The sequence below is a fragment of the Aythya fuligula genome, chromosome Z, assembly GCF_009819795.1.
Source record: "Aythya fuligula isolate bAytFul2 chromosome Z, bAytFul2.pri, whole genome shotgun sequence".
Taxonomy (NCBI): domain Eukaryota; kingdom Metazoa; phylum Chordata; class Aves; order Anseriformes; family Anatidae; genus Aythya; species Aythya fuligula.
The window spans coordinates 76258769-76402947 of record NC_045593.1 but is presented as its reverse complement, the minus strand read 5'-3'; positions in this window follow the sequence as shown (position 1 = coordinate 76402947).

Below are 144179 nucleotides of genomic sequence, written 5' to 3'. Positions count from 1 at the left end.
CTTCTCTTAATGGATATAGAGAGGTTTCTTCAGGTACGGCAGTCTTACTTCTTGTGCATGCAGCCGGAGGCAGGTCTAATTCTGGTGCTGTTTGTGGTGGAGGCAGGGACCATGGCTGCACTGCCGGAGAGATTACCAGAGGGGGAGGAGGGGGAGCCGGGAGTGTGTTATTAGGACCCAGAGGTGGTGGTGGTGGTGGTAAATTATCCAGCGGCTCCCATTCATCATTCTTTCTTTTTTCCTGCTTTTCCTCCCCTCCAGAATCCTCATTTGTTTTTAGTGCTAATATTGAGGCTGGACGTGGAGTCCCAATCCACAATTCTGCATACTCACTTTCTTCCTGACAGAAAGGCTCTTTTGAATTAACATATATATTCAAAGCCTGACAAATCCAATCATCAAACGATCCAAAAACAGGCCAGAAAACACACGGTCTTAAAGGTTTTTTTGGCCATTCTATCATACAGTAATGAACCAATTGTAATTTATTTTTTCCTTTTCTGGGGCCCCTATTGTTCCAATTTCCAATCATTATTCCTAATGGACTTTCTGGTGGTATATCTGGTATTTCGCTCCCTTTCTGGTCCTTGGTCTTTGATTTTATCTGACCCATCTGGGAATTTTACTAGTGGCAATTCCCACAGCCCTTGGTTGCCCCGAGTGAGAGTGTCTTGCAGGGGGCTTAGGACCTATCACCCACCCACGTATCACTCCATTCACCAGCCCAGCCCCCCCGACAGGAGATTAGAACCAGTGAGAAAACAAAAAGACTTCTACGCCTCAGACTTTAGAAGCCTCAGTTACACTCTCACACACAAACACGGGCAACCGTACCTTTACCCAACCGGACGGTATCTTACGAATCAGTCGTCTTCGTCCAGAGTCCAACCGGACGGTATCCACAAGCGTCTTCGTCTGGGATCGAACCAGACGGTATCCAAACGACTGTCGTCTTCGTCCGGTTCGATCCCGGACACCGGAACCCAACCAGACGGTATCCAAACGACCCTGTCGTCCTCGTCCGGATCTTCGCGCGCAGAATTACAGGCACAAAAACACAGCCGGCAAGGGAGCTCAAAAAAAATCAAAATTCTTTGCTTACCTTTATTCAGGTTCAGGATGGCATTAGTCCCGATCTGACTCAAACAGGAGCCACCAAATGGTGGGGCGCCCCTCCTAGAGTAAATCAGAATTCAGGAACGATAGCCATCCCGGACGAGCCCCCAAATTGTTATAAATGGCTCAGGATTCAAATTAGAATTAAATGAAAAATAGGATTTATTAAAGGATATAAAGGAATAGAGGTAAGCAAACAGCGCTGGGTGCACCAGGAGTCTCCGCTCCACCAGGATGCACACCAATTACATCAAGCAACTGATTTTTATGCTCCTAGACTAATACATATTCATTACTACTTCTAAAAAAAAGAGATTATTAAAATTAGCTTCCGGGGTGCAGTCCCTCCTACTGGAGCATGCGCAGTCTCCTCTGGGGTCTCTTCTGGGGGTCTCTAGGGGTCTTCCATGCTGAAGGCTCGCAGTCTTCCTCTTCCCCTTTGTACTTACTGGGCACCATCCCAAGTTTACGGAACACCTTCTTCAAAACACCTTCTTCAAATCTTGTCTCCCAGCCGCCTTTCAGCTTCTTTCTCGGCCCCCCCCCCTAACCAGATACCAAAGATCCACATAGTATCCCATAACAGTCACTAGTTGTTATCAGTTGTTCTGAAACTCCCAGACACACGGGTAATTAAAACATTCTTCCCCAGCCATTCACAGACACATCTATAGCAGTGTTAGAAATAGAAGTCCAGAATAACAAAAGCAAACAGGTTCATAAATTTAAGAAGTGATAAATTGGCTAGAATGAGGAATGAGGGGGAGACTGGGACACACTGCAGCTGTGGTTCAAGCATTGAATTGCCAGTGCAGGGCCCAGAGGCAGACAGGATTCAAACATTTCAAACAGAATTGTTCTTTATGGACACGAATTGTTAAAACATTCCTCACAGGACATTTTCTTCCTGGGGGCTCTGAACGCATGTCAGACCTGCTTGTGCTCCATCATCAGCTTTTTCAGCGTTGAGTCATATTGGTTCCATGTTTCAGCCTCAAGATTTTTGAGCTTATGGGCCATCAGTATGCGATGCCTTCTTTCTTCTATCTTAGCGCGTACAGAGCGCGCTCCCTGCAGGCAAGGAAAACACATCCGCATGCAGCGTTAGTCTCCTAGGACTGGGCACAGGCAGGAGCACAGGGACGGTGGGCAGCCACATCTGCTGCTTCTGCCCTGCTCTGGAATCTCCCAGGGGAAACGGGGCTGGGAAATGCCTATGGCGTACCGTTGTTGAAGGGTCCTGAGGATTATCCAGGCACTCAGGGGTCCTAGGCTTTGGGTAAGCTGGAGGTCTTGGTTTCTTCAGCTCCTCCTCAGATCCCTCCTAAATTGGTGCCATTAATCTAGAAAGACAGAACAGGCTTAGTTTATGGGGGTACACTTGGAGGCAGTTACTCAGAGCTGGGCTCGCAGCTCACAGCTTATCTCCAGCACCACAAAATGCTTCTGGCACAGGAAGACCACCACCACACCAGGACGACAGCTGTCCCTTTGATGTTTCCAGTGCCTTTTGGCATGAGCACATTCACTGCAGCCAAGGGAAACATCTCACTGGCACAAAACCATCTGACTTCCTCCACTTGTGTGGGGAAAAAGGGACAGAATTGTCCCAAGGCCTCACTCAGGCCCGTACTTGTAGGATGTGTTGCTAAGTCGAACACAGACGCACACCATCAGACATGGCGCCATTGGCCCTTTGCACCCACAGCCTTCCCCTCGGGACCTGTGTCATGCCTCAGTTATGGGGTGCAGAGAGATCCCTGGGTTGGCATCGCACCCAGCTCCTTCCCGTGTCACGAGGAAGGGGAAGACGACAAGACCTGCAACCCCAGAACACGGCTCAGGGCCTCAGGGCCTCCAGGGCTGTTCCCAGGCCTCAGCTAGACCGGTGCACACTTACTCTGCCTGTGCTGTCCTTGGTTGCTGTGGCACTTGCTGCCACTCCTTTGGTGCCTTCTGGCTCGTAGGCATTTGGCCTTTCAACTTCTCCTTTATTCTCTTCTTCAGCATCTTATCACACTCCTTTCTCACAATGTGGGAAGGAACTCGCGTGCACTTGAGTATTTGGCAGAACGATTTCTGCAAAACGAGAAGAGAGTCTCGTAAAGAACTGCTGCAAGCAGCTGAGGCTGCTCCTCCCCGTGCGTTCCTGCAGGAAATGGCTCTGAGCAGCAGCGGGCCACGCTCTCCAATGGGGTCTCCTACCAACAGACAGTGCTTTCAAGGCTGCAGCCCTTGCTCCCTGAGCCCAGGGCAGGGCCTGTTCTTTCTGCTTGCGTGTGTGCTTCTGCTGAGGCAGGTGCCTCGCACAGCCTCACTTTAGTCTTCAGGGTGCAGGTACAGCGGGCACTCATCCCTCGCAGGGAGGTACAGTCCCTTGGCAGACCCATGCCCATGCCCAGCTCACTGCTGGCTCTGCCCTTTGCTTCTTGCAATAGCTCGTCCCTCATGGCAACACACAGGGGAGCGGGCAGACAGCAGGCACGTGCCTGGCCAGGTGGGGACTGCAACGCTGCCGTGCCGGAGACCTGCACTGCTCCCCTCCCTCCCAAGGAGTGGGGGAATTGCTTTCCTGGGGCTTTTCTTTCCTGGGGGCTCTGAACGCATGTCAGACCTGCTTGTGCTCCATCATCAGCTTTTTCAGCGTTGAGTCATATTGGTTCCATGTTTCAGCCTCAAGATTTTTTGAGCTTATGGGCCATCAGTATGCGATGCCTTCTTTCTTCTATCTTAGCGCGTACAGAGCGCGCTCCCTGCAGGCAAGGAAAACACATCCGCATGCAGCGTTAGTCTCCTAGGACTGGGCACAGGCAGGAGCACAGGGACGGTGGGCAGCCACATCTGCTGCTTCTGCCCTGCTCTGGAATCTCCCAGGGGAAACGGGGCTGGGAAATGCCTATGGCGTACCGTTGTTGAAGGGTCCTGAGGATTATCCAGGCACTCAGGGGTCCTAGGCTTTGGGTAAGCTGGAGGTCTTGGTTTCTTCAGCTCCTCCTCAGATCCCTCCTAAATTGGTGCCATTAATCTAGAAAGACAGAACAGGCTTAGTTTATGGGGGTACACTTGGAGGCAGTTACTCAGTGTTGCGAGGACATTTGTTTGTCGACGGAAGGAAGACACAGACGCTCAATATGAGTGATCAGTGAACTTCGATTTATTGGATAGCTCAGTCGTCTTTTATCTAATTCAATATAATTAGCTCATACATATTGCAAAAGCTAAGCTCATGATTGGTTAGTGCATTTCTCTATTCTATCAGCTAGTTTCCCACCAAAGTAACACAGTTAGTACTTTCCCAGCATACCAACAGATATCATGTTCTTGTACCTGAAACCTCCCTGAAACCTCCCTAAAACCTCCCAGAACTTACATTCCTTCCCAGGCCGCATTCACGTATTTTCTCAGGCTTATTTACGTACTTTCTCAGGCTCATATGAGCTGCGTTCGATACTTTGTTAACTTGCGGCCTCCTAGCTGTGCAATGTTCACATGGCCTACTTCGCTTAACCATTCCTCCACAATTCCCCCGTTTTTATTTTGGGCTACAAACACCTTCTCTGTGAGTTGTTCTAGTTTCCTAGATAAGCAGCTAAAGACTACCCGTGCAGCAATTATAATCAATACAATTATAAGCAAAAGGCGAAGTCCCTCTTTGATTAAGTTAAAAACCCATCCCCCTACATTTCCAAAGACAGATTTAAGCCAATCATCAAACCAATTATTTTGTATTGTAATTTTTTGTGTATGATCCCTTAACCATTTCAATTGATTGTGAATTGATTGCCCATGATCAGAGAGATTAAAGCAACACATTCCTTCTACATCTTCACACCCATGTCCTTGAGCTAATAACAAGAAATCAATAGCGGCCCTATTTTGTAACACAGCATGTCTTATGCTTTCCATATCTTGCGACATTTCAGAAAGAACTTGTGTTGTTACATTTGATTGTTTAACAGCCCAACAAGCAAGCTTATTAATGTTAGTCAAAGCATGTGCAGTTCCCACACCAGGCACTAAAGAAGCAAAGAATCTTTCTGCTGGACCCCATAGTTCTACAGCATCATTACAGTCAGAACCCAAAGTTTTTAGATCTCGTTTAATTCTTCTGCTCCCTGTCGAGTTCTTCCACGAGTGCAAATCTGGAACGAAAAGTGTGAGTCGTCCTAGGTAACACGGACCCCCAAAAGCACTAGCTGGTATCCCTTGCCATGCACGGTCCCCACAGATTAAAAACATACCAGGTGGTAAAGCTTTGGCCTGACTTTGAAACCAGATTGAATTGGTATCACCTATTCCATACGCCCCAAATGGTACACTAATATTCCCGGTGTTGTTCCATCCACAGTAATGTCCATTGGCCTCAAATCCAAGGGTCCTCGATGTTATGTTGGTCCAGTGCGTTTTATTTTGTTTCCCTTCATGGAGTACAAAGCATGTTTGTGTCCAGTTACTACTGCTATTCCCTACTACCACAGACCCTAGGAGATCCAGTTCTTGAGGGTCCCATGGCAATGAGTTATTAAGAGCTTGCAGGGCAGCAACTACTCCATCCGAGACATTAGCAGAAAGGGACCTACTAAGTAAAGTAATACTGGCAGAATATGGTGCTAACATTTCACTCAGTTCCTTTGGTTCCCCTATTGGGACCCCAAACAAGCATGTTCTAAAAGGATACATAACATAACACAACTATACAACTTAACCCTAATAACACTACAATTACTGTAAGCACTTAATGGTAACACAATTAATAGTAAGTAACACAACTTAATTATAAATAGTAAGTAACACACTTAAACCTAATCACTTGATGGTGATCGAAGGCTGTTCTTGACAGTTGTCGAGGTGTCACAGCCCACGTCATTGTCAGAATAATTATCAGGAACCTCTTCATGGTTGTCTTCGGCGTGTGCAGATTCTAAAGCTGCTTCAGTCCACTTTGCAGTGATCCACTGGGTACCTGTTTCCTTAAGTTTCTCCAAGTGGCTACTTCACACAATGACTCCATACTTGTGAAACATGATTTTGCTCGACCAGTACTAATTTCCTATGATTTCAGCCTGTACTATGGCAATAAATGCGCTCTCACTAACACAGTACACAGCACACTCACACCCAGAGCACACTTGCACACTCAGAGCACACTTGCACACTCAGAGCACAATTGTACACTCAGAGGCCTCTTGCACATCTCACTCTCAATCATACCACAACCTCAATTATACCACAAGAATATAATTTAGAATGATAAGCAAACAATACGTGCGGCTAATATAATTTAGAATCATAACCAAACAAACAAGTACTGTCTCTCATTGTGTTCCTCCTGAAGTGACTTGCAACACTTTGTTTTAAAACCTTATCCTTACACAAATACTTTCAACACAAAATACCTGGACATTTAAGAATAACACATACAATTATTAACACTCCAGTTAGTATTCCTTTTGCATTGCAAGGTAAACCTCTTATAAAAAGAATGCCAGAGAGAAGCAGCACAGCCGCCGCTGCTTCCATGGTTACGTCAGACAGGCTGCAGGGTCCTGATGTCCGTCCCTCTGCTCTGTGTCGACTCGCCACACGGTGAGGGTCGGCTGCCGTTCGATTCCGCGGAACTCCGAGTGCAGCGCTGCTCGTGGCGGTGACTGAGGGGGGGGGGAGGCTCCCATTGCCCCATAGCCCCCTGAGGCAGCGTTACTGTTCTCACTGAAGGCAGCAGTGGGCAATCCCCAGCTCCAGCACTTCCCGGCAATCCCAGTCGCTCTGTAGCGGTAGCAGCAACTCTCTGCTCAGCCTGATGTATAACTAAGGCGTTAGTGACTGCTCTCCAAGGCTTCAATAATTTTTTAGCAGCCTTATTTTCATCAAACAATTTGTCCCCAAATTTACGCCACTCTGTTTGTTCAAAAACTGTATCAGGATTGATAAAACAACCCTTAGCTACCCCATATGCTAATAATCCTGGTAAATCCTTTTTGCAGTCTGTAAGCTGCATGCTCCGCTTTTCTAAAAAGCATTTGAGCAAATCATACGCCGCTTGTCTCTCCATACCTTTATATACGTCGGTACCGTTGCAGCCTTTGCAAAGACCTCGGCGACGCTTTCCGGCGGGACCCTCTATAGGCTCATCCCGGGTGCGAGGACTCCCTTTCCGAGCTGCGGGTGCGGGTGTGGGTATTCCAGGTTTCTTTTCCATTCACCTTTCAGGCCTCGGGTACGGGGATTCAGCAATTTGTAATCCTTTTCACCTCCTGAGCTGCGTTGCAAGACCGGTCCTTGTATTCCGTCCAACCGTGGCTTGCAGGTACAATTCCAGCGCAGGTTCAACTCCAGCGAGGTCCCTGTTCCTGTATTGCAGGTCCCTGTTCCCGTTCAGGTTTGTCCCTGTTCGGGCGCCATTTGTTGCGAGGACATTTGTTGTCGACGGAAGGAAGACACAGACGCTCAATATGAGTGATCAGTGAACTTCCATTTATTGGATAGCTCAGTCGTCTTTTATCTAATTCAATATAATTAGCTCATACATATTGCAAAAGCTAAGCTCATGATTGGTTAGTACATTTCTCTATTTTATCAGCTAGTTTCTCACTCCCATCAACCGAAATAACACAGTTAGTACTTTCCCAGACCACCAACAGATATCATGTCCTTGTACCTGAAACCTCCCTGAAACCTCCCTGAAACCTCCCAGAACTTACATTCCTTCCCAGGCCGCATTCACGTATTTTCTCAGGCTTATTTACGTACTTTCTCAGGCTCATTTGAGCTGTGTTCGATACTTTGTTAACTTGCGGCCTCCTAGCTGTGCAATGTTCACATGGCCTACTTCGCTTAACCATTCCTCCACAACTCAGAGCTGGGCTCGCAGCTCACAGCTTATCTCCAGCACCACAAAATGCTTCTGGCACAGGAAGACCACCACCACACCAGGACGACAGCTGTCCCTTTGATGTTTCCAGTGCCTTTTGGCATGAGCACATTCACTGCAGCCAAGGGAAACATCTCACTGGCACAAAACCATCTGACTTCCTCCACTTGTGTGGGGAAAAAGGGACAGAATTGTCCCAAGGCCTCACTCAGGCCCGTACTTGTAGGATGTGTTGCTAAGTCGAACACAGACGCACACCATCAGACATGGCGCCATTGGCCCTTTGCACCCACAGCCTTCCCCTCGGGACCTGTGTCATGCCTCAGTTATGGGGTGCAGAGAGATCCCTGGGTTGGCATCGCACCCAGCTCCTTCCCGTGTCACGAGGAAGGGGAAGACGACAAGACCTGCAACCCCAGAACACGGCTCAGGGCCTCAGGGCCTCCAGGGCTGTTCCCAGGCCTCAGCTAGACCGGTGCACACTTACTCTGCCTGTGCTGTCCTTGGTTGCTGTGGCACTTGCTGCCACTCCTTTGGTGCCTTCTGGCTCGTAGGCATTTGGCCTTTCAACTTCTCCTTTATTCTCTTCTTCAGCATCTTATCACACTCCTTTCTCACAATGTGGGAAGGAACTCGCGTGCACTTGAGTATTTGGCAGAACGATTTCTGCAAAACGAGAAGAGAGTCTCGTAAAGAACTGCTGCAAGCAGCTGAGGCTGCTCCTCCCAGTGCGTTCCTGCAGGAAATGGCTCTGAGCAGCAGCGGGCCACGCTCTCCAATGGGGTCTCCTACCAACAGACAGTGCTTTCAAGGCTGCAGCCCTTGCTCCCTGAGCCCAGGGCAGGGCCTGTTCTTTCTGCTTGCGTGTGTGCTTCTGCTGAGGCAGGTGCCTCGCACAGCCTCACTTTAGTCTTCAGGGTGCAGGTACAGCGGGCACTCATCCCTCGCAGGGAGGTACAGTCCCTTGGCAGACCCATGCCCATGCCCAGCTCACTGCTGGCTCTGCCCTTTGCTTCTTGCAATAGCTCGTCCCTCATGGCAACACACAGGGGAGCGGGCAGACAGCAGGCACCTGCCTGGCCAGGTGGGGACTGCAATGCTGCTGTGCCGGAGACCTGCACTGCTCCCCTCCCTCCCAAGGAGCAGGGGAAATGCCTGTCTGGGGGCATTTTTTCCTAGGCTCTCTGAAAACACTGCCATGCTCCTTGCTCCTACTCCATATGCATACATATCATTGGTCCCACATTTCAGCTTCAATCTTTCTGAGCCTGTGGAGCAGCAGCATTCATGCCCGTCTTCTATCTGAGCACGCACAGAGCGCACTCCCTGCAGGCAAGAGAAACACATCTGCATGCAGCGTTAGTCTCCTGGGGCTGGGCACAGGCAGAAGCACAGGGACAGTGGGCAGCAACAGCTGCTGCTTCTGCCTTGCTCTGGAACCCCCAAAGTGAAACGGGACTGACAAATGCCTATGGCATACCATTGTTGGAGTGTCCTTATCACAAGCCGGGATTATGGATGACCGTGGATAAGCTGAAGGTGTTGGTTTCTTCAGCTCCTCCTCAGACCTCTCATGAATTGGTGGCAGGGATCTAGAAAGACACAGCAGGTTTAGCTTATGGGAGGCAGTTTCTAAAATGCGGGCTCGCAGCTCACATCTTAGCTCCAGCAGCACAAGGTGCTTCTGCAGGAGGAAAACCACGCCCCCGCCCGGACAACACCTGTCCCTTTGATGTTTCCAGTGCCTGCTGGCATGAGCACCGGCACTGCAGCCTATGGAAACTTCTCACTGGCACAAATGGCAAGAGCACAGCGAGTCCCCTAACTCCGCCACAACACTTCCCCAGCAGGCTCACCTGCCTTGGTCACCCTGCTTCTTTGCATCCTCCATTCTTTTCTTCTCTGCCCTCTTGGCTAGAGAAACCCTCCTCCGAGCCATCACCACCGGGTCCAGCACACTCACTGCAAGAGAACACCTACGATGTCAGCTCTGTGTCTGTGCAGGGGAGCGGCAGCAGCAGAGCTGCTCAGCCATGCCCACCCACACTCATTGCCACCGCTGGGAGCCACCACTCCTGGGGCATTTTATCCCACACAGCTGCCTTCTCTCCCATCCCCCCCCACATCAACATTGGCTCTCCTGCCCTGCGAGGACAAAAGGAGAACACGCAACCCCCTGCCAGGAGCCCACTGGGACATTACATCTTCGGCCACCCATGCCCCAAGGCTGCGGATCTCTTCTGGGCTTGATGCAAATCGGTTTGCGTTGTGGGTCCTTAAGTATAAGCCTGCAAACAGGAAGACACCAGTTGTCAAATAAGGCACTATGTTCCCTTGGTGCCCCACACTAAGAAGCTGCTGGCAGGGTTCTTTGGGAGCCACTGCCGAGCCTCTGGAGGACACAATGGCCTGTGCGAGCTGAGGGGCCCTACAGCCTTCCAGCAGCTTCTTCCCGTGCTTCTTATGCCTTACTGCCAGACCCAACACAAGTCCTCCTCGCTGTCCCCTCACACCCTCCCACCACTCTCAGGGACCCTCAACTGCAGACTGGCTGCTTCATCTGCACTGCCCAGAAGGACTGAGCAGGGGGTCAGCCTGGAAGGCCTCCCAGGAACGAGCTGGTCCTGCCTCACTCTGGCAGGAAGAGAAGCATCAAGAAGAGGCTGCACCCAACGCACGAGCTGGGCACCAGCTCCCCTGGCCAGTCAGATGTTATAGAAGAGAAGGTACTCACGTTGGTAGTGTGAGGAAAGTATTTCCACTGATACGAGTATATTTATTTTTGCCGTTGAACGCAAGCATATCCATCATCTTGGGGTTCTGCAATGGGACAGACACACGTCAGCAGAAGCCAAGGATATGTGCTCCTTGCTCCCAAAGGTAGCAAACGTTCCCACTGCTCAGGAACGTGGCTAGCTCTCCAAAATCCTTGCCCCACTTTGTCCTTTGGTGTCATTAGCCCCCAACACAAACAGGCCAAGGTGCTACCAACAGTTTGTGTAGCTCCTCAAGCCTGTCTCACCCAATGGTGAGGCAGGCAAGGAGAAAGCAGTTTGAGAGAGCTTTGACAGCATTGCCAGAGCTGCAAGCTGCCCTGGAGACATGATCCGCTCACCGTGAGAAGAGCTTCACGCATATTGCGTGTGTCATCCACTTCCATCAGGAACTCGGTGTAATAGTTCATGGTGACCACTCTTCTTCGCACAGTAAAATGCCAATGCCCTTGAAGAAGAATTCCACATCGTGTTTGTCCAAGAGGCCACCAGCGTAGAGAAGCAGGGTCTCGTGGATGCACTGCTCTACTATTTGTGGTCGGAAGTAGATGGCTGCGGCAATTTTCTCAAAGTCCAGCGGATCAATTAGTGTCTCGACTAGAAAACAACCATGAAGGAACAATGTCAGTCCTCACTCAGTTCAGCAAACTCACAGACGAAGTGTGTGCAGCACCCAGCCCTCGCGCGATGCTGTGCCACGGGGAAGGTCCTTGCCAGCTTTGGCCACATCTCCAGAGCACAGCAGATGGGGAACAGAAGGCCAAGGGAAGCTCTGCCACCTGCTTCGAGCATCCTGCTAGAGGGTGGGATGAGCTGCAGACGGGGCTGACTCCCAGGGCAGGGGCATGTTCTGGGATGCTGTATGTGCACCCACACTCAGCCTCTCCATGGTGCAAGAGACTTTGCTCTGCCGTGGCACAAGGACGACTGCACTGGAGCGAAAGGCAAGGGCTGCAGAGGGAAAGCAAAGCAAAAATCTTCTTACTAGGAATTCTGCTCTCAGCACACTTGAGCTTGTAAAACATCTTCATAAACCTGCAGGGCTTGAATATGGGTTTGCAAACAACCATAGCCCTGCCATCCGCACCAGTGGTCTTCGCTGACACAACGGCAAATGTCCCGATTCCAATATTCACCGCCTGAAAACGCAAGCAAGAAGAGGGACCAATGGCAGTGCTGGGCAGAGCTGGAAGGGTGCTGGGTGACTTGCTGGCCCTGAAGATGGTGGCCCAGGTCCAAAGGGGCAAGATGGGCCAGGGGCAGGATGTAAGGCTCACCTTCTTCTGCAACAGTTGCCTTCTGATGTATCTGCATGTACTATTCCACACTTGGGCGATTTCTGGAAAGCAAACGACAGATCCCAAGATGCTGTGAGTTGGCAATGCCCGTGAAGTCTGAAGCCCCACAGCCACAGAGGTGACAGTGGTGTGTGATCAAGCTCTGCCTTGCCCTCAACCAGCACTCGCACCTGCTGGGGCAAGCTGCTGCACAGCTCCTGAACCTTGCCCAGCTTGCAAGAAGCCCACGCTGTGCCCAGGAATGGCCTGGGGAGGGAGGGGAGGCGTTAGATGCGCTTTGGGAAGCACATTGGATGCACTCAGGGCTCTCCTTGCAGACGCCAGGACCCTTCAGAAGACCTTCCCCCGGCAGCCCCAGCCGCAAGCTTTCCACAGCTCATGTCCATCTTTGCAACAACAGCGCTTCCACAAGGGCCCCCCAGGGCCTTACCTTTCCTGGTGAGCTCCTTAATTAACTGAAAGGTCCTCAGGCTTCAAGGGGTTGAACAGCAGGTAGTGCTTCATCTTTTACCCTAGCCTTACAGAAGCTGGGAAAGACGTGCTCTTCGTGCTACAAAACTCCCTTGGCTCCTCCTCCTTTTCCTCAACACTTCCCAACCAGCGTTCTCTACCACAGGCTCCCCTCGCCTTCTGCTGCCGGCAGAGCAGCTCCTGTGGAGCAGAGTAGCGCTGGCGAGAGCAGCTCCAACACTTCCCAGGCCTTGCTGGGGAGTGTGGCCAGGCACGGCAGGGCCGGTATTTATAGCCGAGCCCCATGACATCATCGAACGCGTCACAATGGGATGACACCTCACAGGCCACCCACATCTTGCCTCAGCATGGGCAGGGGTGCAGAGGGAGGCCCCTGAGGGGGCGGTGCAGACACCTCTGCCTCCATCTCTCACCTCAGCTTGTTACCATATGCTCCTGTTACTCCAGCGCACCGTTTTCTTTGATATACTGCCTCCACCTTTCCAGCACCCCCACGTCCATTGCAATTACAGTTGTGAGGAGGACACATTTTGGACTTCACTCCCTTGTGTGAGGCTGCTTTGAGCTCAGAACTCCACGCAGGCTGAACATAGGTATCACCGCAGTGCCTGTAGAGAATTTGTTCAGCTCACTGCTCAAAACAAGACCCACAGCCTGGTTTTGCCAGGGTCTGCGCAAACCGTGTCCTAACAAGCTGGAGGCTGCAGTAAGGCTCCTTGCCAGTCAGGCCCAGCTTAGTTGCATATGCTCCTTCAAAGTGTTCTTCCAGAGCACGGCTATCTTCTTCAGGCTGCTTTTGATGTTCAGGTGAATTCTTTGCTTTCAAAATTAAGAGAATCACGGAACCATAGATCAGAGAGGAATCCTAGATCCTCTCAAGCAGGGCCACCTACAGCAGGTTGCCGAGGAGCATGCACAGGCTGCTTTTGAGGATCTCTGTTGGGGGAGGCTCCACAGCCTCTCTGGGCACCCTGTGCCAGTTCTCTGTCACAGGTGTCCCTTACGCCCGAGTGTGGATGTTTTATTTTGTTTATTAATTTATTTATCAATTTCTGAGAGAAACACTTGACTGTCTCTGCCTGTGTGCAGGTTTCTGACCGGGGAGTGTGAGAAACAAAGATTGTGTTGTTGCAGTAGAATACCACTGAGTGTGGCTGTTTTATTGTTCGTTTGTTTGTTTGTTCTGTTGTTGTTTCATTTTTTTTTCTTTTAATTATTTTTATTTATTTATTTATTTATTTTTCGGAGAGGTACACTTACCTCTCTCTGCCTGCGTGCAGGTTTCTTACTTGGGAGACAGCGACCAAAGATGACAAGAGTTGTTCATCTCCTTAATCTGCTGATCTTATCAGCAAGGGTTAGAGGCAAAATGGGGTGGGAGGGGAGTCGGGACCTCGCTGTGGCTGTTCCAAGGGAAGATGCGGGGTATATAATAAATAACGCTGTTTTTTATTTTGTGCTGTGCTGTTTTACTTTCTCTTCCCATTGAAATCTTATTTTTATGTCTCAAGGGATGAACAACCGTTTCCTTCTTTGATCCTCCCCTATGCTGTGTTTATTCTAGTTTGCCCTGTCCTTCACAACACCGGTCCCATCTTCTCTGAATTTCCCCTGATGTCGCACTTGTGTTTAGGCTGTTAGTTTTCAGGAGGACACATTTGGGACTTCACTTCCTTCTGTGAGGCTGGGTTAAGCTCTGAATTACACACTTGTTGAATACTAATAGCAGTGTGGTAGCAGCAGAGCAGTTGTGCAGCTCAGTACTCAACTCTCTTTCTGCAGGGCTGCACTTCAGCCATCAGTCCCCCTGTCTATATGCAATACCCTCTTCTTGTCTTCCAAGCCAGTCCTTTCATCATGCAATTTTAAGCAGTTTATCAAGCATGATTTCCTCCTGGTGAACCTGAGAAGGCTGGGGGTGCACAGGGAGGTGGGAGGGGACACGGCCAGGACAGCTGACCCCAACTGGCCACAGGGATGTCCCATAGCATGTGGTGTCATGTGGGACAATAACGCTGGGGGGGTTGGCAGGAGAGGTCACTGTTGCTCTCTTGGGACCAGGTGGGCCTCAGTTGGCTTGTGGTGACCAGCTGCATTGTGCATCACCTGCTTCTTTTATTTGTGTTATTGTTTTCTGATATTTTTTTTCCTTTCTTTATTCCTTTGTAAACTGTCCTGATCTAAACCCTTTTTTTGTCACATTTTCTCCTCACTTTCCTTTGAGTAGGGGTAGGGTGAGAGACCCGTGTGGTAAAGCTGAGCTAGCCATCACTGTGAAAGCACCTCCTGGCTAACACTGTTTTCTTTTGCTAATCAGAATTTTCCCTGCTACTGCTTGTTTTTTGCTCCTGGACAGTTTGTTTTGCTATCTCATGTATTCCTACACACCCATAAAATTTTAGAAATCGATCACTCAATGCTGTTGTTCCCTAATGGGTTTGTAGTAATAACTGTAGAAGTACACGCCTAGCTTGTTACTTTGGCAGTATTTCTCTTCCATCTGGCAGAATCCGTTTTCCTTCTTTCAGTTCTGCCCCTATTGTCTTTATAGTTTTTATTTCTGCTTCTGTATACTTTTTCTCTTGTGTCCCTTTTTCATTATCTGATTCCTGTAGGGTTAGAACTACGTCATGCTTCCTAAGAGCTGCTTCCCTAGCTTCTTTATCTGCTAGGTCATTCCCTCTTATGTGGAAACCAGTTCCCTTTTGATTTCCTCTGACACGTACTACGGCAATTTCCCTAGGTCCTCTCAATGCGGGCAATATTTGAGTAACTACAGTTTGGTGAATTAGCCCTTTTCCTTGAGTGCCTATGAGTCCCTTTTCTTCCCCAATTTTCCCAATTTAAATTTCTGGTATTGCAAAAAAAAAAAACCACCTTTTCCTGTTGGCCAGTTGCTCCTATTACATTTACAGACTAATTAACACAGAGGAAGAAGCTCCCATAACCAACAAAAAAATTCAAGCCTCTCTCTTCGTTTCCTAGTTTTATTTCAACTAGTGGACCTGCTAGGGTAGATGCTCCTGGTCCCCGTCATTCCTGACTGTTGTAAGTTTATCCTGCAGCCTAAGACAATTTCTTTCTGATATCAAGGGCCGATTGCCCTAGAAAGAGGCCAGCCAATTGCCTCTGTTTGTTTTCAGATGCCAGGTCCATTTTTTTTTTTCATTGCATTTAAAAGTTGGCCCCAAAATTTGAAAATTCCATAGGGGTTCTTTTGGACCTTGTTGGAACAGATTCTCAGTTCCCAAGCTAACCAGATTTTGGTATTTACGTAATTTCCAGAGGGATTAGGGTCTCAGTGAGGGGGGTGGTCAGGGTAATGCAATCGTTGACAGTTCCCTGAGCGGTCCCATTGGCAATCTGAGCTCATGCATGAACTCAGGTTGTTTTAAGAGTTAGCACCTTTTTTGTTTCCATGACAACTCTCTTGGACCCCTCATGTGTGCCTTAATGAACAGGAGTAGTATCTGACCATGTTTACTAAAAGAAGTAGGCAGAGGCAGTGAGATTTATTCCAATGGGGTTGATAGCAAGTCCAAGCATCCTAAAGACCTCTAGTTTAGGCAAGAAAAAGGAATCATAGAATGGCTTGGGTGGAAGGGCTCTCCAGCATCACCTAGATCCGCCCCCCTGCCATGGGCAGGAACGCCACCCACTAGATGGTGTTGCTCAGGGCCTCATCTCAGTAGCTGAGGTCAGCCGCGTCAGAGCCGGAGCAGCCACATGCGCAGGCGCAGCGCCAGACCACGAGTGACGCGTCGCTGCCCACTGTGAGCAGGGAGGGGCCAGCAGCGCGGGAACACCACTCCACCCAACACTCACAAGGCGATTCCAGAGATCACAACGGAATCGCAAAGATTTTGGTAATGTAGTTGGAGCTGCTGGCCAAACTGAGAAAGATTTTTTTAAAGCAACTCCTTAAATATAAGATTGGGATGCAAAGTGGTACGCATCAATTTTTGTATTTGCCAGGATCACCTAAACCATTGTTGGGAAGAGATTTGTTAAAACAATCAGGAGCATGCATAACGTTTTGCCCAAGGAGCTCCAAGTAAAAGAGACGCAGCTTATCTTATCTTCCCTATGAGGAAAGGCTGAGAGACCTAGGTCTGTTCAGCATGGAGCAAAGAAGGCTGAGAGGGGATCTCATCAATGCGTAGAAATAGCTGAGGTGTGGGAGACAGAGGGATTTGGCCAACCTCTTTTCAGTGGTTTGTGGAGACAGGACAAGGAGTAATGGCCACAAGATAGAGCACAGGAAGTTCCGCACCAACATGCCAAAGAACCTCTTCACGGGGGTGGGTGACGGAGCACTGGGACAGGCTGCCCAGGGAGGCTGTGGAGTCTCCTTCTCTGGAGATATTTGAGGCCCGTCTGGACGCCTCCCTGGGCAGCCTGCTCTAAGGAACCTGCTTTGGCAGGGGGGTTGGACCTGATGATCTTTCGAGGTCCCTTCCAACCCCTACAGTTCTGTGATTCTGTGATTCAGCTAATCCAATTTTTAAGTTAATACAGGTACCAACAGTACTCTCCTGCCTAGTGAAATCCTGGAGCACATCTACCCCAAATTCAAAACTGACCACGTGTGATTTACCATGTTGGGCTTGAAAGATGCCTTCTTTTGTCAAAAAGTATTTGCTTTTGTGTGAGAAAATCCGTTAAATGGCAGAAAGATTCAGTTGTCTTGGACAGCGTTACCTCAAGGGCTTAAAATAGCCTGACGATGTTTGGTAATCAGCTAGCAAAGGAGCTTGAGGCTTGGAGCTCACTCCCAGGCAAAGGCACAGGATGTAGATGACCTAATAGCCACAACTATGCAAGAAGAATATATATATTCAGAGCACTATAAACTTGTTGATTTTTTTTTGGATTAAGTGGGTACAGCGTATCTCAAGAAAAGGCCCAATTCGATCAATATCGAAGTGGATGTCTGAGGCAATCTGCTCAAAGTCCAGCGGAGCAAGTAGTGTCTCGGCTAAAAAACCACCTTTTCTTTTTTTGCACATTGAACCTGGAAAAGCAGAGTGTTGCGAAGCACGGACGAAAGCACGACAGACACCAGTTGAGTCAGATCATGCTGCTCCATTTTATTGCCCGAATAGCCCAACTTTTATAGTGAATTTTACAGGGGTGGACAGTGTTTCACACAAGATTATTGGTCAAGAGCACTCAGACAAACCGTTAAGAAAATAACACCACCTGCAAGAAAAGAACCCCCCTTTTGATTAGAAGTTAGGAAAACAACCCCCTTTGTGCTTAACGGTCACGTAGACCTAGTCCTTGAGGCCAGCTGCTGATAACAATATTATCTGAGTTCCTTAATTGGGTGATGTGGGAGTCATTGCAGTGGGAGCTTCTCACAGTTACTCTGGCAGCTTGGTTTGTTCAGCTACAGCAGGCCCTGAGATTTCTAAGGCCTACTCCTGGTTGCTTATAGCAAGCTTAGATCGAACAATTATGCCAATTCCCAACAGCAGAGTACTTCTAGTGAAGGTCTAAAGTGCTGAGAGGGCATGTGGAGAAAACCCCAAAGGAATCCCCAAAGCAGGAGAATGGCTCTGTGGGCCCACAAATGGTAGAACGGATGGCAAGGAAGGTGTCCCAGAGACAGAAGCCTGCTTGTCATTCCCGGCCATTGTTGCAAAGCAGCAAGTCCCTGGTGGCAGATGGTCCTCGTCAGCACTGCGAGAAGCCCTCTGCCGCAAGGCCCGAGGCCCTCCTGCATGAGCTGCCCTCCACCAGGAGAGGTGGCTCGCAACCACGGGAGCAGTACTGCGAGTTGCAGGGCTTCTCCTTTCCTGTGCAAAAACAAAGGCCATGCAGGGAGCAGTGCGGTCAGTCCAGCTGGCAGCAGGCACCAGCACTCTTTATTTGGCAGGTCACTCTTTGGAAGGCGCTCCTCACACCCCTTGCTGACAGCTCTCATACTGCAAAGGGGACAGCGCCATGAGCAGAGGTGGGAGCTTCTACTCGAGTGTCCCTGGTACTGGTGCCGGCGCCTGCTCCAGCTTTTGGTATTGTTGCTGATGGCTACGGCCTCTGCAGCTGGAAGCTGCAGGGCTGCTTGCGGTTTCCTGGTGTGGACGGCATGCCCTGGGCCTTCTCACGGTTGTCCAAGAGCCTCGTCTTCTCCCCTTTCCTGCAGGATCCAAAAGAAAGGCCATCAGTTTGGGTGGGGAAGAAGGGACAGAATTGTCCCAAGGCCTCACTCAGGCCCCTAGCTGTAGGATGTGTTGTTACAACCCACGCAGACGCACACCATCAAACACGGCCCCCTTGGCCCTTTGCACCCACAGCCTTCCCCTCCGGACCTGTGTCTTGGAAAGGCCTGGGGATGCCGAGAGGCCCCTGGGGGTGGCATCGCACCCAGCTCCTTCCCGTGTCAAGAAGAAGGGGAGGATGACAAGCCGAAAGAACCCCAGAAGACGGTGCAGGGACTCCAGGGCCTCTAGGGCTATTCCCAGGCCTCGGTGGGGCTCGTGCACACTTACTCTGTCTGAGTTCTCCTGGGAAGCTCTGCATTTTCCTTATGCCCATCTGATGTCTTGTGGCTCGCAGGGTTTTTGCCATTGACATGCAACATCCTCTCCTTCAGCTTCTCATCATATTCTTTTCTCAAGAGGAAGGAAGGATGTTGGTCACCCTCCAGGAGGTGGTAGACAGGGTTCTGCAAAACCAGAAGTGTCTCCCAAAGACCTGCTGCAAGGAGCTGAGGCTGACCCGCCTAGTACAGTCCTGCAGGAAATGGATCTGAGCAGCAGTGGGCAACCCTCTGCGTGTTACTGTTTTGTTTTGTTTTGTTTTGTTTTGTTTTATTTTATTTTATTTTATTTTATTTTATTTTATTTTATTTTATTTTATTTTATTTTATTTTATTTTATTTTATTTTTACCATATGCTGTGTTTATTCTAGTTTGCCCTGTCCTTTGCAACACCGGTCCCATCTTCTCTGAATTTCCCCCAATGTTGCACTTGTGTTTTGGCTGTCAGTTTTCAGGAGGACTCATTTGGGACTTCGCTTCCTTCTGTGAGGCTGGGTTAAGCTCTGAATTACACACTTGTTGAATACTAATAGCAGTGTGGTAGCAGCAGAGCAGTTGTGCAGCTCAGTACTCAACTCTCTTTCTGCAGGGCTGCACTTCAGCCATCAGTCCCCCTGTCTATATCCATGCAGTGGGTTTACATGCAAGGTTTTGGGAGCAGCGGGCCTTAGGAGTGGTTTCTGTGAGAAGGATCTAGAAGCTGCCCCATGTTTGCTAAGAGCCCCACTGTTGACCAGAGCCAAGCCAATTTATGATGTTGTTTTGTGCCTGTATATGTGAGAGCATATTTAAGACAGGAGAAAGAAAAATGCTGCACCACACAGCAGCTGGGAGAGGAGTGAGGAAAAGCCTTGCCGGCACCAAGGTCAGTGAAGGAGGGGGATAGGTGCTCCAGGTGCCAGAGCAGAAGTCTCCTGCGGCCTGTGGTGAGGACCATGGTGGAGCAGGATTTCCCCCTGCAGCCCATGGAGTACCACTGTGGAGCAGGGTTCCACACTACAGTCCATGGAGGAAACCGGGGTGGAGCAGTTGGACCTGCACCGATGGAGGCTGCAGCCTGTGGAAGACATTCTGGTCCGAGAAGAGATTCCGGGCTGGACCTGTAGCCTGTGTAGAGGAGACCACACAGGAGCAGGTGACCTGACAGGAGCTGCTGCCCGTGGGGAACCCAGGCTGGAGCAGTTTGCTCCTGAGGGATGGACCCCGTGGTACGGACCCATATCTGGAGCAGTTCTGGAAGAGCTGCTGCCTGTGGGAAGCCCATGCCGGATCAGTTCATGAAGGACTGCATCCCATGGGAGGGACCCCACAGCACAAGGGACGAGAGTGACCGAGAAGGAGCAGCAGAGAAGTGCTATAGACTGACCATACCCCCCATTCCCCTGTTCCCCTGCACCACTCGGGGGGAGGAGGTGGAAGAGGGCGGATGTGGGGGGGGGGAGGTGCTTTTGGTTTCTTTCCTCTGTTTCTCACTTCTCTAGCTTGTTAGTAATAGGTAATAAACCTCACTACCTCCCTATTCTGAGTCTGTTTTTCCCATCACGATAATTACTGTTTGATCTCCTTGTTCATATCTCAACCCTTGAGTCCTTTTCATCATATTTTCTCCGTGTTCCTCTTTGAGGAGGGGGAATGAGATAGCGGTTGTGCTGGAGCTCGGCTGCCCACCCAAGTAAAACCACCATAATCCAATGCCCTCTTCTTGTCTTCCAAGCCAGTCCTTTCATTATATAATTTTAAGAGGTTTATCAAGCATGACTTCCTCCTGGTGAATCCGAGAAGGCTGGGGGTGCTCAGGGAGGTGGGAGAGGACACGGCCAGGACAGCTGACCCCGACTGGCCACAGGGATGTCCCATAGCATGTGGTGTCATGTGGGACAATAACGCTGGGGGGGTTGGTGGGAGAGGCCACTATTGCTCAGGGACAAGGTGGGCCTCAGTTGGCTTGTGGTGACCAGCTGCATTGCGCATCACCTGCTTCTCTTGTTATTGTTTTCTTCTTATTATTATTTTTTAAACATATGAATCAGCAGAATCTTGAAGTTATAATGTACTTATACATCCATCCATCATTGTTATGTACATTACTGAGCTGTTTGGGTTTCAAACAATAAAGTTCCAAACATCCTAATAGCAGAGGTACTCCAGCCCTTTGATCATCCTTGTGGACCTCCTCTGGGCTTGTTCTAATACATCCATGTCCTTCCTGTGCTGGGTAGAGGCCCCAGAGCTGAACGCAGCACTCCTGGTGGGGTCTCATGAGATCAGAGCAGAGGGGAACAATCACCTCCCTCTCCCTGATGGCCACGCTGCTTTTGATGCAACCCAGGATATAGATGGCTTTCTGAGCTACAAGCACACATTGCTGACAATGTCGACCTTCATGTCAACCAACACCCCCAGGTCCTTCTCCTCAGAGCTGCTCTCAATCCATTTTTCTCCCAGCCTTTATTTGTGCTGGGGATTGCAGGACCTTGCACTTGGACTGGTTGAACTCCATGAGGTTCACAAAAACTCAATTCTCAGGTCTGCCTGGGTCCTTCTGGATGGCATCCCTTCCCTCCAGCCTGTCTACGGTGCCACACAGCTTCGTGTCATCATCAAACTTGCTGATTGTGCACTCAGTCCCACTGTCCATGTCACCGACAAAGATGTTGAACAGTACCAATCCAAATACTGATCCCTGAGGAATACCAGTCATTACTGATCTCCACCTGGATATTAAGCTGTTGACTACAATTCTTTGAGTGCAACCATCTAGCCAATTCCTTACCCACCAAGTGGTCCATCTGTCAAATCAAGGTCCATCTGTCAAATCTCTCAAATTTAGAGACAAAGATATCATGAGGGACATGGTATGGGCCAATTTCCTCAGGACCTGGATCCATCTTATCAGGCCCCATGGACTTGTGCACCCTTCCGGTTCCTTAGCTTGTCTTGAACCTGACCTCCTACAGTGGGAGATTAATTATCTCACCCAGTACTGGATGGCTCTGGATGGTGAAGATGCTAGCTTTGAAGCACAGCAGAGACTCATAGTGATGTTCTGGCCACCGAACGTATCACAGTACTGGCTCAACAGTGGGAAATAAATGAGGGAGCTTTTCCTAATCTTATAGATTTTACAGCCTGGAATCAAAATGAGCTCAGAAAGCCAAAACAGTTTTGGTAAGGCTTATGCAAAAGGCTACATCTGATTCACATCACCCAAGGGAGCTATTCCTTTGGAATATGGCCTGACTGCAGTCAGCACTGCCTCACTGCTCTCTGCTCCACATGGAGAGACAATCTCAACCCAAAGTACACAATGTGTATTGTCATCTGTTTCCTCTAAGGCCATATCATGATAGTGATGAACAAATGGAACTAGCTGAAATAAATATCCCCCACATCAGTAAGGCTCTTTTTAAAGGTCTACGTACAGTACCCAAGCAGGTATCTAATTCTAAGTCCTAAACTTACCTAAGGATGCCATGGATGCTCTGGATCCCACAGTTACTGTGCCATACTCCGAAAGAGAAGCTAGGGAGACTTAAAGACAACTTATGTGCTCAATTGAGATATTAGAAAAGCTTCTGTGGTCTGTATTATGCTGGTTTCAGAAAAGATGATCAGCTCATAAAGCTCATTTCTGGGCTTCAGGGACAAAAAAACACCCCTGTGAGGTCCTTTAAGTATAGGTTTAGAAGTTTCTGTTGTTGCAACACACAGTTCATCTGATGTGGATCACTGGCTTTTTTTATTTTTAAATCAAATATATTTCTGTGTCTTCTGCCTGGAGTAGCCATGGTAAGGTGACTGAAGAAAATTACCGTGAACCAGGCATAGTCCCATGCATACAACATTGTAACTTGTGTCTCCAAATTTTAGCTGCATTCTTAAAGATACATTTCTCTCCAGGGGGATTCATTCATATCTTAACTGTAGTTAATGTAGGCATGTTTTCTAAGGCAGACGGGGAAGAAGGGAATAAGAGAGGGAAGAAAGGAGGAAGGGAGAGGATGTGAGGGAGGGGATGTTTCTTTATCCCACAAGTGTTTAAAAAGCACGCAGCAGAGAAATGTCTAAAGGCAAACTCAAAAAAAAAAAAAAAAAAAAAAAAAAAAGGAAAGGAAAGGAAAGGAAAGGAAAGGAAAGGAAAGGAAAGGAAAGGAAAGGAAAGGAAAGGAAAGGAAAGGAAAGGAAAGGAAAGGAAAGGAAAGGAAAGGAAAGGAAAGGAAAGGAAAGGAAAGGAAAGGAAAGGAAAGGAAAGGAAGGAAAAGACAAATGCTGCAGTGTATTGTCCCACCAAATCCATTTTGTCTTACATAATATTGTAAGTATGAATAACAATTGGGAAGGATAGCTTCAGAGATAAAGTGTGTTTGCAATAAAAACTGCTCATGTTTACCAGAAAACTGTAAATTTCATCTCAATAATGAACTCTGGAAAACCACCGTGCAGGGTACCACTTATAGCTACAGAAATCAGTTTAGCAGTGAGAACTTCTGTTTACTCATGGTGCAGCAACATCACAATGTGACAGTAACCACACTAGTTGTAAATCCAGTGGTGGAAAATGAGGAAACAGTGTGGACAAATTCCAGAAGCTTGGGACAAAATATCTTAAAAAAAAAGAAAACATATCAGAGACATACAAGAAGTGCTTACATGAATTAAATGCCTACATGGATTGGAGATATATTTAAACAGTCCAACCTCTGACCTAACACTAACCCTTCCTCCACTAAACCATATCACTAAGCTCTACATTTAAACGCCTTTTAAAGACGTCCAGGGATGGTGACTCCACAACTTCCCTGGGCAGCCTGTTCCAATGTCTAACAACTCTTTTGGTAAAGAATTTCTTCCTAATATCCAACCTAAACCTCCCCTGGCGCAACTTTAGCCCATTCCCCCTTGTCCTGTCGCCAGGCACTTGGGAGAATAGACCAACCCCCACCTTGCTACAGTCTCCTTTAAGGTACCTATAGAGAGCAATAAGGTCACCCTTGAGCCTCCTCTTTTCCAGATTGAACAAGCCCAGCTCCCTCAGCCACTCCTTGTAAGACTTGTTCTCCAGACCTTCAACAGCTTTGTTGCCCTTCTCTGGACTTGCTCGAGCACCTCCATGTCCTTCTTGTAGCGAGGGGCCCAAAACTGAACACAGTACTCGAGGTGTGGCCTCACCAGAGCCGAGTACAGGGGGACAATCACTTCCCTAGCCCTGCTGGCCGCGCTGCTTCTGATACAAGCCAGGATGCTGTTGGCCTTCTTGGCCACCTGAGCACACTGCTGGCTCATATTCAGCCGACTGTCAACCATCACTCCCAGGTCCTTCTCTGCCAGGCAGCTTTTCAACCACTCATCTCCCAGCCTGTAGTTCTGCTTGGGGTTGTTGTGCCCCAGGTGCAGGACCCGGCACTTGGCCTTGGTGAACTTCATACAGTTGACCTCAGCCCATCGGTGCAGCCTATCCAGATCCTCCTGCAGAGCCTTTCTACCCTCGAGCAGATCAACACACGCACCTAACTTGGTGTCATCTGCAAACTTACTGAGGGTGCACTCGATCCCCTCATCCAGATCATCAATAAAGATATTAAAGAGAACTGGCCCTAGTACTGAGCCCTAGGGGACTCCACTAGTGATGGGCCTCCAACTGCATTTAACTCCATCCACCACTACGTTTTGTGCCCGGCTACCCAGCCAGTTTCTTGTTGCAGGAAGAACGGCCGAAGTCATGACATACCCCAATATGATCAGATCATGCTCTCTCTTATTACCCGAATAGCCTGATTCTTATACCAATCTAGTAGGGGCGTACAGCATCTAACACAAGATTATTGGTCAAAAGCTCTCAGACAAACAACTACAAGAAAACAACCCCACCTACAAGAAAACAACCCCCTTGTGATAGCAGTCACGTAGACCTTGTCCTTGAAGAAAGTGCCAGCTGCTTGCAACAATATTTTTAATTCCTCAACTGGGGGATAGAAGAGCGTTGTTATGGCAACTCCTCGTAGGCGTCCTGGTAGCTTGCTTTGCTCAGCTGCAGCAAGTCATGGCCTCCTTGCTCTTTCCAAAATTCCTCAACAGTTTCTAACCCAACAAAGTGTACGCCAGTCCAAGCCAAGAGCAGCCAGTTTCTTAAGGAGAATGCTGTGGGAAATGGTGTCAAAAGCCTTACTGAAGCCTTTCCCTCATCCACCAAGCGCGTCACTTTGTCATAGAAGGTGATCAGGTTCATCAATCAGGACCTGCCTCTCATAAACCCATGCTGACTGGGCCTGATCGCCTGCTCGCCCTGCAAGTGCTGTGTGATGACACTCAAGATAATCTGCTCCTTGAGCTTCCCTGGCACTGAGGTCAAACTGACAGGCTTATAGTTTCCCAGGATTTACCGTCTTGTAGATGGGCGTCATGTTTTCTAGCCGCCAGTCAACTGGGACCTCCCCTCGTAGCCAGGACTGCCAATAAATGATGGAAAGCAGCTTGGCCAGCTCTTCCACCAGTTCTCTCAGTACCCTCGGGTGGATCCCATATGGCCCAATCGACTTGCACACATCCAAGTGCTGTAGCAGGTCACCAAACATTTCCTGGTGGATTATGAGGGCCACATTCTGCTCCCCATCCCCTTCTACCAGCTCAGGGTACTGGGTATCCAGAGAAGAACTGGTATTGCCGCTAAAGACTGAGGCAAAGAAGGCATTAAGCACCTCAGCCTTTTCCTCATCTCTCGTCACAAAGTTTCCCCCCACATTCCGTAAAGGATGGAGATTCTCCTGAGTCCTCCTTTTTCTGTTATTGTATTTATAAAAACATTTTCTGTTATCCTTAACAGCAGTAGCCAGATTGAGCTCCCGATGAGCTTTGGCCTTTCTAATTTTGTCCCTACACATCCTTACAACATCCTTATAATCCTTCTGAGTGGCTCACCCTCTTTTCCAAAGATCATAAACCCTCTAAGCTCTACCCCCAACTCTCTGTTCAGCCAGGCTGGTGGTCTTCTATGCCAGCTTGTCTTTGGGCACATGGGGACAGACCGCTCCTGAGCCATTAAGATTTCCTTCTTGAGGAGTGCCTAGCCTTCCTGGACTCCTCTGCCTTTCAGAGCTGCCTCCTAAGGGACTCTACCAACCAGTGTCCTCAACAGCTCAAAGTCAGCCCTCTGGAAGTCCAAGACAGCAGTGTTAGTGGTCCCCCTCCTGACTTCGCCAAGAATAGAGAACTCTACCATTTCGTGGTCACTCTGCCCGAGACAGCTCCCAAACACCACATGTCCCACCAGTCCTTCTCTCTTTGTGAACAGAAGGTCCAGTGGGGTGTCTCCCTTGGTAGGCTCACTAACCAGCTGTGTCAGGAAGTTATCTTCCACACTCTCCAGAAGCCTCCTAGACTGCTACCTCTGAGCTGTATTGTACTTCCAGGATATGTCTGGGAAGTTGAAGTCCCCCACAAGGAGAAGAGCTGACGATTTCACAACTTTTGCCAGCTGCCTGTAGAATTCCTCATCCGTCTCCTCAACCTGGTTTGGCGGTCTGTAACAGACCCCCACCAGGATGCTTGCCTTCTTGGCCTTCCCGCTGATGCTAACCCACAGGGACTCAACCTTATCATTCCCAGTCTCAAGTTCCAAAACATCAAAACACTCTCTAATACAGAGAGCTATGCCACCACCCCTTCTGTGCTGCCTGTTCATTCTGAACAGCCTATAGCCAGTCATTGCAGCACTGCAGTCATGGGAGTGGTCCCACCACGTCTCAGTGATGGCAACCAAGTCATAGCCTGCCTGCTGCATGATTCCAAGACCTCCTGTTTGTTGCCCATGCTGCGTGCATTAGTGTAGATGTACTTCAGCTGGGCCATTGCCTGCTCCCCCAGCTCGGACATTGTTCCCCCTGGCACACCTCCAGCAAACCTTATTTCATCCCCATCTGCTTCCTACCTAGCTTAAAGCCCTCTCAATGAACCCTGCCAGCTCTTGCGCTAGTGTCTGTTTTCCCCTTGCAGGTGGGACCCATCTGCAGCCATCAGGCCGGGTGCCAAGTAAAGCGCCCCATGGTCAAAAAACCACAAAATTTCTGCACCAGCCCCTGAGCCACCTGTTTATCAGGTAGGCTTTCCGGGTCCTTTCTATACCCCTCCCTGCCATTGTAAGGATGGAGGAAAGCATGACCTGTACTCCCATTCCATCTACTAATCGTTCCAGTCCCCTAAAGTCCCATTTGATAGCCTTCAGGCTTCTCTCCTCAATATCATCTCTGCCAGCCTGGACTATCAAAAGAGGATAATAGTCAGAGGGGTGAACCAGGTTGGGAAGGTTTCTGGCAATGTCCCTGACCCAGGCCGCAGGGAGGCAGCAGACTTCTCTACGGGTAGGGTCATGTCAACAAATAGGGCCCTCTGTTCCCCTGAGAAGTGAGTCACCTACAACAATCACCCTTCCTTCTTTCTTCGTGGAGGCAGTCCTGAAGCGTGGAGTTGACTTCCTTGCCCTAGGCATCCTCCTGGGGAGACTGTTCACCTCGTCCTCACCCATCAGTCTCTCAAGCTCCAGGGCCTCAAACCTGTTGTGTAAGGGCACCTGGGAAGGCAGGGCCAGTAGGGAAGGGGGTTGCCTGCGATGTCTAGCAGGGACCTCTTTCCATTCCTCCTCAACTCCTAGGTCCGCTCCCTCTGCTCAGCAGGTCAGCGGGTCCGCCACTCTTTGGGGTGTCTCACCCCGGTGCCTTTCCTTCAGGCATGGCAGGGAGTTGCTATATCCCGCTCACACTCCTGATATTCTTCGGAGACATGATCCATTCACCATGAGAAGCATTTTGAGCATGCTGCAAGTGCCAGCCACCTCCAGCATGCAGACAGTAAAGAAGATCATGGCGACCACTTTTATTTGCACGGTAAGAATGCCAATACCGTTGAAGAAGAATTCCACATCCTGTTTGTCCAAGAGGCCACCAGTGAAGAGAAGCAGGGTCTCGCGGATGCACTGCTCTACTATTTGGGGTCAGAAGTGGATGTCTGTCCTGGTTTCAGTTAGAACAGAATTAATTTTCTTCCTGGTAGCTGGTGGAATGCTGTGTTTTGGCTTAGGATGAGAAGAGTGCTGATAACATCCCTGATATAAAAATGTGTAACTAGATCATCTCAATTTATTCTCTCTCTTAGTCCCTTATTACAGCACATGTATGAAATTATAACATCTGTTAGGTTGATGGCCTGGAATGTAATACCAAAAGCCACCATGTGATTTTGCAAACTTCATGCTATTTAATAATAAGGACATTATTAAACTGAGTGTAAATGAAAACTCTTCTAAACATTTCTAAATAATAGGCAAGGGAAAACACAATGAATTTCCTTTTCTTATATTAACCTTTGAACAGAATGTTTTGCTTTGAACATGAGCAAGAAAAACATCCCGAACTTCTTTTATCCTCAGAATCTCTAAACCAGAAGTTTAAACTATTGCAAATTAAAGAACTTCCATTATGAAGTAGTTTCTTCTATTAGTTCCATCCACTCAATTGGACCCACAAGACTCTAAAAAGTATCATTTTATTCATGATATTAACATATGCTAATTATTTTCCTTGAGTCAGAGTCTTTTAGTTTATAATTTAAGGCAGAGTCTGCGAAGAAATACATTCCAAAATTATTCACTAGGAATGGTAAGTAGGAGAAACATTTTACCTGAAGTGAATTTGAAATAGATGTAAAATGTTGGAACAACACTTTAACAATACTTTTGGGGATAGACTGATAATTAGGGTTTTATCACCTCACAAGCTATTATGTTATAACCTTTGCAGCATTATTCTCATTTAAACCTGACTTCATATGTCCCTTTGTATTTAACGGCTATGTTGTACGAAAGCTGCCATCCTAGGAACTGCAAAAACATCTTTACAAAATGTCAAATGAATAGGAGGCAATGAAAAAAATACATATTTTATAGGAAGAAAAAAATATTTTTTTTTTCAAATACTATAGGATCATAGAATTATTTGGGTTGAAAAGGCCCTTAAAATCATGAACGCCAACCATACAACCTAGCACTACTAAGTCCACCACTAAACCATGTCCCTAAGTGTGACATCCACATTTCTCTTAAATACAATGACAATCTAAATCTTGATGACAAGCTAAGGAAAGCTCATACTATCCTTATATTGCCTTGACTTGCCTTGACTTGCCTTTTGCTTTGTCTTAGCTTTTTCCATCTTCTGCCATGTACAGAAATCAGAATACACACAGCATCTCAAAGACAAATATTCTTTCTCCCCTATTTGTGTTCAGGTATTTGTGGACAGTAACCTTCTTGCTTTCTCTCCATTAATATTAGTAACAGCCAACTGGTAAATATTTAACACACATTATCAGAAACAGCTTTTATATATTTGGATTCAGTGTTATATGATATTTGATATCTAAAAACAAAGTAAAAACAAAACAAAAGCATTAAACTATTTCTTTCATTGTTAATTGTGAAGTTTTTGTCATATAATATTATTTTTACATGCTAATATTTACAGACATGAATGGATGCCAAAGTTCTCATTAAAAACCATTCTCTCACAGCAGGTTGGTGAGCTAGGTTCAAAGATACAAAACACTAAACATTTATTTAAATTCACTGGTTCCATTCCAGAATTTCAGTTCCATAAACACAGGGTATGTAGCTTCCAGCATTTCTTTGGTGCTCATGTCTAAACAGCAAATGTCCCAGTAAGAAAGAAGTAATGCTGCTTCACAGATTCTAACGTTTAGAGGAGCCTTGATTTTCACTTCCATGTGAAAATGAAATATAGCATGTCTTTTATCGCATATAGCAATATGTGATATTTAGCAATATTAATAATGAACTGTGCAATATTAATATTGCTGTTCTACGTTTGCAAATCAAATAAATGTAGGAACATTTAAACTATTTGTACATTTCCATTTGATTATAGAAAACAAATTTATAACAGAATATGAAAAAATGCTGATTTCCCGTGTGAAACATCACACTTTCTAACTAGAACTATCTATCTAACTAGTCTATCATCATTTGGTTGGATTAATAGAACTGTGTTTTGTTATTCTTATTCCAATTTACTGAGAACATACCATCTCTCATAATGAGTATTTGATTGGTTGGGATAGGTATTTGGAGACCATTATATTTCCATGATTGCATTTAATGGTGACCACACAGGTGGATTTATAACAAATAAAGGGTCTACTGTGCCTGCATGCAAGGAAATACATACAAGTGGAAACTTCATTCAAGTTATTCAAAATATTGAATATCAGTCATGCACTACACATACATATTCCTGGGAGTGCTTTTTTAATTGCACCTTCCAAAGAACAAGGTCAAAGAAATCCTTATTTTCTTCCACTCCTCAACATGAGAAGTGTTGCTGAAACTATACAGTCACAGGCAAAACACAGTGACTAAGCTATGACAGATTTTAGAAGGCTGCATGTCTGAAAAAAAAATATATTTATTTACCGTCCATAAGTCTTTGACTATGAAATATTTCCCAGATTTATTTTTTTTTTATGTTTGAATTTTGTTTTTAATAAAATGCCAGTGTCTAAAATTGGATTTTGCTTAGCTGGAATCCTAAAAGTTTGAGTCCTACCCAAAAAGTTAGCACATGGCAAGTGTAGAAACATGTTATTTTCTATGAGTTGCACTGTTACATTAGAATATATTAAAGACAAATTAGAGGTGTTAGGCTGTATTAAATTTACTTCACTATATGACTCACTTCACTAATTGATGCTTCCCTAACCCATGATGCCAACAAAAGACATCATAGCCTTGGAGGAAATTGCCAACCAAAACTTGCATTCCTGTATTAATGTCCTCCATCATCACACTCTTTCTGAGAGGTATATTTTTTATTATTTTATTTTTATTAGAAAGCCTCAGATAAGTGTAGTTAGTAAACTAGAATGACATGCTTAGGAAGTCACTTACAAAGAGAACAGAGATTTACCACTAAATATGAATGAGATTTAGAAAGGAAAAAGAATCCATGCCACAAACTTCACAAAAAATTCCATGTCAGAACAGTTCCATGTCAGAACAGAATCCATGTCACAAATTTCACAAACAGTTCCCCCTGTACTCATCTCTGGTGAGGCTACACCTCGAGTACTGTGTTCAGTTTTGGGCCCCTCACTACAGGAAGGACATGGAGGTGCTTGTGCAAGTACAGAGAAGGGCAACAAAGCTGGTGAGGGGTCTGGAGAACTAGTCTTATGAGGAGCGGCTGAGGGAGCTGGGATTGTTCAGCCTGGAGAAGAGGAGGCTCAAGGGTGACCTTATTGCTCTCTACAGGTACGTTTAAGGAGGCTGTAGCAAGGTGGGGGTTGGTCTATTCTTCCACTTTCCCAGTGATAGGATGAGGGGGAATAAGCTAAAGTTGCCAATGGATATTTAGGTTGGTTATTAGGAAGAAACTTTTACCGAAAGTGTTGTTAGGCATTGGAATGGGCTGACCAGGGAAGTGGTTGAGTCACCATCCCTAGAGGTATTTCAGAGATGTTTAGATGTAGAGCTTGATGATATGATTTAGTGGAGGACTGTTAATGTTAGGTCAGAGGTTGGACTAGGTGATCTTGGAGGTCTCTTCCAACTTAGATGATTCTGTGATTCTTGTGAAACCTTTAATATTTTGTTGAAGGATTTCTATAAAGCTTTTTGCAGTAGACATTAAAAAGCAATTTAGTCATCAGCAATGTTTTAATTTAATCATTGGCAATTATAGAAGCAGATATGTATTCTGTGCCACAGGAATGAAATAATGCATTCAGTCAGCAGTAAGATATTTAAGCATGTGCATCAAGGCACAGTTCACTCCTGTGAGAACAGAAATTCCATCTTCCATGTCAAGGGTTTGGTAGAAAGACTTTTAAGGCTAAATTACTGAACATGCTGAATTCATGAAATTACAGATAGTGCTTACAGTGTCCTAAACAAGCATGTAAAAATACATCTTAAATGCAAATATTAATATCAAAACACATGATGTACAAACAAGACGATGTCAGTTTGTTTGTATTTTTGTTTTTTCAACTGCCATTATGTTAAACATGGTGGAATCAGATCCTAGAATATTGGGTAGATATCCTGAAATCAGTGAACTAGATGAGAACACTCCATGGTTTATTCAACAAACAGCAAAAGCAACCTGTTTAGACAATTCTTCATGATTTGTTAGATAAATTATTTCTCTTGCTTGTGATAATTTTGAATCGCTTTTAGATGTAGTTAATTTTATATTCTGGAATCATTCCGCAATAATTTATATAAGTATTTAAAGAAGGTCATTAAATACAAAATCGTGTGATTTTAAAGTCATTACAAAAATGAACTTAATGTTTTCAGCAAAATTCCAGGCAATATATGGACTAAACAGTTAAACAAAATATTTTCAGTTTCACAAAACTGCCTAAAAACAAATGAACAAAACCCCAAAATGTTCTCTTTTTTATATTAAGGTAACTGTCAAATGAAGGACAATACTATGGGAACAATCCCCAGTGTAAGCAATTATTCTGTTACACCTTATGTCTTTGTCCTTTTCCATCTTATATAATTTAAAAATGATCCCTGTAATAATTATAAGTTTGACAAAAACAGTGCTGTGTGATGCTTTGTCTTCCCTATCAGTATAATAATTGGAAAAAAAAAAAAAATGTCACATTGAAGACCAACATTGAGACAACATGCAAGATGTTTGTGAATCTCAGCCTCTCTTCTCTAGGTCTCCTTTGCTGCTACAGAAACCTGTTTTGAAAATATTTCAACTGATTTGTGACAGGTTGAAAGGTAACTTAGTGTTTTTCAAGGTTGAACATGCTGCTATGATTCAGTAAAACTCAAGTTTCGTTAATGACTATTATAACTAGCTCTTTGCCTAAGCTTTCAACACTGCCCTTCCTTGTAGTGAAAAGCATCAGGGTAAAGGCAAGCTCGATTAATCCATAACATCAGTTTAGATGCTGATAATTTATTGCAAAGATGAGGGACATCTGTGTATTTGCATTGCAAAAGATAATTAAAAATAAAAATAAAAGTCTGGGGGTGAAGGAAATGCATGAGAAAGTGAGATAAGAATGATCTTCCAACTGTTAGAGAGTATCTCAAGGCTTCTTTGAATTCTGCTGTTTCTCAGGGTCCCTATCTTTTAGGGGAAAAAGGATCCTGGGCCAGGAACTGGCAGGGCTCATTGAGAGGGCTTTTAAACTAGGTAGGAAGGGGGATGGGGCTGAGGCTAGGATTGTTGGGGCTGTGCCAGGGGGAACAATGGCAAGGCCGGAGGATAAGGCAATGGCCCAGCTGAAGTGCATCTACACCAATGCACGCAGCATGGGTAACAAACAGGAGGAGCTGGAAGCCATCGTGCGGCAGGCAGGCTACGACTTGGTTGCCATCACGGAGACGTGGTGGGACCAGTCTCATGACTGGAGTGCTGCAATGCCTGGCTATAAGCTCTATAGAAGGGACAGGCAGCATAGAAGGGGTGGTGGTGTGGCTCTCTATATTAGAGAGTCTTTCGAGGTTGTAGAACTCGAGGGTGGGAATGACAAGGTCGAGTCCTTTGGGTTAGGATCGGCAGGGACCAACAAGGCTAGTGTCCTGGTCGGGGTCTGCTATAGACCGCCGAACCAGGATGAGGAGACGGATGAGGAATTCTACAGGCAGCTGACAGAGGTTGCAAAATCATCAGCTCTTGTACTCGTGGGGGACTTCAACTTCCCTGACATATCCTGGAAGCACAACACAGCCCTGAGAAAGCAGTCTAGGAGGTTTCTGGAGAGCGTGGAAGATAGCTTCTGACGCAGCTGGTTAGTGAGCCTACCAGGGGAGGTGCCCCGCTAGACCTTCTCTTCACAAATAGAGAAGGACTGGTGGAGGACGTGATCGTCGGGAGCTGTCTCGGGCAGAGTGACCACGCAATGGTGGAGTTCACTATTCTTGGCGAGGCCAGGAAGGGGACCAGTAAAACCGCTGTATTGGACTTTCGGAGGGCTGACTTTGAACTGCTCAGGACACTGGTTGGTGGAGTCCCTTGGAGGCGGTTCTGAAGGGCAGAGGGGTCCAGGAAGGCTGGGCGCTCTTCAAGAGGGAAGTCTTAATGGCGCAGGAAACGGTCTGTTCCCACGTGCCCAAAGACGAGCTGGCGGGAAGAAGACCGGCCTGGCTCAACAGAGAATTGTGGCTTGATCCTAGGAGGAAAAAGAGGGTTTATAATCTTTGGAAAAGTGGGCAGGCCACTAAGGAGGACTTTAAAGAAGTAGCGAGGCTGTGCAGGGACAAAATTAGGAAGGCCAAAGCTCATCTGGAGCTCAATCTGGCTACTGCCGTTAAAGATAACAAAAAACGTTTCTATAAATACATCAACACAAAAAGGAGGACTAAGGAGAATCTCCATCCTTTACTGGATGCGGGGGGAAACTTAGTTACCAGAGATGAGGAAAAGGCGGAGGTGCTCAATGCCTTCTTTGCCTCAGTCTTTAGCGGCAATACCGGATGTTCTCTGGATACCCAGTACCCTGAGCTGGTGGAAGGGGATGGGGAGCAGGATGTGGCCCTCATTATCCATGAAGAACTGGTGGTGACCTGCTACGGCACTTAGATGTGCACAAGTCGATGGGGCCAGATGGGATCCACCCAAGGGTACTGAGGGAACTGGCAGAGGAGCTGGCCAAGCCACTGTCCATCATTTATCAACAGTCCTGGCTATCGGGGGAGGTCCCATCGACTGGCGGCTAGCAAACGTGATGCCCATCTACAAGAAGGGCCGGAGGGCAGACCCAGGAAACTACAGGCCTGTCAGTTTGACCTCAGTGCCAGGAAGGTCATGGAGCAGATCCTCCTGAGAGTCATCGTGCAGCACTTGAAGGGGAAGCAGGCGATCAGGCCCAGTCAGCATGGCTTTATGAAAGGCAGGTCATGCCTGACGAACCTGATCTCCTCTCTGACAGAGTGACGCGCTGGGTGGATGAGGGAAAGGTTGTGGATGTGGTCTACCTTGACTCAGCAAGGCTTTTGACACCGTCTCCCACAGCATTCTCCTCAAGAAACTGGCTGCTCTTGGCTTGGACTGGCGCACGCTTCGTGGGTTTAAAAACTGGCTGGATAGCCGGGCCCAAAGAGTCGTGGTGAATGGAGCCAAATCCAGTTGGAGGCCAGTCACTAGTGGCGTCCCCCAGGGCTCGGTGCTGGGGCCAGTCCTCTTTAATATCTTCATCGATGATCTGGACGAGGGCATCGAGTGCACCTCAGTAAGTTCGCAGATGACACCAAGTTAGGTGGTCTGTGTGTTCGATCTGCTTGAGGGTAGGGAAGCTCTGCAGGAGGATCTGGATTAGGCTGCACCGATGGGCTGAGGTCAACTGCATGAAGTTTAACAAGGCCAAGTGCCGGGTCCTGCACCTGGGGCGCAATAACCCCAAGCAGAAGCTACAGGCTGGGAGAGGAATGGTTGGAAAGCTGCCAGGCAGAGAAGGACCTGGGAGTGATGGTGGACAGTCGGCTGAATATGAGCCAGCAGTGTGCTCAGGTGGCCAAGAAGGCCAACGGCATCCTGGCTTGTATTAGGAACAGCGTGACCAGCAGGGCTAGGGAGGTGATCGTCCCCCTGTACTCAGCTCTGGTGAGGCCGCACCTCGAGTACTGTGTTCAGTTTTGGGCCCCTCGCTACAAGAAGGACATCGAGGTGCTTGAGCGGGTGCAGAGAAGGGCGACGAAGCTGGTGAGGGGCCTGGAGAACAAGTCCTACGAGGAGCGGCTGAGGGAGCTGGGCTTGTTCAGCCTGGAGAAGAGGAGGCTCAGGGGCGACCTTATCGCTCTTTTTAGGTACCTCAAGGGAGGCTGTAGCGAGGTGGGGGTTGGCCTGTTCTCCCACGTGCCTGGTGACAGGACGAGGGGGAATGGGTTTAAGTTGAGCCAGGGGAGTTTTAGGCTAGATGTTAGGAAGAACTTCTTCACTGAAAGGGTTGTTAGGCACTGGAACAGGCTGCCCAGGGAAGTGGTGGAGTCACCATCCCTGGAAGTGTTCAAAAGACGCTTAGATGTAGAGCTTAGGGATATGGTTTAGTGGAGGGCTGTTAGCGTTAGGTTGGAGGTTGGACTCGATGACCTTGAGGTCTCTTCCAACCTAGAAAATTCTGTGATTCTGTGATTCTGTGATTCAGTACACATGAAGCACTGATTAATTTCAACAGCTTGACAAAGGTAAAAATGGTGAAAAAAGTACTCTTAAACATACAATTAAATAAAGGCTGTATTGTTCTTTTCATGGCATTTCGTCCTATGCATATTTGGAAGAGCAATCTTACTGTGGTTTGTCAGGTTCACGGTAGCATGGGTAAGCAACACCTGCAAATCAACTATAACATTTCTAAAAGAATCACAGTCGTTAATAAACTAGTTTATTGGGAGCTAGGTAGCTTTGAATATTCATCTAGGAAAAATTACTTTAAGTTTCTGACTTAGAAGGAGCATGTTTGAAATAAAACAACAGACACCAACTGCATGAAAACAGCCATCGTGTTCTTTCTACTTGGATCTCAGTGGGTCATCATTAATAGCTTCAACTGAAAGATTTACTTCTTATTTTCTGGTAAGATCTGCAAATTAAAACATATCCACTTAAAGTCTATCTGTGGTGTGGCAGGGACCACTGTGTTTCAAGAAGCTAAACTTCCCAGGCAGTGACATGAAGGTTTTGTGCACAGTAACCCTCTTTATGTACTGACACTTTAAACTTCCTCAGTATAAAGTGCTCATTAGCTACTGCTGACCACCAGTAGCAAATTACTTATTATTGACTCCAAATGTAAGAAAAAGGTTTGCTTAACTCTTGAGATGTTGCCCTGAATGATTACAGAAGCATCTTATGAATCTTTGCCTTCTGTGTTCGTATTAGCTTGCTTCAGAATGAAAGTTATTATCAAAGATAAAAAAAAAAAAAATGGAATCTGAAATTGAGTGCTGGAGAGGAGAGGACAGGACAGGACAGGACAGGACACATATCAAGAGTGAAGATTGTGACTAATGGATTCAGCTTAAGAAGCTATGAGAAGAAAGATTTTTTTCCATAGGACATAAACAGGCGTATCAGTAGGATATGAAACATGCCTGTGTTTGAAAAATGATACCATGATATTTTGCTGAAGAGCTTTTAGGAGTTCCTCTGAATGAAAGGTGCCCAGTCTTCACTGTCATTTCATGTTGATCTTTAAAATGTTCTTGACTATCAAACCAAGTCTCAATGTTCCTCTGTCTTCCTACTTATGATGTTCTTGATGTTCTTTATTTGTGTTAATTTGTCCAATGTTCAAATTTCTTTTAATTTGTCAGAAATTATAAGTCAAGATCATCCTGGCTGCCACTGTCCTGAAGTCCTGTGCTCAGGAAAACAAATCCTTAGGTGCTGTCCTGTAATCAGATATTTTCCTGAATTAGTGCCAGGAAAAGCATTTAAGATGATAATCTGCTGGGTGGCTTTAAAATAGATTCTATGGTCTGAATGTCATGTTTCCATTAAATTTAGCACAAATAACCTCAATAAAACACAGTCATTATTCTAGTTTAGCTGTAAATCTAAGTTTAGCATAGATCTAAGTTACTATGTATATTTAATCTAAATGCAAATACATCACTGAAGTGCAGCATAGGAGCACTGTGGAAAGATGGGTGTAGATAATAAATTTCACTGCTCCCATACCTCATAAAAACAAATACATCAGAGAATCACCAGCAACTTGTAATTTGCTTCCTTCCAGATGAATTTGGGGAAACATGATTTCATTCAAATCCCTAATAGTTTTGCCTTTAAGGAAGGGAATAAGGGACTTTATCCAAGTGACTGAATGAAATGTATTTTTGAATAATGAAGATTGTGTGTGGATAAGACCCTTTCTTGCCCATGACAGCAAAAACAACAACAAAAGTAAAATAAAAATTGTGATTTTCCTGGAAAGGGAGAAATTCCACAGCATGTAAGTAGAAAAGAAATATCCACAGAGGTAATATCATCCAAACTAGAAGAAGAATCAACTTTATAAAAGGACTTGCTGCCTAACTATTGAGCACAAGTTCTGTCTATCAGTAGCCATTAATATAAAGTGTTTGACACCAAAAGTGTATAAGGGTTCAGCACTTTCTTAAAGTGAAATAAATTTTAACTACATTTAAGAACTTAAACAAATCCAAGCTTCAGCAGCTAATGAGTGAGTTGTATGCAATGTGAAGCTGAACTATTATACCAGGCCAGAGTGATAAGGCAGATTATCTGTGTAGTGTCTGGCCTGCCTTACTTTCAATTTCTTCTCATATTGCAGAAGACAGATTTAAGACTTATAGCTTCAAGAACATTAGAGTTTTAACTATCTCAGCATTTCCCTCATCTCCCCTATTAAAACAAAATTAACCTCATGAAAAAATAAATGTATTTTATTTATCTATTGTGAGACAGAACAGCTGTTAAAATATGACTTCACAGAATCACAGAACCACACAGAATCAGAGAATGTTAGGGATTGGAAGATACCTTGATAGATCATCTAGTCCAATCCCCCTGCCAGAGCAGGAACACCTAGATCAGGTCACACAGGAATATATCCAGGTGGGTTTTGAATGTCTCCAGAGAAGGAGACTCTGCAACCCTCCTGGGCAGACTGTTCCAGTGTTCTGTCACCCTCACAGCTAAAAAGTTTCGTCTCATATTTAAGCAGAACCTCCTATGTTCCAGCTTGCAGCTTGCCCCTTGTCCTATCATTAGATGTCACTGAGAAGAGCCTAGTTCCATCCTCCTGGCACTCACCCTTTACATATTCATAAGCATGAGGGTCACCCCTCAGTCTTCTCTCTTCAAGCAAAAGAGACCCTCATCTCCCTTATCCTTTCCTCGTAAGGGAGATGTGGAGATGTTCTATTCCCGTAATCAACCTCACGGCCCCATGGTGGACTCTCTCAAGCAGTTCCCTGTCCTTCTTGACTTAGCTTTATGGTAGCATTATCTACCTCAGCTTTTGATAGCTATTCAGACAAAATTTGATATGAAACAAGACCCATCCTAGCTTCTTTTTTTTTTTTTTTTTTTTTTTTTTCCAAATCAAATAAGTTACAGGATTGTTTAGTTCAAATAAGTTAATTGTCAGAGTTAAAACAAAAGTCAGGAGTGTGAATGTGTGAAATTATAGTAAAATAAAATAAAAAAATAATAATAATAAAAAGAACTGAAAAATTTTGTTAGTTAATGACTGAACATTATAAATATGTGATCAAAAGAGGAAATTTTTGTTTAGTCATTACCACATCTTCAAAAGTTTTTTATGTTCTTGGTTTCTTTTTTTTTTTTTTTTTATTATTTTTTTAATATTTCCCAAAAATCTTGCAGTCAGTTCTGTAAAAATGCACACTATTAAAGTCTGCATATATAGTTTCACTGTCTAGTCCATTAAGAAGATAATGTCACAACTGTTTTCTCCCTGTTTTGGCTTCCATTGTACAAGATACAGTCCTGTAGACTCTCCACCTTTTCTGCAGGCTCTCTGTCTTTTGTAATTACAGGATAAAACTGACATACTAAGAGGAATGTGGGGGGGGGGGGGGGTCATGAGGTTAATGAACTTTATCTTCCTGCTGTAATAAAGTTTCAAAACCAAGTACACAGTAAAATTCCATATGAAGTTTTGATAGGTCTTCCTGTTAATTATGCAATTGCATAATATTATCACTTTCCACCCTCTCAGTTTATATTTTCACCTTAAAGTATGACAATTTGGTTGGTTGGTTGGTTGGTTGGCTGTCATGTAGTTGCATTTCCAGCTAATTAAGCATAAGACAGGATAATATCTCATCACATATTCCAAGGCCAGAGTCACATCTTAGTTATAAACTATAGTTTCCATAGTTGCTCAATGCATGCAGCACTCATTATTGGTAACAAAAAAAATAATAAAATAAAAGCCAGAGGAACAAAAGGATGAGGCAAGAATTCTTGGTGAGTTGATCATGAACGAGCCCAGATAAAAGCTAAATGGCCTATTGTTGTGGTTTAACCTAGCCGGCAGCTAAACACCACACAGCCGTTCACTCACCCTCCCACCTCCCTCTCTGGGGTGGGGGAAGAGAAATGGGAAAGTGAAGCCTGTGAGTTGAGATAAAGACAGTTTATTAACACAGGAAAATAACAATAATAATAATAAAACAATAACGATGATAATAGTGCTACTAATAATAATGTGTACAAAACAAGTGGTACACAATGCAATTGATCACCACCCACTGACCGATGCCCAGCCTAACCGTGAGCAGTCTAACCCACCTCCCCCGGCTAGCCACCCCTATATATTGTTTAGCATGACATCAGATGGTATGGAATACCCCTTTGGCCAGTTTGGGTCAGCTGTCCTGGGTCTGTCCCCTCCCAGCTCCTGCTGCACCCCCAGACTGTCCACTGGCAGGACACAGCAAGAAGCTGAGATGTCCTTGGCTTGGTGTAAGCACTGCTCTGCAACAATTAAAACATCGGCATATTATCGGCACTTTTCTCATCCTAAGCCAAAACATAGCATTCTACCAGCTACTAGGAAGAAATTAACTCTGTCCTAACTGAAACCAGGACACCTATATAGTTGCATAGTTCTGGTAATAAATTTAAGTTTCAGATTGATTGTAAGTTCATAACCAACTCATTATTCATGGTCTTGGCAGGCATTAAAACAAAATCTTTTCAAGAAATGAAGAAAAGATCTTCTCTCTAATGAAGACTGTGATGAGGTGTTTTTCTCACAGGCTTGGGTGTATTTTAGACCTGATATTTTTTTAACAGTATTATTCTTGAGAGAAGAATTATATTTCCTGGATTCATGTTTTAAGTCTGTGTTAGGTATACCTTCAAAAATAAATATTTCAAAGTAATTCATTTGTCATTTAAGCTAGTCTTATAACTCAAAAATATTTATGCTATTCAGCTTTTAAATCACAGTATTTTAATCAAAACAAGGTAATTCTGGTTTGAGATTGAGAAAATATTAACCATTAATGTCCATTTTTGTCATTTTTGTATTCTTTTATTATTTTTAATGTAGCCTCTTTAATTCTTTAGAGTTTGTTTACTCTGAAGCTTCCTCTGATGTACCCCTGCAGGTGCACATGCACACATACATGGAAAAAGGGTAATCTAAAAATCTAATTTCAATTAAGAAATGACACATTTTTGAACAAGATGCGGATCCACTACAGAGTATCCCCATTTACACAAACATGCATTTGTCTTCTTAACATGATGTAAACAGACATACTCTTCATACACAAGGTTGATCTTTGTAGGAAATTAGAATTTGTTGAGTAAAGTAATGAGTCAAATTTGAAAAGTAGACATGGAGGATGTGTGAAAAAACAAATACACTTACAACTGTACCATCCTAATTATGTTCTAAGGATGTTACCATAATAGCCAGGCAATTCAAGAAGGCAAGAAACCACTAGTGATAAAATGACAAATTAGACATAGCTTGATTTATATGGTTCTCATACCAATAAATTGAGCAGTAATTGTGAAGAGTCATCAACAGCTGATACAAATGTGGACTTCATGTAGTGTAGACTCCCTATTTTTAATTTTATTTTTCTAAATTATTTTCAAAACTTTTCAAGAGACAGCACTGTACAACTTTGGACCCTGGGACATCTTTTTGTTCAGCTCTATAGAAAAACTAACTGCTGAGAAAAGGCAGGTGTAAATTGTGAAAGCAACAGAAGACAAGCAGCTCCTTTGGACTTTGAGGGACACCTGCAGAAAATAAGTAGCTACTCGGTGAACTGCATCAGGAGTGAAATACAATTAAATGAGTGGTTTGACAGCGTGGTCTTGGCTCTGTACTAGTTCTGTTCTGCCAGAACTCTGGAAAACTAATCTAAACAATTAAAGAACTATTTTGTTTGTTTGTTTCACTGTTTTGTGTCCCTCTGTCAAGGTTGAGCTGTTGTGGTTGAGGCTGAGTCATTCAACCCACTCCATAAGAATCTGCCCATATACCAGATATTCTGTACAGTATGAGAAAAGCAGTTGCCAAGAGTAACGTGCTAAATTCAGTAGTTCAGGAACTCTCCAATTAGAGCTTCAACATCCCATTATGCTAATAAGTATCTCATTTTCTGTACACACAAAAAAAAGAAAAGTGAATGTTTTTGCTAAAGATTCTCAAGTAGGAAATATTCTGCTGAGATTCAAAGCAGTGAAATTATCATGTTAAAAGTGACCTAGATACACTGCATCTATTTTTTCTTGTTTTGTTTGTTTGTTTGTTTTCTTTCTTTGTATTGCTTTTGTCCATAGGTTGTTCAAAGAATTACATGAGAACAAAGCTGTACTTTTTACATTGATTTTAAAAAGAAAGTCACAGGATATAACCTCTGATGAAAATAAATCAAAAAAAAAAAAAAAAAGATATTTTTTTTAAAGATGATAGTAACTATCTTCTTCATCCTTTCATCTTTTAAGATGGATTCATCTTTTCCAAAGAGAAAGTAAGACAAAAGCACCAGGAGACCTGCATGGATGAACAAGAAGTTCCTGGCAAAACTGAAGCAGTAAAAGGTGTACTATAGAGGATGGAAGCAAGGACAGGTAGCTTGGGAGAGATGCAGCCATGGATCAGGTTAGGAAAGCTAATGCATTATATGAATTAAAATTTGTCCAGGGATATCCAGGGTAACAAGACTTCTATAGCTATGACAGTGATAAAAGAAGACCAGGCGAAATCATTGGCCCACTCTGGAAGGAAATGGGAGACGAGGTTACCCAGGATCTGGAGAAGGCTGAGGTACTCAATGACTTTTTTGCCTCAGTCTTCACTGTCAAAAGCTCTAGCTAAAAGTTCCAGAAGGCAAATTCAGGGCCTGGGAGAATGAAGAACTGCCCACTGTAGGAGACAATTAGGTTCAACATCTGCTAAGGAATCTTAAGGTGCACAAGACCATGGATCTGATGAGATGTATCCATGGGTCTTGAGGAAACTGGTGGATGTAGTTGCTAAGCCACTCTTCACCATATCTGAGAAGCTGCGGTAATCTGATCAAGTTCCAGTGACTAGAAGAGGGCAAAAATAATCCCCATTAATGAAAAGGAAAAAAATGCAAGTCCCATGGAACAACAGACCAGTCAGTCTCTCACCTCTGTGCCTGGCAACGTCATAGACAGATTCTCCTGGAAACTATGCTGAGGCACATGGAAAATAGGAGGTGATTGGTGAAAGCCAATGTTTTCTTCACTAAGAGTAAATCATGCCTAACATATCTGGTGGCCTTCTATGATGTTTTTGAAGCAGTGGTTTATAGGGAAAGACAACTGAAGCATTTACAGCTTCAATATTTATAGGGGTGGAGGGATGAAGGGGTGAGGAGAGAGGGGAAGAGAGGGAGGGAAGAGGGAGACAAAATGGACAGTAGTCCTGGTCTTTGGCTGAAGCTCATTAAATGCATTCTCATCATCCCTTAACCTTACATCTGGTATTTTGTGTTTTGCTTAAAAAATTGATAGACATAGTTAATCCAGAAGATTCAGAGGTAAAACAAACAACAATATACAACTTATTATCCTGAAAGGCAGGAAAAACACTGAAATTTCATTCTGGGCAAAGCTGGTCTTTCTAAGATCCTCTTCATCTCTCCAAGATTAGATCTTTCTGAGTCTCTAGTTAATGAAATGATCTAATGAACAATAGCTTGCCACTGCTGCCTAGAACATTGAAGTCTCCAAAATTTAGCTAATGTGATGAGAACTACACTGTTGTGTTTGGCTTAAATATATAGCCTCATGATCACTTCAGTGTAAAGATTTTATGCCCAAGCAGAAGCTTATACCATAAGGTATTTTACAAGATACTGAGAAAATATATTCCTTTTGTCTATCAGAATTAACATCATTTATTCTCCTAGCTCATTGGAAGAAGCAATTTAGAGAGAGTACATTTACTCTAAGACCGTTAGGAGACTGAGGAAATATCTTGGAAGCAACTGAATTACCTAGTAAGTTTGCTGCTGCGAGATTTGCTTTTCAAAGTTTGACAGTAAAGCACATTTATTTACAGGATACAGATTACGGAGCATCAGTGATAAAGAGAGTCTCTGATGATCTCCAGCAGAGCATTAAAAACACTTGCATTCAGTATTTCTGGAGTAAGTACACAAATGTGCTGTCTCTGAATTATCTGATTTGGATAAATCCTTTTAAATTGTGAAAATTAACATTTCATTGAAGTAGAATATTTTCTTTTAAGTTACCAAGTGTGATGGGTACTGCTAGAAGTGTGTGCTTGTCCACATGTCTCTGTGAGTTTCCCCACCCACAGGCAAATTCTGTGGTGTGTTATTGTGTCCAATGACTTCAAAACGGACTGGAAATGAGAAATCTACTTAGAATACGTGGACTGTGGTTTTTCTATTATCACACAGCCTTCATGCACACACAAACACACACACACAAATAGATAGATAGATAGATAGATAGATAGATAGATAGATAAATCTGTCCTCTCTGACTAAATTACTATGTATCAATGTCTTGCAATACCTTTTCAGTGAAGTTCTGAGCAGTTTTCCTTCGGGACCTGGCTGAAGCCCAGGGCAAACCAATCAGTGCATGAGGCTGAACGAACCTTGAATCAGCAAATATATTCACCCATCGTGTAGCTAAGTTAATTATGAACTTGACTGAACAGGAAATGCTCTCATTCTCCTGCATTTGTGTATGTTACCAAAAGCAATGAGTAGTTTTACCAAGCTTCCTCTGTCAGAATGTCTCAACTTTCTAGTTGCTCTAAAACAGAAAACAAGAAAACAACCAAACAACCAAACAAAAACACAACTTGCCAAAATGAGGTTTCATTGGTTTTCTAACAATATTTGTGTAACAAGTAATTAGTTCCTTCAGCTGTCAGCTACAGACATACACAGCTACAAGGCATCAATTAATTGTGGAGGTGTTCCTTTTAAATAAAATATTTTCAAGCAAATACAGTCTCCTTTTGTACAAATAGTATCATAAAACACAAGCACAGGAAATAATTCCACAGACCTACCAACCTTTTGAATTTATAAGAATATATGAGAATATATGAGAATAACAACCTCCTAAAGAGTTATCATTCAGATTTGTTTGGCAGAATTTGTAATTAAGATGTTTTATCGTCGGTTTGTTAGAAAAATGACTTCACTGGAAGGGCTTATTTCAATCAATTTTCAACATACCTTTGGCAAAGATCAGAGATTTCTTAAAAATAATACATAAAGGTTGCATACCTTCTGAGGAGAATAAAATGTTTGGCATAAAATATGTTGAAATGCTTCATAGAGGAAGAGCTAGGAAGTTTGGTGTCTTTATTTTTTCTCTTTTTCTTCCTGCACAGTAAAAAATCTCAGTAGCTCATAAATGTTCCCTGTGAATTAAACATCTTTCCAACTGGTTCTACTAAGCCAGCGATGGTTAAACTGTGGTAATGCCAAGACACAGCCCCCCTGCTTTTGGAAGTACAGAGGTTCCCCAAGCTCACCGCCACTGGCTCCAGTAGACCAGTGCTGGAAGGTCAACGTGACAGCAGCAGGATTCATGAGTAACCAGATTTCTTCTATCATGGGAATACGTTGTGAAGGAGAGGGCATTAGCATTATTAGCATTTGAGCCTCCGCACAGCACCAGTACACTTGCTTAAGCTATGGTAGGCTTCTTGAAATTCTTTCCTATGGCAACAGGGTTGTCATGGTGGTAAGTACTGTTGCCACAAGTCAAAAAATATGCAACAAGTTTCTATTGAAGAAGTGGAACGGGTGACATATTTGTAATATGCTTTGATTCTGAAGACAGAGAAGCCAGCCTCCTGAACACCATGTGTCATGGCTTACTCAGAGCATCTGCTTTTCACAAGCCCCTAATTCTGCCCTTCCAGGTTTGAATATGCAGTCTATAACAATATTTCCAGCTTTGGGCAGTGTAGGTAATCTTATTGAGTGCATCTAGTAAAAAAGGAAACTTTTCAGCTGAATATGAAAGGGCATTTCTTTACTGAGAAGGTGACAGAGCACTGAACAGGTGGCCCAGAGAGGCTCTGGAGTCCCTCCTCTGGAATATTCAAAATCTGCCTGGATGCCATCCTGTACATTGTGCTCTAGGTGATTCTGCTTGGCAGGGCAGTTGGACTAGATGATCTTCAGAGGTCTCTTCCAACCTCAACCATCCTATGATTCTGTGATTCACCGTTATGTTACCTAGATAATCTATGGAAAATAAAAAAGGAATGACAGTTTCTCCTTATAAAAGATAGTGCCACTCAGCAGAACAATTGCACTGTCCTGCCCCATTTCTCCATTAACTTTAAACCTCTAGCTAAGGCAGGTTCACACCCTTCAGAAACAGATTGAATATCTCATTATTGACAAACCCGTGCTGAGATATATTGCACTTTCACCTCAAATTAATTTCTCCACATGCATCCTGAGTGAAACCATGCAGACTCATAGGCTGTTAAATATTTACCAAGTCACTCTGAATAATGGCTCTGCATATGTCCCCTCATAGCTAAGCTCCAATTGTTTCCTGACAGGTAAATGAATGTAAGCTAATAAAGCGAAACTTCAGCATTTTAGGACTGGAATATATATGTTATTTTCTTCCTGAGTTTTGCGCTTCCTTCTGGATTACTCATTGCTTCAGATGTTGGAGAAGTTTGCCCTTTTGCAAAGCTGGGATTCTTCACCCACCTGGACACAAAACTGGGAAGTATCAACTCTGGGAGAAGTTTCTATTGTGATGACTTTTCCTGTTGCAAAATGTTTTTTAATTTAAAGGAGAATACCTATGGGATTTGATCAGCACAGAAGAACTACCCTGTGGTAAGCAAGGCTTGTTTAGGCCAGACCTGCATCTGATTTCTATGACTGTCATATGATGTGAGGAAGGAGAATGATGAGCTCTCCCAGACATACGTACAATATTCTTGGTATCTATAGCTTACTGACTTGAGATGCTGGGACCAGAAATGCATATGATATCCAAAATGGCATCATCAGCTTATGGAGCTGTCCAATACTATTATCGGTTGTGCTCTCTGTTCCTTTCTAATAATACCTAATACTTAAATATTTTTGACTGCTGGCAGGCAGAGAACTGTAGCACTGACACCTGATACTTCTGCTGAGTGTTAAAACCCCATTGAGAACCTCTGCTTGCATAGCTAAGGTTGTGGTGTTTTTTTTTTTTTTTCAATATATATATACCACTTTCCATTTACTGAAAATGAAAGTTATCACCCCTTAACAATGCAGAATCATGAACTTTCTGCAACATTTTAAACTGATAGTTAATATTAGTATAATATTCATTTAAATTGATCTTATATTAAACTTTTTACTGTCCTGCAAAAATAGCTAACTTCATCTTTGTTTTCATTCCAGCTTGGAAGGAAATAACATAAGGAAGGAAATAATAAGGAAAAGGAAATAATAGGAAGAAAAAAGTGGAAAAATCTCTGCAAAATTTTTTTCTCTACACTTCCTTGATTCTGCTTACCAATTCTGACTAACATAGTGTAATAGAAATAAAGTGTTGCATTGCTCCTTTACACTTCTGAAGGCTGGGAACAAGATTTTTAAAGCCTAACTAAATTGCAGAAGTAGGGTATCTTTTCATTGTGCAATTAAAATTCTGATATGCTGAGCAGCTGCAAAAGCAGAAAGAACTGCTGAAGTGCTTTTCCTTGAACCATTCCAACATTCGAGCTGCAGTAGCATTATGGGAGCTCTAGGTTAATGGGCTGGTGGCATCCTTTACCCCACTGGCCATGCAGCTGTCAGGAAAGAAATTGCATGTGTAATGAGAAAGTAGTACTCTCCTTGAAACTCCACCAGATTTATTTTCTAGAAAGAATAGACTAGATAGGTTTCATGAGGCAATGTGAAATACTAAAGAATGGGTATCCACTTGAATAACTTAAATAAAGCAATTGATAATTATTTAAGAAAATTAAATATCATTTAGATTTCTTTCCACTTTTCTCCCCACTCCTGACAATGAAAGAGAAATTTTTCACCTTGGAAAAAATATTTACTTTTTACTGAAAAGTAATACCAGATCAGCAGATAACTGATATATATTAACCATGGCTTAGCCAGCAATTTATTCATGATAGCTATAAGATGCAGAACATCACCTGAAACTGGAAGAGTAGTGGAAATGTCTCATTCTGAACCAGAAGAGGGAGGTTGCAGGTTGTAATGACTGATGCTGATGGAAGAAGAATAGCTCTAAGTCTCCACAGTAAATCTTCACTTGTTTTAGACTACAATCTGTGGTCACTCATTGATTTTTTTTTATTTTTTTTTTTTCATGTTATGTATTCATATGTATTTACTATATAAGATATAGTATTTTATTAAACATATGGGGAAATAGAAGGAAATTAAACGAACTTTTCTGAAATACACTCAGAGAGAGATTAGCTGGCACAAAAAAACTTCTTTAGTTCCATAGACATACAGGTAATACTGAGGTTATACAAACTGGTGCGAAATTTAGCTTTGGCCTTGTCATTTAGGACTTCATTTATGTAATTCCCCTCACTTAAATGGTCTTCATTTGCATAAATCAGTGAAGCTAGGCAACTATGCTTAGTGAATTAAATTGTGAATTAAAACGTGTAGGACTCACCTTGACGTCTGCAGTGGTCAGCATACTACCATTCATATTTGAACTTTAGGAAACGAGTATGTCACATCATTTTAAGGGAGAGTATAAACTAAACTAACTTCTACAGCAGATCTGTCATGTCCATTCATTTATGACTTTGTTGCACCTAAATTACAAATTAAGATCTTTGCCAGTTTGTTACACTAAAGATCACACAATTCATGTGGACTAAAGAAACACTGCTTATGGTTAACCCAGTTGTTCCATGCATAGAACCATTATCAGTCCTATTACAGTGATCCTACTAATTATAGCTCAAGTATACTCAGTCAAACTGCATATACAAATAATTTGTTACCTTTCTTTCTCTGATGTCATGGCTTCCTTCCATCCTATGCCCCTCTGAGTTCTTGGGATGATGACTTCAACCAAGAGGGGATCTGTAGACAGTCACCAGCATCCAGAATCCCTCACTGGAAGCACACTAAAGTGGATGAAGGGGGTATGGATGATGGGGGTATCTTCCTCCTCCTTCCTGAGTCCTTTTAGGGTTGTTCTTGCTTGCTAACACACTCATCCTGTTCTTCTATCATTGGAATTTACTACACAAACAGTGTTTTACTTTCTTTAATGGATATCTGTCTCTGTTATTACACATCTTGCAAAGATCAATTCAGTTACCGAAATGCAGTTACTGAAATCAGAGAGCTGCCTAGGACCTTATGGTCTCTAGTATCCTGTTGCCAAGCATGTAAGGCCCTTGCTATCATTCAGTGCCTCTAACTCCTCTGTGCTTCATTTTATTCTAGACGCATGGGTAATTCATTCTATATTTGTACAAAAGCCACTGTTATTACTAGCTGTTAGGCACAGAATTAGGTGGTACAGCACCCACTCTTTGAACAACTATAGAGAGCTAAGTGAAAGCTAGGTAAAAAAAAAGCCATAATAATAATAATAATAATAATAATAATAATAATAATAATAATAATAATAATAATAATAATAAAATAAAATCAAAGAATCACAGAATCACAGAATTTCAAGATTGGAAGAGACCTCAAGATCATCGAGTCCAACCTCTGACCTAACGCTAACAAGTCCTCCACTAAACCATATCACTAAGCTCTACATCTAAACGTCTTTTAAAGACTTCCAGGGATGGTGACTCCACCACTTCCCTGGGCAGCCTGTTCCAATGCCTAACAACACTTTCGGTAAAGAAGCTCTTCCTAACATCCAACCTAAACCTTCCCTGGTGCAACTTTAGCCCATTCCCCCTCATCCTGTCACCAGGCACGTGGAAGAACAGACCCTCCCACCTCACTACAGCCTCCTTTGAGGTTGCTGTAGAAAGCAAAAAGGTCACCCCTGAGCCTCCTTTTCTCCAGGCTGAACAAGCCCAGCTCCCTCAGCCGCTCCTCATAAGACTTGTTCTCCAGACCCCTCACCAGCTTCGTTGCCCTTCTCTGGACTCTCTTGAGCACCTCCATGTCCTTCTTGTAGCAAGGGGCCCAAAACTGAACATAGTACTCGAGGTGCAGCCTCACCAGAACTGAGTACAGGGGGACAATCACTTCCCTAGACCTGCTGGCCACCCTGTTTCTTATACAAGCCAGGATGCTGTTGGCCTTCTTGGCCACCTGAACACACTGCTGGCTCATATTCAGCCAACTATCAATGAATAGTCCCAGGTCCTTCTCTGCCAGGCAGCTATCCAACCACCCCTCTCCCAGCCTGTAGCTCTGCTTGGGGTTGTTGTGCCCCAGGTGCAGGACCTGGCACTGGGCCTTGTTGAACTTCATGCAGTTGACCTCAGCCCATCAGTCCAGCCTATTCAGATCCTCCTGCAGAGCTTTCCTACCCTCGAGCAGATCGACACATGCACCTAACTTGGTGTCATCTGCAAACTTACTGAGGGTGCACTCAATCCCTCATCCAGATCATCAATGAAGATATTAAAGAGGACTGGCCCCAGCACTGAGCCCTGGGGGATGCCACTAGTGACCGGCCTTCAACTGGATTTGACTCCATTCACCACAAATGAAGTGAGTTCCTCCCCATCATTTGATTTTTTTGTTCCCATGTCAGTGATCCTCATTGGTTTCAATCTACTGCAATATGATAAGAAATGATAAAATGTGGCTAAACACCAAGCAGAAGGAAATGCAATCAATTCCCTGCAGAGTGTAGCAAGAGAGATTTTAGCATGACAAAGACTGACTTTGCAAGGGTTTGCTTTCCATTTCTTAGTATGTACTATCTATGTTTCCACTGGAAGAGAATTAGAAGGTACTTTGGAAATCCTCCAATACACAAGCAACATGAGAACTCTACAGGTTTCCTTATTGGAAAAAACTCTTTGTTATCTTGGACTGAGCCAGAAGGTTTTCCCCTTCTCAACTTGTCTGCAAGGGAAACTGACCTACAGCCTCCCATTCAGTGGTGTGACTTAGGTGGCTATACTGACTCTTCTGCACTCCTGCATTCCTGACATTGCTCTATTAATTCAAGACCAAAAAATAAGTGTTGTGACCAACCACAGCTCAAGACACATACAGAAAATGTTGGTGTTGTCCTGCTAACCTAACTAAGTTGTACTGACTTAAACTTCTTTTGAGTTAGACATGTTTTCTAGAGGAACATTCATAATATTACTTTTTTGACTGTTTTGCATTATTCTTAATTCATTTTCTTTTAATTGATACAGTTGGCTAAAATATTACTCCTTCTGCTCTTCTCTTCTTTCCTTCCTTCAAAATAGATATTAAGGCATTGATATTGCAGTGAGTAACAAGGGCATGCATGACAGAATAACAGAATCACAGCATGGCTGATGTTGGAAGGAACCTCTGGAGATCTTGGACAACCTTCCTGCTCAAGCCATTTTCCCTACAACACATTAGCCAGGATGGTGCCAAAACAGCTTTTAGCAGAAAAACTTATTTGTGTTAATATTTGAACTCTAATAAGTATAGAAGAATACTGTCATGGCCTAAAAATCAACATGATATTAAATAATTCTTACTTTGGGCTTAGTTAGGCCAAAACCGTAACCAACTTCACTTTTCTTCATCTCTATTCTATTGACAAGATCAAATACTTAATTTTTTTTTAGTCTTACTTTAAACTTTGCTCTTACTTAAGAAATTGAACTGCATGCTAGCATGATGTATTTAAAGTTAACAAAAGACTTTAAAGCACAGGAATACGTGGTAATTATGTCACGTACCTTCAAAAATGATTAATATTAAGGATTTTAAGTTCTTCTTTTTTATGATTTATAAATTACATATATTAATATGTAATTCCTATTTTTCATTTTATATTACTTCTCAATTTGTCTGACAACACTAGGTCATAAAGTACCTAACACTTACTGTTCATTTAGACTGTTTTATAGCTTTAACCTCTATGATTTTAAATTGAAAACCACTTTCATGTACTTACACAATGGGAAAAGAAAGTATATTTCCATTTAGACCTACCTACACTGGTTGGTTTTTCATATTCACTAGCTTAAGAATTAGTTTTTTTCATGGTGAATATGACTTCTTTGAAAGAACATCACCTTTATAACCTCCAACTTCCTGATATTAGAAGGCTGTTTTTATGGCTCTTACCAAGAATTCTGTTTTAAGCAACTACTGACAGATAATTTCATACATACATTGGCAACAATTCATTGATACTTGCAAACCTAAGCATGGTTTTATTTGCTAGTCCTTGTATTCTGTCCTTTGAATTTATTACGTTGAAAAATTTTACCCGTGACTGACTGTTGGCAAATATTGATAAAGAAGACACTTGTAAAGATAGTAATAAAGTTACACATCTTATTTTAAAAGTATAGTTATCAAACTAGAGGAATTACTCTCCAGCCATCTTCTTCCAGTTTTATGAACTTTATGAACTTTACCTTGCAACAATCTCTTTGGTTTCAGTAATGCTTTTTTACTGAAGCCTTTATTCAACAAAGTAATTCAGTCAATACCCAAAGAGATAATGACTGTGTTAAATTAAATGCAAAATTGTATGAAATTGCTACAAATAAAGGTGCCATATTATTAATATTAATTGCTACATAAAGTAACATAGGAACACCTATATAAAGGTGTCCCTATGCTTTTTAAAGATAAATAACAACAACCAAAATTCCCTTGCCAGTTACTGAGTAACTGATACTGTAAAACTCTACTGGTCTCAGATTTGGGGACAGCAAACAAGAGAGGCACGGTAGTTTTGCTTACAGAGATCAAGAGGAAAAGCAAGGTCTGGCTTCCAGAAAGGAGAGAACTGGGTGTGGTATTTTACTGGTGTGACCAGCTCACCAGTGATGACTGCTTGCTCAGGTGGGTGCTTAGTAGCTCACAGGGGCAGCATATGTTGCTCTGAGTGTAGGGCAGCTGCCACTTACAAGACAGGGAGTAGACTGGGCAAGGTGCCCCTGTTATTCTGACCCCTGAACAGAGAGTGCGTAAAGTAAAACCAAAAGAAAAAATAAAATGCAGTAGCCATGCATATGAAGGGGGTGATGAGAATGTCACCTACCTCTGCCATACTTTCTTATAATTCTCTTCTGTTGCTGACCTTCTTAATGACAACAGAGCAGAGGAAGAGGGTAATAACCTTAACCCCTGCTTAAAGAATAAAGGAAAAAAGAGATATACTCTTAAAAAATGATATTAATAATAATAAATAAATACGTTACAAAAAATAATAATATTTAAGCTCAAAATGGTGTTTGAGGGATGCCAGGTTAGGGGATAAAGTACAAAGTGTGGCCTCACATGGCAGTAGGTCTATGCGTGTATGCAGTGAGAGGATTAGTTTGTTCTTCAGATGTGAAAGTGGTTGAAAAAGAGCACCAGAGAGAAACAAAGGCTTACAGAGAAGACTTATGGAGCCGTTATCTTGCTTCAGCACTCCTTGGGCTGCAAAACAGTTGTAAGTTATAATGAAGGAGTATTATCTACTAGGAAGGAAAAGCCTTGCATCTTATACATGTCCAACCCTGTAGTCGATGTTGCACTTGATGTCTGAATAAGCTTCTGGAGCACAGAAGGCCCTTTCAAAAGCAAAGAAAAGTGGCAGAGGGAATCCATGATTGGTGACATCAGGGAAAACTGTAGTATAACTTCATGTTGGATGCAAAGCCAGCAGAACATCTGAGACAAAATAAATAAATAAATATAAATAAAAGCAGAGGAACTACAATAGTTGGCATCAGATGGTGCTGATATAATAAGCATCTGGGTTACTTGGAAATAAGATTGTTTGGATAGTGTTACCTAGCAATGCACTTTACATGAGCAACAGGTTGAAGACATTTGGTGATGCCATATATGGAAGAATTATTGAAGTATAAAAATACCATAGAAGAGCCCACTATGTAATCATTGTGTGTGGATGTTCTGAGTGCTAAGATCATATTGATCCTGTGATCAGGGCAATGGAAGTTTTAATCTAAATTATATCAGGTAATGAATCAAAGTGAAAGATTTCAACCATTTGTGGAAAGAAAACTTCAATACCTCCCTGAGTGGTGTGAAGAGAGTTCTTACACTCACTAAACACTGTTCAGAACATTATTTTTGTCTTGTTCTTGAAAATGCCATAAATTTGGTCTTGAGTGGTTTGTAACACCTAATTCAAAATACTGCAGGAGAATTGTTCTGCATTAAAAACAATAGTAAGCTAACTTATTATCAGTAAGTATAGCTTATTATCATTGTAGAAGAGCAGGTCAAATAAATCCAGAATCCAGCTGTTACTTTTTAGAAAAGCAAGCTGCATAAAACTGAGGCAATGAGTAAAAAAAAAAAAAAAAAAAAAAAAAAACAAACAAGAAATTCCAAAAGAACCAATTTGGATGCAGACTGGAGGCTACAGAGAATTCAATAATCTTCCATAAAACAAAACAAAATAAGCCTCTACTTATACCTAGTACATTTGTGCATGTGCATCATTTCAACAAGAAGCAAACGAGAAAAATATTTTTAAACATTTTTAAATGCCTAGCATTTAAATGTCTAGCATTAAAAAAATTTAACACTGTGAATAAAAAAATCCACAAAGCATGTTTGGTCAAAAGGAAACAAGAAACAAATATGCTAAAAATACATTTACAGATCATCTGGAATTAAAGACGTATGTGAGCTTCCCCACTCTATGTAGCAGACACATCAGAATAGGATATTTGGGCTACCTATGGGAAGTGTTAGATCAGGAAGAGGTCAGTGAGTCACCAGGACAGATGGTGTCATCAAAGAGTCCCAAAGCGCTCCACACACAAAACGGCAGAACTGCTGGTCAAGGTGTCCAGCCAGGTGTGCTACGTCTGTCTGGGATGGAGTTAACTTTCCCTGCAGCAGCCCACACAGTGCTGTGCTCTGCACTCATAGCTGGAACAGCACTGGTATCATACCAGTGTTGTGTCTATGGCTGCATAATACTGGCACAGCATTAGGACTCTCTCCATGCCCCCAAGAGCCAACAGGCTAGGGGTGGCAAGTGATGGCGGGGGGGGACATCACCAGGGCAGCTGACCTAAACCATCCAAAGGGTATTCCATAACACATAATGTCACACTCAGCAAAAAAAAGGGGGGCTGTCATGGGGGAGGGGGCTGTACTCCCAAATAACCACTACGCATTTTGACGCCCTGCTTCCCAGGAAGTGGCTGAACATGACTCATTGATGGGAAGTAGAGAATAACTTTTTTTTTGTTATTCAATAGGTTGGTTAGCAAGGTACTGGTTGAACTGTTGCACTTCAGGGCAGAGGATGAAGGGTTAGGGAGCAAGTAAATAAGTTTTATTTGGCTGGAAGTTTTTTGTAGAGAGTAATAGAAATAGTAATCTTATTTAGAAAAATAAAAAATACATAACCCAGTTGGGGAACAATATTGCCTCCCAGATATTCTGGTAAATGCTGGCAGAAACATATTTTACAGTAGTGGGATGATGCCTGTTCTCCCAAAGGACCCCCAGTAAAAGGTTCACCCCATATATTGGAACACTTCTGCAGATAGGGAGTGCTATCTCTTTCAGCAGCTGACAGTCTAGCCCTAAAACTCTCACCCCCATTGTAGTTAACATGGCAGACAAGTAGCTCAGCACCACACAGCTGTTCATTCATCCCACCACCCCAGTGGGATGGGGGAAAGAATCAGGAGAGGAAAAAAAAAAGTTCATGGGTTGAGATAAAAACAGTTTAATAGTATAGAAAAGGAAAATAAATAATACTAATGATAGTGAGATGATGATGTTGATGATGATGACAATAATAATAACAATAATGGTAATAGAATGTACAAAGCAAGTGGTGCACACTGCAATCACTCACCACGCATTCATTGATGCCCTGAGCAGCAGTTCCCCCAACCCAGCCAGACACCCCATATTAATTGTTCACCATGATGTCATATGGTATTGGACATCCTTTTGGCCAGTGGGGGTCAACTGTCCTGGTTCTTTCCCCTCACAGATCCTTGTGCACCCACAGTCTTCTTGCTGGCAGGGCAGCGTGAGAAGCTGAAAAGTGCTTGACTTAATGTAGGCAATGCCCTCTAACAATTAAAACGTCAGTGTGTTGCCAATATTATTCTCATCCTAAATCCAGAACACAGCACATACCAAGTACTAGGAGAAAAATTAACTCTATCTTAGCTGAAACCAGGACACCCCATACAATACAAAGACTCTGCCAATTTCAATCTGAATGTGTAAATATCTTGGATTACCAGAAAATGGTCACTTCAGCAAATCAAAGAATTCTCTTGAAATACAACAGCTCAGCTCTGAACAGGTAGCTTGAAACAAATAATTTTTATTTCCAGCTTGCTTGAGCTTTCAATCATTGTTGTCATTCTCTTTTTCTCCAGTCTTCCTTGTTTCTGCCCTTCTACTTAATACTACAGGCACACGTGACCAGACAAACAGCTCTGCCCATGGGTGATGGCAGATGCAGAGGGAGGAAGAAGAGTGGGGAAATGGCAGTCATGAACTTTCAGATAGGGCCCTCATATTTAGCACCCTTCTGTGGATTTCTTTTTCTTGAATTGGTCCAGTGATTTCTGAATTCACTATGGAGCATCAGTTTCCAATGATGCTTCAAAATGCTATTGCAGTGTAAACAGCAGGACAGAGAGTACACACTGCTGCGATAGATTGCTAAGGAACAGAAGATAGCAGGCATATGTAACTAGAACAGGATATTTTACCCTCAGTAAATTCTTTTACTGTTGCGCCAAAATGACTCGAAATATTGGATGTGGAGTTCTGTGCCATCTGATCATTTCATCTTCTTAACTATAAACAAGGCAGAGATAAAGAAATTTATGAACTGCAAAACACATTCCATAAATATTACAAGCCTTTTGAGAATCGCTACATGTGTCACATGTTGTTGCCAAGATTTTTTTTTAAAAAAAAAAGCTTTATAAATGGAAAAAAGGACAAGCCTGTCATTTTAGTTATATACTAAAAAACAACAAAATCAAAAGTTCTTGCATAATAAACTATATCTAGGATCTTCAATCACGGGAGCTCTAATAAAAACTCTGTAGTTTTCCTACATTGCAGTCTATCACATTTAGGGATTTTATGCATATTAATATCCTGGGGCTATAAACTTTAAAAAATAAAAATAAAAAATCTCATGTGAACCTAACTGCATTATTTTTTTATTTTTTTATTTTTTTTCATTGAGAGACCTTGCACAGTTTCTCTTTTCTGTAACATAAACAGATCTTCCTGTTATTTTACTTTCTGTAAGTTGTGTTCAAACATAGTAGTATAATCAGGTCAGTAGTATAATCAGTTGAAAATATGTCACATTTAATTATCTCTTTACTGTATGGCTTAGTGACTTTGAAATTTGTTTTCCATTCATTCAGCATCAGTGTTTGAATCTGATTTTTTTATGTAATTTCAATTGTTGATACCAAATAAAATTAAGAGCTTGAAGTATGAATTAATTTTTGACTTGAAGAGGATGTTTTAAAGCTCATTATAAGCCTGGAGATAAAAGAGGAAAATGTGAAGAGAAATATGGAAAAAAACAAACAAACAAACAAAAAAACAGCTGAAAGAAAAAACAAACAAACAAACAAACAATAATTAGTCTTTTCATAATCTACGTCCATGAAGTACATTCTAGAGGTATAGAGAAGCATAATAAATTAAAGAATAAGCAATATAAACTGACCATAAATTTAGCTTAACTGAAGAACAAAATTTTGTCATTTGCTTTGTTTTGTGTTTGGGGTGGGGGAAGACTTCTATCTATTCACTAATTATTTATCACTTTGGAGTGGAAGCAGGGAGGGAAAATAGCATTAACTTATCTTGACAACAGGAAGAAAAAAAAAGAATTTACAGTTAACATTGGCAAAATTGTTGAAGTAGACGCTTACAATACACTGACCCATTTAGATGTTTCTCTTCACAACAGGCTTAACTGCTTCCTTTGCTTATGTTAGTGTTTGTGCTCTCGGGTGACTAATGCAGCAGAACATATATTTTTTTTTCATTAAGATCAATTAAAAACAACACAAATAACCCTGCAGGCTGATTTCAGCATTTAGGAAAATCTATCAAGCAAAGGTATTATATTACATCTGTTAGCCTAAGTGACTTGAAAGCTGGCTGAGCTTTAGAGGCCCTGACCCCTTTCTCAGCAGCATCAGTGTGCACCATTTCATCAGTCTCAAGTGCTCGTTATCTACAGCCATGTTCAAAATGTCTGTTAGAATATGGCAAAATCATTGCTGCTTTTCTCTTCAGAAGCTGGGGACTGTGAAGAACCATTATCAGGAAAGGATGAGATTCACATAAAGAGATATTTTTAACAAGCAATGCATATTGACAAGCTTGATTTCTCTAACAAGGAAAGAAGAGGTGACTAATGGAAAATATATCTGATAGATAAAAGACTGCAAATAACAATTCACATTTAGAGTCATAATGGAGAATAAACAGGTAACAGCTACAAGCATTCTGTGTAGGTTGGGCAAAGTTCTTCAGTTTCTCCAAGTAATGCCTAGTTACAACAACTATATTTTTTCTGTGCTTAATGGTCCTCGTACATCATTTGAGAGAGGGTTGGATTATTTAGAGCTGCAAACCATCTACATTTTATTTGTCTAAAAATATGAAATTACGTGCATTTATGCATAGAAATTATCTAATTTTTAAGAATAGCATTTAAACATTTATAGACAAAATAATTCATCAAATGACAGCTGGTTAATTGCAATGAAATAAGGAAAAAAAAAAAAAAAAAAAAAAAGGAGCTTGGTGTAAAAAGAAAAATTATTTCAAGTTTAATCAGTTAGCAATCAGAGTGGTTACACTACTCCTTTACAGTAATAGCTCTAGACAGAGCAGCAGCAGCACCCACCTTTAAAGTATCTAGAGAAGGCAGAAGTAGCACAGTTTTCAAAGTAATTACATTAATTACTACATGGCTAATAGGAAGGACTTTTCAGCTGGATAAATGAACTTATGTATCATCTAGACAAAAAAAAAAAAAAAAAAAAGATTTTTTTTACTTAGGCTGCTTTGTCAAAAGCTAAATTTCAACTCCTGCTACTGTAGGTAAGCTCTATGTACAGAAGAGTTTTATATCTAGCAAAATACTGCAGGAATAGTTAGTATCACATTGTGCTACACTACTGCAGTATGCATTCTCTTTAGCTGAAAAAAATAATTCTGAGCTTCCTCTTGCTATGCATTCTGGGGGGCTGCAAGATGATTACAGTCATACTTCAGACAAACAAAGAAGAGTTCATGAATGAAGCTTTTAGAAAAAGACAAATAACTCATATGCTTTCTATATGTTTTTCTAGTTTGATTGTTTAATTACTGAGGAGTCAAAACTACATTTAAAGAAGCCCTTCAAGCACCTTCATTGCCAAATTCAATGATTGTGGAGTAAAAGATTTAATATACAAACATGACACAGTCACAGATGCTAGAACTGGTTGCCATATGATAACAAACTTCTCTGCTGTACATGTGTATTAAATTTGGAAATTAGCCACCTGGGAATTTAAAATGAAAAAAAAAGTTACTCTCTTCAAACATAGGTAAAAGATCTTTTAACAGGAGTATTTAATCATTCTCTCGGAAAGTTCAAAGTGATTGTTTTCTAATCAGTATGGTACAACAAATTAGAATTACCTGAAGCAGTGTGTCAGTAGCTATTACACCCTGATGATGAGGAAGATCATCAGGAATCAGCCAGTGAAAACAAGCAAATAAGCACGATTGAAACAAGCAAGCTAAAAGCACAGAAGTAGTCCCAGCACATAGGTAAAATGACTACATACTTGTGAACTGCAGAATTTGGCAGAAGTACTAAAACTGACAAGCACAAGCAGCTGGTATTTTAGTTTACAAGGGACAAAATGACACTTGTTTTCCTTCCCTGGTGGAAAAGAGATGCAAATCTCTCTGGGCTGAATACCTAGCCATATACCACTCATAGGTTTCAGCTTCATCAAGACTTTCTGAAGTGTGTTTTGTCTTAGCTTGTCTTTTTGATGAGGCAAGTTGCACACCAAAAACATCTCTATCTTTTCCATTTATTGTATCTGATGCAGTAAAGAATATAAGTGTTTCATATAAAGTTTGCTTCCTAGCTGGATGACCACAATATAAAATATCTTGAAGCAGTATTCTCCTGATTAAACGTTGCCTTGTTAACAACAGGGAAAAGTGAGGCCTGTTGAAGCATGCACAAAATTCAGCATAACATATTTTTGTGTATGGGGTATATATGTATATAGTTTCAATTAAGAGGAAATGTTCTGTATTTTACATTTTAAATTAAATAGTGGACAGTTTTTTTCTAAATGCTGTAGGACTCACTACATATCTGTGGAAAGAGAAGTCAATACCGGCAAACAGAAAAGGATTGAAACTGACTATGAGATGAGGTTTCAAGACATCTGCAGGAATAATATCTTTAACTAATCAAATAGTATCTTTGAGTTCATGAGCTTTAGACACTTCCCTTTAAACTTTCAAAGGCCATTAAATCAGCCTGTGTAGCATTGTATTTATATTTCTGGTATAAAATATTTACGTTTTAGTGACATATTGCGAAGAAGAAGAAGAAGAAGATGAAGAAGAAGATGAAGAAGAAGACGACGATGACGACGATGACGACGAAGAAGATGACGATCAAGACGAAGAAGACGAAGAAGAAGAAGAAGAAGAAGAAGAAGAAGAAGAAGAACAAGAACAAGAACAAGAAGAAGAACAAGAAGAAGAACAAGAAGAAGAACAAGAAGAAGAACAAGAACAAGAACAAGAACAAGAACAAGAACAAGAACAAGAAACAAGAACAAGAACAAGAAAACACATAATTAGATCTTAAAACATTTCTAAAATTCAAGACCCTTTGTATCTTGTGTTAGATTGGAATACAGCTCCAAAAGAATCTGATGCTACCCTGAATCAATCCAACAAGCAATGTTGTTTGTATCTCTGAGAGAGCAGATTGAAAAAAGGGAAAAAAATCTGTTGCACAAAACCAGCTGGGAGAGAGAAGTGAGAAATTTGAAAGAACTAGCCCTGCTGATGCCAGTCAGTGCAGATGGAGAGTAGGGGGTGCTCTAGGCAAGGAGCAGCAGTTCCCCTGTGGCCTGTGGAGAGGTCTGTGGTTCCTGGCCTCTCCCACTATGTGTCCCACATGGAGCAGATCTCTACGCTGCAGCCCATGGAGGAACCTCCAGTGGAGCAGGTGGATGTGGCCCTGGAGAAGGCCACGGCCCATGGAGATCCCCCACATGAGCAGGCCCCAGGCCGGAGCTGCAGCCCATGGAGAGGAGCTCACTCAGGAACAGGGGATCTGTGGGGAGCTGCTGCCCATGGGGGACCTATGCTGGAGCAGTATGCTCCTGGGGATGGACCCTGTGGTACGGAGCCATGTGGGAGCAGTTCTTGAAGAGCTGCTGCCTGTGGGCAACTCCCAGAGGCTCAGTTCTGGAAGGACAGCATTCCATGGGAGGGGACCCCACGTGGAGCAGGGGCAGAGAGGGACCGTGAAGGAGCAGTGGAGATGAAGCATCAGGGACTGACCTCAGCCCCCATTCCCTGTTCCCCTGTGCTGCTCGAGGGGAGGACGTAGAAGAAGTGGGGTGGAGGGAAGGCACTTTTAGTTTGCTTTTAGCTTCTTACTATTCTAGTGATAGGTAATAAATTCCATTAATCTCCCTACAGTGAGTCTGTTTGTTCTGTGATAATAATTGGTGGATGATCAGTGTCCTTATCTCAACCTTGAACCCTTTTCATCACATTTCTTCCTCCCCCATTCCTTTTTGGGGGGCAGGGGGGGTAGAGTGAGAGAGTGGTTGTTGCAGAGGTTAGTTGCCCAGCTGGGTAAAACCACAGCAAGAGGTCAAGCAGTTGGACTAGACAATCTTTTATGTTCCCTTACAACTGTTCTGTTCTGTTCTGTTCTATTTATTCCATTCTAATTTTTGTACATATATAAATAATGCACCACGTGTAACCACCTATTCATAAAACATGTACACACCTTTACTTTATCAATGAGCATTTCCTTTGTATTTTATGCAGCTTCAGTTATAACTAACATCAAAAGAAAAGGTGAAAAAGAGCTACCTCCACCGCCACAAATAAAACCAAATATTTACAGTCAAGGAATGTTAGGTAACTCAAAACTAAGTTTCAGTGTATTCACTTGATGTTCAGTTGGAGAAGTTAAATTCATTAAAATTCAGTAAGAGAGGTATATTAGCAGAGGAGGGTAACAGTGAATACTGTATATAGCTTGCCTTTACAATAGTGACAAAACAGATTTCAATAGTTCAAGATATGCTCCAAAACGTTAGTTGGTCTAAGTGGGAATGAATACCACCTCATTGATTTTTGAAATTTAATTGCTGTGCTATCATATTGGTTTGAAAATTTCAAAGGAATGAACAGGTAGCTTTTAATTGTTGGTTGTTTTGTGGGCTGTGAGAATTCAATTTCTCCACAATATATGGGTTTGCCAGCTACAACTGAGTTAATTTCACAAGGCTGAATATACAGATAATACAGTTGGTGTCTCAGCTAGAGAGAATGATATTATTTTTTTTCATAAATGGAAACCAGCCAATAAAATATACTCGTTAAGCACCTGTTATTATTATAAAGCTCTAATAATTTAAATAATAGAGTAACTGTAACTGCATGTGTTTTGCTACAACTTAGGAGCTGTGATGAGAGCTGGCAGTTATTACTCTGAAAGCATTTATTTTAACTGGAAATAGAAAGATATCAGAGTTCTGCTACATTCAGAATTAGAATATACAAATTTCCCAAACTGGTATTTTAAATTTACATGTCACTTGCTAGACTTGAGAAGCATTCAAAGGTTGCTGCTTTTACTTGTAAGAGGCAGCTGAAAAAAAAATCCACAATAGCTTTGACTTTTTTTTTTTTTCCTGAACTTCCAGTTCCTGGCAGATGCACTTTTGAAATGTGCATGTTTCAGCTTGGTATGAGTCATGCTGTAGATGACAGAGCACTCTCCAGGGAGAGGCCAACACTACTGCCCCAAAAGCACCAGATGCTCCAGGCTACTTCAAGGAGCCACAACACAAATCTCAATCAAAATATGCATGTAGTAACTTGGGGGTCACGCCCAGAGGCAGTACTAAAGGAATCCCATAAGGAAACAGTCGGTAAAAACACAGGCAGGTTAAAGCACTGCACAGACTGCAGTAGTACACCAATAAGTGCGGTTTATTGCTAGCATTGTATTACATATATGTTCAGTAGGCTTAGAAGACAATTAAAGGTGTGACTCACACACTGAGCATACAGGATTGCACAAATCAGAAATGGACTTGCACTCTAGTTATTTGCACTGTTTTCTTTGTGAAAACTAGATAGGGTCATAACTGTGATCTTCTGACATGTTTGACTGACATGAAAATACAGCTATTAGACTCAAAAGAGTTATTTTTTATGAAGCTAAAAGCCACCAGCTGTGTTTGTTAGTGGTTTACACCTTCAATAACATCCTTTTGGGTCCACATTACAGTGTGTGGATGAATTAGTTATACTAATCTGAATGCTTATGGTTCTTTTGTGTTAGTGAGGTATTGAAACATTGTACATATTGCACTTAAAATGATTTTTATAAATACATCAGCAGCAAAAGGAGGATTAAGGAGAATCTCCAACCTTTTGTGAGGAGAAACAGAGATGAAAGATGAGAATAAGGATGAGGTATTTACTGACTTTTTTGTCTCAGTCTTTATCTGTAAGACCAATAGTTCTGAGGGTACCCAACTCCCTGAGTTGGAAGATCGTGACAGGGAGTGAGATGAAACCCATGTAATATGATGCGAAACTGTAAGTGACTTTCTACATGTTTTGAACACTCATAAGTCTATGAGGCTGGACAGGATTCATCCCAGGGTACTGAAGGACCTAGCAGAACTGTTCAACAAGCTACTTTCAATAATATACTAGCAGCCCTGGCTAACTGGGAAGGTCCCACTTGACTGGAGGTTAGTGAATATGAAATCAAATTACAAGTAGGGCAGGAAGGACAATCCAGGGTACTCTGGACTGAATGAAGAACTGGCTTGATGGCGGGGCTCAAAGTATCACAACTGTACAATAAGCGGGTTCAATCCATTTGGCAGCCAGCCACCAGTGGTATTCCCCAGGGCTTAGTGTTGAGGCCATTTTTTTTTAACATTTTTATCAGTGGTCTGGGTGAAGAGATCAAGTGCACCCCTCAGTAAGTTTGCAGACAATATCAAGTTAGGCAGGACTTGATCTGCTTGAGGGTAGGAAGGCCCTGCCAGGATCTCTCAAGATCTTTCAGCGATCTGGACATTCTGGATTGATACGATGAGGCCAACAAGACTACATGCTGGTCTTCCACTTCAGTTACAACAACTCCACATAACATCATAGGCTTGGGGAGGAGTGGCTGGAAAGTTGCCTGGCAGGAAAGGACATGGGAGTGCTGGTCAACAGCTCACTGAACATGAACCTGCCATGTCCTCAGGTGACATCCCAGTGACATCTTGGTGACATCCTGCCATGTCCTCAGGTGATATCCTGGCCTGCATCAGAAACAGGGTGGCCAGCAGGACTATGGAGATTATTGTTCCTTTTTTTTTTTTTTTAGCTCTGGTAAGGCCAGATCTCAAGTACTGTGTTCATTCAGTTTTTGGGCCTTCACTGTATGAAGGATATTGAGTTGCTGGAATGTATTCACAGAAGAGCAACATAGCTAGTGAAGGGACCAAAAAACAAGAGCAGCTGAGGGAACTGGGGTAATTTAGTCTGGAATAGAGGATGCTGAGGGGAAATCTCATCACTGTCTACAACCATTTTAAAGGAGGTTGCAGTGAAGAGGGTGTTGATTGCTTTTCTCGGATGATAAGTGGTAGATACGAGGAAATGGTCTCAAGTTGAGCAAAGGAGGTTTGGGTTAGACATTACAAATAAAATTTTCATGAAGAGGCTGGTAAAGTATTGGCAAAGGCTGATCAGGGTAGTCTTGGACTCCCCATCACTGGAAGTATTCAAGAGACATTTAGACATGGCACTGAGGGACATGGTTTACTGATGTGACTTGTTAGGTTAGTGGCCTTGAAGGTTTGTTTCAATGTATACAATTCTGTGATTCTATGGTTCTATTATGTAAGCCTGTATTTTTCAGTTAAATTATGGATTTTTTTGTCAATGAGAATTAATATTTTTGAGGACAAAACCAAAAACTGAATTAGTTCTGTGTACAAGGTGCAAAACTTCTTTCATGGATATAAAAGGTAGATGAAATTTCTGTCTCACCCACAGTTACTAGCAGATTTGAGTATGGTGAGGTTCCACGCTGCATTATAGCATTTTTATTAATGTGGCTGTGGGTGGGAAGAAAATAATTTCCAGCTTTCCTATGACAAATTGTTCTGATTACCGAAGAAGTTAGTGTTATTGAAGGTTCTAAGTAGAAAAAGGACTTAGGAAGCTGAAATAATTTTTTTTTTTTTTTTTTTTTTTTTTTTTCAATGAGTGAGATAAAGTCTGGTGGTATCAAAGACATTTCTCCTGAAGAGATTAGTAGTGTGAAAATGTACCTCCTGCTTCTCTTTTATCTTTCTCTTTTATTTTCACTTGTGTTACTTGAAAGTATGATTTTCTGGTGCATCTGGAATCGTCCCTTTATTTGCAATATATTTTAAGCAGGTTTTACCCTATATTCAAGTATCAAACTTAAAGCAAACAAGCAAACAAAAACTTCTTACTCCTAATATGTCATTTTGTAAATTAACTTTGTATGCTTTATTTCCCAAATAAACTTATCACATTCATCTCTAGAAGATGATTCTCCATGATTCTGTTTTCACAGAGGATATGTAGATTTTAAACACATTTAGTTCAAAGACTTATGCTAAACACAAATGATAAAGAATCCTTCACCTCAGGGCACATTTTGAAGAATACCCTACTCCAGTTTCACACCTTGCTCTGTCAACCCCAGTTTTCCCACCAATCACTGACAGAAAGTGAAGTCAATGTGAGAAGATAACAGAGATGCCCTGCTGCTGGGCATAGCAGTGCTGAGTTTCCAGGCAGCTAGTGCATTGCTCACATCACTGTAATTCACTGTCTAACCAGGCTTTCTCTCTAACTCAGATGCTGAGAAGCCAAGTAGTGACAAACTGCCAAGAACTGTTCAAGGTTTGGTAGAGTTGAAGAGGGTTTGGCCTTGAATACTTTTGCCCTTATCACTTTCACTGGGGTTAAAGTGACAGAGGCAGCCCAAATGTCAAAGCCTGAGGGTGAATTCTGAGGCCCGAAGTCTGTCTTGAGCAAATCATGTAACTCACCTCATTGAATGGAGTGGAAGGGCAGTGGCAGAAGACCTTTGTGTTCCTAAGCCATGCATCTCATCACACATCTGCTGGAACACATCTTGCTTCATGAGGCTTTGTTCTTCCTTCAATATATTTTAACTGTTGGAAGTATGCACAATTTACATTCCTTTCTCTCAAAAACAGTGGCATGCAAGTGCACAGAAACATCTCAATTTAGTTTTTGCATGGCTTGGATAAATCAATAATAACTCCACTCTTAACTACAGTTATCTATAATTAACTACCATTTGGCTTGGAAACCAAATTTGCCCCTGACATGAGAGCATGCGTTCTTAGAGCTACAGAATAAATGTCAGTACATTCAAGAAAGTGTTAACTTTGTTTAGATCTATGAAAGTAATTTCAGCACCAAAGAATAATCTTCACTATCACCAAGGTAAAGTGAAATCATGACAAAGAAAAGGATTAAAAATGAACAAATAAAAATCAAATGCAGTAGTGAGTAGAGGTATTGTGTTTAAAATATATTAGTGAGTGAGCAGAGCAATTAAAATAATGAGATTCACTAATATTTAATATTACCAGAAGCAGACCTGAGACAAACACTGAAATGTAAATCATCAATAGTAAGTGCTACCGGGAATTTTCATTTCTGGAAAACCAAGTTGGTTAGGTGGAAGGTACAGTCATTTTAAAGTATATATACATCTGCATTTTTTTAATTATATATTTCAGACTTCTCTTCAAGGCTTGCAATTTGCTGTCCTGAAATAGAATTCAAACCTGAGGTGTTGCCAAAGATTTGACTCAATATTTAATTTGTAGTAAAAGTGCAGATACCACACAAAAACTTTGTTTTAGTGAATAGTCCTGCTGTTTCACACATGGTCACACGCAGGACTATTTGTTAAGCAGAGAAATGAACAATGCTGAATTTAACTGTTTGTTTTTCTTTTTCCTAAGCTTTGCTGGGCTCATAAAAATGAAGTTTTCTGTCAACAATGGCAGTTTCTTACGGTAAGTGTTTCTGTGGAAGCTTTACATCTTAAAAATATCAGCATATTTCTTTTACAGCTAATTTATTTGACAGATAAAAAGCTTAGTTGTTGTTTTATTTATTTTTTCTCCTTGCACATCCCCTCAAACAGATAGATCTTTGGGATCGTCAAAGAAAAAGTTGTAAGAGCAGCATCCCACCATTATCTGGGAGAATTATCTTCAAAACAGAACCTGCTGCTCCTAAATCTATAATGGGTTAAAGGGCCAGGAAAGAAGTTTTGTAAGAAATGATGAGTACACGAACCATTTTGTTGTTTCTGAAATTCCTAAGTATCTCTAAGACAATGTCTGAATCACTCCCTCCTCCAAAATTTGTATTTTGCTGACATTGTCTCTCTATTCTTCCATACAGCATGACAAAGTGGAAGCAGAGAGTTCACTTCTAGGTCTTTTAATTACATTTTCCCCTCCTTTTCCCAGGAGAAAAATAAAATGGGAACAGTATTTCTTTTAGACGAGTACAAAAGTACTTCTTTCCCCTCCATCTTCTGCTCTTTTTGATTTATGCCATATTCTCTTTGAAAAGTCCACTAATTATTTACAGAGGGGGAAGCTTCTTGATTGCTGCTCATCAGATAATGGAAATTTGGGGAGAGTGGCCCACCTGCAAAGAGCTGAGAGTCACACCTTTCAACTTCGGTGGGTAAATGCATTGTCCACCTGTTTTTCACATCTCTTCTTTGAATAAAGTTTCAATTCAGTGACACCTATCAAACTGAGCAACTTTCCTCATGTTGGTGATTTGAAGCATGTCTTACTTTCAGGTTACCAGTGCTCCACAGACATCCAAAAATATGTTACTGTATCAAAATCTCACAGGATATTACAGAGCTGAATGTATTTATTTATTTCACTAGAATAATAAAATGCCTATTTTATAAATGACAAGATAGGAACTTATCCAGGTCATCTGTATGGCCTAAGACTGAAACAGGGACTCTGTATTCCATTTCTAATTCCCAGGAGAATCCTGTGCAGTTCTATCCCTCACACAAGACCTTCAAAAGCTTTCCTGGCACAGAGTTCAGTTCTTTGTAAAGTGAAGAAATATGTGAACCTAAAATTACTCTTTAACTAAAATTCATATATTTTAATGCTTTTAATTAGATACTTAAAACTCAGCAGTATCTTTTTAGCTGTTTTATCTGAATTTAATTTCTCTGTCATGTACAACAAGCAGTTATGACTCATGTTTCTTATGCCTGTTCTTTTACTGTTATGAATGTTGAATACATGCAGGTTTTGTTTTGCTTGTGGAGTATTATTCAGGATAGAGTATAGCACTACTAAAACCTTTCAGAAAAAAAGATTAAAATGTCATATTCATGTAAAGTACAAAAAAATCTTTCTGCTTAAGCATCATTTATGAATACTCAACGTTCAGTATTAAAGATGTCATGAATTAATTCCCGTAAAAGATAAATACATAGCTCAACTCAACGATGTGATTCTTGATTTTCAGTCAATTTACCATCCCCAGTAATTTGGGTAGTCACACAAAACATACTATAAACGTGCTGTCCCTTATGGCAGGCAATATCAATTTTATGCACCACAAACTATTAAAAGATACTGGATGAATTAGAGCCAGAAAAAAAAAGTGTACAGGACATTTAATATATACAAGCCTTCCCCTCCACTCCCTACCCACCCCACCCCCCCAAAAAAACACCCAAAGCCAACCAACCAAGCAATCAACCAGAAATTCTCCCCCTTCCCCTCCAAAAAAACAGAACAATATTTTCAGTATGTTAGAAAAATTAATTGTACTGTTAAAAATAGAGAAGCTGGCCCTCTATATGAATAAAATCAGGTTGCTTACATACCTGTCCATGCTCCTTGCCTAGAGAAATACCTCCCCAGGTCCCCATGCTGATGCCCAGGGGGTTCCATCTGAAGCAAGAAGGTATGATCTCTATTAATGGCACTAGAGTGAAGGAAGAGAACAGTTTCCAGGCCAAGTTTTTTTTTTTTTTTTTTTTTTTTTTTTTAAAGTAATTTTTCTATTTACTTATCTACTTAAATTTTGAGGATTGTATCTTGAGAGACCAAATAGCTGAATCCTTCAGGCTCGTTGTGCATGACACTACGTATGGAGACAGGAGCCTTTTTCAGGACTGACACTGTGCCAAGCTAAATTTGCAGAGTGAACCCAGCAGAGGGTAGTCAAAAAACAGCCACAAACTATGGCTAGAAGAGACAGTAGATTTGAGCTCCAAATTCATCTTGCAGATTTTCATTTAATCACATCAAACATCTTCTGTTTTCCTTACTAGCATTTTTAAGTGTCTGCCCTTACTGTTTGTTGTCTTCTGGGCCCTTATTTCTCCAAATTATAATACCTTGTAAGGTGCTTACACATCTGACAAAAGACTTTCTAAAAATTCCTTAGAAGTGAATGCTGTGCTTGTAGAGAGAGTGATAAGTCTCTTTCATTTTTTCCTGATGACTCTCTGGGCTCTTATAGCACTAAAGTCTTTGTTACTTTATGTTGGCTTAAAATTTAAAAACATATCTGTTTTAAAATATAGTAAAAAAAAAAAAAAAAAAAAAAAGTTCTTAAGATTTAAGAAAATACAAGTCTATATAAAAAGCCTAAATTGTATCATAGAATCATAGAATATCTGAATTGGAGGAGACCCACAAGGATCATCAAGTTCAACTCATGGGTCCCAAAAGGACCACCCAAAAAATCTCCAAATCCCCAAAAAAGTATTAAATACACAAGGCTTTATAACTGACATCCTCTTAAATTCACATTTGCAATATGTCCTAATATATATCCTAATAAAGCAACTGCAATGTGGGACAGCTGTAAGTTCATAGAAGGAAAAATATATCATTTTTTAGCATTGAATACAGGAGATAAACACTGGAGATAAATGCTGAAAACTGGATTGGATTGGATTGGATTGGATTGGATTGGATTGGATTGGATTGAACAGAATTTCATGATTCTTCACACATTCTTCAAATATAGCAATGAAATTAAAGAAAGAGAAATCAACATTTGATGAGAAACAAAAAGAACCTGTTGATCCGTTTACCCTATATGGCAAACTTTTAACAACTCCTACATACGATTCTGAGCATGTTATGCGTAGTGTATCTAAGACCCTAAGTATATGTGATGGTGTGGTATCTCTTTACCTCCTAAAGACATTAAATTGGCAAACTGAATGCTATTTGAAGCATTTCTGACCAGCAGCCTAAAAGCCTAGATCTGAAGCCAAGGAGTGTTCTTCCATGAGAAATGTTTCCCAGAGGAAGAGTTTGCTGCCTTCCTGGGAGACCCATAGTGGCTGCAACAGATTTTTCAGTAGCATCCTTTGTTGATAGTGCCGTATGGGTGCCAACAGGGAGAGTTTTAAAGAGATAGTTCAGTGCTGTCACTAGTTTTTTTTCAGAGACATTTAGGACAATTGTAATCTCACCTGAATCTTCACTACTCCCTTCAATTCAAAGAACTTCAGAGTACTAAAGAAAATTTCAATTCCAAATTTACAAATAAACACAATTCTCAGAATTTGAAATAGCATGTAGCGTTATTTCTCTCTCTCTCTTTTCTTTTTTCTTTTTTTTTTGACTTTGTACAAAATCAAGAATTCAAAATAAAATACAAAAACTGGTTTTATGTTTTCTCCTCAAGCTTCTTGGGAAGAAAAAGTGATTTATTTTATTTTTCTAAAATGATTTTCTATATCACAGAATCACAGAATTTCTGGGTTGGAAGAGACCTCAAGATCATCGAGTCCAACCTCTGACCTAACGCTAACAGTCCCCACTAAACCATATCACTAAGCTCTACATCTAAACATCTTTTAAAGACTTCCAGGGATGGTGACTCCACCACTTCCCTGGGCAGCCTATTCCAATGCCTAACAACCCTCTCGGTAAAGAAGTTCTTCCTAACATCCAACCTAAAACTCCCCTGGTGCAACTTAAGCCCATTCCCCCTCGTCCTGTCACCAGGCACGTGGGAGAACAGACCAACTCCCACCTCGCTACAGCCTCCCTTGAGGTACCTATAGAGAGCGATAAGGTCGCCCCTGAGCCTCCTCTTCTCCAGGCTGAACAAGCCCAGCTCCCTCAGCCACTCTTCATAAGACTTGTTCTCCAGACCCCTCACCAGCTTCGTCGCCCTTCTTTGGACTCTCTTGAGCACCTCCATGTCCTTCTTGTAGCAAGGGGCCCAAAACTGAACATAGTACTCGAGGTGCAGCCTCACCAGAGCCGAGTACAGGGGGACAATCTCTTCCCTAGACCTGCTGGCCACACTGTTTCTTATACAAGCCAGGATGCCGTTGGCCTTCTTGGCCACCTGAGCACACTGTTGGCTCATATTCAGCCAACTATCAATGAATAGTCCCAGGTCCTTCTCTGCCAGGCAGCTATCCAACCACCCCTCTCCCAGCCTGTAGCTCTGCTGGGGTTGTTGCACCCCAGGTGCAGGACCTGGCACTTGGCCTTGGTGAACTTCATGCAGTTGACCTCAGCCCATCAGTCCAGCCTATTCAGATCCTCCTGCAGAGCTTTCCTACCCTCAAGCAGATCGACACACACACCTAACTTGGTGTCATCTGCAAACTTACTGAGGGTGCACTCAATCCCCTCGTCCAGATCATCAATGAAGATATTAAAGAGGACTGGCCCCAGCACCGAGCCCTGGAGGACGCCACTAGTGACCGGCCTTCAACTGGACTTGACTCCATTCACCATGATTCTTTGGGCCCGGCTATCCATCCAGTTTCTAGCCCAATGAAGCGTACGCCAGTCCAAGCCACGAGCAGCCAGTTTCTTGAAGAGAATGTTGTGGGAAATGGTGTCAAAAGCCTTACTGAAGTCAAGGTAGACCACATCCACAGCCTTTCCCTCATCCACCCAGCGTGTCACTTTGTCATAGAAGGAGATCAGGTTTTTCAAGCAGGACCTGCCTTTCATAAACCCATGCTGACTGGGCCTGCTTGCCTGCTTGCCCTGTAAGTGCCGCGTGATGACTCTCAAGATAATCTGCTCCATGAGCTTCCCTGGCACTGAGGTCAAACTGACAGGCCTATAGTTTCTCAGGTCTGCCCTCCAACTCTTATTGTAGATGGGCGTCATGTTTACCAGCCACCAGTCAATTGGGACCTCCCCCGATAGCCAGGACTGTTGATAAATGATGGAAAGCGGCTTGGCCAGCTCCTCTGCCAGTTCTCTCAGTATCCTCAGGTGGATCCCATATGGCCCCATCGACTTGCACACATCTAAGTGCTGTAGTAGGTCGCCAACCATTTCCTTGTGGATAGTGAGGGCCACATTCTGCTCCCCATCCCCTTCCACCAGCTCAGGGTACTGGGTATCCAGAGAACAACCGGTATTGCCGCTAAAGACTGAGGCAAAGAAGGCATTAAGCACCTCCGCCTTTTCCTCATCTTTTGTAACTAAGTTTCCCTCCCCATCCAGTAAAGGCTGGAGATTCTCCTTAGTCCTCTGTTTTATGTTGATGTATTTGTAAAAAGATTTTTTGTTGTCTTTAACGGTAGTAGCCAGATTGAGCTCCAGATGAGCTTTGGCCTTTCTAATTTTGTCCCTGCACAGCCTTGCAACATCCTTATAGTCCTCCTCAGTGGCCCACCCTTTTTCCAAAGATTATAAACCTTTTCTTTTTCTCCTAAGCTCAAGCTGCAACTCACTGTTGAGCCAGGCCAGTCTTCCTCCACGCCAGCTCGTCTTTGGGCACGTGGGGACGGACCGTTCCTGTGCCATTAAGATTTCCTTACTGAAGAGTGCCCAGCCTTCCTGGACTCCTCTGCCCATCAGAACCGCCTCCCAAGGGACTCGCCAACCAGTGTCCTGAGCACCTCAAAGTCAGCCCTCTGGAAGTCCAATATAGCAGTTTTACTGGTCCCCTTCCTGGCCTCGCTAAGAATAGAGAACTCCACCATTTCGTGGTCACTCTGCCCAAGACAGCTTCTGACCACCACATCTCCCACCAGTCCTTCTCTGTTTGTGAAGAGAAGGTCTAGCGGGGCACGACCCCTGGTAGGCTCACTAACCAGCTGTGTCAGGAAGCAATCTTCCAAGGTCTCCAGAAACCTTCTAGATTGCTTTCTCAGGGCTGTGTTGTGCTTCCAGGATATGTCAGGGAAGTTGAAGTTCCCCACGAGTACAAGAGCTGATGATTTTGCAACTTCTGTCAGCTGCCTGTGGAACTCCTCATCCGTCTCCTCATCCTGGTTCGGCGGTCTATAACAAACCCCAACCAGGATGCTAGCCTTGTTGGCTATTACCATTTCAACAAGAAGATTTTATTTCACTTATCCTTTGACCATCTATTTTTAAATGTGCTGAAAAGGAACATTCAAACCCATTATGCTCTGTTTCTCTGTATCATACATAAACTTTGGGAAAAGAAAACTATTCAAAACATAGTCATCTTTTGTAGCTGCTGGGAATGGTTCCTGACGCATCCCCTGAAATGGAGTCTTGTTCCTCTTGAAGGTGATAGGAGGAAAATGCTGTTAGTCCAGAGCACAGCACAACACAAGCTGTGTTTACACCCCTAAAAAGCAAGACTGCCTTTGGTTTCTCATTTGAGAATGGCCATCTTCAGAATGTCCTTGCACAATCAGGGTGACACACGTGAAGTCAGTGTTCAGCATGCCTCCTTTCCAATTTGTTTCAAACAAGATCAAGAAATAGCAGCACCTTAATCAGATTCGTTGTTAAGGACAAGTAAAATGTTTCATGCTGAAGTGCTTTATTGCAAAAGAAGAAAATGAGAAAAAGCCCTGTAGTATACCTAAGCATCCTGTTGGAATACACAAATAATTTCCAGAACTCAGAAACTTGCACTAAAGCACACTATCTTTCCAAGGGGAAGTGGGGAGGGGGAGGGCAGTGTTCAGCAGACTTTGGAATAAGTCTTTAGGTAAAACAGATTTAAATCTGAGAAGAAAAACAAAACAAAACAAACAAAATTATGCTAGAATTTTAATCTCTGTTTTGTGAATAATTGAGACAGTGTAAAATCCAAATTGTTCCTTTTAAAGTATACCACAGGTGGTTAGGGATAATCCTCCAAAGGCAGAATTTCCATATCTGCAGTATATGGCCTTAGCTTTCTATAGTGTATGTTGTAAATTCATTTAACTGGAACAAGGTCTATCAAGTTAAAGTAGCTTTGTTTCCATCCCAGTGCTTTAATGCAAAGGGTGCTGCAGTTACTGTAAACCTTGCTATTAAATTCAAAATACTAAGAAGTTGAATAAGAACTTTCTTCACTGCCAATTTTGACCTGGTGCTTCTTCCATTATGAGATGATAGTGATTTCAAAAAAGACTAACCTCTGTTCATCAGAAATAAAAGAGTTACAATGCTATCATTTGAATTTTAAAAGACTATTACTTAATATTGAGGGGAAATTGGTGGCAATGTTATTTCATTACTCTTTCTTTTACTCTTAAATAACCTTTTAAAACTACCTGAAAATTTACACGTCACTGTGTAATATGAATGCCTATTCTTTTTATTCATATCCTTCGCATCTATTGCAAGTAAACTCTGACTTTTTATGCCAGGACTATCTTTTCATTTTCAGTTGCTATAATTCTGCAGTCACAGCTTTAAATTATAAATTATACCCTTGGCACAGCTTGGAACAGAATCCCTCTAGAAACACCATTCATACAGCAGCCTGTATTCATGGGCAATCTCATTTACTATGGCTAATTTAGTTTTCTTGTTTTGTTTGTTTGTTTGGTTGGTTGTTTTTTTGTATCTCTTGGCTATTGTTTAACACTTTGATGTCCTGTCCATCTATTATGCTTAGACTAACACCTCCTTGAATCAAAGACTTCACGTCAGCTAACCAAGAGCAGCAGCACAGTACTGGCCCACAGAAGGACTCTGGAAAAGGTGATTTAGGTTCAGAACCTGAGATCCATTGGCATTTACCTGCCATCTTCTTCAGACTAGATAGATAGTCTGTTAATGAGGTCTTTTAATTAAACAATAGTGTATTCAGATTGTATTGCTTCACCAATCAACATGCCTGTGACTTTGTAAGCACAGAAAGAAATGATACATTTTTCTGTATTGTGTTTATGTGGCAAGGGCTTGGTAGCAGAGCTTCTTCCAAATCTCAGTAAGGAAGGCCTAACAGCAGATGGCTTAATAAGATAATGTTTTAATAAGACAGCGTAGTAATCAAAATATAGGTGGACAGTAAATCTTGCATCCTTTCAGGCACTTATGCTGCACTTATGCTGCATTGATGGAATCTGGGTGGATTTTCCCATGGTGCACTGCCCAGAACAGATGAAGTCCTTTCCATAGAGCAAAGTTCTCCCTTTTGGTCATTCAATCTATCGCAGAATTTCTGTACAAGAAAACAGCTCTCTTCCTAAAGATGTTCCCATGAGAAGTTCTTGCTGGACTCAGAAAAGGGCAAGATCATGTTGGTGTCATAACTGCTGGTACTAAGTAGGAGCTGCTTGGTTGCTTCTCTATAACAGTGGAGGTGAGTTTGTCCTGCAGATGGGAAATTGGACCAGCCCAGCACAGGCCTGTGCATGTTCAGGCTAACTGACAGGCAGATCTCCAACTCCTAAAACTGCCACAGCCTCCTGTCAGGAAAAGTGCATTGCACCCCTACATCCACATACAATTTACCTTTTCCCTAAAATACATCATAAATTACAGATCACATCGATAACCTACAGGCTTCTCAAGCCCTCAGTAAGAGCCACAGTAGAGCCAAAATGGGTTGTCCAAGATCACTGACTCCAAGAGTGCAACATCTCCTGCAAGGCTCGCAGTAGTAAATTCCTTTCAAAAATTTGCTTCATGAATGTGATAGCCTTGAGTGAAATGGATGTATTTTATTAATGATACTTTTCAAACTGACTCATGGTAGTCAATAGTAGTCAATAACTTTGACATACTGGACTACAATTTTTTCTTTTACAAAAAGACAGTATTTATGTCTGCTGTGGTGGTACATGTGTAAAATGATGTGTAAAGCAGAAAATTCACTAGTGACTAACAAAGTTAACCAGGTGTATTTGTATAGTCACTCCTCTAAGTCACTACTGATGACTTGACTAGCATAGTATAAACGTAAAGACAATATATATATGTTTTCCAATTAGTAGACTTCTTTCAGACACACTGTAATACAGGAAAGATACACCAATACATGTATACCTTTGGGATCCACTCTTTTTACCCAATCAATGTGGACCAGAACTTTACATGTGTTTAATCAATATGAATTCACCCAACTAAAAAGTGCAGTAGGCAGAGTGCATTAATTAGAATCTTTCTCTTTGTACCTGTTGGAGAACAATAACATGAGTTATGGTGTCAGATGTTCCAGATGCAATCTATTAATGAAACAATAACTCTTTCAGGCTTAGGGCTAATAAATACTGAAAGAAAAAAAAAAAAAAAAAAAAAAAAAAGCAGCATTAATTTAAAGTATTTCATTGGTATATGTTTATATTAATTAGCAAAAATGTATTCCTCATCTTTGAGAGAAAAGATGAAATAAAGAATGTAGCTTGAAAATTACAGCTTTTCATTTAGTACCTCCTTGATCATCTGCAACAATAATACGGTGTGTAAGCTCTTACATAAGAGCTCATACATAAAGACTTCTGGAGTGGGTCATCCACAGCTCTACCTAGTGCAGTATACTGCTTTCAACAACAACCAATAATTAATGTTCAGGAAATTATTTAATGCAGATCAAACTCCCATAGTTTCCAAAGTGAAATCTTAATGAATTTTCCTAAACTGGTATTGGAAGACAGGAAAAGAATATTCAGATATCTCCTAGCATTTAAGTTTAAGATAATTGTGGATTTTAGTAATCTCTCTTACGATAGCTTTCCAGTAGAGAAAGCTTGTTTCTTAGGATAACTGAAGAATAATTTTTATCATGTGGATTATTTTTAACTACACAGTGCACAACAAGGATGATCCTGTGAAGCACTACATGATATCTTGATATCTGAGAGAGAAGGGGTAACGTAAAATAGTAAGGGGACCTTTAATACTAGGGAAAAAAAAAAAAAAAAAAAAAAGGAGAGAGAGAGAAGGAGAGAAAGAAAAAAAAATGAAGATAGTTTTGACCGAAAATAAATAAATAAATAAATTAATTAATTAATTAATTAATTAATTAAAAAAAAAAAGCCTTTAATATCTTGTAGTTAAAACCCTGAGATTTTATTTAAAGTATTATTTCCATGTAGAAATCACCAAATCTTACTTTAAAAAAAGTTACAAATATGAAAGAACAAAATACAGATTTTAGGGTGTTAATTTTTTTCTCTATTCCTTAAAGCAGCTCTATGGGTAATGAACAGTTTGGATATAGAAGTTCTTTGGAAACAGATCAGAAAAGAATGTCAGAGTAAAGTAATAAATTTCACTTGAAAATACAGGTATTCTTCCCCCTCTCACTGTTGATTATGTGCTGTATGCTTGTGTTTTGCATTTTCAAATATCCTGTTAAAATTGTAACATGACAGAGATTACTTTTAAGGCACTTGCCTCTTGTTCATAGAATATAATTACAGAATGGAATAAGTTGGAAGGGACCTCACAGATCACAGATCAATCATAGAATCATAGAATCATAGAATATCCTGAGTTGAAAGGGACCCATAAGGATCATCAAGGCCAACTCCTGGCACCGCACAGGTCTACCCAAAATTTTCGACCATGTGACTAAGTGCACAGTCCAATCGCTTTTTAAATTCAGACAGGCTTGATGCAGTGACTACTTCACTGTTCCAGTGTGCAACCACCCTCTTGGTGAAGAACCTCTTCCTGATGTCCAGCCTAAACTTCCCCTGCCTCAGCTTAACACCGTTCCCGCAGGTCCTATCACTGGTGATTACAGAGAATAGGTCACCTGCCTCTCCATTCCCCCTCACAAGGAAGTTGTAGACTGCAATGAGGTCCCCCCCTGCCTCTCTTCTCCAGGCTGAACAGACCCAGTGACCTCAGCCGCTCCTCGTGTGTATTCCCCTCTAGGCCCTTCACCATCTTTGTCACCCTCTTCCGGACACTCTCCAACAGTTTAATGTTCTTTTTGTACTGTGTTGCCCTGAACTGCACACAGTACTCGAGGTGAGGCCAGACCAGCACAGGACAATCACCTCCCTTGACCAACTAGCAACGCCGTGCTTGATGCATCCCAGGATACAGTTGGCCGTCCTGGCTGCCAGGGCACATGGCTGGGCTCATATTCAACTTGCTGTCAGCCACAACCTCCAGATCCCTCTCTGCAGGGCTGCTCTCCAGCATCTCGTCGCCCAGTCTGTACGTATAGCCAGGGTTGCCCTGTCCCGGGTGCAGGACCTGGCACTTGCTTTTGTTAAACTTCATGTGGTTGTTGATCGCCCAGCTCTCCAATCTGTCCAGATCTCTCTGCAAGGCCTTACCGTCCGAGTCCACAACTCCTCCAAGTTTGGTGTCGTCGGCAAATTTACTCAGAACACCTTCTAGTCCTACATCCAAATTATTTGTAAAAACATTGAAGAGAATTGTCCCTAAAATGGAGCCTTGAGAGACCCCACTAGTGACCATCTGCCAGCCAGATGTGGCCCCATTTAGCACAACCCTTTGAGCCCTGCCCATCAGCCAATTGCTCACACCATCATATGATGTTTCTGTTAATTTGTATGCTGAACATTTTGTCCAGTAGGATCCTACTGTCAAAGCTTTGCTGAAGTCCAAAAAGATCACATCAGGTGGTTTCCCTTGATCAACTAGATGGGTGATCTTATCATAAAAGGAAATCAAACTGGTTAGGCAGGACCATACCCCTCATGAACCCATGTTGACTGGGACCAATGACTGCATTGTCCCCCAGGTGTGCTTCATTAACTTCAAGAATCATCTTCTCCATGATTTTACCAGGCACTGATGTGAAAACTGACAGGTCTGTAATTGCTAGGGTCTTCTTTCTACCCTTCTTGAAAACTGGGACAACATTTGCCAGCTTCCAGTCTACTGAGACCTCTCCAGATTCCCAAGATTGTTGAAAAATAATTGAGAGAGGTCCTGTGATGACGTCAGCCAGCTCTTTAAGCACCCTGGGATGAATCCCATCTGGACCCATGGACTTGTCTGGATCCAAGTGGAACAGCAAATCCCACACATGTTCAGGGTCGTTGGGAGTTCATCATTCCCAGAGCACCTAATTCTAACCCCCCTTCCATGGACAGGCATGCCACCCACTACATGAGTTGCCCAGGACCTCAACAAAACTGGTCTTGAACACCTACAGGGATGAGACATCCACAACTTCTCTGGACAACCTGTTCCAGTGCCTCTGAATGAATTTCCTCCCAACCTCTAATCTAAATCTCCCCTCCTAATTTTAAAATCATTTCTCCTTGTCCTGTCATTAATCTGACTGAGGAAAAGTCACTCTCCGTCTTTTTATAAGACCTCTTTAAGTACTGAAAAGTTGCAATGAGGTCACCCCGGAGCCTTCTCTTTTTTAGGCTGAACATCCCCAGATTTTTCAGCCTTTCTTCATAGGAGAGGTGCTCCAGCCCCTTGATCATCTTCATGCCCTTCTCTGGACCCACTCTAACAGACACATTGTTCTTGTACTGGGGTATGCAAGGCCTGGACACAGTATTCCAGGTAGGACTTCACAAGGGCAACAATCACCTCCCTTGCCCAGCTGGCCACTCCTGTGTTGATGCAGCCCAGGATGCAGTTCACCTTCTGGGCTGCAAATGCAACGCTGCTGGCTCATGTTGAGCTTTTCATCCACTAGAACTTCCAAGTCTTTCTTTGCAAGGCTGCTTTTAATGAGTTCTTCTCCCAGTCTGTCCTCATGTCTGGGATTGGCCCAACCCAGGTGTAGAACTTGTTGAATCTAATTCAGTTCACATAGGCCCCCTTCTCCAGCTTGTCCACGTCTCTTTGGATGATGTCTCTTCCTTAAGGAATTGCAGAATTCCTTGCAATTCAGAATTGCAAGCTTCTATTGCAATGTACTTTTGAGCTACTAAGTTTTATCTGACACAGTAAAAGCAGAGTAGAAGTATATGAGGAGTGTCATTTTCAGTCCTACTTTTCTTGAATCAATATTTAAACCAATTTAAATCTAGACTAGTTAACAGATGGCTGCCTAGAATGAAAGCCTATTCAAAACCTGTGTTTTAATGCTATTAAGCATGTATCTTATTGCTAGCTCAGCCATCTGCAGACACAAAAACACTAAGTAAAGATGCTAATGTCACTCTAGACTTCATAATTGGGGACACATAATGGAACAAAACACTGGTTCCACAGCAAACTACAGCTACATTTGTAGGAGACACTCTGCCCTCAAAATGTCATCTATCTAGATATGCAATTTGTTTTTAACTTAAAATTGGGTCAGTTGGATGAGGTCAGTGTGAGATTTAGAATTACAAAACATATGACTCATCTGTTTCATTATTTATAAAAATACACTTCCAAAATGCTTAAGAATAACATTTTCCAATATCCCAAGAACATACTCAATATTAATTTTAATTAGTTGGGCCTTTTAAACTGAAAATATATGAACAGCTGAGAAGATAGCAAACATGAGATTTCTTTGTGATGTTATGACCTATGTGCTCATAGCTTAATTTCTATTGTTCACAAAAGCAGCTAGTGCAGTTTCCAAAATGTACCAGCTGCTATGAAATCCAGAATTTCTTCTTAAGTCAGAACAGCACTTATGGAAAACAAGCACTTTGTCAAGTATAGCTTTATAACTCTGGGCCTGTGTATGTATGTAATATTACAAATGTATATTTTGTTCTTTTTTTTGTTTGTTTGTTATTGATTTCCATTTTGTTATTTTGTTATTGATTTCCATTTTCATGTGAAAAGTAATTTTTAAAGCTTCATTGACTGCAGTGTTGTCTCAGTGTTGACTGAGTTAGGCCTGTTTTTCTTCCATGCTCGTGTTTTGTTAGAGAAAATCAAGTTAAACAAGTCTCAAATACATGCCACATCCCTTTGCTTTTGTTCCTCAGAGGAATTAAAGTACTAAGAAACATTTTTAGCTTAAGCTGACAGTCCATCTGAGATGTGAATGGAGAAAAAAAATAAATAAATAAAAGAGAGAAACTAAAATTCAGTATGCTATAAATCATTGCCTATCACATCATGTTTGAAAAAAAAATAAAAAAAAAATTCATGACATTCTGGGTAATACCTGTGCTTCCACGGAGTCCAAACCTATTTATGGGGTCTCTTTGTGATTTCTGCAGTTAAACTCAGATATTACACCCCTAGTAACATCAGCAATGAGGGTACAACTGATGTTCCAATGTCTTCAGAGTAAGGAACCAAAACTAAACAGACCATTGCATTTCCAGCAGTGTCAGTAATGATGGTATTGGAAAAATTAAGGATGTTAACTAAAATTTACAAAAGTTGCCAAAAAAAAATTCCTCCCCTTGTTAGGTTTCTTACATCTCTGTAATTATCATTTGACACAGAAAGACAATAGAAGACCAGCGAATAACCATAGAATACTTAGGTCTCAGAGATACTAGGTTTCATAGGTCTCTTAAATATTTCAGAGAATAAGTATTTGTTTGGTATTAAATCTGTGAAAAAATACTTTCAGTAATTTTAATCAAAGAAATTTTCCCAAGAATCCCTAAATTATAAGGTCAATCTTCTGATTAACATCTTCTGGAAGAATGAAACTCATCCTTCTGGAGGAATTTAGACATCTGTTTTAATATAAGAATAAGCTTAACATTGTAGCTACTATACCTGCTATACCACCATGAACTGCATTGTACAAAGCCTCTACACAAAGTTTTCATGGTTTCTCTCACAATTCAGATGTTGAAAAAGCATCTCTTTTTCTTCCTCTTTGCTTCATAACAAGAAAGACTGCTTCAAATTGCTATTGATTTCTTTGTGTTTGGAAATGACTGTAGATGAAAAAAAAAAAAAAAAAAGTATGCACATGCAGCAAAACAGAATGAAGGACTTAATTTAAATATTTATAGTATCTTGCTGAGAGATCTTTATCTCTTATTTCCAAAGCACTAAACTTGGAAAATATTGAATGAAAGTGAAGATTTATTATGCTTGAATGATTCCTTTAAAATTTGCCTTTAAAATAAACAGACATCAAGATAGAAATAAAATGAAGCACAGCCTAAAATAAACATATATTCCTTTACATTTTTTCTTCATCCGCATTTTTGGAATACACTTATAAACACTGATGGAAGGTTCCAAGGCATAACTAAAAAATGAGATATAGCAAAAAATTTAAATGAGCAAAAGAATTACAAGCCCTAAATGTGATCAGAAAAATTTCCATTATTGGAAATTGGATTTAAAAAATAGAAAAGTGTTTGGTTTTGGTTTTGATTTTCAAATATTGACATTGACATTAGTTGTCATTTAGAAAGTTTAATTTAAAAAAATAAAATGTCAATGAATTTTCCTCATTTTTGAATGCTTTCTAAGTGCTCTTTTTAAAACTAATATATATATATATATATATGTTTTTCCATGCTATTTTTTTTTTTTTTTTGTGCAATTTGTAAATGATTTCAAAATGTTTGAGTTTTATTATTCAAATAATACTTAATTTTTGAAATCCTTCTTTGTGGTAAGAAAAGATCAATAATGCAATCTGCCATTTCAAATCTAAAAATAATAATAATATATATATATATATACTAAGACATCTGACATTTCATTTTTTCAATTTGATTTAACCTGTATAATGTTGCCTTTAAGCAGAAAATTCAAACTAATACACTGGCTTTTTTTTTTTTTTTTAAGTCTTCTTACATCCAAAAATGAAACAAAACCTGAAAAGATCTGGATGACATATTTTTATATGTGGGGAATTAATTTCTTAAGAAGACAAAGTTTTATTTACCTTCAAGGAGAGCAAAAGAACTCTTTGGATTATAAGGATGCAGTTTGTTGTTAAAGTGGGGGGTAGGATAAAATGCTTGTATCAATTTGTTTACACATTGAAGGAGTAAAAGAATTAAAATTGGGGTTAAAGATATTTTCACTCTTTTTTTTTTTTTTCTTTCATCTTGGACAGAAAAATAACCTGACAGGGTCTATACAGATAGAAACAAAAACATTTGTTTTTAAAGTTTTTGTTTCTTTGTTTGTTTTTAGGAAATATAGAAAAAAGTGTGTGGATTTATATGTTCAGAGAGACATACTGTCACAACATGTGTGAAATCTGTGGATGGTCTAAACATGCATAACAAGTATATCCATAAGAGAAAGACAAACTGGAGGAATTATAAATATGAGCAGGAGCAACAGTAACTCAATCACATATATGTAGGCTAGAAAAATAATAATAATTAAAAAAAAAAAAAAAGGAAAGAAGAAAGAGGAAAGACAGAAGAGGGGAGAGAGGAGAGGGGTGAAGGAAGGAAGGAAGGAAGGAAGGAAGGAAGGAAGGAAGGAAGGAAGGAAGGAAGGAAGGAAGGAAGAAGGAAAGAAGGAAGAAGGAAAGAAGGAAAGAAGGAAAGAAGGAAAGAAAGAAAGAAAGAAAGAAAGAAAGAAAGAAAGAAAGAAAGAAAGAAAGAAAGAAAGAAAGAAAGAAAGAAAGAAAGAAAAAGAAAGAAAGAAAGTAAGAAAGAAAGAAAGAAAGAAAGAAAGAAAGAAAGAAAAAGAAAGAAAGAAAGAAAGAAAGAAAGAAGAAAGAAAGAAAGAAAGAAAGAGAAAAGAAAGAAAGAAAGAAAGAAAGAAAGAAAGAAAGAAAGAAAGAAAGAAAGAAAGAAAGAAAGAAAGAAAGAAAAGAAAAGAAAAAGAAAGAAAGAAAGAAAGAAAGAAAGAAAGAAAGAAAGAAAGAAAGAAAGAAAGAAAGAAGAAAGAAAGAAAGAAGAAAGAAAGAAAGAAAGAAAGTGTTTAAACACAACAATAATGTAAACTAACACATAACTTATTCCAAGTCAGTATCCAGGCACAAGAGTTTTCAGGTAAGCGCAAAAATATAGGGTCTCCTAAGTCTTTGGGGAACCTATAGACAAGACAGTCATGATGTGTAATGTAGGGAGAGAAGACACCAGCAGTAATGAGGGAAACAATGTGAAGTTTAGCAACCAAAAAAAGTGCTAATAAGTTAGAGAGTTGGGAGTTTTGGCAAGAAATTTGAACATGGTGAGGAAAAAAAGGATCTGGATTTTGGAAATTAAATTAAAAAATTGATTCAAAAAAGTCTGAGGGAGTATTGTTTAAGTGGATGTATTTCTCCTGGTGTTAAATTGGTAAACATATTTATTGAACAGTTGAAAGGATAGACTTGAGCCTTTCTATTTGTTTATTTGAAAAATATTGTAACCACTCATTAGGGTAATAGATCTAGCCTTCTCAGCAAAATTCATATTTAATTGTACATTCTGTTTGATACAACTCAACTCAGTGCAGAAGAGTGAAAAAAAAATGAAATACATAAAATAATTTACTGTATGAGAAGCCCATTTTCTGTTTAATAAATTCACTTTATTACACAGCTAAATTCTAGGAAATTCACTTCTAAAGGGTGCACATCTTTCAACTACAGAATAAAACCCTTATACCTTTCCTTGCTATTTATATTTCTTCATTCATAGCTTGGGATAATTAAATACATTTTAAGAAAAAAAAAATAAACTCCATATCTGGAAGCTCAGCTCTGGCACAGCTGAAGGGACTGCTAATGTCCTGTTAGACAAATATGCGTGTCCATTTCCTATCTCTTTCTTCTATCTTATGTCATTTTTTTCTTTCTGACTATTAAGATCGGTTCCTTATTTTCTGGCCCTTTTGTTCTTAGTATTTACAGGAGAGAATACTAATATCCAGTCCTTGCTGATAAAAACAGCATGAATGTGACTACCATCATAAGATGTCTAAATATATTGCAATATCCCTTGTGGGAAAAAAAAAAAATCAAAATAAAAAGTGATCATTATAATTCTTTCCACTCACTGGACTTTTCACCATTATGTCTTTTTTCCTGAAATAATATTGTTTACATTATTGCCTTCAAATGCCATTATAAAGTTTCATGACCATGAAGTACTCTGCAAATCCACACACCAATGTCTGAAGAGTCAGTGCACAGCATGGAGAAATCCACTTTCTAGTAAAACTGAGTGTAAGGCAGGAATAAGATAATAGGTCATGAAACCATTTTCTCAGGCAAAGAATTGAGCAGAATTATGCAAAACTCTGCAAATGTCTCTTCAACCTTGATCCAGCTGCCAGGTGGTAGTGTCTGTGGAGGTAAAAATACTTATGTTGAAAGGTACAGATAATACTGCTTCCTCTCCACCTCATCCTCCTGAGGGGATGCAAATTCATCTTCCCATGTAGAAATGAGGAGCATAATGAGGCCAAATCAGGAAACAGCAGGCCTCTCACATTTTACAATACTGGTCTTTGATATCATATGCAAGATATTAAATCTTCCAGATCAAATTATAGAAAAAAAAAATAAAAAGGACAGTGTAAGATGGTTTGACAGGGAAGGGAAGGGAAGGGAAGGGAAGGGAAGGGAAGGGAAGGGAAGGGAAGGGAAGGGAAGGGAAGGGAAGGGAAGGGAAGGGAAGGGAAGGGAAGGGAAGGGAAGGGAAGGGAAGGGAAGGGAAGGGAAGGGAAGGGAAGGGAAGGGAAGGGAAGGGAAGGGAAGGGAAGGGAAGGGAAGGGAAGGGAAGGGAAGGGAAGGGAACAATTCAAAGCAGCTTCATTAGCCGTGCTAATTCATTCTTATATCAGTGACCTACCTGCAACTCTCGAACATTAAGTGTTTTTTAAGGTAAATTGAAAAATCATTAGTAGTACTTTACAATGAAAGTAAACGCATAAATTTCTACTTATAGAAACATTTATGTGTGCCTTTGGGGGTGTATTTTTCAAAAGAGGTAAGATGGTTTTAAAGTCGTAGGAACATTGTACAAAATCTCTGTGAGGCCATTGGACCCTTAATTGCCCTTTGAGTTGATTCAGTACTTAGTGAATTTGTAGAATATATATATGACTCCACAGTAAGGAGATTTATGTACTTTTGTTATATAAGTCCTCAGTCATACCCATTAGATGATGTAAATCAGAATAGTTCAATTTCAATACATTTACCATAGTTTACACTAACCCAGTGTCTCATCTTATATTTTCTGAGTCTCATTAGATTATTATTTTTAAGAGTGAATTTGTTGCTTACATTGTCCTAGAGGTGCAAAATAGGGAGGTTTCAAATTTAGTTTCACTGATTTTATATATTTCCCTTTTACCTGAAATGAAGTTATAGGAAACTGGTACATTTGGAATATTTTTGGAAGTATTATTACAGAGATAAATTTACATTAGTTCTTTATTCAGAAAAGCTAAAGAAAATTTCAACTAATGTTTTATATAGAAAGCATATGAGAAAACATGTGGAACGACTTATCTTTACTTAAACAGGAGGATGGGTTTTGAATCTCAGTTACTGTGGTTGCTCAGAACAGATTTACAAAAAGATACAAGCCACCAGGCAAAGGACTATCTCATGCTAAGTGGCTGCAAACCACCTTCTATTCTGGAATAGAACTGTCCACTCAGAGTTATTCAAAAGTGATTTTCAGTGGTGCCCAGTGATAGGACAAGAGGGAATGAGCACCAACTGAACAACAAGGGCTTCCATCTAAACTCCAGGAAGCACTTCTTCACTGTGCAGTGACAGAGCACTGGAACAAATTGCCCAGAAAGGCTGTGAAGTCTCCCTCCTTAGAGATCTTCAAAAGCCACCTAGCTGTGGCCCTGGGCAACCTGCTTTGGGTGGGAGGGTTGGATGAAGAGACCTCCAGAGATGTCTTCCAACCTCAGCCACTCTGTCAATCAGTAATTTCATCTAGGGTCCTATGAAATAGTGTTAGGAGGAATGGCAATGCTTCTATGGAGTTTTAACCAGGTTGAAGAGGCTGAAGATAGCAGGAAAACCACTAAAGAACTTATGTGATGTGATCCTCACCACACTTTATCATCAATGCCACAGACTGGATTTCCCTGAAAAAGGAGATTGGAAGGAATTGAATTGCACACCTGCTGTACCAGAGATACAATGCAAAGTAAAACCAGATAGTACATGTCCTTTGGATGCTCCACAGCCTCAGACAGGGAAAGGAAACTCTTCAGGCTTATGGAATATGCCCAGGTAGTAATGCTCTAATGGGGACACCAGATTAAATCAGTTTAGACTCTGAAACTGTGAAACTCATACGCCAATCACAATAACAGATGAAAAATATGTTTACATCTGGGCCGATATTTCGCATAAACCAGACTAGGCATGCTTAGATATGTATCTCTCCACCAATATTCATATTTAAGCTGATATTATTCATATTTAAGCTGATATGTGTATGTTTTTTTTTGTTTGTTTGTTTGTTTGTTTTTTCTTTTGTTGCCTTTCCTTTTCTCCTCATTTATTCACACTGATGCTCAAAAATTATACAGGTATATTTTTAAATCCAGAATTTTCCTCCAGATACTTTTTTTTTTTTTTCCCAAAGACTTGCAGAAAGGGGATTTAATATATCCTATCAGAGAGATGAAGCTTTTATACCTTGTCTTTTTGTTCAGCCAATAAACCCCAAGAAGAATAGCAGAAAGAAAACTGTTTTGATGTGACTGTTGTTGATATACAAGTCTTTAATATGCCTTTCTTTCCTGACAGAGTGTATGACAGAGCTACTCTACAGATCATGTGTGACTGCTAGTGTCTCAGCAGGAATCCCTGTTTCCTAGCTGAAACTTCAGGGACTGTTTTCCAGTGTTTATTTACTTTAAATGACAAGGATGTCTTGCTTCAGCCATCAGCCAAGATGGTAGCTGTCACAAAGGCATAAGTAGAGGTGCTTTCTAGATGCTAATCTCTGCAGGGCCTCTTACTTTCTTGGGACTCTCCTGACATTATCAGTTACATATCCATAAGGAGGGACTGGGAAGTACAAACCAAAACACAGAACAAGCTACATTCCATATAGGAATGTACAGCATCCAACATATCCCAGGCTGTTTCCTTCTACATAGTATCCCTGTTTTCTATAGATCTCCTGTCCTACCTATTTCAAATGAAAATCCTTGACTGAGTTCATGTATGATTAGTTTTCTCTCTGTCAATACCCATGCAGAACCTACTTCTTGTCTTCTACATACATTCCCTTTCATCTTCAAAATAAAATAAATAAATGAAGAAAGAATGAATCAATGGACAGTCAAAGGTCTAATTCTGCTTTTGTGGCTATTAGCACAATGGATACATTGTGTCTGGTATCACTGGACAGAGGTTGCACCATATAAGAAGCTAGTTCCCATTACAGAAGATTTCTTTGTTTTTTCTCAGGAATGAATATTCTTTTACAGAACTTTTTCATTGTTTTTGCTCTTCTCCAGGGTGCCTAACTATATAACAAGATCACATTATAGACTAAAAGAAAAAAGAAATCGAGTTCTAGTTTTCATACATATCTCATATGTCAGTTCTAATGACTCCAAAATATACTCCTACTTTAACTACAGAGATATTCTTTCATCTTGAGGTTTAGGGGCATTTTAAGAAGAATAGATGGGCATCCTCACTATATGAACCAATGTACCTTAAAATTGGATGATTCACTCTAGGGGTTTGTTTCTTGCCTCTACTGACAATAAAGACAGTGATGAGCATGTGCTATTTGTTTTCTGAAGGTTGTACTGAGACAATACAAGGCTCCTCCTCTGAAGCAGAAATATCAGATTTGAAAGAAGGCTGAAAATAAATGTTTTTCTTCATTGCCACCTAAATGTTAACCAGGAAAAACAAACAAACAAACAAACAAACAAACAAAAAAAGTCCTGTATTGCATGAAGTCCAGTTTTAAGATTAGAGATAACATCATATATTCCAACATATCATTCATCTCTAATATCACTGCTACTCTGATGACTCCTGGCTGAACTGATATTCTATGAAAAGTCTTCACACATCTTCAACAAATTTCTACACAGACAAGGGAAAGGGCAAAGGAGGGTAACAAAGGGATGTGTGTCCTGGTTTCAGTTAGGATACAGTTAATTTTCCTCCTAGTAGCTGGTAGGGTGCTGTGCTTTGGATTAGGATGAGAAGAGGGCTGATAACACACTGATGTTTTAATTGTTGCAGAGCAGTGCTTACAAGCCAAGGATATTTCAGCTTCTCACTCTGTCCTGACAGTGGGCAGGCTGGGGGTGCAGCAGGAGCTGGGAGGGGACAGACCCAGGACATCTGACCCAAACTGGCCAAAGGGGTATTCCATACCATCCGGGGTCATGCTAAACAATATATAGGGGTGGCTAGCAGGAGTGGTGTCCACCTGCTCAGCGATAGGCTGGGCATCGGTCAGCGTGAGCAATTGCATTGTGCATCACTTGTTTTGTACACATTATTAGTAGTAGTACTATTATCATTATTATTATTATTTTCCTGTCTTAATAAACTGTCTTTATCTCAACTCACAGGCATCACTTTCTCCCCCATTCCCAGAGAGGAAGGAGGGAGGGTGAGCGAATGGCTGTATGGTGTTTAGCTGCTGACCAGGTCAAGTTCAGGCTCCTGAGATAAGGAAGAAGGGCAAAAAAAAAAACAGGATCACAGTCCTGGATTTCAGAATAGCAGATTTCAACCTCTTCAGACATCTGTTTGGAAGATTCTCAGAAGAGAAAGTTTGGGGGGGATTGTATCCATGTATATAAATACATGATGTGAGAGAATGAAGAATAGAGAGCCAAACTCCACATAGCAACTGGAAGTTATAGAGATCATGAAATCAGAAATGAGATCATGCAGAACAAGATCATGAAATCAGAAAAAAAAAAATGCAATCTAGCTACTTTACTGAAAACATGGATTTTTTAAATATATATATATATATAATTTTTTTTTTGGCTGATGGGTCTTTCTTTATTTCTTTGTCTAATGAAACCTGTCTTATTTTCTGGAAGCACTATAGTCACCACACAAACTTGGTGGTGGACACTGATTATGGATAATTTTCTATTCAGTAAAGATGGAAAGCTGTATTTTGGATTGGCTCAAGCAAAGCTTGAAAGCATTTTCAAAAGAAACTGCACTGAGTTGGAGCTTTGATGTTATGATATTTTTGAAACTATTGATAGTGATCAATACATTGCTTTTTCATGGTGCGAGAATAACCTTGTGATAACAGTATGCACTCTTTTTCTGCAAATGAGCCTTGTTATTTATTGATGACTGTTCAGGGTGAAGGCACAAGACACTTGCAATGACCATGAAGACTGATACAAGTGATAATCTTCATTAAACAATTGCTACAACACTTATTGTCTGAAGGCATAATGTTTTTTGATGTGTATTTATCAATAGGCTCTGACATCTCAGTAGTAATTTACATATTCATCTTATTTCATGTGGTATTCCTCTTTCATTGTACCAAAATAGCAATTAGTTCCTAGTATGCTGTTGACAACCATACATTGAGACAAAGTTCAAACAGTGCTTTTGAAATGCTCAGAAATGTTGAATCGACAAAGTGTAAGCTCTTGATGCATATTTACATTTGCTTTATGTGCAACTTGGCATTTTCTCATTAAAAAGTGAGTCTGATGGGTTGCATGGCATTTTCTATTTGGCTTTTGGTTTGCTACTGTAAGTTGGTTTGCCATGAATATGTCACACTCGATTTCAGTTATCAAGTCGAGTTAAGTTTGGAGTGGAAAAGCAGAAGGGGAAAGAATAAGAAAGGAACGAGAAAATAAATAATGTTCCCAGGTCACTGACAGAGGACATTTCCAGTATATAAAGCAAGATTGCAGATTCCTATAACATTTGGTTATACTTCTCACATCTGAACTGCATTGGTGATACAACTAAAAAGTGTTTTTCTATCTTCTTCCACATATTTCCCATAAGAAGGCAAAGTTTTTGTCTTGATGCAGACAAAAAATTCTCCCATCAAGGCTCTTGGCCTTGAAAGGGACACAATATGTATGTAAGATGTTTTAGAAAAGTCCTGGTGTTTTCTAATCACAGAAAGTATTTATATTTCTTTTCTTTCCATTCTCTTCTTAATAGTCTTTCACAGAAAGTTTCCGGATTATGAAAGTTCAAGCAACATGCGCTTACTATATCATAGAATCATAGCATCATTAAAGTTGGAAAAGACCTCCAGGATGATCTGGTGCAACCAGCATCCTACCACTAATATCACCCACTAAACCATGTCCCTAAGAACCCCATCCAAACTTTTCTGTAAAACTCCCAGGGACAGTGACTACACCACCTCCCTGGGCAACCTGTTCCAATGTCTGACTACTCTTTCTGAGAAGAAATTTCTCCTAGTTTACAGCTTAATAAAAACTTGACCACAGACACCACTTTATCTCAGTCTCTCAGCTGACATTGACAAGAGACTTCTTGAAATCATTTTCCTTAGCTATGTTTAGTTTTCTTAGTTTCTGAACTAAGAAAACATAGCAAACATTCTTCTTGCATTTTTGATTAAAAAAAAAAAAAGCTTTAAAATACTTGGCTGATAAATAGTTGTGCTGGTACACAGGCATTCTGCCACAAGGATTTTAATCAGTGATTTTAATGGAGACAGACAAGGTACATATATGGAAGTGTTAGAATACCTCACATCAGTCTATTCACAGAATTATGTTTTAGTGTTTCTGGTAGGAAAACCTTAGTTCCCGACTAAGTCAGTTAGTAAAGATAAAGCAAATCAGAAAGCATGTATCACAGGGGTTTCTTTACCAAATGGTATCCTCTGAATCTTTTGTTCTGATCTTCTTGGGATGCTATATGACATCTCGTAGCTGTCCAGTATGAATATTGTACAATCTCCCAACATTAAGTTGGCAAAAGAACTGTTAGGAAGGCATCTAGTATGGAAGAGATATGCAAAACCATCTGGCATATCTCAATTTATTTAATCAAAAGGAAATGAATTTTGGAGAGTTAGAAGATACGTGGTCTAATTCTTAATCCTCATCTGTTATTCCTATTCCACAGCAGGGTTGTTTTTTTTTAATATATTTTTAATTTTGTTGTTGTCGTTGTTGTTTTTTAACTATAAACATTATTCAGCCCTACTTTCAGTGGAAACTAGAGAAATGAATTCAAAATTTACCAGCAGTTTTGTTTAAAGATGAATGCCTTGTGGGATGTGGGATGGGAGCTAAGGCCTTTTTTTTTTTTTTTTTTTTTTTTTTTTTTTTTTTTTTTTTAAGTTTGAAAGGTTGAATGGTATCTGAGTTGGTGGATTCTGTGACCAGTGTCCTTTGTTGACTGATATAGTATTGGGTCATTTATTTGAACAATCCCTAGGTAATTTTGTCTTTGTATGGTAGGTTAATAAGATCATCATCTAGCTTTACTCCAGAATGTCCTCTTTCCAAATTGGCATAGGTGTGAAAATAGGGACCAAGGTGCAGAAGAACATATAAAGTACAGGGAATACAGGTGTATGCTATGAATTAAATTAAATAATTTGGTGCAAGAAGAAGGAACATACCTTATTTCTTAAAAACTGCCTGCATAGGAAACAGAAGTCAGAAGCCACATATATTGGAAAAAATCAAATGGGAAACAGACACATCTGTCCCTTATGTGCTTTGTTATGAGCCTGAACTTCGAGCAACAAATAATAAATATATTTTAGTGCAGAATGTGGGCATGGATACTTCTAGGAATGTGCAGTTACTAGCACAAGCACCTACCGTATTTAGAGAAACTGGATATTGAGGGGGGTGTCCTGGTAACGGAGACATCAAGAAGGTGGAGATACTGAATGTTTTCTTTGCCTCAGTCTTTGCTTCAGGGACTCCCCCCCGGGACTCCTCAATCCTGGAGGGAGGAGAAAGGGTCTGGGAAATGGAGGGCTCCCTCCTGGTTGATGAGACAGTGGTTCAGGAGTGTCTGAGTGGGCTCAATGCACACTAATCCTGATGTTATCCCAATGGGATGCATCCACGTGTGCTAAGGGAGTTGGCAGAGGTGATCACTGAACCTCTCTCTATCACCGTTGAAAGGTCCTGGAGAACAGGAGAGGTGCCTGAAGACTGGAGGATAGCCAATGACTCCAGTCTTCAAGAAAGGCAAGAAGGAGGATCTGGGAAACTATAGACCAGTCAGTCTCACCTCTGTCCCTGGAAAGGTGTTGCAACAGTTTGTTCTGGATGCCATCTCCAATCAATCAGAAGAGAATAATGTTATGAAGAGTAATCAGCATGGATTCACCAAGGGGAAGTTGTGCTTGATCAACCTTCTTGCCTTCTATGATGACATCACCAGCTGGTTAGTAGGGGGTAGAGCAGTGGATGTCATCTACCTTGACTTTGGCAAGGCTTTCGATACTGTCTCCCATGACATCCTACTAGTAAAGCTGAGAAAGTGTGGGATAAAGGAGTGGACAGTAAGGTTGAGAACTGGCTGACTGGCTGAGCTCAGAGGGTGGTGATCAGTGGAGCAGAGTCTGGCTGGAGACCTGTGACTAGCGGTGTTCCCCAGGGGTCGGTGCTGGCTCCAGTCTTGTTCAACATCTTCATCAGTGACTTTGATGAGGGAATAGTGTCTGCCCTCAGCAAGTACACTGATGACACAAAGCTGGGAGGAATGGCTAACACACCAGAAGGCTGTGGTGCCATTCTGCGAGACTTGGATCAGGTGGAGAGATGGGCAGGAATAAACCAAATGAGGTTTAATAAGAGCAAATGTAGAGTGCTGCACCTGGGAAGGAACAACCTCACAGATCAGTACAGGCTGGGGGATGACCTACTGGACAGGCGCTCTGAGGAGAAAGACCTGGGGGTCCTGGTGGGAGACAGGTTTACCATGAACCAGCAGTGTGCCCTGCCTTTCCAACCCTTACAATTCTGTGATTCTGTGATTCTATACCAACCACTACAACACAGTCTATCACTTCAGCTAGAACATTCCTCAGGGTGTGACTGGGTGAGCCTTCTTCCCTGAGCTGTGCATCTCTGTATCATTTATCAACGTATAATTCTCTGTGTATGTCATGAGTTTTAAATGCAGTTTCTGGCATCTAATATAGTGAGAATGTCATTGTGCAATTTAAAAGAGGATTCCTTGAAGGGCTCAAAATATTGTATTAATCAAATCTGATAGCAAACTTCAAATAATAATAAATGTGTAGAAAAAATTGACAAAGAGGCAGTTGGATGTCAATGGAATTTAGCAAAGAAGCATATTGCTAATGAAACATAGTATGCTGAAGTGCAAGCTGCCTACCTCTAGGGAACCATTTTAATGTTGATAGATAGATTAATATAGCACAGAGAAAGCAAAAGAATAGGACCAACAATTAACTGAATGCAGTAGATGCTTGACATCTTTATTTTGATCAACTTGAAAAGCAATTACTTATTTTTTGTGTGGCTGAAATTGCCTACAGCACTCTTTGAGAATGTTCTCACAAGTGCATTGTTGTTCTTAATAGAGCTGTCCAGGAATGTTCATGTGGTAGATGTTGTTTCACTGACACCACTTCTCTCATGGAAATGTCTGAAACTGGATTTGAGCAAGATTCTGAGGTTCAGAACAGACTTCATGGTTGCACAGTCCTACTAGCTCTCAATAGCCTGCTAGATCTGTGGTCCTTCTTGAGAAAGTGCTTAAACTATCACAGAGTAATATTGCTTTCTCTATGGTGGGATGAGTGTTGATTAACAGGGAATGGGTTTTATTTAACAGAAGATATTGTTCAGTACTAAAGGTACAGATACACTGAAGTACTGAAAGCTGAATATATGGGACCATATTGAAATGGCTGTTCCTTGATCATTTTGACACAACTCTCTCTTAGGTGAGAAAAATTAAAAGAGAAAATGAATCACAAAACATCTCTTCAGATCTCAGCTGATTTTTATTTTCTGTCTCAAATAGATGTGCATAAGACATCTTTATCACCAAACTGATTGAAAGATAAAAATCCTTAATGGGAAGGAGGGAAAAGTAAATACTTCTTCAAATATGGAAGATAAAGAAGATCCCTCCTTCCCAGAGAGGAGACAATTTAGGAATGTAACAAGCTACGGTCTGTAACACTGTCTTGTTATTTGAAGGTCTGAGTTGAAGACTCTTTTGTTTTTAGTTTTATCTGGAGTCTCTGTGCACTTGGGAACTCTAAATTATCCAATTTAAAGTTGTCAGAGGTCTGCTAAAGGACATTTGGGGGTTTCAGAGAATGATGACTTAAAAACTGAATACCTTAATGAAGGTATCTTCATTACAAGGAAATAGTCTGTCATCCTGATAATTTTCCCTTTCTAGATACACATAAAAGTGTCTATGCTGGAGGACAATTATTCCCATAGTGCAAAAACGCAGCTTTAGAAGGCAGAGGTTCCTCCTAATAATGGTCAATCAATACTTTATCAATTTGCTGTGCAAAATGTATCCTCCTGACCCAACAACCTTTTTTTTTTTTTTTTTTTTTTTTTTTTTTTTTGTAAATGAGTTCATGTTATGTTAGTGTTCCAGATTTCCAGTGTTCAGATCTTACAGATTTTCAATATTAGGTAAGGGTGAATACTTGAATACTTTTTTTTTTTTTCCCTCTAAAAACTATCTTCAAGTGTTATCTGCAAAGTGGGTGTGGAAACTGTCTTATCTATTTAAATAAGAAGGGGAAGTAAAACATGATCTTATTCTTGAAAGCTTAATTGTGCTTAAATATGAACAGGATAGTGTGCCTGTTAAATTCAACATTGGGCTTGTCCTAACTGCATAAATTATACTTAATATCAAATTCCCTCAGTCTGTTCTGTGTGATCATTCATCCAGGTTCTATGAGATGTGTTTCTGGTGCTTCCACCACCAAGAAAAACAGCGGGGAATTGATTATGGAAAAAAAAAAAAAAAAACAGGAGGTGTAGGCATGATAGCCATCTCTGTTGTGAGTTTGAAGAGTACTCCTGTGAAAGGATAAGAACTAATGGATCAATATCTACACAACAATGCTGAGATATCATCAGATTTAATATGCAGGGCTGTCAGTCATATGGCTCACCCTGGTGATATTTTTGGTTGTGTTCACTTATGGTTATGGTTGTCCTAGAAATAACAGTTTTGCCTTCACAGATCTTTCATGTAAGAGAAAAACACAACAGGCAAGTACTTTAAAACATTTTGTGTGTCTATGATTTGTCTTTCTCTCCTTATTGTGACTTTCTCCAGTGCAGAGGAACAGTGCCTGAGGATCTGACATCACACCAGACAAACAGAAAAAGGTGGCTATTTTTAGATGTTTTCTGAAATATGCTGCTTCAAATATTTATCTCGTCCTTAATTTATCTTCCTTGGTAACTCTGTATGGCTTCTGCATGCCTTCTGTTAGCTGCTGCTTTTCAGGCTAGAGCTGGCTGTATTTCAGTAAACATTACATACCAAAGTGTGCGTGTAAAGTAAAGACTGCCTGTGAACTTGTGGTGGTTTTACCGTACTAGGCAGCTAAACACCACAACGCTCTCTCACTCCCCCTCCTTAGGTGAGGATGGGAAGGAGTAAAGTAAAGAACAACTCACAGGATGAGATAAAGACAATTTAATTAAAGGGAAAAATAATAATAATAATTAAAGAAAAATTATTATGAACTAAACAATATAACTAAAGGGAAAAAAAAAAAAAAGGAAAAAAAAAAAAAGAGAAAGGGGAAAAGGGAGGGGGAAAGGGAAAATAGGGAGGAAAACAAACAAACAAAACAAACAAAAGCTATGTGGAAGTGCAGAGGAAAGAAATTACTCTCTACTTCCCACAAATGAGTGATGCTTGACCATGTCCTTGAAGCAGGGCCTCAACACACATAGCCGGTTTTCGGAAGGAGGTCCAATGTTTTCACAACAAGAGCCCATCCCTCCCCTCTTCTTCCTGTTTCCACCTTTTATTGCTGAGTGCGACATCATATGGTATGGAATATCCCTTTGGTTGGTTTAGGTCAGCTACCCTAGTGATGTTTCTCTTCTCACTTTTTGCCCACCCCCTAGAAGGGTAAGAGAGAGCCCCGATGCCATGCCAGCACTGCTCAGTAGTAGAAACAACACTGGTGTGATAATACTGTTGTTCCAGCTACGAGTGCAGAGCACAGCACTGTATAGACTGCTGCAGGGAAAGTTAACATTCCAGCCAGACCCAGTACAGAACTGTAGGTATTCATGTCCCGTGGGGGTTGTTGTGACATTGATAATGTCTCTGAGGAATTGGAGGTGTGGATTCTCCACATTTAGAACTGGTAAGAGGTATGGCATCATTGAGAACTGCATTCTGCTTATACAAACTTAAAATATCAAAACTGTTGGAAGTCTTCTTTAGAAATAAACTTGAATACTTGAATTTAAGTTATGAGATAGTTATAGGAGAGGGTTTATTGGCAAAGAGGTTTGCACTAGTACCCAAACCTGTTTGGTCAGGTTTGGTTAAGTTTTCTGAAGTACATCACAAAAAAAAAAACAACACATTTTTACTGGAGGATCAAAGTCAAGAAGGAAGAGACAAAGGTTTCAGACTAGGCTTAATCCAAGCAAAAGAACTTTACTGAAGGCATCCAAATAACCAGCTGATTATTGATTAGTTAATCTTTTATTTCCTGTATAACTACCCACTATTTGATGATGAAACATTTGGACTTATTCCCTCAGATCTATCACACATGAATTTGCCAAAATCAGACTCTTTTGCTGACAGGGCTTTTAACATTCGAACATAGTCAATGATACATCTGTAAATATGCAAATGTACTGCACCAAAGAAATTCTGTCTTTTGAACATCCCTTTACAATAAATGGAATAATAGACAAAATACTCCCCTTTTGTAGAATAAGAATGGCTTTATTATGATAGAAAACTTTAGAGTTTCAAAAGAACCAGAACCTTATTAAAGGCATATGTAATCTGCAGAGCTGTAAAAATAATAAATAGTGTGGATTTCAGGAATGATTATCAGAAAAGAGCCATGACTGTTGTAAACATAATTAATGGAGTATGCTGTATGAAAAACTTTTGCTTAAAGAAAAATAAAGTATACAATTCTGTGCTTTAAATTCTTCAGCCTTGTTAGCTTCCCTTATTAATGCTTTCTCTATTCATTCTGAAAAAATGAATAAGCAGCTTTCTAGAAAGACAGATAGGAAGAGGAGACATGGGCATTTAATTATCCATTCTAGCTGGGAACCTGTGCTGAGATATGTTAAGAGCTTCCAGTAACTAAATATACTACAGATTTTGTCCTGGTGTTCAAAATAGCTGCCTCATGCTGAGTCTAGTTCTTGAATGATAACAAGTCTGTCTGGGAAAGAAAGGAAAACATTTTTCTCTGTTCTAGGAGTTCTTCACTTCCTACTGGTTTAGGTTATGTATAGTCTGCACAAACATTTATTTATTTATTTATTTATTTATTTATTTTAGTGAGAGTGAGAAATATCTTACATCAGGAACCCGTGGATTCAAACTTTTCCTTATTGAGAGACCTAGGACTCAGGCTGTTGTATTAAGAATAGAACAAGGAGGTTCAAAGGTCCACTGTAATTTGGAGGAGAGAATCTAGCATGTGTAGCAGGGAGAGGTTATTTCAGTAACAAAATACCTGCCTCTTCTTATCTATTTAGTCCACATTTGTTTGTTCTGACCCATGTCAGACATGGATTAAAACCTACCCCTCTTCTTTTTTTCAGATTTTGTACATATACAGAAAATCCTCTAGACTTTCTCTCTTAGAACTTTTTTCTCTAAGCTATAAAAGTACTTTTTATTCCTGCTTTTCTCTTATGCAATGACTTCTAGATTTCTTACTGACAAACTTTTATTTGAGCACTTTTAATCAGTGCTAAAACAAGTTGTTTTTGTGCTTGGCAAATTAGTGTATAGGTTTATTGGATTTCATAAATTTGAAATATGTGGGACTTTTCATGATTTCAGAATCTAACACACACACACACTTTTTATGTTTTTGTCCTTCAGCTAAAATTATTCTGTGTGTCCTGCTACTAGGTGACATACCCTTGTAGTGTAGGAGAACAAACTTTTAACTCTCTTTGATTTCCAAACAACTCTGTCACCACCTTCACCTTTTCCTTTCAGATGCTGAGACTTATTTTCTCCAATGTTAGTGTTATCGGTATTCCTTAAAGTAAAGCTTGGTCTGGTGTTCTTACAGCACCCAAATGGTTGATCTTGTGGAAACTAAGTGCTGTTTCTGAATCTATTCTTTCCTGCTTTTTTTTTTTTTTTTTTTTTTCTTTTCTTTTTTTTCCCCTATACCTATGGCAAAAGGAGTTCTTGCCAATGTGGTATTTAACCATACCACAGTGAAGCTGAAGAAATAAATGTACACTTGTTGATCCCTCTGCCTGCCAACAGATCTAACTTGGGCATATTTCTGGAATTAGAAAGCAAAGTTACTCTAGTGTTGTTATTTGTGAGTGGAGGTTCAGACATGGAAGCCCAGAACATCACAAAGAATGTTATATCAGAAGAGTACTGTGTCCGTTTGGCAATGTACCCTGTAGCTACAGTTTAACAGTGCATCTCACATTGCCTCACTTTCTATAATGGCAGCACAGTGGTATGATCTGTTTATCTGACAGTAAATAGCTAGGACATTCAATTTTAAAAGAAATAGTTGTATCATTTCATTGACTGTCTTTCAACTAATATGTAAATATTTCATATATTAATTCCTTTTAATTTTACTTCAAGAATCACAGAATTGGAAGGGTTGGAAGGGACCTCATAAGATCGAGTCCAACCCCCCTGCCAAAGCAGGTTCCTTAGAACGGGCTGCCCAGGTAGGCATCCAGACGGGCCTTGAATATCTCCAGAGAAGGAGATTCCACAACGTCCCCGGGCAGCTTGTTCCAGTGCTCCATCACCCTCACCATGATGTTCTTTCTCATGTTGGTGCGGAATTTCCTGTGCTCCATCTTGTGGCCATTACCCCTTGTCCTGTCTCCACAAACCACTGAAATTGGCCAAATCCCTCTGTCTCCCACACCTCAGGTATTTATACACATTGATGAGATCCCTTCTCAGTCTTCTCTTCTCCAGGCTGAACAGACCCAGGTCTCTCAGCCTTTCTTCATAGGAAAGATGCTCCAGGCCCCCTATCATCTTTGTGGCTCTCCACTGGACTCTTTCCAGGGATTTCCAGGAAATCCCTGTCTTTTTTGTACTGGGGAGTCCAGAACTGGACACTATACTCCAGGTGATGCCTGACCAGGTGTCGTGGTTCCACTCGAGTGGGCAGCCGAGCTCCACCACAGCCGCTCTCTCACTCCCCCTCCTCAAAGAGGAATGGGGAGAAAATATGTGAAAAGGGCTCAAGGATTGAGATAAGGACAAGAAAATCACACAATAATTATTGTAAAGGGCAAAACAGACTCAGCATAAGGAGGTAGTAAGATATATTGCCTACAACTAACAAGCAAGAGAAGTGAGAAAACAAAGGAAAAAAAAAAAAAAAGCACCTTCCCCCCATTCACCCTCTTCCACCTCCTCCCCCCGAGCGGCACAGGGGAACGGTGGAATAGGGGTTATGGACAGTCTACAGCGCTTCTTCTCTGCCGCTCCTTCTCGGTCACTCTCGTCCCCTGTGCTGTGGGGTCCCACCCACAGGATGCAGTCCTTCATGAACTGATCCGGCGTGGGCTTCCCACAGGCAGCAGCTCTTTCAGAATTGCTCCAGATATGGGTCCGTACCACGGGGTCCATCCCTCAGGAGCAAACTGCTCCAACCTGGCTCCCCTACGGGCAGCAGCTCCTGACGGGTCACCTGCTCCTGCGTGGGCTCCTCTCCACGGGCTACAGGTCCGGCCCAGAATCTGCTCCGGCAGGGGTCTTCCACAGGCTGCAGCCTCCGTCGGTGCAGGGCCACCTGCTCCACCTTGGTCTCCTCCACGGGCTGCAGCGTGGAACCCTGCTCCACTGTGGTACTCCATGGGCTGCAGGGGGACATCCTGCTTCACCATGGTCCTCACCACAGGCCGCAGGGGACTTCTGCTCCGGTGCCTGGAGCACCTCTCCCCCTCCTTCTACACTGACCTTGGCAACTGCAGGCTGTTTCTCACTCCTGGCTGCTGTGTGGCGCAACGTTTTTTTTTCCCTGTCTTAAATATGCTCTCACAGAGGCACAAACAACAGCGCTTATTGGCTCAGGTCTGGAAAACAATGGGGCCCTTCCCAAACATGGGGCAGCTTCTAGATCTTTCTCACAGAAACCACCCCTATAGCCCCCTGCTACCAAAACCTTGCCACGTAAACCCACTACACCAGGGCAGAGTAGAGGGGGAGGATCACCTCCTTTGACCTGCTGGCTGCGCTCCTTTTAATGCATGTCAGGATCCCTTTGGCCCTCTTGGCCACCAGGGTACACTGCTGGAAACATGTTACCAAATCTGCATGAAGATTCACTGTAAATTTATGGATGGTGGAAAAAATAAATTAGAACATATCATTCAAATTCCAAAGGAGAGAATGTTCTTCAGACTGAGTCGGAATGTCACTTTTACAGTAGGTTTACCAAAAAAAAAAAAAAAAATCTGTTCTTCATTAGATTCACAGTCTGTATTGGAATTTATGTCACTGATTTTGAATTACTATTTAATTTACGGGCAAAAGAGCTGGGCAATCACCAACAACATGAAATTTAATAAGAGCAGTGTGAGATTCTTCAACTGGGAAGGGGCAACCCTGGCTATACGTACAGACTGTGGGATGAGAGGCTGAAGAGCAGCCCCAGGGAAAGGTATCTAGGGGTTTTGTTTGACAAGATGGACATGAAGCAGCAGTGTGCCTTGGCAGCCAGGATGGCCAATCAAACCCTGGGATTCATCAAGCATGGCATTGTTAGTTGGTTGAAAGAAGTGGTTTTCCTGCTGTTCTCTGCATTGGTATGGCCTCACCTTGAGTACTGTTTACAGTTTTGGGTGCCATGGTATAAGATATGAAATTGCTGGACAGTGTCCAAAGAAGGGCTAGAAAGATGGTGAAAGGTCTCGAAGGCAAGACATATGAGGAGTGGCAGAAGTCCCTTGGTTTGTTCAGCCCAGAGCAGAGTAGGCTGAGCGGAGGCCTCATGGAGGCCTGCAGCTCCCTCTCTGAGGGAGCTATGCTGTGCTCTCTGGGGACAATGACAGGACCCGAGGGAACAGCATGGAGCTGGGGCAGAGGGCAGTGGTCATGGCACCAGGCCTGCCAGAGTTCAAGAAGTGGCTGGACAAAGCTCACAGACACATGATCTGATTTTTTTTTGTTTATTTGGTTGTGAGGACTTTTTTTGGGTGGTCTTTTGGGGACCCAGGAGAAGGATTTGATGAGCCTTATGGGTTCCTTCCAACTCAGATATTCTATGATTCTATGATTTAAGTGAGAAATCCCTGTCAGAAGAATTCCTGGCACACAAGTAAAAGATCTTTGAATTTTGCAGAAATGTCTTAGATTGCTTTGCCACAAGAGGAAGAATATCTTATTCATGCTCTTCCTTCTCACAGGTATGGCTTTAGGCTAGTAAAGGAACATCTCGATTCCAAGTGTTACTTTAAACAAAAATATTTGTATGAGAGGTAGCCAAAGATAATCTCTATAACACCAAACTCATTTTCTGAAAAAACTTCTTTTTGAGTGAGATGGATTCACAGATATCACAGAATTTCTAGGTTGGAAGAGACCTCAAGATCATCAAGTCCAACCTCTGACCTAACACTAACAGTCCCCACTAAACCATATCCCTAAACTCTACATCTTTTAAAGACTTCCAGGGATGGTGACTCCACCACTTCCCTGGGCAGCCTGTTCCAATGCCTCACAACCTTTTCAGTAAAGAAGTTCTTCCTAACATCTAACCTAAAACTCCCCTGGTGCAACTTAAGCCCATTCCCCCTCGTCCTGTCACCAGGCACGTGGGAGAACAGACCAACCCCCACCTCGCTACAGCCTCCCTTGAGGTACCTATAGAGAGCGATAAGGTCGCCCCTGAGCCTCCTCTTCTCCAGGCTGAACAAGCCCAGCTCCCTCAGCCGCTCCTCGTAGGACTTGTTCTCCAGGCCCCTCACCAGCTTCATCGCCCTTCTCTGGACAAAACATGTTTTTTGAAACTTGTTCACCAACTTGTTCAGGTGGTCACCTTAGTCTCTGGGCTGAAAAGTACGGGAGGAGAGAATATGAAGTGCCTTATGCTCAAAACATAACAGAATAAGAGAGAAAAAAAAAAATCTAAAAGCTTTGGGAAGCCAAAAGAATTGAGGTTGCTCAGCCTCAAGAAGAGGAGGCTGAGGACGAATCTTAGCAATGTCTATAAATATCTGAAGGGACAGTGCAGAGAGGATGGAGCCACACTATTTTCAGAGGTTCCCAGGGACAAAACAAGAGGCATTGGGCACAAACTGAAACACAGAAGGATCCGCCTGAACATCAGGAAGCACTTCTTTACAATGCAGGTGATGGAACACTGACACACATTGTTCAGAGTGGTGGTATAGTCTCCTCCTTGGATATCTTCAAAATCTACCTGGACATGGGCCTGGGCACCCTGCCCTGGGTGTTCCTGCTTGAGCAGGAGGTTTGGACCAGGTGGCCTCCAGAAATGCTTTCCAACTTCACACACTCTGTGATTCAGTATCTGCCCTGAAAAAGCACATCAGTATGGGGATGGACAAAATAATTCAATTAGCCCAAATAGCTCTTTGCTGAACTTAATAAACAAAACAAAACAACTGGTGTGTGTGTAGTGTTCATTTGGTATGTACATTTTTTGTCTGTTTCTCTTTCTTCATTTAGGTTTCTTTTGTCCTACAGTTCAATCAAGAAGCTAATTATTTTCCCACCTGTCCTTTATGCCTCAGAACCTTGCAGTCCCTGACCACAACTGAGGAGGTTTCCCTCTATGGGAAAAGAGATGAGAATTATTTGCACTTTTCACAAGAAAAGGATCAGTCCTCTGAAGCCTCAGAGGAAGTCAGCCACCTCAAGGCACTTGGTTTAATGAGTTCATTCCCCTCATGACTGGAGCATGGCTCTCTAATGATTGTGTATGAAAGCAGTAGTTATCTGCTGTACACTGGGATCGGATCCCCCAGTGAAAGTCTGCCGTCTGTGGACACTGCTTTAGGTTATACTAGTGCTAGTAATACCTGATTAAAAACATTCTTTGTACATTTCCTAGCCTTGATTGAATATCTCTATGATTTTTGGTCCTCTGGTATTTGGTTCTGCACCAACCACGTGAACCTGAAATTACAATGCATTTGTTTTACACCTGATTAGGTGAAAGTTTCTGATAAAATAGTTGCTTGTCTCTAGAGTGCTGCTTGGCTGGACAGATAAGACGGATGCTGGACAGATTTAATGTAGCTTTCAATACTAAAATAAAATAAAATAAAATAACCTTTACTAATATTCAAAAGTGGCTTTTTGTTTGTTTGTTTTTTAATCCAGAATGGATATCCCATTTAATACCAGATAAATAACTTAGGTTATTTCCTTACTCTGGGATCCATTCTCCCAGCTTTATCCTGACATCACAGTGAGAACAATAGAAGTAACACAGAATTCATGAGTCTCCTCCCAGATGGCTAGTAAATGGTTCTGGGAATAAAAAATAGCAAAAAAAAAAAAATAACAAAATAAATAAATGAATAAATAAAAAGTTCAGATAATGAGATGCTCAAGGAAAGCACTAGTTTTGATGATGAATCCCCATAAACCACCACAGGAAGGAAAAGTGACATTCCTGAGTGCTTTACTCAATCAAAGTATTTCCTGCATGCATTTTGAGAAAGGAAGAATAGGTCCTGTTGTACACTTCTCTTAAATATGTGAGAGACAACTGAAAGGATGCCATTGTAATCTGATTGCCTTTAAAAATCCCTCCCAAAATATTTTTCAGTATTATTATACCATAATGCTATACATGTAGATGTATACTCGGATAAAATGCTTGGCAAAATCTTCTAATTTTAGTTTAAAGAGGCAATGCAATGAATAAAAATAGAACTTGTTAACGATTAAAATTTTAATTTTCTGAAGAAATCTGACATTATAAATGTTTCTGCACCTAGAAAACACAAATTATGATCACTGAAAAGTTCATGTGTAAAATGCCCATAATATTGTATCCTAATTCACTTTGTTTTGGTAATTTCATATGGTAGGACAACTTTTAATTGATTATCCTAAAACTTACTTCCAGTTATTCTACATGTTTCTAATTGGAAAACCTGAACCACAGAGTGAAAGAATGATGGAGATTGGAAGGGACCTCTGGAGATCACCAACCACCCTGACAATCATGGTCACCTAGAGCACACCTCACAGGATTGCATTCAGGTGAATTTTGAGTATCTCCATAGAAGGACTCTCCACAGCTGTTATGGGGAACCTGTTCCAGTGGTCTGTCACCCTCACAGTAAAGAAATTTTTGTTCATTTTCAGCTGGAACTTCACGTTTCAGTTTGTTCCCGTTGATTCTTGTCCTGTCACTGGTCACCACTGAAAAGATTCTTGCTGGCTAAACAGGCCCAGCTCTCTCAGCATTTCCTCATAAGACCTGCTCTGGTCCCCTAATGACCTCAGTATCCCTCCCCTGGACTCTCTCCAGCAGCTCTGTGTCCATCTTGTACCAGGGAGCCCAAAACTGGACACAAAACTCCAGGTGTGGCCTCACCAGGGCTGAGTAGAGGAGGTCACCTCCCTTTAACCTGCTGACAACACTCTTCTGAATGCATTCAGGATACCATTGGCCTTTTTGGCACAAGTGCATACTGCTGCTGCATGGCTATCTTGTTGAGTACATTCCATTTTCTTAAGATAAAAGAATATGCTGATGTCATGACACTATGGATTTTGATTAAATGTCACTGCCAACAAATGGAAAAGTAAAATGGTCTTGGAACATCATCAGTTCTTGTGAGTAGCCATTTTCTGTTCTTTTAGAAATTTCTTAACTGCTTCTAAATATAATATTTATTTTTACTGAATGTGAGAAGTTTAATTAATATGGTGCTTTGTAGTGCTGTGAAAAGGAACTGTAAGAACAATGAAGTGCAGAAAAAGATATGGTGTAATGAAAAGTATTAAGTCTGTGCTTGATTTTCTATTCATGATTTGAGTAGAAGTTATTTGTTCAGCTTAGCTGATGTCGTAGCAAGATTTTCACTTTTGCCTTTAAAGTTTAGAGAAGTTCTCACTGTAAATCTGTTTGAAAAATCTACATTTGAAAATAGAATTATGTTGAAATATCACAAGAATATATATATTCCTTATTTTATCCCAGGAGAAAAATTAAAATAAATATATCAAAACACAGTTTCTGTCTCTGCCTCCCTTTCTCTCTACCCTCTCCCCCAAAAGATATACGTGGAAATAGTTCATGGTTGAAATATTTTCCCAATATGAGATAAATACTTAGAGCTTTTGTGTTCATTGGAGAAATAAATTCATTTTAATCTCTGCCTGGAATAAAATAATATAGTTGCTTCCTACTCAAGATGGGACAGATTTTGGCCAGTTTGTGTTGGTGTAATACTAGATACAGCTGGTTTGATGAAGGACCTATTTTTTAGCCCTGCTGAGAGGTAGCTGGTTGTAGCCTACTGAAGTGCCACCTTGAAGTCTAATCACAGTATCAGAATCAAGGTACATTATGGCAGCACAGTCCAGATGTGATCTGAAACATCAGTTGGTAGAATCTCTGCCTTAACCTGCTGATCCTGCACATTAAGGCTCTACTTTCAAATCCTTAGTTGCTTGCTTTCTGGCCATTTAATCTTCCTGTTTCTCTTTCTTTAGGAAAAACAAAAGTCAATAAATATTTTCATCACCTTAATATATTTTCCTTGGCTACATTTAAGAGCTTACATAATTCATTTTGCCCCTTTAAAAAGTTATTATTATATTATATTATATTTTTAATTTTTATTTTTTATTATTGTTGTTGTTGTTATTGTTATCATTATTGTTATCGTTACCATTAATTTAAAATAAAAATCTATTTGTCAACAAATCAAAATCAAATGAAACTTTCAGTCTGACACCTAATACATGCATTTCTACAGGGGAAAAAAAAAAAAAATGTTACACCACTCACTGCTGTACTCAGAGCCATCAGGATGCAGATATAAAGATTTCTTACTGAGTGATTAAACTGAGACCCTGGAGATATTTCTCAGTTCTTTGATTTTTCACAGATTTTCTTCATGGTGCTATATATGCCTCTGTGCTATAGCGACAGTTCTGACCTTTTGCTGAAAGACAATAAGATTTAAGATCTTCTTGAGCTTATCAATAATGAGAATTGACTTGAATATTTTTATATATGTTCTAACGTGTATTAGTCAACAGATTTAATGATAGTAAGAAGCTAATGGTGTACTTGCAGAAAGCCTTAGAAATGGTAGAAAAACCTGTTGCAGATTAAGACAAAAATTAATTCTGCATTCACTGACATTGTTTATTTGTAAGTACATTGTATTTTGTGCATAGAACACCCATTTGTTTTATTTTTATAAACCCCAAAATATGTTATATGGGAATTATGCTGAAAAGGCTTTGACCTATTTCATCTTCAGAAGAGAAGCAACATCCAGAGAAGACAGCAACATCCTCTGTCCCAGACCAGAGTCTTCTAAAGCTGCCCATATCTGTGTCCCTGGGACAGATCTGAGAATCTTCTTTCTGTTTCAGTTTGAAGTTCTTCTGTTCTGAGCCATTTTCATGACTCTGTTAAAGTTAGGGTTAAAGGTCTGCCTTTTTACATATCCAGCTACTTGCTTGACAATCACCTGCCGAGGATTTTACTTTTCCACATACTATAGGTTTCAGGCTAAAGCCATAAGCAAAATAAATAAATAAATAAATAAGTATTGGTGGAACGTCTTATTTCTGTAATCTCTCTCCTCTTTGAAATCCTCTCAGGGCTCCAAGCATCTTAAGTCTTTCCTGAATATAAATACTATTCAGAGAGTAATATTAAATTCTCTCTCAAATAATTAAAAGGGAGGATATTTCAGGGAGACATAACGTAGCCATTACTCCTGGGCAAAATAAATGGTATTTATTTTCCTGGAAACATCTCTTCCAGCTATGCTGTCATATTTTGTAGTTGATCAGCCAATTAACAGTTCCTTTTCTCCTGATGAATAATCACCCTTTATGATGACTGATTCTTTATTTCACTCTTGTTTTCATTCACTCTCCCCACCAGTATCACAGAGGATAAAGATATTAAACGTGATAGGTAAATGAAGCTCGTTACTTGTATTGACTGAAACAGGACCGAATGCTACTTATTCACTTTGAGAAAACAGAGAGCTGGGCAAATGAACTCCAAACACTGTACTTCCAAAATATGCCATGGTTAAGTGTGAGAATATTTTTCAGCTGTCCAGGCAATAAGAGTCCTGGAATCAGGGTAAAAAAAAAATATGTATGTATATCGTCAGGTTTCAAGCTGTCAACATGGTTGATTAGTAATAGATTAATGTGAAATTTTTCAATGCAGAGAGTAATAAAATGAATGGATTCCAATTAACTTGGACTTCTGGCATTGACAGTTGCTTTTTTTCTGAGACATCTTTTGAGGAGTGGCTGAGGGAGCTGGGATTGTTTAGCTTGGAGAAAAGAAAGCTCAGGGGGGCCTTATTGTGCTTTACAATTGCCTTAAATAAGGTTGTAGCGAGGTGGGGATCAGGCTCTTTTCCCAAGCACCAAGTGATAAGATGAGGGGAAATGGCCTCAAGTTGTGCCAGGGAAGTTTTAGGTTGGTTATGAGAAAAAATGTCTTTACTGAAAGGGTTGTGAAGTGTTGGAACAGGCTGCCCAGGGAAGTGTCTGAGTCACCATCCCTGGAGGTCTTCAAGAAATGTGTAGATGTGGAACTTGGTAGCATGGTTTAGTGGTGGACTTGCCAGAGCTAGGTTAAAGGTTGGACTAGATATCTTAGAGATCATTTCCAGGCTGAATGGTTCTATAATTCTATGGGGTTTTGGAGTACCTATGGTGTCAATGTGCTCTCAAGACACTGAAATATTGAAAGCATAAGTTCTGATATTCTGTTTGTGCTACAGACCCACAGCTATGTGGCCTGTCACAGTCAGATATACTCGTTCACTTTTATTGGTCTTCTGCTGCAGAGAACAAACATAAAACATTTAACCATTTTTGAATATGCAATCATCTGTATTTTACAAACAGCTCAAAACAAAACTCTTTTTCTCATTGGTGAAACCAGTGAGGGTGGTCAGTGAGCTTCAAAAATAGATCTTCTGACTGTTGCTTGCATTTACAAGATGGTCAGGGTCTCTCTGTGTTAAGAACTGTATGAGAACAGGGGCTTTTGGGGCTGGATGGCGCTGTCTTTTCGAGGAAAACAAAAGACCACAATATAGAAGAAATTAAGGCAGAGACAAGGTTGTGTTGGAGAATATTATTAAGCTTTAGATGGCCAAAACTTTGTGGCATGGTCTCAGGGAAAACCAACTCAAGGTAGAGAATTTAACTGAATTGATTGTCACTTAGCATACATTTAATTACTGATGTGGGAATTGAGCAGCAAAGGTGAGTATTTAAGCACTCCAGGAAAGCAGTTTTCCTCCCCTTTCTCAAGGCTCAGCTTCACGCCAGATACTCTCCTCTACGAAAAAGGATATTTTTCTATTTTCTCAAGGTGAAAAATTGTTGCATTTTTTTGAATTCATCCTTTTCCCTGCACAGTTTTCATCATTCTGACAGTAAATAAATATAGCTACATCAGCAGAAAGTTTGGCATTGAAATGGAGTAAGAGTTGGGTTTCACAGTTTGAGGAGAACTCATGGTCCAAGGATACATTTTGCACTTTTATGAACTTCCCTCCCATCAGTATCCACAATGAGAGCAAAAAAAGAAGCTTGAAGGACAGTGGATCATAAGACAGGTAGTTAGACTACTGCTCGTGTTTCAGGATTATGCCCTCATACTGTCAACAGGACTGTTGACAAATCCACACCTGAATGAGTGAAGAGCAAGTGGGAACAGATGAAGCTGAAGACAGCGAGCCACCAAGAAGCCCTGCATGTGCTCCTTCACAGCCAACTGCAATGGCCATACCATGTTCAGGGTGGTGGTCCTCCTCCCCACCACATCAACTGATAGATGATGTCCTTTTCCTCTGGAGTATGTGTTACCTGCTTCATGCCTCTTGCTAACATGAAGGTCTTCATCCCATGCAAGGTCAGGAGGGCTCTCTATTCCCATGTTGAGTAAAATACACTTCTGTTTAAATTACAAAGTTTCAGCTTGCTGGTAACCATAGTCAAAACTTATTTTATATACATTAAAAAATCATCAAACATGACACTGTTGAGATGCTATATATAACCTTCTCTGTCATATTTGTAGCTGAGTTATGACAGCTGTGACAATGAGGATCTGATTAAATTTTACCTGTTTGAGTGAAATCTGAGCACCAACATAATCATGTCATACCCTAGGTAAAACAATTCAGGATGTGGACTAAGAGAACTTGTTATAAGTGGTGTGGAGCTCAGTAAGTGTCATTAAGTATTACTAGAATAACTGAGGTGCAGGAGGACTGGATGAGATTAAAGGAAAGGAGAATCACTTGCGTTCAATTTTTGCAGGTCTGCCAGTCTGCTGATAAGTCAGAGTTCTTTTGTGCATGGAAATTAATTATCCATATAACCTTCAGTCTATGAGACTCCAAATCATAAGATACTGTACAGTACATTTTAGTTCAATAAATGGGTATATGCTGTTACTAGTTCAGATTATAAAAACTTATTTATTATATTTTCAAAACTGTAATTTCATCAAAACTGAAATATACATTGTGTGTATTACCTTATTTGACTACTAATAGAAGGTTTTCCTCTTAAAGATATGCTCAGAAATTAGAAATTTGAATTCTTCCTATCCAGTCATGTGTGCTAGCATGAAAAGGAAAGAGATGCTTTAAAATTATTTCTTAAATGAAGCTATGCCAAAGGGCTTCATCAATGGATAAATTCCTCAGTCCTAATAAATACATTAAGAAGTATTCATCCACCTAACTCAGGAGCAAAGAACTAGTCTGGTGAAGACTCTACATAGCTGAAAAGCAGGGCATTGAAATCCAGAAGTACCTTTTACATTCAAGAACAAGTTTCTGCCCTTGCAGTCAGAATGCATTACAGTTCTTTTGTTTGTTTGTTTTTGTTTTTTCCTTTCTTGGGGAAGAATGTATCCATTTTCAGACACAATGAGTAGGTGTTCTTGTGCATAAACTTCAGACTGATGTCAATGCTTAGGATCTTAATTCCTGTTCCACAGTTCTGCATTATCCTTGAGGACACTCACATCCATTCTTAGTAAAAGTCCTCCAATCTCATTTTAGCTCAAGTGGGCCAGTTCTTCAGTATAGAGGGACCAAAGAAATACTGCTACTAACTTTTGTGTAATTCTTATGTTGAACTGGTCCAGAGTCTCAGGCTCAACATCACCTTAAATACCTCAGTGGTCTTCCTCAGTGCACCTTGCTCAAATGTCAGGCCTCTCACTGTCTGCTTGATTGAATGAGGACTTCCATCCTTCTCTCTTAAAGTTTGGGTTTACATTTCAACCCTTGATATTGTCTTACAAAGGCGTCTTATAGTTTAATACCTGAAATTTTCTTCTACTAGGGATATTGCCAGTTGTCGCGTTAAGGGGTGTAGCTGATTAACCGTTACGGGCCCGGTCAGATTCAGGTTACTGAACCAGTCGGACATTCACCAAAAAACACATTAACCGTCTGGGGGTCCAGTCAGACATTCACCAAAAACGCATTAACGGTCTGGGGGTCCGTTCGGACATTCACCAAAAATGCATTAACCGCCTGGGGGTCTGGTTAGATTCAGAACACTGAACTATCACGGATAACCACCCTCACCCTCGTTGCACTCAATGAGAGTTATCACAATGCAATCAAGTATGGTTTATTACAGCAACAGATAATCAGGTTCTTTTGGATTGCCGGCGATAGTGACTGTCTGCAAAAGCAAGTTAGTATGCATAAAATACACAGGTGTTATAGGTGTTGTAGGTGTTACAGGTGTTATAGATGTTTATAGATGTTACAGATGTTACAGAGGTTATAGGTGTTGCAGGTGTTACAGATGTTACAGGTGTTTACAGGTGTCACAGGTGTGCAGCCTAGAAATAAACGCGTTAAAAAGGATCAGAGACTCTATAGAGATTTATAAGCAAGTATTTAGATCTCACCCAAAGGCGTCCCAATGGGGGGGGAAGAGAGGCTCAGCCCGTCGACTGATCCCAGGAGTCAGGAGGTCCTAAGGATGTTGTCCTCGGGATGGTATCTCCCCTGACGGTGGTATCTTCCCTAACATCCCCTTTCTCTTGGGCCAATTTATATTATTTTCTATCTTTTAGGTGGAGCTAGAGTGGCTCTAGTCAAGCATATCTTAGTTATGATTGGTGTAAAGTTTTCCCGTCTCCGTTTAAAGTAATAGGCTCCGAGGAATTCAGAGCGCATGCTCAGTGAGGGGTGGTCGCACCTTGGAGGCGGGTAGCTTTTGGGATGGAGGTGTGTTTTGGTATTATAATGATATTATAATGAGCAAAAAGTACACTAGGGTACAGCATTTGTCAAAACATGACAGGTCTTTGGCTTAGGGTGGCAAAAAGTGCAGCTTTGTGCACAAGAACAATCGAGGTCCCATCTGATTACAGAGCCTAGCCGTGGTGTCTCCACTCCACTCTATGCTCCGTGCTGTTCCTTAGAGCTAGCACACCAAGTTTCCCCAGCGCGATAGCATCTAAGGCTGGGAGCCTAGGGAACGCTCAGATAAAGCAGTTATGCCCTACCCTGAAAGCCTCTTCAATGCTGTACCTTTTCCTTAAAAATGTGAATGTTAGTTTTATTTTCCTAGTTACTTCAGGCATTTACACCACACCAGTGATTGCAAAATCCTAGCAAAAGCAAGATGAGATTTGTTTTAGAAGGATATTATAAAAACATACAACTTCTGAAACAAAGTTATTGGGCGAAATAGCTTGGAGTCCTGGTATGTGCAGCAAATGTGATGCTCTTTTTTGTTGTGCTGGTCATACTTCCTTTTGTTTCTTCTTGATGTTCCACAAACATTTCAGCACTTAACAAATACTCCTGTTTGTCAATGAAGTCATTAAGTACATTGAAGTAATTATCCATCTGCCTCTTCCCTTTTATCTGCTTCCAGTCCCTTCTCAAATTCTTGCAGATGAAGGCCCAAGCAAAGATCATAAGTCCACACAGCAACATACAGCCCCAGCCTGTATCAGATGTGGGATCAGTTCCTTTAATGGAAAGAAAGTTCTTTCTGGAAGTGAACCAAAGTTGAGATACCACATCCAACAGGATCTCTTCTTCTCTGTAAAAACATGGCATTTCCAGCCTAGGATAAAAACAGACACTTTTCTTGTTCTTGTTCTTGTTCTTGTTCTTGTTCTTGTTCTTGTTCTTGTTCTTGTTCTTGTTCTTGTTCTTGTTCTTGTTCTTGTTCTTCTTCTTCTTCTTCTTCTTCTTCTTCTTCTTCTTCTTCTTCTTCTTCTTCTTCTAGGAAATGTTTCAGTTCCTCACATGAAATTCATGAACAAAAGGGCTTATTTCTGCTTACTGCTTTACACTTCTCTCATTTGCAAACATTACCACCAACAGTTTTATATTTTCTTCTTTGTAACAATTAAGAATGTTAAGTAGTAAAAAATGATTTCTAGAAGGGAAAGTCATAATCTCCAAGGTAATATTTTGCTTACAATTGCATTTTTATGCCTCTCTTTTAGCCATTATTTTAAAATCTATTGTGAACACTCCCATGTAGAGATAGTTTTAAAGACTGTGACAGTTTGTCCTGGATTTTGCTTTTATTTGCTAGCCAAAGTAGGCAACAAATAATCTCATCAGTCATATTGCCCCTTCAGGGCAACTTGCAGTACTTACAGCAAATAGTATTCTCTTTTATCCTTATGGAGAGATTTGTGGTTCATTTCTTTTCCTCAGCCAGAACTCATGTTATCACTTGCAGTTAAGGTGAAAAACATCTAAATATTTTTTTATTTGTGTTTTGCCAGATACCTGATTAACTAGTAATATCTTTAGATACCTGTTGCTAGGAATAAATTCATTGAATCACACTGTATTCTTGTGACGGTGACATAAATATTGCACAAAAAGATTCACATTGTTTTTTTTTTTTGTTTTTTTTTTTTTTTTTTTCCTGATAGTCATATGGAACTTTTTAAGCTTATCAACTTTGTAATCACTTTCATCACTCTGCCATATGAAATTCTCAGACATGTTTTTCCTGTATAAAGGTGATATTGAGTGTCCAGTTTAAAGGATATTATAAACATTAGTTAGTTCTGAAATATCCATCAAAGGCACAAGCTATTGTCTCATATCTTCCTTTTCCCCTGTAACATCACTGTGATTATTTTATCTGTTTTATTTTATTGTTTCTTTTAAGTGGAATTTAGGCTTCGGTATCTGCTGATCTGAATTCAGTTTAATTTCTGCTTTGTCCTACTAATAGCATTTGAGCAGTTTGGTGCTGTTGCATGGCCACAGTCACTTGAGGCATGAAGTTCTGGAGGAAGAATGCTTGCAGAAATACTTATCTGAGAAGGTAAGTATGAGGTTATCCTCCATCAGCAACGGGCTTGACAAAACCATCAAGAGTTCCACCTTAACTTTCATGAATTTAATTGTGTAGTTACTAGTGAATTCTGTAAGTCTTCTCTCCTCCTGCCAATACTCATCAGACTCTTCATAATCAAAGGAGGCTTTTATATTGTCCATGAACTTATATGGGTCATGCCACAGATATCAAGATTTTCCTTTGCTTCAGCTTACTACAAGCATGAGAAGTCATTGATACATTAATGAAAGTTAAAATAAAAATGCAACAAGTAACTGGTAAAACAACCAAGCCTATTTAAGCAGGTATTTCTGTACCTGTCACAAGGACAGATGATTGTTAGTAATAATGTGTAAGCCTGTTTTTCTTTGGAGGCTGAGCTCTTGAGTCTCATTCTAAGACAATTATACATCTAGCTGTTAGTTGGATAAATATACTTCAGTAAAGCAATAGGAGGTTCACACTGCATATTTGAATGTTTATCATTTTTACTGGGGAAGTACTGTGTTTCTTTTTGCTACCAACGATCAGTTAATACTAAACTACTGGTTTTCAGGTTGTCAATATTTTTTAGCTCTGTCAGCCATCACCAATTGACCAAATATAAATGTGTCTTAAAAAAGACGCAGAAGTGATCTCATTGAAGGGGTTCTCAAGGGATTTCACATTTGACACAAGATGGTATCAAAATTCATAGTAAAGATAGGAAGCATAACTGCTGATCTAAAGTGTTTGACATTACATATGTTCTCCTAACTTGTGTGAGAAATGAAAATTTGGTAATACTTCACTCTTCATATGAGAATTCAGAGTCAAAACCCCTTTTTTATTATTATGAAGCAAAAAAAATAGCTTAGTGAATTAGTGAATTAAACACATTAGTGATTACTGATTAAACACATTCAGATTTTATTGTACAAAATCACCATGACAGCATAGGAAACGCAGAAAAGACCTAACACCAGAGAAGCTGTCGATATCATTTTAATTTCTAACCAGCTTTTTAGCAGCTATAGACATAAGCAAAATATGATAGAGCAATGTCTGTTAATGATTTTTTTTTATCACTTGTTAAGAATATAGGAAAATTAAAGTATTCATTAGCTTTTTTCCATAGCCAAACCTGCCCATGTTATTGCTCACTACTATGTATTTTTTGGTAAACATTGCATTTTAGAACACTAGTAATTCCTCTCCAAGCAACTGTAAAATATTTTTCATTGATCGATGGATTTACTACCTTATGGCTATGTACATATATATTTACTTGCATATTACTGGGAACATGGAATTTCCTTAAACAATAACAATATTCAGCTAGATCTACAAATCTGATTTTTCTGATATTACAATATAACTTTAATATCAGAGTCTTTTAAGATAAAGTGAATGTTTTGTGACTGTTTCAGTTTGAAAACTGCATTTCAATGGCAGAGGTTTATGCTTTAAAAAATGTGCCTTTGGAATCATAAAAATGAGCTGTGTATTACAGAATCACAGAATTTCTAGGTTGGAAGAGACCTCAAGGTCATCGAGTCCAACCTCCAACCTAACGCTAACAGCCCTCCACTAAACCATATCCCTAAGCTCTACATCTAAGCGTCTTTTGAACACTTCCAGGGATGGTGACTCCACCACTTCCCTGGGCAGCCTGTTCCAGTGCCTAACAACCCTTTCAGTGAAGAAGTTCTTCCTAACATCTAGCCTAAAACTCCCCTGGCTCAACTTAAACCCATTCCCCCTCGTCCTGTCACCAGGCACGTGGGAGAACAGGCCAACCCCCACCTTGCTACAGCCTCCCTTGAGGTACCTAAAAAGAGCGATAAGGTCGCCCCTGAGCCTCCTCTTCTCCAGGCTGAACAAGCCCAGCTCCCTCAGCCGCTCCTCGTAGGACTTGTTCTCCAGGCCCCTCACCAGCTTCGTCGCCCTTCTCTGCACCCGCTCAAGCACCTTGATGTCCTTCTTGTAGCGAGGGGCCCAAAACTGAACACAGTACTCGAGGTGCGGCCTCACCAGAGCTGAGTACAGGGGGACGATCACCTCCCTAGCCCTGCTGGTCACGCTGTTCCTAATACAAGCCAGGATGCCGTTGGCCTTCTTGGCCACCTGAGCACACTGCTGGCTCATATTCAGCCGACTGTCCACCATCACTCCCAGGTCCTTCTCTGCCTGGCAGCTTTCCAACCATTCCTCTCCCAGCCTGTAGCTCTGCTTGGGGTTATTGCGCCCCAGGTGCAGGACCCGGCACTTGGCCTTGTTAAACTTCATGCAGTTGACCTCAGCCCATCGGTGCAGCCTATCCAGATCCTCCTGCAGAGCTTCCCTACCCTCAAGCAGATCGACACACGCACCTAACTTGGTGTCATCTGCGAACTTACTGAGGGTGCACTCGATGCCCTCGTCCAGATCATCGATGAAGATATTAAAGAGGACCGGCCCCAGCACCGAGCCCTGGGGGACGCCACTAGTGACTGGCCTCCAACTGGATTTGGCTCCATTCACCACGACTCTTTGGGCCCGGCTATCCAGCCAGTTTTTAACCCAACGAAGCGTGCGCCAGTCCAAGCCAAGAGCAGCCAGTTTCTTGAGGAGAATGCTGTGGGAGACGGTGTCAAAAGCCTTGCTGAAGTCAAGGTAGACCACATCCACAGCCTTTCCCTCATCCACCCAGCGCGTCACTCTGTCATAGAAGGAGATCAGGTTCGTCAGGCATGACCTGCCTTTCATAAAGCCATGCTGACTGGGCCTGATCGCCTGCTTCCCCTTCAAGTGCTGCATGATGACTCTCAGGAGGATCTGCTCCATGAGCTTCCCTGGCACTGAGGTCAAACTGACAGGCCTGTAGTTTCCTGGGTCTGCCCTCCGGCCCTTCTTGTAGATGGGCGTCACGTTTGCTAGCCGCCAGTCGATTGGGACCATTAGGCACATTTTAAATTTGTCACTGCATTTCTGGATAATGAAAAACCCTAGAGAACAATTAAATATGAATCAGAGTTTTGTAGGAAGCTGTGAAACACTCTGAGCATCCACTATCCTTCTTGTGCTGTTATCTGATATGGCTTTAAACTGACCTGTCATTGCCTGACTGCTAGACTTACACTAATAGTAATCTATATTGCTTAGCCAAGTGTTTTCATTTAAACATAAGGTGGTATTTGTTTTGTGTTAATCTCTAAAGGATAAATCTAATTGAAATGTCCATATATGCAAATATGACATGGCCAAAATTCCATGAATTTACAGAACAAAGTTATCATTGGAAATATCTACTTACCACTACTCAATGTCAAATGAAACAGAGGGTATTACTTCATACAGGGTTTACTGCAACCACTGGCTGCTATTACCAAATAGAAACCAAAATGGAATAGAGTAGAGTAGAGTAGAGTAGAGTAGAGTAGAGTAGAGTAGAGTAGAGTAGAGTAGAGTAGAGTAGCGTAGCACAGAGTAGAACAGAACAGACCAGAACAGAACAGACCAGAACAGAACAGAATAGAACAGAAAATGTAGAGTAGAGTAGAACAGTTGGAAAAGCCCTACAGAGACCATCAAATCCAACTACCATCAACTACCAACTACCAAAAGTTAAAGCATATTATTAAGAGAATTTTCAAAATACCTTTTCAACACTGACAGGCATGGGGCACCAGCCACCCCTCCAGGGAGCCTGTTCCAGTGTCTGACCACCCTCACTGTGAAGAAATCTTCCCTGATGTCCAGCCTGAGCCTCCCGTGGCCCAGCTCTGTTCCTTTCCTCACATCCTGCCATGAGTGACCAGGGAGCAGAGGCCAGTACCTCCCTTTGCCCTTCCCTCAGGAGCTACAGGGAGCAATGAGGCCACCTGCCAGTCTCCTCTTCTCCAGACCGGCAACGCAGGTGTCCTCAGCCTCTCCCCATACGACATGCCTTCCAGCCCATTTGACAGCAATGGAAGCTTTCAAGGACCTTAACATCCTTTGTGCATTGTGCAGCCCAGAACTGTACACAACATTCAAGGTGAGGGCACACCAGTGCTAAATATAGTGGGAGAATCACCGCAGTTTAAACCCAGGTTTATTGCACCCCAAAATGTGTTTTGCTGTCTTGGCTGATAGAGCACACTGTTGTCCATGTTGAGCCTACTGTTGGCCAGCACCCCCAAACCCCTTTCTGTAGGGCTGCTTTCCAGATTGTCTCCTACTCTGTAGCTGTCTGGCATTGCTTTGTCACAGGTGTAGCACCCGGTATTTACCTGTGTTGAACTTCATGATGCTGCCTGATTGCCTAATGTTCCAGTCTATCTAGGTCCCTCTGTGATGACTCTCATCCTTTCAGAGGCAACAGCACCTCTCAGTTTAGTATCATCAGCCAACTTGCTGAGAATGCACTCTAATCCTGCATCCAGATCATTGGTAAAAATGTTGAACTGAACCAACCCTAGAGCTGAGCCCTGGGAAGCACAGCTGGTGACTGGCAGACAGCCAGATGTAGCCCATTCACCACAACCCTTTGAGCTCTGCTGTTCAACCAATTCATTACCCAGTGTAGTGTGAACCTCTTTCTTCCACAGTTGGGCAGTTTTTCTAGAAGGAGACTGTGAGGGACAGCATCAAAGGCTTTACTGAAATCCACTAAGATTACATCCACAGCCTTTCCTTTGTCTGCTAAGTGGGTGACCATATTATAGGAAAACATATTTCTAAGGCAGGACTTTCTCTTCATGAACCAATGGTGACTATGCCTGATAACAGCTTTGTTCTTTAAGTGACTTTCAATATGCCCCAGGATAATCTTCTGCATAACTTTTCTATGGAATGAGGTTAGACTAACAGGTCTGCAGTTTCCTGGGTCTTCTCTCATGAAAATTGGCTAACTTCCAGTCAATAGGACCTTTGGCAAATTCTTAAGAGGGATCCAGCTATAACATCCACTATATCCCAAAGTGCTATAAAAGCACTTTGGGATGAATCCTATCACACCCCATGGACTTACAAACATTCAACTGATAAAACTGGTCCCTTACAATTTTGGTGACTACAAATGGAAAGCCACTGCTCCAACAGTAATGCACCTCCAACTCAAAGGACTGGGCAGCCCAAAATCTATTGATAATATTAAAAATAACCAAAAAAAAAAAAAAAAAAAAAGGCATTGTATGCCTCTTCCTCATCCCTACCTGATAGGTGACCATCTACATCAAGTATCAGTACAATATTTTCTTCAGACCTCTTGCTGTTGACATGCTTAAGAAAGTTCTTTCTGACAGCACAATGTCCATTGACAGCACAGGCTGAGCTTTGGTTTTTCTTGTTTTCTCCTTACAAATGTGAACTGCCGCTCTCTACTCACCCCATGAAGCCTGACCTTGCTTCCAGAAGTCATGTATTTTTTTTTTTCTGTCCTATTTCCAGGAGCAGTTTCCAGTTCAGCCAAACCTATTTTCTGCCCTAATTGTTTGACTTGTGGCACAAAGGGATCACCTCATTCCAGGCTTCTAAGTAGCAGTTCTTAAAAAGTGATAAGCTCACGTGGACCACTAAACTCTCTTGGGACTATTCCCACAGGACAGTGCAAACTAATTCCCTGAGTAGCTTAAAGTTTGCTCTCTTAAAATTCAGAGTGCTGACCTTCCTTCTCCTTTTACCAAAAATTTTGAGCTCAACTATTTCATTATTACTGTGGCCAAGAGAGGCACCTACCATCATATCTCCCACAAAACCTTCTCTATTCTAAAACAACAGATATAGGAGGGGATCATTGCTAGTAGGCGCACTAAGTGATTGTGACATATTATCTTCAACAAGCTTCAGGAATTTCCCAGACTTGCTTACCACAAAAGTATGATACTCCCAGTTTATGTCTCAGAAGTTGAAATCTCCCATAAGGACAAGGGCAACTGATCCAAAGATCTCACAGTTGACTGTAGAATATCTGCGCTATCATCCTGGGTGGGTGGTCGAGAGTAGACATCCTTGACAACATCTGCTTTGCTATCCATTTCTTTAATGACTTATGGATGTTTCATCTCTCACTACCCAATGCAACTATCAGCACATGGAGCCATATGAAACAGTCTAAGAAAAATATGATTTTTTTTTTTTTATTTCACACTTTAATATTCTTTTTCTTCCTTTTACACATTAAGCAAAAGTTGCTTAGATTGAATAATCCTTTTGAATATACAGTAGTAACCAAAAACTAGAGCTAGACTTTGGAAATAAGAAAACATTAATCCTAATGATGCCTAGTTAAGGCATATATAAAGAGAATTGTTATAGCTAGATATTATATTGTTTATGTCTTAATAAGGCCTTTCTGTAATATTCTATAAAAATCATAAATACTTTATTTTCTTCACAAGTTAGTGAATATTGATGATCCAATTTCTTAATATAAATCCCAACATTTGAAATATATATACCTTTCTTTATAATACCTATGCAAAATAAGATGGAGTGGGAGTAGTAGGATTTATTGAGGAGATGGTGAAGAGGTAGCTGCAAGTTTTTCTGATATTTATTAATAAGCTTTTCTGTGGCACTACCATAGTAACAGAATATCTCATGCAACCATACCGTCATTTGTCACTTTTCTGAAGGTATACATATGGGAACTGAGATGCACAGATGAAAAGACTAAAAACTCAAGGTCAGACCTGTCTTTCTGTACCAGCTTCAATACAGTACAAGAATCTGTACAGTACTAGAATCTAGATCTCAGTAGTCTTAGACAATTCTTTGACCAAAACCCATCTGTCTTTTACTGTAGGATTAAGTGATTAATTTATTATTAAAATGTTTGATTAATAATTGTGGTTTGCATTCTTTAATGCCTTTCAAATCACCCTGATTTGACTGATTTACTTAAATGAGGTAAAATGAAAAGGCAATTTTTGCTGTTTGAAATATTTTGGAAGAACCTTTTGAGAAAGTTTTCTCAGAGGTCCAAATGAGAAACTGCTTTAGGTGAGGGCACACCTAAATTTAAAAAATTAAGGTGAGGGCACAAAATATAAATTTAGAAGAAAAAGAGTCACAAGAAATTCTAACTGTGGGTAATGTGTAGTGCCATTCCTTAAAACAGACAGTCTGATTTGAATGAACATCTAAATACTATACATAAAAATGAGCTGAAGTCAATAAGTATGACGTCAATAAACTTACAAACCTTGTATCTTTTCTCAAAATAAAGTCCACCTAATCCCTGCTGGGAAAACTCAACATTTTATGATGTTAATGAATAACAGCAGCTGATGTTTAGCAGCTGCTACCTTCATTTGCACTAATTTCCAATGAGACCAGAGGATGACTTTCCCTGTCTGTGCAGGCTGAGTGAGACTAAGTGAGAGGCAAATAACTTAATGTGTTAGCTTTCCAGTACTGACCAGATAAATTCCAAATGACAGTCCCAAAGTGTCTTTCCCTTGTAATTCGCTTAATAACAATACCAAATCAATGAGCTAAACATCAGCCTAAGGCTTTATGTTTCAGCAAAGTTGCTCTTTAGCATTATTCCAAGGCCTCCCTCTATTCTAGTGTTGGTGGGCAAAACAAGTTGTGCTGTGCTTAAATTAGAGTCCCTAATGGCTCCCAAACCACTTCCATTAAGCTGACATTAACACTTATTTCAATGGTTATACTATTATCACAATTTACCTTTGCACTTCAATCTTCATTTAAACAGTCTGAATTAACAGAAATATTGTTACATTAGTTTCCTTCCTTGATTGTGAATAACAGCACTAAAACTGTTGTTGTGAAGAGAGTGACGTGCATATCTGAGCAAAAATTGGCAGGGGTGAGCAAACAAAGGCAAGAGCTGTGGGGATGGGCACTGAGAGCTGCTGCTGGCAGCCCCACAGCACAGCTCGGCACTCAGGCAAAACCTGATCCACCTCCAGGCCTTGCAGATATGCTCAGCATAAACCAGACTAGGGAGGGCTCTGCTGGCACCTGATTATATGCAGCAAGGGTGCATGGTTGCAGTCCATTGCTTGGACCACTTGCCCCCATGTTTTAGGGAATGACTGGTAGGACCAAGATGGAAATTCATCTTAAATTTGGATGCCAGCCTAATAGCAACCACCACACATGTGACTGGAAGATTATTTTGTGTGTGTACATGAAGGATTAGATGATTTGCTCATTTTCCTTTGATTTCAAACCCAATTTAGGCAGCCCTAAGCCACACATTTCGGGGACTGCTTAGTTACCTAATCCAGATGCTTTCTACTTGTCTGACTGCAGAGTCTCACCAGCCTGGCTTCTCCCCAGATTCACAGCAGCATGTGTGGCTGTGGCATTGGAACATGGGCCTTTACTCATGGCCTGCCAGCAGCTCCTGGTGTCCCTCCTCCTCCCTGGCTGGCACGACAGGGGAAGCAGTCAGGGTGCTGTGTGTGAGGAGAGGGTTTGGGGTCCTGGGGAGAAGGGAGAAGGCACTACTGCCTTCTCTGTGTGATTCCCAGTCAGCAGAGGGGAGCAGTGCTGGACAAAGTCCTGCAAAGACCATGCAGTGAGGAGGTGGCAGTGGGGCTGGTGCAAGGCTGAGGCACCTGTTTGCTGGAGAGCGCTCCTTTACAGGTGTGGGAGAAGACCTCTCCCTGGCAATCAGAACAGGGCCAAGAGGCCCCTCAGGAGCCCAGGAGACCGCAGAGAGGGACAGTGACATTGCAGTGCTGAGCAATGTCAGCCATCCATAAAGTGCTCCTGAAGCCATTGTCTCTCTTATGACAAATTTCTGTTTGTGCTAAGGCTAAACAGTTTGGACAAATGGACTCTTAAGAGCAATACATGGTGCCCACTCATCAAGATGGGTTCACTCTTAACAACAGTGTCCGTGACCTCAGAGGAGTACTGAAAAAAAAAGAGTTTGGAAAATTTCTTTATGCAAGAGGTACTATCTAAAACCATTTATCTTGGCTGTGCCCCCCAGAGGGTTTGAGCCACTATCAGCAGGGGGAAGGCAGAAGGAAAAAGGACAGAAAGCAACACAGTGCACATGGCAGTGCCAGCTCTGTTTTAAGTAAGGTGAAGACTTATGCAACAGTCATTTATTTTCTTTAATTAATTAGCAGAATAGGCCCTGCTAGAGCTGCTGAGGGAGTGGCCTCTTGCAGGGATTAGGAGGGTCCAGGCTGCTTCTGGCCTTCCTCTTCCTGGGTGCTGGGGCCACCCAGGCAAGTGGTCTGTGCCCCAGACAGAAGCAGAGGCCCAGCGGCTGCAGCCATGCCCAGCGTCACCTTCTGCCTCCTGCACCAGCTCTGCATGGGGCTCATGAGCAGCTGGAGACAGCTGTGGTGGGGGAATACCTGGGACTCGAACCAAGAGCAGTACTGGATGTGCTGGGGAGCTCCTCCTCAGCAGGACCTGCAGGGCTGCTGGAGGAGAGCAGGCTGGGGACGTTAATCCTCTGTATGGAGGCAGCAGGGCTGGCGGTGGTCACAGGGCTGTCCTCCAGGTCCCTGGTGTCCTGGGAGCCCTTGAGGTCCACCTTATGGCTGCTGTCCTGCTCGCTGGCAGCAGAGGAGTCCAGAGGCTCCAGCTGATAGAGAAGCTCTTTGTGGCACTTGTCTACAGTGATGCCAACGAGCTGCTGCACGAATCTTGCCATCTGCGTTTGCAGGAATGGTTGCAGCTCCTGGACCAAGGCCTCCTCATCCAGCCTGTAGTGGCACAGGCAGGCAATAACATTGGCCTTCAGCACAGCCACATCCCACCAGGCAGCCCTGTGCATCTGGTGCACCCAGGGCCACAGTGGACTGAAGATCTCTGAGTGTTCCCTGAAGAGGGATGTCCACACCTCAGACTGGAGGCTTTCCACGTATGTCCTGGATGCCGTCCTTGCAGCCTCCTGTTCATCCTGGTGACTGTCATCTGATGGCTCTACGTGGTGGCTGATGAAGACCTCCAGAAAGTCAGTTTCAGACCACACAGAGTAACAGATGGAGCTGATATCCTGCTTGCAGAGGGGGCAAATGGGCTTTGTGTTTGCCTACCACAGGATGCAGCCAAAGCAGAACTTGTGCATGTAGGAGATGTCATTTTGGGTGTCATGGCAGACAGGACAGATCCAATCTGCCTCTTTGGCCATGGTCGTCATGCTGCAGTGGGCTGGGGAGAGCAGAGTACGAGGAGCTGCTCCCCTTCCCTGGCACCACTGCAGTGGGTACTTCACACTGCAAGAAACAGAGGCCAGGGTCAGTGGCTGTGCTGGGGCAGGCAGCAGCAGTGTCCCGGCCCCTCAGCAGGAACCCCCCCGGACCCAGCCCCATGGCTGGGCCATCCCGTGCCCCCACCTGCCACCCCAGGGCACGTGTCCCCACACAGCTTACCATCACTGCTGTGAGTGCACCCTGTGAGGCCCTGGCTGCCTGAGCCAGGCAGGGCTGGGGAAACACGGGCACTGGCTGCAGGGACCAGTTCTGAGAGCAGCTGCTGACAGCCCCACAGCACAGCTCCACCAAATCCTTGCTTGACACTCCAAGCCTTGCACACACACTCAGCAGGAGTCCAGGTATGATCCAGTCTCTGATGGGTTCTGCTGGCCCCCCAATATGAGCAGTGAGGGCCGTGACCACAGACATCACTCTATGACCTCACGGTCAACACTTGGTGATGCTGCATCTCCTGTGCCATGGCCGACCAGGCGCTGTCTGCCCAGCCCTGCTCAGCCCCAAGCTTTGTGCCCACTGCTCTTTGGGCAGAGGGCACAGCCCAGGCAGTTCCCTCTGAAATGGCCTCCTGGGCCGGGAGCTGCTGGACAGCTGCTCTTATCAGGTCCCTCCAGACAGGAGAAAAGATGGGCTCTGCTGCCAAGCTCCTCCAGCGGTGCTCATCTGGGGGCAGCACACACAACCCTAAGTGGATGGGTGTCTGTGCTCCTGGCTGCAGAGGCAAGGCTGGATGTCAGGGGGCCCAGGCAGCCACCCGGCCTCTCTGCCAGCACAGAGAAAGCTTCAGGTTGGTGGGGCTGGGGAAGGCCTGCCTGGGGAAAGAGTGAAAAAGGGCCTGAAGCTCCCCAGAAATGTGTCACACTGTATTCTAGCTGGTCCAGCTGCATGGGCATGCAACATGTATTCGTGACTGTGCATCTCTACAGAATGACTGAATGTCCTAAGATAAAAGGGACCCACATGGATCCTCAAGTCCAATCCCTGGCTCCACACAGGACCATCCAAAAATCAGACTCATACATCTGACAGTGCTGTCTAAATTTGCTCCCTTTTCCCCCCAGACTGACATGATATGTTTATAACTGACATGTATTTCTGTCTGGTGCTTTTCTGAAATTTGATGGAACTCCTTCCCATCCCCACTTTCTGCCCTTCTTCTGCCCCAAGAAATATGAGGACTGTATTTTCAAGCTTACATTGTTACATATATCTTACTCACTGTGACAAGCCAAAAACCATCAAAAAAGTTATCCAATGCACAGCTGCCATCAGTGTTATTGTAGATCACCAGGAGGTCAAATAAAGTTCTCCATGATATTACCACAGGAAAAGGACTAATTTCATTCATTAGGTAGGCTGCATGTGCTCTGCTTAACATTGGCTGAGGTATCTTTGACATTGTGGACAGCTGAAGAAGACAGAAAAATATTAACAAAGTTTGAAAGTTATAGAACTGACATGAAGAGGTGATTTATCTAATTTTTAATTGAAAAGTCAAACTGTTGGGTCTTACTGAGCCAGAATAGGGCATACATGGCTTACTACCAGGAAGGAACATAAGAGTCCTTTACATTCACACTGACGTACTATTGCGATGGGTCTGTTGGAATGGCAGACAGAATAAAATGGTCTGTTCTTTGCTGAATGGCTTCATATACTCAGGATAGTTGGAATTGAGTGGTTTGGTATTATTTTCCAGTGGGTGTAACAAAACCATTATTTCCTAAAAAGCAAGTACTTGTGCTTCCTGATACTTCCACCAGGAAACATATCTGTATGTGAGTGTGTGAGTCAGCACAGGCAGGCAGCAGGAATAACCGCAGACTCATGGCAAAAATGCAGAGTAGATTTATTCTCATTACCTTGCAAACTGGTGGACCCCCACTGGAACACCCAAGCAGAGGCACACAAATGGGGACACAGGAACTGCTACATTGAGTCCATGCTAGGAGATCATTGACCTGCTGTTTTCACCTGTTTTTATCAAGAGTTTGTGCAGGTGCCGTTTTTATCACCATGCTGTGATCCTCTCCTTGCTTCTTTGATCTTCTCTGTTCCAAGGCTGGAAACTCAAGCACACCTGATAGGATGCCTCTGAGTCCACCAAACACCTGTGTTGTCTATGCAGAGGTGTGCTACTTGCCAAACACACAGTGCACAAACAGCAACAGGCATAATTTATATGTTTTTCTGCACTGCCACTCCCCAGACTTTACACATTCCCAGCTGCAACATCAGTTAAGCATATTTACAATCCTTACCAGTCTTCCCTTCTGATTCCATCCTCTTCACCAATCTTCTGTTTTTAACCCATTCCTCCCAACAGTAAGAAAACAATAGATGAGAGGCCTTGGCCTTTCAATGACACACTTAATTCCAAAATAGGAAATCACATTTCTTTCAGAATGTAGAAAGGAAAAAATATTCCTGTTGCATACAAGCAGGGAGTGTTTTCCAGCCTTTTGTTCTAACACCATGATGATGAATAACTAAGAACTGGATAACAGAGCAAATTATTTGACTCAAACACCAACTAACAGGAAGGATGGTTCGTTTCACCCTAAAAGAAATATGCAACTGTGTCCCCTTTCAGCTCCCTTCTGCACCCCCAGCCTTCTCACTGGTGGGGCAAAACAAGAAGCTGGAAAGTTCTTAGCTCTGTGTAAGCAATGTTCTGTGACAACTAAATATCAATGTCTTATCATCATTGCTTTCATCACAGATCTAAACTAAAGCATCATACCAGCTACTATGAAGAAAATTAACTCTATCCCAGCCCAAAATGGAACAAATAAATGTATTTGAAATGCTTGTTTAGGCTCTCTCGCCTTAAAGCAGAAGCAGTGGAAAAATGTTTCAAGTGAAATGAAAAATTTTCTTTTGCTTGTTTTTATGCTAATCTTTTTATATCTCATGCAGAGACTGTGCACTTCTGGCACTCTGATCAACACAGCAGAGATGATTCTGAAAGTAAATAGTGACTGAGAATCAAATCTGGTTTTTGTTTTTTGTAATATACAATATTTGACAATAAAGTTTTCCATTATCGATCCTGCCTGTATATGATTTATTAATTAATTAAATTTACTGGTCCTATTTATGTATTGTTTGTTTGTAATTTTTAAAAATATATTAAATAACATGATTATAAAAATTACTTTTTCTTCATCAATGAAAAGGTGATTTTCTTAGGTCTTTTAGAAAGCAACGTAATTTCTAAAATTTGTTCACATAAATGAAAAAACAAAAGAGATCTCCTTTCTGCTAAACTCCTGGAGCCACACTACTTTCTGTCATGCATGCTCATGCCAGATATGCTTGTTGTTCAGCAGTATTGTATTAGTTTATTTTTGCTACAAGTCATCTTTATTAAATTCTCCAGGGATCTTGTATCTACCTCATATATAATTTCAGTAAATCCCCTCAAATTGGTCAACTCCAGCCTTTGTATTAATAAGAAATGAAGAGTATTGCTTTATAAAGTGATTTTGCAAGATTTAGTAGTGGCTGGAGCAAAAGCTATTACTGGTTCTTTCAATAATATTGTTCAATAACCATAAATGTGTGCTGAAACAATTTTATTTGTTTAGAATGTAGAGATACAATCACGATTCAGGATCATGTTCCCTCTGAACCTTGCTAATTGGCTAGAACATTTAGTCTATGCCCAGAGGAATAAAAGAAAAAAAGAAAAAAAGAAAAAAAGAAAAAACAAACAAACAAAAAAAACAACCACCAATTCAGGGTTTGTAGACATCAATTGCACACAGCATTTCTCTGCCCTTCAGGGTGCAGCACAGAGGATGTCCTTTGCCATGCATTGGTTCTCAACTATGTCTGTGCAGGCAAAGAAGGAATTTTGATCAAGTGAATTCCTGGTGTTGTTATTGGGAGGGGTATTTCCCTTTGCTTGAGCAAGGGCCTGTTAATACAGGCTTGATTGAAATTTGTTTTGCTGTTGAAGAGATATAAACATCTAAAGATGTCTGCAGTCACTGGAATTTCAGATTTCAGACGATATTCAATAATTTCTATGGGAGCTAAGCCCACAGATACTTCTCTAGATGCTTCTCATGTTTTAATAGGACTCTGCTCAAAGGTGCTCTGATAATCTTGAATTCTTTACACATATGTATCTCACAAAATACCCCAATATATTGGGTTTATGCAGCAATGTTTTGATAGCAGTGTGGATGGAGGCTGTGGAGTTGGCTTTTCTGTGAATATATGAGAATCTTCCATGTAAGACCGTCCAGCTCCAAAATGGACCAAAGATGAGACCATCAGTAATGCTGGTGGTGCTCCTGTGATAACATGTCCTGGTTTCAGCTGGGATAGAGTTAATTTTCTTCATAGTAGCTGATATGGTGCTATGTTTGAGGATGAAAATAATTTTGATAACATAAGAAAATAATTTTGATAATTTTTGTTTTATCTGTTGCTGAGAAATTCTTACACTAAATCAAGGACTTTCCAGCTTCTCATGCTGCCTTGTCAGTGAGTAAAGCTAGGGGTACAGAAGTAGCTGGGAGGGGACATATCCAGGACAGCTGACTCAAACTGGCCAAGAGGATATTTCATACCATGTGACATCATGCTTAGCAACACTATCTAAGAATAGGAGGAGGTGATATTCATTATGGTGTTTTTTGAAACAACTACAGAAGCCATGCTTCAATCTTCTCATGGAAAGTAGAGAATAAATCTCCTTTTTACTCTTCTCTTCCATAGGCAGGCTTTGTTTTTTTTTTTTTTACTTAAAAGTTCCTTTATCTTGACGTGTGAGCCTCTCTATCTTATTTTCTCCCCTCATTTTTCTGAGGAGAGGGAGCCAGTGGTCAGCCAAGGTTAACTCACCACATGACATTAACTTGCTGTCATATTTACATTTTTTCTTTTCCTCCCTGCCCTTCTATCTAGCCTGAAGTACACTTCTTGTCAATGAATCACAACTGAGAAATCATTTTGCCCAGAATTAAATAAAAGTTTATTAACCCAACACTTTAGCAAACCCTTACATCACAAGATGAGTAATGCTAAGTGTGCACTAGAGGGAGAGGAAAAACTAACAGAATAGAAGCAGATAACAGCGACTTTTGAAACTTTAGAATCATAGAATCATAGAATATCCTGAGTTGGAAGGGACCCTTAAGGATCATCAAGTCCAACTCTTGACACCGCACAGGTCTACCCAAAAGTTCACACCATGTGACTAAGTGCACAGTCCAATCTCTTCTTAAATTCAGACAGGCTCGGTGCAGTGACCACTTCCCTGGGGAGCCTGTTCCAGTGTGCAACCACCCTCTCTGTGAAGAACCCCCTCCTGATGTCAAGCCTAGATTTCCCCTGCCTCAGCTTAACCCCGTTCCCGCGGGTCCTGTCACTGGTGTTAATGGAGAAAAGGTCTCCTGCCTCTCGACACCCCCTTACGAGGAAGTTGTAGACTGTGATGAGGTCTCCCCTCAGCCTCCTCTTCTCCAGGCTGAACAGGCCCAGTGACCTCAGCCGTTCGTCGTACGTCTTCCCCTCCAGGCCTTTCACCATCTTCGTAGCCCTCCTCTGGACACTTTCCAACAGTTTCATGTCCTTTTTATACTGTGGTGCCCAGAACTGCACACAGTACTCGAGGTGAGGCCGCACCAGCGCAGAGTAGAGTGGGACAATCACCTCCCTTGACCTACTAGCGATGCCGTGCTTGATGCACCCCAGGACACGGTTGGCCCTCCTGGCTGCCAGGGCACATGGCTGGCTCATATTCAACTTGCTGTCAGCCACAACCTCCAGATCCCTCTCTGCAGGGCTGCTCTCCAGCATCTCATTGCCCAGTCTGTACGTGCAGCCAGGGTTTCCCCATCCCATGTGCAGGACCCGGCACTTGCTCTTATTGAACTTCATGTGGTTGGTGATCGCCCAGCTCTCCAACCTATCCAGATCCCTCTGTAAGGCCTTTCCACCCTCATTTGAGTCCACAACTCCTCCAAGTTTGGTGTCATCAGCAAACTTGCTCAAAATACCTTCTATTCCTACATACAGATTGTTTATAAAAATATTGAAAAGTACCGGCCCTAAAATGGAGCCTTGAGGGACCCCACTGGTGACCGCCTGCCAGCCTGACGCAGCCCCATTTACCATAACCCTTTGGGCCCTGCCCGTTAGCCAATTGCTCACCCATCGTATGATGTTTTTATTTAGCTGTATGGTGGACATTTTGTCCAGTAGGATCCTATGGGAAACCGTGTCAAAAGCCTTGCTGAAGTCCAAAAAAATCACATCAGCTGGTTTCCCTTGGTCCACCATACGGGTGATCTTATCATAAAAGGAAATCAGGTTAGTTAGGCAGGACCTACCCTTCACAAACCCATGCTGGCTGGGACCAGTGACTGCTTTGTCCCCCAGGTGCGCCTCAATAAGTTCGAGAACCATCTTCTCCATGATTTTACCAGGCACTGACGTGAGACTGACAGGCCTGTAATTGCTAGGGTCTTCTTTCTGACCCTTCTTGAAAATCGGCACAACATTTGCCAGCTTCCAGTCTACCGGGACCTCTCCAAATTCCCAGGATCGTTGAAAAATAATTGAGAGAGGTTCCACAATGACGTCCACCAGCTCTTTCAGCACCCAGGGATGAATCCCATCCGGACCCATGGACTTGTAGGGATCCAGGTGGAGTAGCAAATCCCGCACACGTTCAGGGTCGGTTGGGAGTTTGTCATCCCCACCGTCCTGGTCCTCCAGCTCAGGGCACCCTAGGTCCCGAAGCCCATCATCGGCATTGAAGACAGAGGCAAAGAATCACAGAATCACAGAATCACAGAATTTCTAGGTTGGAAGAGACCTCAAGATCATCGAGTCTAACCTCTGACCTAACGCTAACAGTCCCCACTAAACCATTTCCCTAAGCTCTACATCTAAACGTCTTTTGAAGACTTCCAGGGATGGTGACTCCACCACTTCCCTGGGCAGCCTGTTCCAATGCCTCACAACTCTTTCAGTGAAGAAGTTCTTCCTAACATCTAACCTAAAACTCCCCTAGCTCAACTAAAGCCCATTCCCCCTCGTCCTGTCACCAGGCACATGGGAGAACAGGCCAACCCCCACCTCGCTACAGCCTCCCTTGAGGTACCTATAGAGAGCGATAAGGTCGCCCCTGAGCCTCCTCTTCTCCAGGCTGAACAAGCCCAGCTCCCTCAGCCGCTCCTCGTAGGACTTGTTCTCCAGGCCCCTCACCAGCTTTGTCGCCCTTCTCTGCACCCGCTCAAGCACCTCGATGTCCTTCTTGTAGCAAGGGGCCCAAAACTGGACACAGTACTCGAGGTGCGGCCTCACCAGAGCTGAGTACAGGGGGACGATCACCTCCCTAGCCCTGCTGGTCACACTGTTCCTGATACAAGCCAGGATGCCGTTGGCCTTCTTGGCCACCTGAGCACACTGCTGGCTCATATTCAGCCGACTATCCACCATCACTCCCAGGTCCTTCTCTGCCTGGCAGCTCTCCAACCATTCCTCTCCCAGACTGTAGCTCTGCTTGGGGTTATTGTGCCCCATGTGCAGGACCCGGCACTTGGCCTTGTTGAACTTCATGCAGTTGACCTCAGCCCATCGGTGCAGCCTATCCAGATCCTCCTGCAGAGCTTTCCTACCCTCAAGCAGATCAACACACGCACCTAACTTGGTGTCATCTGCGAACTTACTGAGGGTGCACTCGATGTCCTCGTCCAGATCATCGATGAAGATATTAAAGAGAATTGGCCCCAGCACCGAGCCCTGGGGGACGCCACTAGTGACTGGCCTCCAACTGGACTTGGCTCCATTCACCACGACTCTTTGGGCCGGGCTATCCAGCCAGTTTCTAACCCAACGAAGTGTGCGCCAGTCCAAGCCACGAGCAGACAGTTTCTTGAGGAGAATGCTGTGGGAGACGGTGTCAAAAGCCTTGCTGAAGTCAAGGTAGACCACATCCACAGCCTTTCCCTCATCCACCCAGCGCGTCACTTTGTCATAGAAGGAGATCAGGTTCGTCAAGCAGGATCTGCCTTTCATAAAGCCATGCTGACTGGGCCTGTTCGCCTGCTTGCCCTGCAAGTGCTGTGTGATGACTCTCAGGAGGATCTGCTCCATGAGCTTCCCCGGTACTGAGGTCAAACTGACAGGCCTGTAGTTTCCCGGGTCTGCCCTCCGGCCCTTCTTGTAGATGGGCGTCACATTTGCTAGCCGCCAGTCAACTGGGACCTCCCCCGATAGCCAGGACTGCTGATAAATGATGGATAGTGGCTTGGCCAGCTCCTCTGCCAGTTCCCTCAGTACCCTTGGGTGGATCCCATCCGGCCCCATCAACTTGTGCACATCCAAGTGCCGTAGCAGGTCGCCAACCATTTCTTCGTGGATAGTGAGGGCCACATCCTGCTCCCCATCCCTTAACGCCAGAAGGCGTTAAGCGTCTCTGCTTTGCCTATGTCGTGGTCTGTGAGGAGACCTTCCCTATCAAGGGACTTTCTTAAGTCTCTATGTTTACTGTTCTGATGCTTCTGCAAATTTTTCCTCCAAGTCTGGAAGTAAAACATCCAGTTCCTCTCCACTCTTATAATCAAGATCATTTCCCGGTGCTCTGCTTACATTTTAAACTGCATGCATTAGCAAGACAAGTACTGGGCCACTGCTTAAAATGAAACCACTAAGTTGCACCGCATTTTGAAGGATTTATCTATGCCTAGAGCTTCTCAGGATTGTGAATCCTAAAATATACCACTGAGGAACCTCATTGGTCCTTCTTCTTGTGAGGAATTGGACTGTAACATCTCAAGAGTCTTTCCAAAGTCTATGCGAGACTGTTGGCTCAGCCCTAGGAGATAAATTAAAGTTTCCTTCCTCTGCTTTAGGAGTGCCAGGAAAGATGAAAAACACAGGCAATACCTGGTCAGCCTCCAATAGAAAGCTAAATGAAATATGTGTCAAAGGAGCCAACAGAAAAGGATGGGTTGTGCTTGTCTTAGATACATCATTTTATTATGTTCAGAAAGATCCTTCAATAAGGGGGAAAAAAAGAAAGGTTGTTGCTGTAAATAAAGGAAGCTGAGATAACTGATGGCATCTAAATACAGGTGGGATAGGTATTCACTCCCAAATAAATGAATTACTTGCAGGTTTGGGGTACAAATTTTAGAATTTTGAGAAGGAGATAAAGGCATGGAATTGAGTTTCAAATTTTGCACCACCCAAGAAATAGCAGTAGTAAGAAAATGTAGCAATTACTGTAAGACAGACAGTATTTTCCTATTCAGTATTTTCCTGTACATATGGAAGATGGTGTGAGTTCTGAGAGCTTGCTGGAAGGATAATATAAAATGAGGACTGTAGCAAGCTTCAAAGGTAAGCAACAAACACTAGGAGTGCTGAATGGTGAGGAGCAGTTAGTGCAGTGGAGCATGGCAAAGAATAACCAATATGAGAGCAGCTGGCCCCACCTGGTAAATGGCAACTTAATTTAGACTTTGCTGCCTACCAGGTCTGAAAGCAGACCCCCAAGACTGTATGTCAGTGCTACTGAAGGGCAGGAGAAGAAAATTTGACCTTCTAACTGTCTTGCTGTAAAATGTAAGAAAGGGGCTGTGTAATCTTTGTAGTCCATATACCGCATATTTTGCTATTTGTCTGCCATGTTGGGGGCTTGTTTCCCCTTCAGACTGATAGTGTTGACAAATAATGTTCTGTTACTATTTGCAAGTAGAGAAGAAAAGCCCAGTGAATACCATAAATGTTTATTTTATTTGTTATGTTTCCAGAGAGTCATTCAAAACTATTACTTTTTATTAATCCAGCACCTGTAGTCCAGCTCCTGACAGAAAGTAACATGACTAAAGAATATTTAGTATAAGGGAAATGGTAAGAAAGTTCCTAAAGCTGCATGGAAAGGCAATACTTCTCAAAGCAAATTTCAAAGAAAATAACTGGGAAGGTATTGCATCACCTGCTTACGACTTGCAGCTGGCCAATGCAGAAAATAGACAGGTAAGATAATGGATACTCAGAGTCTGTCCACAGGTGATGTTTGCAAAGTTGTCCCTTAGCATAACAGAAACTAAAGCAGCTGTGATTTACTTTCCTGTTCAGATGAGATGGAGAAAGATCTAAAAGTTTTCAGAATTTGCTGCTGAAACTGCCAAAATAAAGCAGTTCCAAGAGCAGTTGCAGTTTGAGCTCAGTGTATAGTTTCAGAGAGGGAAGAACAGATTCGTATGCCTGGGAATCCAATTTTTATTTTAATTCCAGCATGTAAGAAAATCAATGTTTGGATCCATTTCTACCTGCATTAATGAAAGGTGAATTCAAAAGAAACAAGAAACACATTCTGGATTTTTTCTGGCTTTTCCTATTCCCTTAACATTTATTTTTTCCCTCCACTTTTTCATTCAACCACTAAGCTGAAGGAAGGCAGAATGGAGGGGACACTTGTTCATTCATCTCTGTCAACAACAGACAGTCAGAGAGTGGGGAAAAAAAAAAAAAAATCTGAGTTAATCAGATGGACTATTAATTATGAGCCAAATGTTCAATTTTAAAAATATACACTTCCATAAATCTATGTTTTGCTGTGTTGCAGCAGAACTGTCTGCCCTGAGCTAAGACAATTAAAATTGTGTCATTTCTAGCAATGGAAAAGTAACCTACTTGCTGTGATTCATGCCTTCATGGTGTCATTTTCAATTGAAATTAAAGGAAGGCTGTGCTAAAGTGAGATGGTAGCTCAAATGCTGCCCAACATTTCCCAGGTTTGATCAGCCAATTTTTTCCTCATAAAAGCTTTATGATACTGCTTAACATGTCTTACAGTATGGTAACAGAACACGGTTCAGTGTGTTCACCCAGCCATAATGACAATATAGCCTCCAAGGCAATAATGTGTTGATGTGGGGGAGCTTTGAATGGGGTTCAGTTCTTTTTCCGCTTCATTTGAAATGTTTTGTTTCCTGTGTTGCTCCTGGAAATGCTTCAAGGCCATTTGCTTCCAGAGTGCTGGTTCACAAGCATTTCTCCCTTCCTTTGACAATGGACCTTTGCCATAATCACACACTTAAACTTCCATGTTTTCATGTCAGTAATCCCTATTCATGTTTTTTATCATGTATTTCCTCAGGATCCCCAATGTTATCAGGTTGCACTGAGAGTTCAGAAAATGTATCTGCCTCATTACTGTAATTTTTGTAATGTGTAATTCTTACACTGTGAAAACTGAAGGTTCTTTCTCAAACAGAAAATTATTCAGGGATGGAGAGAGGATGAAATACTTAATTGGGAAGCTGATAAGTCTTCAAAGTGAATTTCACTTAGAACTGATGAGAGTGCCTTCATTCTCTGTCTTAATTCTATTTACCTGCTGGGTAGGCAGCTGTGTCATTTGTCAGAGGGAGTGTCTAGTTTCACGGACTGCACCTTATTTCTCTTCCTTTGAAAGAAGGAAGTGTGCAGGCACTTTGAAGTGGTGATCAGACGATCCACCAGAGCAGACCTGTTCTGCAGCAGAGCAGGGGATCAAGGTGGGCCAGAGCTTTTTTTCTAGCTTCAAGGCAACTTGAGGCAGCCAAGGGAGCCACCAGGATCCAGTAGCCCTCGTGAGGGAGGCTGATGAGCCATAGGCAGAGCCAGCAGCGCTCCCTCCCCTGCTGTACAAAGGCAGCCCCTAGGGAGCATGAGTGACCAGGAGCTGGGAGAGGTAAATAGGGTGTGGCATGGCAGTGGGTGCAGACAGAATATGCTCAGAGAGGGCAGAACATCCCTCCCAACTCAGGAGAATAACTCATCTACCAGATGTCTAACTATAGCTAAACCAGCCATGGTCTGCACTAGGCAGAAAGCTCTTTCTAGAAAGTCTGAACATCTGATCTTAATGGTGGAGCATCACTGATGGAAGGAGTGTCAATGAGTGTACTTCCTTGGGAAATGAGCAAGGCTGCTACTCTTTCTGGTTTTGATTAATCCCAGTGTAATGATACATTTAAATGATCCATTTCATTTTTCCTGATTCTCCCCTTTGCCCTCCTTCATGCATTATAAACTGACTTGAAAAATTAATTTAACTTTAGATTTGAATTCTCTTCTATACAGTTGCTTTCCCACGTGCTTAAGGGTGGATGAATGTGCTGAGCAATATGTTGTGGATTTAATGTAATAGTATGTCTTATGTAATGTTGATTCCTTTCTGCTGCTTCTTGGAGACTTGGAGGTTATAGATCATTATTTATTTTCTTGGGTTTGGATGGGGGGCTGGAGTAAAGCTTAATGTAGCATGATTTCTTTGGTAGTTAATATATAAATATATCTCTTTATATATAAATGCTTGTCAATAAAACTGTACCATCCATGTTAGGAACACTTCAGAATCCTCAGGGGTACGAAGTGGTTGAAAGAAAGTGCTACTGAGCTTTAATAGTCCCTAGATCTGCTCCAGGCCAGAGGTGAGACCTCATTTTACTTGCTAAACTCACATAAATCCCAAGTGTTGCCACGTGTCTGTGGTGCAATTGCCTAAAGCAACTAGGAAAATAAAACTAACATTCACATTTTAAAGAAAATGTACAGCATTGAAGAGGCTTTCAGGGTAGGGTGTAGCTGCATTATCTAAGCGTTCCCTAGGCTTCCAACCTTAGATGCTATCGCACTGGGGGAACTTGGTATGCTGGCTCTAAGGAATGGTACAGAGCATAGACTGGAGTGAAGAGACCACGGCTAGGCTCTGTGACCAGGTGGAGACTCGGTTGTTCTTGTGCAAACCAAGACCAATAAGCCACACTTTTTGCTACCCTGAGCCAATGATCTGTCATGTTTTGACAAATGCTGTACTCTAGTGTACTTTTGCTCATTATAATATCATTATAATACCAAAACACACCTCTATCCCAAAAGCTACCCGCCTCCAAGGTGTGACCACCCCTCACTGATCATGTGCTCTGAATTTCTATGAGCCTGTTCCTTTAAATGGAGATGGGAAAGCTTTTCACTGATCATAATTAAATATGCTTTACTAGAGTCACTTAAGCACCACCTAAAAGATAGAAGAGAAGGGGGAATGTTGGGGAAGATACCATCCTGAGGGAATACACCATCCTGGAGACCTGCTGACCCCTGGGATCAGTCGACAGGCTGAGCCTCTCTTCCCCTCCCCACCATTGGGATGCCTTTGGATGAGATCTGAACACTTGATTATACAGTGTGTCTCCACAGAAACTTAGAAATCTCTATAGAGTCTTTGTTCCTTTTAACGCGTTAATTTCCAGGCTGTGCACCTGTGTATTTAATGCATGCTAGCTTACTTTTGCAGACAGTAATTATTGCCAGTAATCCAAAGAACCTGTGTAGCTGTCGCTGTAATAAATTGCACTTAACTGCATTGTTCCTAGCCATGATAGTTCTCATTGAACACGACTAGAGTAAGGGCAGTTATATGTTATTGGTGAATCTGTGACTGTGGTAGTTCAGTGCTGAGAGTGGTTATATGTTATTTTTGATTTTGTGACTGTAATAGTTCAGTGCTAAGGGCAGTTATATGTGGTTGGTGAATCTTTGATTGTGATAGTTCAGTGTCCTGAATCTGACTGGACCTGTAACGGTTAATCAGCCATACCTCTTAATGCAACAGTGTCTCACAGGAATTTTACTTGCCATAACTTTTTAACAAACTGCCCTTTCTTTGCTCTATGTTTCTTCTTGCCTTTAGATCCAGTTCTCCATTTAAATACTTTAAAAAGTCATAGAAATACATACATTGTTATGGTCAGACAAACTGCCATTTAAGCATTTACCCCTTCTTTCCACTATCATCTCATTACTAGAGAAAGAAATTTAAACCATGTACATGTATGTGCGCTTACGTCAGTTTTACACTCTTTCAACTTTCTAGATGGTTCTTTAACCAGAGGTTCTGAATATATTAAAAATCTATTGACAAAAGCAGAGGATTATTGTTGTCCCTGGAACAAGGTAGAACTTGATTCATTCATATCTCTGAGGCAATGGCGTGGGGTGCAGGAAGATGATATAAAGAAAAACATGCTGTATTAATGTGCATGGAGTATTTACCCAACAAGCTATATGATTTGGGGTAATCTTATACATTTGTAAAAATTTAAAGATTTAAAATAGTATTGAAGGAGAAGTTGTAAATGAATTCACAAATTAATGTTATTTGTACACACAAGGAAAAGCATATTTTCACTTATGGGAGATGAATACATTCAGTATAATATTTTCACAGGCACAAATCTGAAAAATTGTGAAAATTGTCATTGCATACTCTCTTATGCCCAAAGCACACCCTGTTTTCCGGGTAGCTCTGCATATGACTAAAGAGATTGCAGAGCAGCCATAGAAAGGGATCCTGACTGTGCATGTGTGTTATTTTCTAACAATTTCACTGTTTTTTCCTGTGTAGGAACATGAATCAATATTAAGTAATATTACAAGTAATATTCTGCCCACAGAAAGGAGGAGAAAGTGTATGCATCATTTAGATGATCAGATCCTCCGTATGCTGAAAACCTTAGTCTGGACTCAATTTGCTACATAGTCAGTGACACGATGACAAATGGTAGTACTTTTTGATAGACAGAAGAGTTGTCTCCCATCTGCTTCTGCATCAACACAAATAATTGGAACAGCAACCCAGTGTGGAAACAAGCAGTGGACGATGTCTGCCAAATCAACCTTCTTGTACAAACTCATTTGCATATACTACCTGACCCCAGGCAGATATTTATTTCAACCTCCTTGATCAGTGACAAAACTTTTAACAAAACAGATTTCTCTTTCCATTAAATCCTGCACATACCCATTTACCTTCGGATTACCTTACTTCATGGTAATAATACATGCCCAGAAATTAATCATAAATTGCAGTTGCATTCCCCGAGGCTCTGACACAGCCATGGAGAGTGACTGCACAGGCAGATAATGATGGCACAAAGGGGAATGATTTTAAACTAAAATAGGGGAGATTTAGGATAGATGTTAGGAAGAAATTCTTTACCATGAGGGTGGTGAGGCACTGCAACAGGGTGCCTGAAGAATCTGTGGATGCCCCATTCACACACCTGGAGGTGTTTAAGGCTAGGCTGAGTGGAGCTTTGAGCAACCTGGTCTAGCGGAAGGTGTCCCTGCCCATGGTGGGGGGAGTGGAACTGAATGATCTTGAAAGGGACATGGACAAGCTTGAGAACTGGGCCCACGTAAACCTAATGAGGTTCAACAAGTCCACATGCAAGGTTCTGCACCTGGGTTGGCACAATCCTGGACATGAGTACAATTTGCACATTTGAAAATTGAAAATTTTAGCTATGAATTAAGCTAATAAGATAAATTCATCTGATGTTTTCTGATGGACAAGAAATATTATTTTTCAGTCATTAATTTTTGAAATGTTTTACTTTTTATGGGCTGAAGAAAGGAAATCGGAAGATTCGAGGGGATGGGAAAATACATTTTTAACAGATAAATAAAAGCAACACTAACTCTGATTTAGGATAACACATTTCAAACGAATGAAGAATAAGAGTAGGCTTAATGGGAATGAGTATTCCTCTAATGAAAAATAGAGACAACACCCTTCTTCAAAGACTATGGAACCACCTGATAGTTTTTTTCTCTGTTTCTTATGGAACTATCCATATCCATCTGTTTTCCCTACCAAGGAGCTTTTTTTTGCCAGAGTTAATACTTCGTCTCATTGCTGGTTATAGTTTAATTTAATTGTCAGGAAAATATATTCTGACTGACAAGGTTAGCAGGAATCTCAACCCTCTACAGAGGCCTGTACTACTACTACTACTACACTGTAGTTCTGTTCTGTCTCTGTCACTTGTTTTTGACCAAATTGCTATTATAATTTTCAGTTGTGTACAGAAGACTTTGGGGTTCATCATACCATGTCAGGTTGGATGAGGCTTTGAGCAACCTGATATCACAGATGTCCCTGCCCACAGCAAGGGGGTTGGAACAAGGTTGTTTTGAAGGTCACTTTCAACCCAAACCATTGTATGATTCTATGATTATACACCAGCAAGACGGACCCTCTTAAGAACTGCTTTATTTTTCTATTTTTTTTTCTCTTTATTTTTTTTCTTTTCCAGTTGGTAAAATTGACTGAGGCTAGTTGTGGGGATGATCCTGGGCTATTGCCTGAACACTGTAGTGTTTCTGGAGAGTGCATAAATTCATTCTCAAGATCATATCTGTGCTTTTCATTTTTTTCATTATATCCTTTGGTTTATAAGTGGTGAGTTCTAAATCTCACCACTGGCCTTACTCAAATCACTTCTCAGAGACTCTTTAGGTGTCAATTACCACTCTATCACCAATATTGACTCCTATTACCAGTAAGGATGCATCAGCACTACCAGTCACAATATGTAGTTCATGGCTGTAAACTGAATTTTATGCACCACTCAGCTGTAAATTTGAACTTTCTAAAACTCATTCTATTAGGTGGCATTTTAACTTTGACTGTTCTTAAAGACATTACAGACAATTTAAAACGTGGCTGCAGCTTTACTATAGGAATGTGTTCTTTAAGTGTAGTTTTATGATATCTGGGCCAGCTGTATGGACTACTGTACATGTACATTTGTTAATTGGGAATATATCCTTTGAAGACTCATCCTTTGCAGATATCCTCTGAAAAGTAATATTCAACCAACTACATTCTAGTTCTCAGTGTCTGAGCTATTTCTTGCACAGTCATCTTATCTCTGAAAACATGGCTTCTATATTTTACATTATTCACAAATTCAAATTTCAGTAGCCATAAATAGAAAAATACTGTGATAAGGGGTTGGGGTGGGAGAGTAAATCCATTTTTAGCCAGGTATGCTGAGACTTGCAGTGTGCTACCAACTTTTGACAGTCTGACCATGCCTATTTCTCTTTCTGAACAGGGGATATTAAAGCAGCATTAGGATATGCTGAATTATCTGCTCCTAAAAACAACAATTACTGACCAGATTTGATATCCCATTTCCAGATGCAGCTAAGATAAAGCTATGTTTTTAAAGGCAGAAAACAGTCGCTATTCAAAGTGATCTGGACTCATATGTTTTGAACCTTTTATTTTATTTTATTTTATTTTAATTTATTTTATTTTAGTTTAGTTTAGTTTAGTTTAGTTTAGTTTAGTTTATTATTTATTTATTTATTTAATATTTTTCTTCTGTCAGCTCTAAGTTGTGATAGTATAATAAGAATGAGTACTACCTGCATCCCATGAGCTATTATTTTTTATTTATGGTTAAAGAGAATTAGACATACTCATACAAGTGTTTTGATTCTCCATGCTCTTAGAACAATGTTGTTACACAGCAGGCTCTCTAATAAATGTGGAAGTCTCTGGCCCTGAAATCATGAATACCTAAGCCTTGTGTAAATGCAAGTCCCAAGGAAAAATGTGCTTACTAAAACAGTCTCATTCTTTTCTGAATAGAAATCACATTTGCTCAATTCTAGATTCTTTATTCCAATTCTAGTACTTCATATACAGTACTCTGCATAAAATCAATTACTCGCGTGAAGTGAAATCCATGCTTTCTTTATACGTGTGCACCATTACTTTCAGAATACTCTCTATTGCCTTAGAAAAATATATTTCATATCTATATATTTGTGCAAATCATATGATACCATAGAAATGATATCTGGAACATTTTGCCTTGTTGTCTTTACTCTGAGAATTAAGGGAGAAATGTTGTGTGTGGTACATACTTCTGGTGCAGAAAAGGCAGGTGTTCATTTTCAGCTTCAGTGCCAACGTTCTGCTCTTTACAATAAAAAGTAAAAGTGAAAGTTTAAGAACTGAAGGGCTAGCTCACTCTAGCCAGATGCTCTAATAATCACTTGTGACTTTATTCCCACATCTAGCACAGCCAATCCTTTATTTTGTCTTTTGCTACTGGTATTGTCTCTTTGATCCAGAGAGGAATAGTATCAGCTGTGCTAAACAGTAAATGGGTAAGTCCAATGTGCCACCTCAGTGACACAAATGCCAGATGTTAAACCTATTTAGTTTAATTATTATTGTAATACCTCAATGGTGTGGTATGCACAGGTAATTCAGATAGTAAAGCTGGTTGAGTTCCATGATTTATAGGGGTTATCTATCCCATACTGCTAAAATGAGGCAAACCAAGTATTTCTGAACAGGTTTAAAAGGAGTTATAGAATAGGTGAGAAATCTAGCAACTATTGCCAGAGAATGCTTAGTTATTGTTGAACTTGTGTTTTGAAGTAGGCAAATAGAGCTTGTGAGCTTGCAGCCGGAAATTGTGTACTGCTCTAATTATCTTGATCATGCATTATAAAGAGTTCAGGCAAGCTGATAGGCTCTGGAACATAAAATTGCATTCATGATTAATTGTCCTTAGATAAAAATGTCTTTGAGTTTTCTAGGTGTCCACCTAAGACCTGCTTGGCCTTTTGGAAGCTGTTAGAAATAAGAACTGTGACCTTTCCTGCAGTTTGGAAGTACCTTTTTATGTTTCTGACAGTGCATGTTCAAGGAGAAATGCATGCAATGGCTATTTTTTTTAAGTCCTTCAGGCACTTCAAGGCTTTGAAAGTGCTTAGGCATTTGGCTTTAGCAATGCTTTTTTTTTTTTTTTTTTTTTTTTTTTTTTTTTTTCCCCTTTGCAAAGAAACCCATTTT